This window comes from Talpa europaea (assembly GCF_964194135.1).
Source record: "Talpa europaea genome assembly, chromosome: 9".
Lineage (NCBI taxonomy): Eukaryota > Metazoa > Chordata > Mammalia > Eulipotyphla > Talpidae > Talpa > Talpa europaea.
The window spans coordinates 83,021,633-83,165,344 of NC_140076.1; the positions used below are offsets into that span (position 1 = coordinate 83,021,633).

The window sequence follows — 143,712 nt, forward strand, 5'->3', positions numbered from 1 at the left end:
AAGAGCTGTCTGGCATCACTAAGCACAAGGAGGCTGCCATGTGCCTCACAAGGAAGATGTGTGTTAGATCAGCGGCATTTAGGCATGAGTTACAATGTAGTGGGCTGTGAGCTCAGTTAGTAACTCAGTGACATGTATTAAAAAAGGTGTTTTTTGGAGAGGAAGGTACATAAAAGGGGTCATGTAAAGGTCAGTTGATGAAAATGTTATTACTAGGGGCCCACAGGACCAACAGTTCAGGATTCACTACATCAATGTTCATAGTCACTTTATAAAACATCTATATCTACTGAATAATGAGAACTGACTGTGATTGCAGAGGATGTTGTTGGTTCTCTGGTGGAGCAGAGATCACAATATACAAAAAAGTGAAAACCCCTCAGGGACCAGGAAGGTCTTGCTTGACAAACTGATGTTTGTCCTGTGTCTCCAAGGTGAAATGGGAGTGATCAAGGACAGGAGGGTTTGGAAGGACATTCCAGGCAGAGACACCAGTGCACATAAAACCGACCTTATTCTGACTTCCTCATTCTATTTTGGGGCTGGGTACCAGGAGGTCCCCAAAGCACAGGTGCTGGCGACAGTCACAGGAGAAACTGTGGACGGTGCTGAGTGGACTCTCATTGTTCCTGTAGCAGTCCACCTCTTCCCACCCACCTTATACCGTTTCCTTTTCATTTTCTCAGTCTGACCTGGAGTTTAAGTGTGTAAGAGCTGAGACAAAGTATACAAACACTTTTTTTTTTGGGGGGGGACCCTCGCCGGTGGCCGGGGAATGAACTGGCGCTGCAGAGGCTGCTGGCAGCCTCACAGCCCAGCGCTCAACCGCTGCGCCACCAGGGGAGGCCCTGTACAAACACTCTTCCATGCTTGTTTTGTCTGTCTCAAAGTATGTTTCCCCGGTTTAATTTCTAAAACTCCTTTGAGATCAGGGGGTGTCATCACCTGAGAGAAAAAAGAAACACTCCAGAAAGCTTGCCTGAGCTTGCAAAGCTGCTTAATACATTTGGCTTTTACTCCAAACCCTGTATTCTCCCTAGAGATCACACTGGACTTTAAACCTTGCTTATAAGATAATAATTATGATTAATACATTTGATAGATTATGTGATTTGTTATATGTTACATACAATAACATTATATATTATTGTCATTATTAGTGTGTGACAGATTCTGCTTAGTGGGTTACAGTTATTATTTACTTCATCTTTCCAGGAACTCAAGGGACAGGTACAATGCTGATCATCTCGATTTCACAGATGAGAAGTAGAATGTTCAATATATTAGTGAACTCCTTCCAGGCCCCCCATTAATAAGTGGTAGGATGGTGGCTTGAGGCCAAACCCCAGATTGTTCCCCAGTTCCTCATTCCCAACCATTTGTGGGGCTGAGTGAAGGCTCTCTGCTGGCCTCTGCTATTCGGCAGCACCCACCCCAGAGCTTGGCTCTTCGCTGTGCCTCCCCAAACCAGTTCGGAAGATGCTCAGACTCTCCTTGTGGGTTCTCCAAAATCACTGTAAAGATGAAATGTTCCTGACCATCCAGTGATGTGTAAAAGGTCTGACGTTCTGACGTTCAGTGGAGGCCAGTTCTGCAGAAGTTGCTGCAAATGAAAAAAGGGACAGACTGACAGCTTGAGGGAGGGGATCATGTTCAGATGTTCCCTGGTAGAGCAGCCATGTCTCCAGCGCAGAAGCACCCTCAAAAATTCACCCAGACTAGAGGGCTGCTTCTCAGGGCAGTGTCAGGGTGAAGCCAAGTTCCAGCAGCATGCCAATGTACAAATAGATATTTTTTTAAAGATTTATTTATTTATTTATTTATACAAGCACTGGGTACAGTCAGAAGCGCGGGAGGGTGAGAGAATTCACCAGAGCCAGAGCGGGGAGCAGAGCAGGCAGGAGGACCGAAGTACACTGCTGAGGGGAGCAGCGGGCGGCAGGAGAGGTCTGCGCGCCATGTGGGACCCTCCTCTGCTGGCCGGGGAGCAGCTGGGGATCGAACCAACGCTGCAGAGGCTGCGGGTAGCTTCGCAACCCAGCGCTCAACCTCTGCACCAAGAGGGAGGCCCCTACAGATAGATTTTTTAGGTGAAAAATAATTCACATTTTCTCTCCATCTCATTCCCTTTTCCTTCTTCCTTTTTAAAAAAATTATTACTGATTTAAAAAGTTAATGTCATGTATCTCCCTCCCTTGCATTCAGAGTACTACCTTGGAATAAGATGATATATTAATGAATACAAGAATTCAGTTTGGGGGGAGGAGATGAGATTATGTGCAATTTTGGTTAAAAATGTGAATTTTGGTTTTACTCTCTTGGGAAAGATATTTTACCTACCAGCATTTCCTCAATTATAAAATAGGGTAAATTCTCTATTTTACTTGTAAGATAGTTGTGTCCACTAAATGAGGTAATACACTTAGGAAATGTCTGCCGATGCTTTTTCCTTGGTGACCTAGATGTCCCGAGTGATTTGAGGCTCTCCTAAACATGAGGCAGCGTTGCCACTCCCAGGCCACATTGAGTGGGCCGCAGTTAGCTAGCGGCAACACAGTTCTTGAAATTCTTGCCTGGTAGCTGGGGTCTTGCCTCGCTGGCATGGCAGCCTGGTTTGGATATGGAGGTTCTCAGCAGCCAGTGAGCAGATGGCTGCAGACGTTAAGATTTCACTTCTGATTATTCATTTAACCCTTTTTTTCCCCCTGAATGCCTATTATGTACAGACTCTGAGGGTACCACAGAGAGCAAGGCAGCTCCATCTCTGTTCTCTTAGAGTTTATGCCCTCATGGTGGGAGGCCAGCATTTTGTCAACAGTTAAAACCCAACATAACAAGCAGAAGATGGTGGTAGCCCAGCAAGGTGCAGACAACCCACCCTAACCCAGGTGTGGACCTTGGAGAAAGTGACATGGATGTGGATAGCAGGAGGTGACTACAAATGAGGCAGGCATTGGGGGAAAGTAAGGAGCGGGTGGGAAAGGAGATAGCCCAGTTCCAGTAAAAAGCCCAGCTTGGGTAAAGGTCAATGCAAAAGAGAACCAGCAAGCCTGGGGAAGTAGAAGGTTCCTTTTAGCCAAAGCATAGCGTGCCTGTCCATAGCAGAAAAGACTGCAGAAGTGGACACCAGATCATGAAGACCCTTGTGGACCACAGGAAGGGGTTGGTTCAGGTTCCACCTTAGAACAGTGGGAGACAGGGGAGAGCTTTAGGCATGGTGGGGGCAAGTCCTTTGATTTAGCTTATAGGACTTTGCACAGGCAGCGGGACTCTGGGATGTAACCAAGCCACTGCACTGTGGAGATGAGGAAATGCAAAGTCAAAGTCAAATGACTTGCCTAAGGTCATTTAGTTGCAAAAGTAGGAGCAGAAAGAAGGCAAGCCTCTGGATTTCTCACACAGTGATTTCAACCAGTCTTTTGAGCAAAAAGGGCAGGGAATTATTCTTGCCTAAGTTCTACCCAAGAATATATGAGGGAGTCTTTGTATTAAAACAACTTATTCCCGAAAGGTGAAAAGAAAGGGAAGGATCCACAAGGAGAAAGATATCGCGCAGCAATCTACAACATCCAAAATCATATGCCCTTTAGAATAAAAATTCAGGCTCTCATTCTCATTGTTATATGCTTGTAATAACTGACACTTGAAATTTTAAGGATCACAGTGTAAAATAAGAGGAACATTTTTAAAAGGGAGAGAGAGAAGAAAGAAATGAAGGGTGGAAGGAAAAAAGGACGGAAGAGGGAGGGAGAGTGAAAGGAAGAGAGGGAGAGAGAGAAGGAGGAGACTGAGAGCTACCTCAGCTCAGATTTTAAAGCTATCCTCCACAAACACCCCCACAGCTTTCTCACATGGCATCAGGGACAGAAACATGTATATATAAAGTCATCCTTCTTGGAATAGCAATTTAAATTAGAATGAGTGATATAACAAACAACAAACCACAGAGGGCTGTGGATCCTGAGTGCTTGGGAAATAGTGTGACATCCCTTAGGGGGAAAGAAAGGACTTACAAGAAGTCCCTTGCTGAGATTTGAGTCATGAAACCCCTCTATAACAGGCCGCTGATAGGAATAACTGGATGAGCAAGTGTTAAGTTTGTGGGTCCAGGCAAACATTTCATGAAGGTTCCCTTGTAACAGGACTTTACCCTTTCTGTTGATGTGCAGGTTAACTTGTCCCCCTGTCCCCACTGCTTCTAGTACTTACCTTGTGAGGGAGGAAGGGGCTCAGCCTACAGTTATAACCTTGAGAGCAGCTAGGGAGGAGTGGTGAAGTGGCTTGCCTAGGGGTCTCAGGTTAGAAGAGGGGGTGGTATCTGACTTCAGCTTGCAATTCCATGAGTCCCGTTTCTTGGGAGAGTCCTGAAGGACAGGTTAGCCTTGGAGAGAAAAGTGCCTGTCCTCAGCGCCTTCCTGGGCTAGGCTTCAGGGATGCCACTGCAAAGAATGGAAAGCGGGAGCGACAAAGTGTTTCTGAGCCACAGGGGCTATTGGGCACCAGACTCAGGGGTGAATGGAGGGCCTCTCCCCACCGCCAGGTTTACTTTCTCTCCCCCCTTCTTTCCTTCACAGAGCTTCTCCTGGCTGTAGCTGGACATTTGCTAGGTTAAGTTGTGCCCTATCTCTCAAAGGACAAGGCCCCTGTTTTGTGCACAGAGCACACCCAACTCCTGGCACGTGCCTGGAGTAAAATAGGGACTCTAACAGTCAGTAGATAAACGAGCATTTAGCAATGACTTGAGATCAGCGAGATCCCATGGAGCCCAAAGCCTCTCTTCTCCTCCTGCTGCAGGTGCGGTTCCAGCTGGCCTGGGGGGAGCCTGGGACAGGTCCTCCCTCCCTTCTTCATCGCCAGCGCCAGGATGCTGGCAGTCCTGGGAGGGGACCCGGGGAGCCGGCCGGGGATGCTCGGGCTGCACTGAGGGGTGCACGGGGAGCCCCTGGCCGCAGCCATTTCCTCTTTGTGTGACAGCGGCAGTGGCGGGGGCGGGGCCGGGCCCGGGGCGGGGGCGGGGCGAGCCGGGGGGCGGGGCGGGGGCGGGGCGCAGGGCCCGGCGGCGGGGGCCGCGCGGAGCTGACTGGCAGAGCATCCTGCGCCCGGGCGCGGGGCCTGCGACGCCTCGGGCGGCTCCCCGGACCTGCCGCAGACCCAGGTAAGCGGCGCCCTCCGGTCCGGGGCCACCGGGAACTGGGGTGCTGCGGGGGGCGCGCAGGGCCGTGAGGATGCGGAGGGGCGGGCGCCCCTTTTAGCTCGCCGGGGGCGCCCTGGTCAGCGCGGCCCCCGGAAGCCGGGGAAGGCTGAGCGCCAGGCCCGCCCAGGCCCGGACCCCAGCTGGGGGACCCCGACGCGCGGCGGGGCGGGGGCGCAGCGGCCGCTGCAGCAGGTGCGCGGCCTGGGCCGTAGCCTCCCAGCCCGGAGGAGGCGGCGAGAATCTGAGTCTGAGACACCTGCAGCGGCCGCGGCCGGGCGGCAACAACCTCTTGGCGCAGAGAATGCAGCGCCGCGGCCACCATCACCCCCCCGTGCCGGCTGCAGCCGCCCCTGCCCACCCCGCGGCGCCTCGGACTCCCCGCGCCCTACGGCGGTCGGAGATGGGTGGGGCTGGGGCGCCGCGGCGACGTGGGGGCTGCGGGGCTGAAATGGAGAGGTGGCTCGGCTGACCCGCTTTGGAGCCTCTGGCCTACGCCGGCAGCTTTCAGCGCCCGCTGGTTGGGGGCGGGGAGGCGGGCGTGGGGTAGGGGGAAGGGGAAGCGCTGGCTAACTCCCCCGGGAAAAGGTTGGGTGTTCCGGAGCTGTGCGGAACTAGGAAGGTGCCTACCTGTCCGTGGTGCCTTCTGCTCCTCCTCCATGGGCACAGCTTACCCTCCATGGGCACAGTCTGCCTAAGGCTGTCTGTCTGGGGTGTGGGGGTGGGTTGCGTGGCTCCACAGGCCTGTGGGTCTCTGTTGGGAGAAAAGCGATGGGAAGGACACTGGTAGTGCCCTGGGGCCCTCCCCAGCCCCGGGAACCTGATTTGGCCTTTGCTTGCCCAGTTTCCAATAATACCACCCAGGGCTTACTGGCCATCCACTCCCCTTCCAGCCAGGCCAAGTAGGGGCACATTCCTGGATGTGCACTCATGGCCTGGGCAGGAACAGCCAGCAGTCCTGCGGGCATGAGGTGTGATAGAAAGAGGGCTGGTCCTGCAGGCTCCTCCTCTGTCTCCTACTTGTGTTTACATTAGGGCAGTGGGTCCTGTTTTCCTCTTGGGCACCCAGGCCGCGCCTGATGGCTGTGGTAGTCACAGATGTTGGAGGACAGCAGCCCTGAGCAGATGGGAGAGCCTTCAAGGTGGACGCCCCACCTTCCAAATTAAACCTCTTTGAGTTTCTACTTCCATGAAGGGCCTCAGGACTCCCCCAATCTCCCATGTCAAAATCCTTCAGGAAAGGAGCTGGTGATCTTGTTATCCTCAGAGCTAAAAAATTCCTCACTGTCATCCTAGAACAGGTGCCCTAGTCTGTCTGACCTGGAAGTTAACAGGCGAGAATGAATGCATTCTAACGGGAACCAAAGCTTTCTGTTAAAATATTTCCATTGCAAATGGTGGAATTTCAGGCAATTGGCTGTATGTAAGTGGCAAGTTGGTTGGGTAGTGTTTGGGGGAGCAGCTCCCTGAAAGAACTGTCCCTTGCAGCTGTCAGCTGTGCTGTTTGCAGGGGCAGTTTTGGCCTGAAGGGAAGAAAACCAAAGGCGTGTGTGGGGGGGTGGGGGGGTGGGGGGGTTAGGGGCTACTGTCTCTAAAAGGCATCTATGGGGCTCCCAGTGTCCACATGGGGGAGGTGAAACTTTCAGGCAGACATCTGCCAGGGCAGCTCCTCAGCCACAAGAAGAGCCTTGTGCTTACCAGCCAGCGCCTGTGGCTTGTGTGTGCCCTGAGCCTCTGGCTGGGCCATTAGCTCTCTGTTCACTAAGCTGCTTTATTATTTTCCCCAGCCAGTTCTGACCAGTTCTGTGGGCACCCTAGCCTGCCTTGTTCAGGTCCTGCTTGAGATAGAAAAGGACAAACTTGCTGGAGGCATTAGGCCAAGAATAGGGCATCAAGGATCAAATACAGGAGGATGGGAGAGTTACTCAAATCACAGAAGTTGGTCTAGAGAAGGAAGTGGATGTGAACTTAAAAACTAAGAGTGGGCCTCATGGGAGCAATCCATGTCCCCTGTGATAAATCTTGCTCTCTCCTGCATTTGTGGGCCCCCCTGCTGCTGTCACTGACTGGCAAGCCCAAGTAGGGGATGAATAGGCCCCCAGCTAATTAACATTGGGAAGGGCCACTGGAGAACAGAGCCCCTGTCGGAGGGGCCGCCTGTATGCTCACAGAGGGTTCCACCAAGAGTTTCACAAAATGGCCTTTTGTAGCCTCACGTGGCCACCATAACAAAGAGTGTGTTTCTTTCCTGGCAAGTATTAATTATTCACTTGTAGTTGATGAAGCCAGCCATCAGTCATCTCATTGGAGTCTTGGCATCCTGGGGAGCAAAGCCACGTCCAGGGTCCAGGAATGGTCCCTGTGTTAGTCAGGTGGGACCAGGGGCAGTGCTGGGAGCCCAGCGCAGGGGGGACAGCCAGCACATGCTCCATCCATGTTCTTATTAAATGAGGGTGCTGGAAAATGCTAATGACAGTTTCCAGCACATAGTAAGTACGGTTACATTTTTATATGTCTTGTTGTCTTGGATTTTTTGCATAGTCTTTGAGAATGTGGCTCTTCCGTATGGTCATCCCATAGCTCAGACTGACCCCTCTACCTCCAGAGCCTTTCTGGGTTCTGCTTTGCCCAGGAGAGTTGGTCTCTGTGACCAAGAACCCCACTCCCTGTTTACCTGCAAAAAGCTGTCAGAGGAAAAAGTGATGGGCATTGTCCCTGAGGGTGACTGGTGGAGGTGCTTTCGGGTAGGTCCTGAAAGCATGTATGACATGAGCAGGAGAGAGAAGGGAAGGGAAGTGCTGAGCTGGGACACAGAGCAAGTTCTCACATTTCAACATGCAACAGAGGTCAGGTGGAACCTCTTCCTCCTGTGCATTCAGAATTTTGCAACCAACCAAAAACATCGAGGGTGCGCTTTGCTGCCTGAACACCAGAGCGGTGGCCAGACAGGATCCGGGATGCATCCCTGACTGGCCATATCCCTTTAAACCAGCTGCGACCTCTCTAGCTTTCAGCAGTGGGCAGGGAGAGCAGCCTGCCCAGCTGGTTACCTGCCTGCCACCACAGGAGCCCAGATGAGATCATGTCTGAACCTCCCAGTCTCCCGTGGAGATGGAGACAAGAAAGCTCCCGAGCACGTGGCTCCTCTGGGTAGCTACTCCCCATGCCTAAAGGAACCATTTATTCATTATATTTTGGGTGTCCATCTAGGAAGACAAATCTGTGCCCTGTATATACCGTCAAGCCAATAGGGAACTGAAAAGCTCTCTGTGGTCACCAGAGGTGGCCCAGACCTCTCCAGACTTTGTCTATACAAAGACACTGGAATTCACTCAGCATGCGGTGTGGACACTGGCTTCTTGGTCATAGCTGTCAGTTGTGTAATTAGGCCCCAAAGCACCACCCTTCAGGCCTCCCTTCTTGTACTCTGGCAGCAGAGAAGAAAAGGAAATGGGTGCAGAGAGAAATTGTTTAGAGAAGCAGGGCTGGGATTCAGACAGAATTTCTTGCAGGGACCCTTCTGGCTCAGTGTCATTTTGATAGACCGATGGCAACTCAGGAACAGTGCCTGGAGGGAGACAGGTGAACATGACCTAGAGAGATGCCTGGGCAAGCCCAGCGATGACCTCATCCAGAGGCCTTGGGTTTCTTGTCTGCATCATTAGTTTGCCTGAGAGCCCTGAGCTCAGGTTTTCCTCTCCCCATGGAATGGAGGGGTGTTGTGCACAATAAGGAAGAAGATGCTCTAGATAAGGCAGAAGATGACATCTTCTGCAGAAAGGAAAGGTGGCGGGCTGGTTAGGGAAGTTCAGGAGGCTTCCTGAAGCTTGCAGCAGCTGTTTGTGTGGGTGAAATAAGAAATCATCAGGGATGAATGAGAGGATGGTGTCATGTCAGTGAAGGCCCAGCTGACATTGGGGTGAATCCACAAGTGACCCTCTTAGAAAGCACTGGGTAACTCATGGTTAAGTGACAGACATCCAAGAATGAGTCTCAATTTGAGCTCTTAAAATGTGATACCTTGGGACCGATTTTGGCAAGGTATCAGAGGAAAGGTAAGAATTCAAAACTAGAGGTCAGCCACCAACCCCAATGCTATCCCTTCTTAAGGGGCAGAGAAGTGAAGTTCTGCTTTCTATGGCTTGAGGTGGAAACTGGAAGAATTTTCTAAATCAGTCTCCCTAGATTCTGACTTACTTAGGGTACCTTAGAGGACCATGATGTCCTATTTTTTAGCCAGCAGACATGGGTTTTAACTGTTGGTTTATGCATTCAACAAACTATTCCAGAAATATTACTGAGCAAGTAATGTCTGGTAAGTGTCCAACCTCATATGGGTTCTTTGGGTCCAGCCTCCCTTCCCCTCTCCAAAAAAGATGAGTATTCCTGCCTTGTTTGGAGCCCAGAGAATTCATGAGTAACGAAGCATTTAGTAATGGAGTAGGAAACACTGTCTGCAGACCGTGATGCTGTAGGAATCTCGAGAAATGGAGATTGGGATGGGGGTTACCAATCAGACCTGCATGATGGAGGGCCTATCTTGAATGGGGCCTTCACCATGATCAGGCGTCAAGGCTTCAGAAGGGATGAGGACAGTGAATTAGAGTTGGATAGATGATTTGAGCAAAAGTAAGAATGGCCTTGGGCAGAATTTTGGCCTTAGGAACTAATCCATGCTGCCAGTGTGGTATGTAAGGAAGCCTTTGGCTGTCGCATCTAGAGTCACAGTCATTGGCTTGCAAGTTGGAAGGGCCCTCAGGGAGGCTCAAACCCAATGATTCTTCCCACACTCAACACATCACCCCCACAGCAGTGCCCTCCCCAGCACCACCCTATTTTCTCCCATTGGGGTAGAGAGAAGAACAGAACAATGATGTGGTGGGAGGATTGTGAACCTTCCCTCCTTCATAATACAAAGCCCCTCATTTGCAAACCTTCCTGCCTAAAGGTTGTTAGTCTAGGGTGCCTACCACACCTTTCCCCAGGGAGATCTTGACCTTGTGACTGGGAACCAGAAACAGGCCCAGGCCAACCTCCACTTTGCAGACAGGACACCTTGCCCTTTCGGGGTGAGTGACAGCCTGACTTCCAGCCCCAGGCATCCTTCAGACTGAGCCCCACCTCAGTTGCCATTTCCCATGGATGAAGTTGAGGTTCATGTTCCCAGCCTGTAGCCCAGGTGAGGTGTTCTCTCCCTCTACCACAAGGCAGCTGCTTCCTTTTCTGAGTTTTTTCTTTTCCTTTTTTTTTTTAAAGATTTATTTATTTTATTTATACAAGCACTGGGTATAGTCCGAAGCACGGGAGGGTGAGAGAATTCACCAGAGCCAGAGCGGGGAGCAGAGCAGGCAGAAGGACCGAAGTACACTGCTGAGGGGAGCAGCGGGTGGCAGGAGAGGTCCGCACACCATGTGGCCACCCTCACCGGTGGCTGGGGATTGAGCCAGCGCTGCAGAGGCTGAGGGCAGCTTCGCAGCCCAGCACTCAACCACTGAGCACCAGGGAGGCCCCCTTTTCTGAGTTTTAGTGGGGCCTGAGAGGCAGCTGCTCTCTATAGATATAATGACCCTGGTGTGGCAGTGGGGTTGTAACAGGGTGGTCTGGAACCTCCCCTTTTCCTGGGGACCACCCTGTTACAGGCATGACCTTCCCTCTCTGGAGATGGTTGGTTATCTACCAAAGGCACCTCCACCCTGACACAGGAAGCAGCTGAGTAAAACGGCGAGCCCTTCTGTGCTGCACACAGGAGGCGGGCCTTCCCCAGGGACCACGTGCAGGCCCACTTGGACTTTCTTCCCTGACCTCAGGACGTGCTGCAGGTGTCAGATCTCTGATCCCAGAAGACCCCTTGCCGGGGACCTGTATGAGTCAGGCTACCTTACTCTGTGCCCGGGACTGGCCAGAGGCCTGAACTGCCAGCAAGGAGGGCTGTTGTTTAAATTTCAACGTTCTGATCAAAGCCATACAGGAAGGCTTAAAATAATCAAACCGTACTGAAAGACTCCTAACGAACCCCTAACCAACCTCCAGTGCCTCCGCCCCACTGAGGACACGAGTTTGACTTGCTGTCTCTGCCAGGAACTGCCCCCAGATCTCTGGATGATGCGCTACCCTGCTGTTTCTTGATTTATCTGTTCTGTACGTTGTCTGTTTACTTCCTGCTGTGATGGGTGAAGATTTCGTTTTCTTACACCATCCCCCTCCCTCCCCTGCCTCCATTTCCCAATATAGCAAGAGCTGTGTTCAAACCTAAACTGTGTTGAAAGCATCTGCATTATTAAGACGTGTAAATGCTCGTCACAACAGAGAAATAATGTCCTTGGATTGAATTTCCTTTCTCACATGGCTGTTTTACAGCAGAATTAAAATATTCTCTTCGCTTCTCTCTCTCTCTCTCTCTCTCTCTCTCTCTCTCTCTCTGTCTTCCTCTCTCTCTCCCTCCCTCCCTCTCTCCCTCTCTCTTTCTCTGCAGCTCTGCCCCTAACTAGCCCAGGGCCCTTGACCTTGAAGAAGTCACACTCAACCCTCAGCCTCAGTTTCTTCATTGTACAAAGAGAGCTGAGATAGAAGGAGACTGTTCTTGTTCTTCTTCTACACCCTTAAGGCCCTCCCTCCTGCTTGGAGGTCTTGGTCTGAGAGCACCACCCCCTCCTGGGGCAGGCCAGCACCTAGCCGTAGCTGAGCAACAGAAACAGACACAACACGGAGAGGCCTGGTTTGGGCCCCACCCCAAGTTGGCCCAGGTCACCCCACGATCCAGGGGCTGCTTCAAGGGGTGGTGGGTATGTCTCCTGCTGTCTTTTCCTCTCCTTCTGTCTCTTCTGTCAGGGATCATCTTACTCCTCACATTCCCCAAGCTCCCAGGTCTGCTTCAGCTCTGTCTCTCTGTAGCACCCCTGCTTCTGTCATGCCCAAAGTTTCCCCAAAACAGTCATACAAATAGTAGCGCTCTTTGGTGACAGCTTTAGCATAACAGAATGCATAGACTATGCATCCATTTAGGGATACCATTCAGTCGTGTTTAGTATATTCACAGGGGCATGCGCCAGCATCCTCATCAATTTCATAGCCTTCTCATCACCCAAAAGAAGCCTCTGTGCCTCAGCAACACCATCTATTTCCCCTGCTCATCTACTTTATGTCCCCACAGATGTGTCGATTCTGGACATTATTTTAAAAGCACACTATGTTTCCTTCACTTAGCATCATATTTCCAAACTTGATGATCTTTAGCATGTGTGCATACTCCATTCCTTTTTATAGGATGATATTTCCTTGTATGGACACCCCATGTTCTGATGTTTCATTTGCCAGCTGATAGGCTTTTGGGTTTTGGTAATTACAAATAAAGCTACTGTGAACTTCCAAGTCCTCGTGTGGACCTCTATTTTCATTTCTTGTGCGAATATATCCAGTGGAATTGCAGGGTCAGATGGCACTTCGATGTTTAAAAATTTGAGGAACTGCCCAGATGATTTCCAAAGTATGACACCATCTTATATTCCTACCAGCAATTTCACGTCCTCACTAACACTTAATCTGTCTTTTTGATTGTCCCCATTGCAATGGACGTAAAATGGTATAGGATTGTAATTTTGATTTTTATTCCGCTAGTGACTTTATATGTGCTATTGGTCATTGTATTTCTTCCTTGGAGAGATTTTCAACTGCTTTGCCCATTTTAAAAATTGGGTCATTTGATTTTTATTATCGAATGTTTAATTCTAATATATTTGACATACTTAGCAAGTTTATGATTTTCTAATACTTTCTGCTATTATGTGGATTATCTTTTCACTTTCTTGGTGATGTCCTTGGAAGTACAAATGTTTTTAATTTAATTTTGATGTCAAGTTGTTTTTTTTTTTTTTTTAAGATTTGTAAAATTTATTTATGCATACAAGAACTGGGATCTAGGCCAGAGATGCTGGAAGTGAGAAGATTCATCAGAGACAGAGAAGGGAGCAGAACAGACAGATCTACTGAAATATACTGCTGAGGGGAGCAGTGGGCGAGACAGGAGAGGCCTGTTGCGCCATGTGGGTAGCTCCCTGGCTGGGGATCAAGCTCACATTGCAGTGGCTGGCAATAGCTTGATAGTGTTGAGACTTTAACCCCTGTACCACTAGGGAGGCCAGTTGTCAAGTTTGTTTTTTGTTTTGTTGCTTGTGCTATTGGTGTCATTACATGTCCCAAGTTCACAAAGATTTGCTTCTATGTTTTCACCTAAATTTTATAGCTTCAGCTCTTATACACATGTCTGTGATCCATTTTGAGTTAATTCCTTATCTGGTGTGAGATAGAGCTCTAACTGTCTTTCTTTTGAATCCAGTTGTTCCAGCACCATTGGTTGAAAGCATATTCTTTTCCCCACTGAGTTGTCTTGCTGTCCTTGTCCAAAATCAGTTGACCATAACTGTGAGGGTTATTTCTGGATTCTCATTTCTGTTCCATTGATCTCCTTGTCTATCCTCATACACACTGTTTTGATGACTGTAGCCTCGTAAATTGTGAACAGAAAGTAAAAGTTCTCCAACATTGTTCTTTTTCAGAATTAGCTTGGCTTTCCTTGGTGGGTTCCTTAAATTTCTATCTGAATTTTGGAGTCAGCTTGTCAATTTCTGCAAAGAAGTTAGCTGGGATTTTGCTAAAGATTATTGTGTTGACTCTGTAGATCAATTTGGGGGAGTATTGCCATCTAAACTAATATTAAGTCTTCCAATCTGTGACTGTGGGGATAGCTTTTTTTTTAATTTGTTTTTTTTTTTCCCATTTATTTGGGTATTTCATTGGTGTGTTCTTCTACAATAGCATCTTGTAGTTCTCAGAGAATACATTTTGTGCTTTTTTTTTGTTAAATGTATTTCTAAGCATTGTATCCTTTTTGATATTGTAAATAGAATTGTTTTCTTGATTTCAGTTTGATTGTGCGCTGATAATGTATAGTGATATAATTGATTTTTGTATTCTGCTTAACTTGTTTATGCATTCTAATAATTTCTAGTAGATTTTGTTTTAAAGATTCATTTATTTATGCATACAAGAGCTGGGGCACAGGCCTGAGGTGTGGGGGGTGACAGGATTCACCAGAGACAGAGAGGGGATCAGAACAGGCAGATTGATCGAAGTACACTGCTGAGGGGAGCAGCCGGTAAGCCAGGAGAGGTCTGCTGTGCCATGTGAGTTGCTTCCTGGCCAGCTAGGGGATCAAACACGTGCTATGGAGGCTGCGGACAGCTTCATAGGTTGTGTCTTAACCCCTTGCGCCACCAGGGAGGCCTCTAGTAGATTTTTTGGAAGAGTTTATATATACAAGACCATATCATGTACAAATAGAGGTAGTTGTACTTTTTCCTTTCTAATTATTCTAATCTTTCCTTTATTTCTTTTTCTTGCCTGAATATTCTGGCTGGAATCTTCAGTACAATGTTGACTAGACAAGCAAAGAGCAGACCTCTTTGTCTCATTCCTGAACTTACGGGAAAATCAGTCTTTCACCACTAAGCCTGATATTAACTATATATTTTGGGGGTGGAGAGGTAGGACAGGACCTTGTAGCCGCCCTTTATCAGGTTGAGAAATTTCATTCTGTACCTACTTTGTTGATTTTTTTTTTTTAATCACAAAAGGGTGAGTTTTTGTCAGATGTTTTTCTGCATGTATGGTGTGGTTTTTGTCCTTTCCTCTGCTTTCCTCATTGTAGCTTCTCACATCATTAGGTTTTCAGATGTTAATGTTAAACTATGTGACATTCCTGGGATGACTCTCACTTGGCCAGGGTTTTTAATCCTTTTCTAAGTTGCTGGACTATGTTTTGTTGGGTAACTAACTTTGAGCACTTTACATGGATCATTTTGTTTTCAAAGTCTGAGGTGGGAACTAGCTTTATTCCTCCTGTCAAAGACAAGGAAAGTGGTACTGAGACGGTGACATCTTCAGTATCGTGCACAGGATGGTGGGGCCAGGTCAGCATTGTAAAGCTGGAGAACACAGCAGCGGTGGAGGTGAGATGATGTTGGATGCTACCCACACCCCATGTTCTAATGGATCTTTCATTCATCAAACAAACCTTTATTTAGATATAAACATGTGCTCAGCTCTGTGCAAGAGTTGGCGTGAAGTAGACATATTTCCTGCATGTTTGGAGTTTATCATTTAGGGCAGGAGAGAAGACATGGTAAACCGTGTAATGAAGTATCATCGGTGCCATGAAAGATGGGCCATCCTGGGCACACTGAGGACCAAAGGAGAGGGTGGATTCAGTTGGGTGGGGTGGGCAGAAATGCTTCCTAAGGAGGTAACTATTTCTTTAGGTCTTCAGCTCTGGAGCTTTCTGGCAAGTGTTTGTTGGCCCGTATGGTATAGGTGATATTGGGGGAACCGCACAGGAGTGTCCTGTGTCGACGCTCCTCCTCTAGAGCTCTCTTCTATCCAGGTGACATCTGGGGCTCACCGCTCTCAGCTTTCAGGCCCCTTCTCACTTGTGGCTCTAGTTTACCAATTGGTACAAAGAGTTTTCTAACGGTAGCTCCTGGTGGCACTGGTGGGCTTGGATATGTAAAACATTTCTGTAAAACCAGGCCACCTCTTCCCCACCTGCTCAAAATAAGCTACATGCTCCATTTGGGGGCACACGTGACTGTGTCCCTGCTTGGCCCTACCCCTGGGAGATGTGGAAAAAGGACTGTATGGAGCCACAGTCTGTCTCAGCAAACTTCTGTCCCCACACAGCCTCCTAGCATGCCCAGCGAACACCCCTAAGAGAAAGGCGGGGTATCCTCCAAATTCCTTCTCCGGGCCTTGCCTTGTTAGTGAAATGCTGCTAAGAAACCAAATGTGTTTAGGGCCCCCCTGGTGGTGCAGGGGTTAAAGTCTCAGCACTATCAAGCTATAGGCAGCCACTGGGTCATGAGTTTGATCAGGCCAGGGAGCTGACCCACATGGCGCAGACCTCTCTCCTGTCTCGCCCTCTGCTCCCCTCAGCAGTCTATTTCAGTAGATCTTCCTGTCTGCTCCCCGTTCTGTCTCTGGTCAATCCTCTTAGCCCACCCCTACACCTCTGGCATATACCTTAGTTCTTACATGCATAAATAAAATAAAATAATAAATCTTTCAAAAATGTATTTAATGGAGACAGTATCCTTTTAATTTATGTATATATTTATATATACTTATTTGCACATCACATATATTTCTATGTTCATTTACATATTTACTTATAGTATTTCATTTGTATAGATAAATATACAGATAAGTGTATATATATATATATTATGTATATATATATATAAAAAATTAAAAAAAAAATGAGTTGCTGTCTAGCCAAAGACACTCACAGACAGCGACCATATTTCCTGGTCTCTTGACATTCCTGACACCTGAAGGTGACAGTTACCTCATCTTTGTGCTTGGCACAGCCTCCTTCTTCCTGAGGAAGGAAAGGCAGCCAAGTGGAGGAAGAAGAACAAGTCAAGTGCTTGTACCTTTCAAAAGGTACAGAAGTAGGCGTGGTCTAGAGCAAAGGGCACAGAACTGGGGGTCATGGTCTCTGCTTCTCCCTCACTCAACCCCGGCTGGCCATGGGCCCGTGAATGACAGTTTCACTTCTCAGGGACACCACGTCCTCCTCTGAAAAACAGCAAAACTAACTCCCGCCCTCTTGAACTTGCCGGGTTCTTGTGACTGAGCAAATCAATATGGAACATCTAGAGCGTGGAGGAAGGAGGGCATCGGACGAATGCCTTCCTTTTCTGCAGGACTGTGCTATGTTTCATTCACTCTATTAAAAAGAGGCCTCCAGGCTAGCCAACATTTCCAGAATGCTCATTTGCTGCCAGCTGCAGTGCTAAGCATTCCACGTGCCTTGCTGTTATGTAAGCCTCAGGATAGAACACCTAGGGAGGGCTGTTAATTATCAGCCTTTTTGAGATAAGGAAACTGAGGCCAAGGCGCTGGTTCAGTGACATGCTTCTGCTTCAATAGCTAGTCATGGCAGAGGGTGGGTTTGAACCCAAAGCTCATGCTTACCCACTGTACCCAGCCTACTGCCCTTGTCAGGAAAAATATCTTCCTTGTTCATTTTCCTCCTAGGATGTCAAAGGGAAAAAAGGACCATGCCCGTCATTCGTGTGCAGAGAACAGGGTGTGGGTAGTTGACTGCTTCCCTAAAGATTTTGTATCTGTGGGGCCCACCCCCTTTGCTCAGACGCTGCAGTCATCCAGCCAGGGGTCCCTGACACCCTCCCCAAAAGACTATGATGTAAGCCTAGTGTGCTGCTTCTTCTCTCGGAGGAGCCTGGCCACTGAGCATCAGTTTGTCTGATGCTGAGTTTAAATGAATGAGGTTGCTGCCGAGTCTCAAGAACGCTGCTCCCAGAACACTGTTTACTTTTAAATGTTTTATTCATGTCTCTTCCAAAGTGACTAAATGATCACATGGTCATGGATGGAATATAGAGAATTATTATCATTTGGAAGTTTGAGTTACAAGCAGGACACTTGAGCCAGAAACGGGCTTCTTTTCATGTATACCTATTTCCAGAATGTTTTTTTTTTTTCCTCTTTCTTATTGATGTGGACTTGGCAGTGACTTCCTTCACATGAGTTAAAAAAATGTCTGATTTCCCTCTCCCTGAGGCAGTGACTGATCTACAAACACAGAAATCCAATAGAGATGCTGTATTTATTTACAAGGAGAAAAGAAATATTGCATTAACATTCATAAAAACTCCTAATTTACTGGCTTTGTATGTTGTTCGCCTACTGATTCTCTTTAAGGAAGTGCAAGGGTATGATTTGCGCATTATTCTTGTAAATGAGTTGTGGTGTGTCCCCAAGCCCACCAGAAAGCCAGGTGATAGTAAAAGAAGTGACAGAATCGCTTCTCAGCCTTTTGGCTAAGATCAAGTGAAGAAGTGACAAACCTTACAGGTAGGAGTCAGAGTGGGGAAGTGGGGGAGGAAGGGCAGTTCATCATGGCTTACAAAATCATTAACCCCTTTAGCAAAATGGACTGAGTGTAAAAAAGAGGGTGATCTCTTTGGTGGGTTGGTAGAACTGTAGAACTAACTGGTTTGGCTGTAGAACTAACTGGCTGCCACCCTTAGAATTCAGGGGAGAGAGAGAAGAGCAAGCAGAGGTGCAGAGAAGGGCCTGAAACCACCCATCAGGCTGGCGCCTGCGGAGCCCCCTGTGCCCTCGCTACATGTGGTTTCCTGTTGCCATGGTGCACGCGCCACAGGAAGGTGTAAGAACCCCGTGAAGTGAGAGGAGCAGTTCACCACTGGCCCTGATCTGCCCTTCTGAGCTGGGCCCCTCCCCCATCAATGTCACCCTCCCTGGGCGTGGAGGGACAGCCTTCTATTTCCTTTACCTCCTTTGGTGATGAAGGGTTGGCTAATGATGATAATTATTAATCTTCAAACAGTTCTTACATTTTTGTTCACCTAGTCTGCTGTGGTCCTGTTTTGCTTTGCTTTTTGTTTTCATTTACTTCTGCTTTTGTCATCCTCAGTCCCCACATTCTCATTTTTTGGATTGATTTTTAGTCTTTCCATCTTTAAGGGGCAATTCAGTTCCACTTTCTTATTTTCTCCTGTTTATTTAAAATATTTACACAAGCTCTCTTATCGTCCAGTTCTAAATATTTGATCATTTCTCTTTGAAGTCCTCTTTTGCTGGAATAACCTTGAAGAGTGTTTTTATACATTTTCATAGGTGTGGAGGGTTTTTTTTTTTTTTTGAGCTATAATTTGTATTACTGATTTCTAATTCTGCAGCACAATGATCAATGAATGTCACGTCTGGGAACTCATATTGGGGAAGCTTATAGGAGCCTTTGATAGCCTAAACCACAATGATTTTTTATCAACATTTCACATATGCTTGGAAAAGAATGAGTATTCTGTGTGCAGGGTGCTGAGTTCTTAAAATAGCAGTGAACTCGAATTGGATAATCATGCTGTTCAGACCCCTTCAGCTTCACTGCCTGCAAAGTCATCATGGCAACCATGCCCTCCACAGCCCCTGAGACACAAGAGGTCCACTTAGGGCAGATTTTCTTGGTGCAGTTCCCAGCACATACTCAGGCCAAGGAAGATGGTGGCTCTTCCATTGTTGTAAATAAGGTTAATTTTGTGGCACCTGCACTCTTCATCCCAGCTGTATTAACTCATAGAACCTATATTCTGGTGTCATTTTGAAGAGTTTGGCTGTCACAATCATGGACATTGTGCTGTGCTATCATTTAAGAATGGAACTGATGGTGTCCTCATGGAGAACAAATGGCAGGCAGCCAGCCTCGGCCCTTGTCCTGGCATCAGGCACCCTGTGAGGTCCTTTGTCCTGGGTTGCTGTGGTTGCATGGGTGTCCCTACCTTCCCTGAGCCTCAGGGGCAATGCCACCTGCCATGTTGGCCATGCGACTTCTGGTCAGGCTCAGCCCAGAGAGAGCAGATATAAAAGCACTGCACAAATATCAGGTGCAGGCTGAGCCCGGAAGCAAGCAGAGCCAGTGTGGCCTCAGTGCATGTTCATCCCTCCCTTGAGTCTCCAGGAGGAGCCTGGACCTGGTGATATTGAGAGAAAGGCCTGGCAGCTGCAGAACTTCCCTTGTTCTCTCTTTCTGCCCCCAGCGGGAAATAGGAAAGCTCAGCCATGACCACCCACGTCACCCTGGAGGATGCCCTGTCCAACGTGGACCTGCTGGAAGAGCTGCCTCTGCCTGACCAGCAGCCATGCATCGAGCCGCCACCTTCCTCCATCATGTACCAGGTAACTCTTCCGGGGTACTGGGAGCTCTGCCCTGCAGGCAAAGGGGAGGAGAGATCTGCATCCCCCAGGTGAAAGGTCGAGAGCTGATGGAGTCCCAGTGCCCTGGTGGAGCTGAGAGCCAGCAGGATTAGCTAGTCAGCATGCACAGGCTGTGTCCCTTCCCCAGGGAAGGCGTGTTGCTCCATCCTGACCCCAAATACCATCCTGGCTGTTCTTGCTGCAGCACTGACCCAGGTCTTGGCACCCTTGACCTCATGAATTAAATATTGCCATTTAGAAACCCCTAGAGCCTGCCTGGGTAATTACTTTTCCTTCATGTATGTGAGAAGAGCACTTAACACCCCACAGCCGCGGATGGTTCAGGGAGCCAGCCATGCTTGTTTGTTTTTTGCTCGAGAGAAGAGAGACAAGATCCTGAGAAGCAGATTGGATTTCTGTGCACCAGCTCCCACCAGGGTGTCAGAGCCACGGAGTCCACCGTGCAAACACCTCCTGGTCGGGGAAAGCCTGGCAGTGTTGTTTAGTGTGTTTGACCTTTCAAAAGTTCTTGGACTGCTAAGTGAGACTAAAGAGAACTACATAATATATTTTTAATTTTTTAATGATTAGATTATTAAGCATATACCTTGAAGGTTGAACTCATAAACTTGGTTTAGTCACATTTTTTAACCCAGATTCAATTTTTAATGATGTAAATATCTTTTGGCATTGCAAGCAATATAGGAAAGTATAGCACAAAAAAATTTCCCAGTTACTATGTATGTATATGCACATATGTAGAAACACACCCTTTGAATTAATTAATTTATATATATGTATTTGCATATATGCATTTTTCAAAAAGAATTCTATTTAGTGCTCTCAGTGTTTTGGCTTTTTTTAATGCAATATTTGTTATGGATCATTTTCCCTGATGATGCTACAAGGCTACATTTTTATTATGTTTCTACTACCACATAGTCCTTTAAGTCCAGTGTATAGTTATATTATTATTTATTTATCTTTTTTAAAAGATTTATTTATTTTATTTTATACAAGAACTGGGGTACAGGTCAGAAGCGCGGGAGGGTGAGAGAATTCACCAGAGCCAGAGCTTCGAGCAGAACAGGCAGACGGACTGAAGACACTGCTGAGGGGCGCAGCGGGCAAGGCAGGAGAGGTCTTCTCCACCTTGCGGGGTTCTCCCTGGCCAGCGGGGATTCAAACTGGCGCTGCAGAGGCTGCAGACAGCTTCACAGCGTGGCGCTCAACCACTGCACCACTGGGGAGGCCCTATTTATTTATCTTTTAACTGTTAATGGACATTTGGGCAATTTCCATTTTTTTCTAGCATAAAGAACACTGCGGTTATTATCCTTGTATGTGTGTCTCCACCCTCAGGTGAGCGTTTTTGCAGCTGCTGTCAGAAGGCAATGTGCACCCTAATTTTTGACAGCTGTTGTATTTTGGCTGCATTATTTCAGTCTCTGCTCCAAGGTTCCTCTGGGGTCCCCATCAGCTACTACAGGAAACAGACCCCAATGCCAATCCCATTGGGGTCTTGGTGGGAAGATGAGGGGCTGGGATGGAGACAGGTTTCCACAGAGACCTGGAGGCATTTGTAGTTTGCTGGACACTCAGCCACCTTGGACCCATTTCACCAGCAAATGGTCCTGTCCTGTAATTCCCACAGGCGAACTTTGACACCAACTTCGAGGACAGGAATGCCTTTGTCACGGGCATCGCAAGGTACATCGAGCAGGCCACGGTGCACTCCAGCATGGTAAGTTCCTGGGACCCTGCTGGGCTGGAGAGGCTGAGGGCAGCATCCCCCCCCACCCCCTCACCTGCCTGCAAGGACTTGTCCTCAGCTCTTCCAAGAACCTTTGCTGCAGTTGAACCCATCTCCTCAGCCGTCCATGCCTGGCCCTGGCCCTCTCTGTGCCTCGGGGCATGCTATTCCTCTACCTTCCAGCTTTGTAAATCCCACTCACCTTCCAGCCCAGCTTTATCCACACTCCAAGTGTGGATAGTTTTCTGGGTTAGAGCCTGCCCTGTCTTGTCCTTTATCAATGATTAGCTATGAACTTTTGTCTCTTGGGCAAAGCAAAAAGTTTCTCAAAAAAAGGACAAAGCTTTGGAATAACACATTCTCGACTTGAGGGAGCTGATAGCCTAGATCCTTCATAGGTGGGTTCAGTGTCTCTGGGGTCAGGTGTCTGACCATCTGGGAGGGAACATCCCCTTCCTTCACTTTATTCTCACACAAAGCTAACATCTGAACAATCCAGATTCCTCCTTCACAGCCTCTGCCCATGCCTTATTGGGCCTGTCTCCCCTCTGTTATGTTCTAAAAACTGGCTTACGGTACCCAGAGTGTTCATGCTTTGGCACCTGCAGACACTGTGCTGAGCAATGGGCAGGTGTGCCAGGACAAAGAAAGTATCGAGTCTCACTGAGCCATGGGAAATAGACAAGCTGCCCATTTACTGACACTTTGTGTGTAGGTGTTCTGAATGCACTGTCTCTATAAATCCTCACTCCAACCCTGTGAGACAGGCTGTTACAATACCCATTTTACAGATGGGGAAATGAAGCCAGACAACTCACTCAAGAGACCTGCTGCCAAACAGCAATGGATCTAAAGCCAGGTGTCTCTGACTACAAACCTGGACAATACCCTGCAGACAGATGAAAATGCACAAAGTTTAGGGTAAATGTCATAGAAGGTCAAGGTTCAGGGGCCTTGAAAGGGTCAGAGAAAGCTGGATGAAGGAAATGGCATTTGAGAGGCCTCGTTGGAGAGTGACACTGTCATAGATATACTATAAACATAGTGCTTTATAGTGTGTGTGTGTGTGTGTGTGTACCCAGTATAACCACATATATGGTACTTTAAAATATGGAAGGTATTCTCATTCATGATCTCAATGGAACCTTACAATAATAGCCCTGCAACTTATAAATATTATACCCACTTTAGGGATGGAAAAAATGAGATCAGGAGAGGTTCATAGCAAAGTTACTCATGATCCTACCACTGGCAAATCACTGGTAGAGCCTGGAATCTGGGGCTTTTGATTCCCAGTGCTGGTCTCTCTCCACTGTACTTGCTCTTTCACAGAATTAGGATTTGCCTGTCAGTGTTGAGATGGGGAGACAGATCAGCTGGGGAGCCAGCATGAGCAAAGGCATGAATGCAGAAATGTTCAGGGAGCCTATGGGTTTGGACAATAAGGCACACACAGGGAAATTGTCTGTGGATTTATGGAAGATTAGGTAAACCTCCATGCACATGGGGTGTGTGTTAGTTGGCTCAAACTGCCATAACAAAATAACACAGACCAGGTGGCTTAAATAACAAATTTATTTTCTCCCAGCTCAAGAGACTGGGAGTTCAAGATCAAGGTATCAGCAGCTCTGGCGTCTGCTGAGGCCTCTATGTAGCTTGCAGATGTCCTCACATGCTCTTTTCTCTGCATGTTCTCAGTATCTCTGTGGGTCCAGATTTCCTCTTCTTAGAAAACTGCTCCAAGTGGGGGAGGCCCACCTAGAGGCCTTGTTATAACTTAGTCACCTCTTTAAACACCCTCTCTCCAAATGACAGTCACATTCTGAGGGACTGGGAGGGTCAAGGCTTCAACACATGCACATGGGGAAGAGGAAACAATTCAGTTCCAGCAGAGGGCTTTCATTCATTTAATCAAAAAATTGGAAAGAATGGAAAATGTTAAAGCAGGGAAGAGATTTAAACAGAGCTCTGCTTGGGGAATATGTTTCATTTCTCAGTTATGTGTAGAATGAGGTTATGTGCAGAATAAATTGAAACGAGGTGAATGAATAGGGCAAGACCATTAGTTATTTACAGCGGGGGATAAAAAACTGAATGAAGGCTAAATGGGTATGCATACAGGTTTCCTCCACTATCCAAAAGTAGACTGTTCCTATTTGTTATGAACCAGCAGGTTATTTTGGGGTCTGAGAACACTATTATCTTGTATTTAGACATGAGGAGTGCTCCCAGACCCCCAAATTAATCTACCAAATCATACCAAATCGAAAATGTTCTACTTCAGGATATCAGGACAAACTGTATGAGAGAACCTGGAGGTTAATGCCCTGGCTCAGCCATCAGCTTGGGGCTGAAGCAGATGCCACAGAAACTGCACTGACTGTGGGTTCCTGGAACACCAGCTCAGGGACACCCACAGGGGAGTCAGTCGTGGAGCTGGTTTAGAGGGGTGATTGTATTAATTTTCTACTGCTACTGTAAGAGAGGATCATAAATTATTGGCTTAAGATAATACAGAAGTATTTGATTACAGTTCTTTCAATGAGAATCTGACATGGGACTCACAGGGTTAAAACCAAGGTGTTGGCAGGATGCATCCCTCTCTGGGTCTACAGAGAAGAATTGGTTTCCTTGCTTTTCCTGTTTCAAGAGGCTGCCACATTCAGTGGCTCAGATTACCCTTCCAGCCAGCAATCATGTGGCTCCAAGTCTTGCTCCTTCCTAGCATCTCCTTCTGTGAAACTCCTGTCCCCTCTTTCTGGGGACCCTTGTCATCACATTGGACCCACCAGCTAGTGCAGGAATAAGGGTAGTTAGTAGGGTCATTAGGAGCCTCCTCAAGTTAGCTAAGTCCTTTTTGCCGCATAGGCTGTTACATTCACAGGTTCTGGGGATCAGGAGTGGTGTTGGCACAGGAAATGCTGTCCTATTAACATTCAGGGATAAGGTCTCCCAAAGAAAAACAAACTTCATTTCACTCACCATTTCCACCTCGTACCTGACTAAATCTTTTTCTAGAGTCTCTTTGCAACAGCCAAGTGGCATTGTTAGATGTTCAGCTTCATGTGTTTTTCCTGTCCACCCCTTGGACAAGGTGAATCTCCCAAAAGGCAGATGGGCAGAGAAAAGAGGAGGAGAAAATGCAGAAAACAGGCATTTGACTAAGTATGTAGAACAGCCGAGGGCTCTTTGCTAGGGGTGAGACGGAGGCTGAGTTTGCAAAGTTTGCTGAGATACCATCTGTCACTGGCAGCTATGAAATTGAAGCTGGGCTTATGCTGGATTGGAGTCCTAAACTTGCAAAATCTTAGCTCCTAGCTCCGTCCGTGGCTGCACATCAGAATCCCCTGAAGAGCATCCCAACCCACACTGCTTGGGAAGCATTACCCCGGGGAAGGTAATGTTGTTCTGCTAGGGCCCAGCCTAGGGCCTGTGAGTTTTCAAATTTTTCAAATTTCATATGCCTTCAGGGTTGAGGACCATTGATTTAGAACATTGATTTAGAACTTTTGGCCTCCAAACAAGAAACCTGATGTTTTAAGTTAAAAGGTGGCTCCAAAAAGAGCCAGGACCAGAACTCAAATCACCAGGGTTCTTTCCACCACCCCCTCCTGACTGCTCTCTTCCAGGTATTATCAGACACAAACATGGGTGGTGGCCAGCTGGGCTGTCTACACATTTTCTCCTCTGCCCTGTCCCAGCTCCTAGCGCAGAAATCTGCCTACTCAGTAAACCATCACTGATGAGAGGGGCAATACTCACACCTCCTCCGGGACATTCACTGATCAGTATACATGTGTGCTCTGCGCCTCTGTCACTTTTCTTTTTTGACATGTATCCTGAAGCAACTGAGAATGGAGACTCACAGGTTAGCTCTCCAGGGTAGCATTGTCATGATTTCAAAAGTTCTCTAAATTAATAGATACACAATGGAATATTACTCAGCAATCAAAAAAGATAAACTCATGCAATTTGCAGCAACATGAATGGAGCTGGAAGGGATCATGCTCAGCGAAATAAGCCAGAAAGAAAAAGAAAAATACCAGATGATCTCACTCATAGCAGGAATCTAGAAAACCTTAAGAAGGGACCAGGAAAAAGAATAACTATAATAAAGAAAAAATCAAAATCAAAAAGCAACTATAAACCAGAGACACACTATAGGGGGGAGGGGAGAGGAGGGATTGGGGTCAAAATAAGGGGGGTGTAATTTTATGGGGAATATAGAAAAAAATCTTAAAAAAAAAGAAAAAAAATTAAAAAGTTGTATAAATTAAAAGTGGAAAATGTCTTGTCAGTGATCTTTGCTGTTGAAAACAAAACTATAAAAAGTAATAATCTCCAGATTAAATCAGGTCTTGTGTTAGAAAGATATTAGGAAATAGTATGCTTGAAAGTAAAAATCAATCAGCACAGGTTCATTTTTAAATCAATACAAACGTTCACAAGAAGAGATGGTCTATTTATTCTTGTATTTTTTTATGTATGTTTCACATAACATAAATTTTACCATTTAAAGGCTGCAATTCTGGGTTTTGTTAATATATTCACAATGTTATATAATCACCCGATGTCTCACTTTCATCACAAAAATCAACCCCAAATTCATTGGCAGGGATTTCTCAGCAGCACCTCTCTTCCCTTGTCTCCTGGAAAACACTAATCCACCCTCAGTTTCTTCAGATTTCTGTTCTGGACATTTCATCTCAACGGGCCAAGTGACAGGTGGCCTGTTTTTCTGGCTTCTTCTGTTCATCACTGCATTTTCAAGGTCCGTCCACATGGCAGCAGGGCCGGCACGCCATCCCCTTTCTGGAGGAATGCCCTCCCAGCGTGTGCACGGCCACTTCTTTTATCCGTCAGCTCTTGGATATTGGGGCTCTTTCCCCTTTTTGACTCCTACAAATAATGCTGCTATAACTAAGAGCAAGTTTCTGCATGGATTTGTTTTCATTTCTCTCAGGTTTGTATCTAGGAGTGCAGTTGCCGGTAACAGTAATTCTGTGTTAACATTTTCAGAAACTGTCAGGCCACCTTTACCTAGTTATCCTCTTAACTAACTTTATGGGTTACTCAGCATTGTGTGTGTGTGCATGTGTACGTGCATGTGTGTGTGTTTAATTAAATGTTCATAAAATTCTTTGTTGTTACCATCATTGTCATTTGACAGATGTCTGAGTGGAGAATTTTAGGTTAAGTGATTTACTGAAGGACGAGGGGCTACAAAGTGCTGAAAAGGGCTTGGAGCCCAGGTATTTGGCCCCGAGTGGGGGCTCTTTCCACAGCCCACTGAACGGGTGACGTGAGTCATCACCGCACCGTTCGGATCCACGTTCATGTTCATGCTGCTGTGGGCTTTGCCATCTGCTCCATGTTATTTTTAAAAGTTGATCTTAGTCATTTTCATGCTTATGGAATAGTAACATGGGCGTGTGGAAAAATGCAAACATGGTCGATCGGGTTATAAGACAGACAAGGTGAAGCCCCCGGTACCTCCACGGAGACATTGCTGTCCACAGCCAGGTGAGCAGCCCTCCCAGTGCTTTTCAACACACAGTAACATACTTTCATCACCAGTGTGCTTGGTGGGGTTTAGTAGCCTCTCTGCTGTGCACGGTCTTTTACTACTTGCTTATTTTCTTGCCAAGAGTCAATCTGGGACACTTTTTGCTGTGGGAACAAATAGATCTGCCTCCTTTCTAAGGCAGCCATCCTCCTGTTTGAACAGCGTGCCTGTTGGTGGAGCCCTTGGGTGTAAGCTAGTGCTTCTCAGACTTTCGTGCATCTGGGAGTGCAAGTCTCCAGGGGATTTTATTGAAGTGCAGATTCCCATTCCACAGCATAGGAAGGGAGCTAAGATTTTGCACTCTCTTTTCCTCCGCATTCTCCCTCTTTGACTCCTACAAATAATGCTGCTATAACAAAGAGCAAGTTTCTGCATGGATTTGTTTTCATTTCTCTCAGGTTTATATCTAGGAGTGTAATTGCTGGGTCCTACAGTAATTCTGTGTTAACCTTTGGAGAAACTGCCAGGCCACCTTTACCTAGTTATCCACTTAACTCGCTTTATGGGTTACTCAGCATTGTGTGTGTATGCATGTGTGCATGTGTGTGCATGTGTGTGTGTGTGTATTTAATTAAATGTTCATAAAATTCTTTGTTGTTACCATCATTGTCATTTGACAGATGTCTGTGTGTGGAGAATTTCTCCCCCCACCGTAACCTCAGATACCTCACTTTGGTTATCAGTGTCCACTAGTTTGTAATTGCTTCATTTCACCTGTTCATATGCATTTTTAATTCATATATGTGAAATTACCCAAAATTTGTCTTGCTCCTTCCATTTTGCTGTGAATGGCAACATTTCGTCTTTCCCTATGGCTGAATAGCATTCCATGGTGTGGATAGACCACATCTTCTTGATCCAGTCCTGTCAGTGGGCACTTAGGCTGCTTCCATGTCCCAGCTACTGTAAATAACGTGCAAGAAACTATGTTGAGCTTGTAATTTTTTGAGTTGATGGCTTCATGTTCTTCAGATCGATGCCTCAGAGGGAGGTTGCTGGCGCATCTTGTATATCCATTTTTAGTTTTTTAGAGACTCTGCAATTAAGTCCCCCAGGCGATGCTGGAGGCTGCTGGTCCCTGAAGAGTCCTGAGGATTTGGGGGTTTGTTGAGAAAGACTGTTGAGTGTGTTTTGCTTTTCAGAACGAAATGCTGGAGGAAGGACATGAGTACGCGGTCATGCTGTACACCTGGCGCAGCTGTTCCCGAGCCATCCCCCAGGTGAGCCTGTGCTTCCTTCCCCATAATGCCTGTCCTCCAGGGGGCCCTACCACCCTCCACCCCACCCCCACCCAGAGCTAAGCTGCTGCCACAGAGGGGAGTAAAGCAAGACCTCTTATTCAAGGCGGATGCTGAGACATTCAAGAACTTCCTGTAACGCTGACCATGACTTAAAAATTACTGGCACAATTTATGTTATTTCAAAAGGTGCGTGTTAACAGTGTTACTGGAGTCTGGGTTCTTGAGTTCTCTGAGAAATAAAAACAATAACTCTAATCCTGCAGATGCCAAGCAAGAATTTGTTCCAGCCTCTGCAATTCAGCATAAGGGAGTCAGCATCAGGGACACCATAGGCTGCTCCCCGAGAAACAGGGGGAGGCTTTATTTAAGCAGTTTTAACCCAGCATTACTCTAAGGCTGGGTCCCTTCTCTGCTCTTCCTTCCATGAGGTCACTCCATCTCCCAAAGTCATGATCTCCTCATGTCTGTGACCTCTTCATGATGAATCCATGTCATTAGCCTATAGGGTTTTTAACCTAGAGGATTTGTTAGTGGTGAAAACTTTTTTTCATCTATAGTATGTATTGGGTTGGACCCCCCTGGTAGCGCAAGGGGTTAAGCATCAGCACTATGAAGCAATCTGAAGCTACTGCAGCATGAGTTCACCTCCCGGCCAGGGATGTGACCCACATGGCAGCAGGCCTATCTTGTCTCGCCCGCTGCTCCCCTCAGCAGTGTATTTCAGTCAATCCACCTCATCTGCTCCCCACTCTGTCTCTGGTGAATCCTCTTGCCCCCTGCACCCCTGTCCATCAGTTCTTGTATGAATAAATAAATAAACCTTTAAAAAATAAAGTATATATTGGGGAGGAGGTCTCTTCTTAGAGAAAGGGACAGTCTCTATCAAAGCTATCAGCTGGTCTGGCATCTCCAGGGGAGAAAATGCCACTTCTACTTTGTAATGACTTGGCCTCAGCCCAATTTAGTGTCCAGTATCAAGGAATTTCCTGAGCCTCACTCCCCAGTCTCCTGCCTAACACAATAGCACAGCACCCAGACCATCACAGAGAGGTAGAAAATAAAAAAGCAAGACATCACCCCTGAACACCACCACCCCCAAACCTCAACACCACCGCCCCCAAACCCACCTCCTGCCAAAGCCTAACCACCATAGACACTGCTGCTTGCTCTTCGAGATCTTTTTCCTCAAACAATGACCATTATTTGGTAAATTATTATCACTTAACAAAAGTACACCATTTCTTATTTATACTGTTCTACCTCTTGCTTTTTTCCTCTCCGCTTAATTCTTCATTACTGACTTTTTCCTGTTGACACGTACAGATACTATTTTCACCATCATGATCATCAGCATATAATTAATGGGCCCCCTTGTGTAACAGATTCTGCAAGTCACAGGTGTATAAACACAGACTATGCCTCTGCCTGCCTCTGATTAGAGTCCCTGGTGGTAACTGCTAGTAATGGTTTGTTTTGTACCCATGCTTTCTATACCTATATTATAGATGGACACACACACACACACACACACACAGAGTTTCATGGGATGGAACTGCACGTACTACCTTGCAGCTTGGTCAGTTTGCGGCCACCCTGTTCACATCTGCTCACATTGCTCCATCTCACACTTCTAACAGACACGTGCTGATACCGTGTGGCTGCACCACATTTCACAACAGCTCTGTCCGCATGGACCCCAGGGTGTCTAGCTTCTTGCTGCCGCTTTTATGACTCTCTAAACATCAGGGTCAAGAATGTCCTTGTGCTTCCCTTCCTCACCCTTTCCCGGTTGGCCAATCCGGCCAGATGTTCCGATGTTCACACCACTGTGGGGCGGGGGTCAGCTTCTGGCAGGTGCGTCTCACGTTGGCCTGTGTTGGCCCAAGTGAGGCCGGGGCGCTTTGCCTAGACCCCTCCAGAGCAGTGGACAGAGTGTTTTCCTCCACTTAGTGTCTGGAGGGGCCCCACCAGGTACGGGCAGGAAGACTGAAGTAGGGAGACCTTGCTCGAGGGGCGTTGCTACAGTCAGGACACAGAGCAGAGGAAGTGAGGACGTTCTGTTCTGGGGACCCTGCCCTTCCTGGTCAGACCCAGCCAGCACCCCACCTCCTTTCCCTGGGGTCACCACGTCACATCTCGTCCTAGGTGAGGTGCATTGGAGAACGAAACGGGCCGTATTTATGAGAAAGCAGGTATGGGCCAGGACTGCCTGGCAAACCAGGACTCTGAAAGCCCCTCCCTACAGGTCAAGTGCAATGAGCAGCCCAACCGTGTGGAGATCTATGAGAAGACAGTGGAGGTGCTGGAGCCTGAGGTCACCAAGCTCATGAAGTTCATGTACTTCCAGGTGAGGGGCAGGGCTGGTCGGGTCAGGACACTGGAAAAGGCCCCCACTCTTCAGGATGCAGGGGTCAGGATTTCTGGGACAGGTCAAGTGTGTTTTGAGTGTCCACATACCCTGGGTGAGAAGACCGATGGTCCCTCCCTCCAGGTACTTTACACACTGGTGCACCTAGGTGAGTGTTCGGGGCAGGAGAGGGGAGAAAGGCCTTCTGGCCCCTTCACCTCCTCTAAACGTGGAGCTCTGATTCAAATCCCGGGTTGCCCGAACCCTGTCCCCTGGGACCCTCAGGCCTCACCCATCTCTGGCCTGCCCGCAGCGCAAGGCCATCGAGCGCTTCTGCAGCGAGGTGAAGCGACTGTGCCATGCCGAGCGCAGGAAGGACTTTGTGTCCGAGGCCTACCTGCTGACCTTGGGCAAGTTCATCAACATGTTCGCTGTCCTGGACGAGCTGAAGAACATGAAGTGCAGCGTCAAGAATGACCACTCTGCCTACAAGAGGTCAGGCCCTGCCCCAGCTCCCAGCCCACCCTCCTTCCCCAGTGGAGCCCCCCTCTCTATGAGCTACCAACTGACCCCTGCTTCCTTGCACTGGGACTGCCTTCCCCGTGAGCCACCACCCCTCTCCTATCCTGTTACCTCTTTCTCCAGCTGAGCCCCCCATCCAGTCCCTTGTCTTCCTGCGTAAGGGCCCAGTGAGGAAGAAGACATAGATAGCCCTTCTCACAGGCTCCTCCAGAACCAAACCAACCATCCCCAGGTCTAGCTGGGTTGAGGGTTTGAGGAACAGGTACAGGGCTGCATCTTTGGAGATCTGGATCTTTGCAGGGTTTTCTGTCTCATGATGGAAGCAAGTCCTCGTCTCTCATCTCCCCACTGTGGAGTGGCCCGTGTCTGCTGTCTGTGCCTGTAGGACCAGTATGATAAGCTGCAGTGGTCACGTGATCGTCCGCCAGAGAATCAGCCAGTTTAAACTGCTGTAAAAGGAGGAACAGGCTTGGCTCCCTGCACTGACAGGCCTGGGTACATGGGTGCAGGTGCTGGTGATACTGTCAGTAGTAGGGGGGAGTGGCTGGTGCCCTCTGTGACCTCCCCACCTGATTGTTCCCCTCCATTGCACCCCAACTTCCACAGGAGGAGGATGTCCTCCCTGCACCCTCTTTTGCAGACTCCCAGGGAGGTTCGAGCTGCTCTGTGTGGGTGGAATGCCCCTGTCAGTGTCCCTCCAGGGTGGAGTGAGGACTTTGACTGGGCCGTGATCACCGTTAGCATCATGGTGTCAGCTCATGAGAAAGGACAGAGTATAGAGGGGGTCATTTCTTTCCAGAAATTAGGCACAAGTGCCTAAAGGGGGTGCTCAGAGTAGCAATCACCCTATGGTTTTGGCCCAGATGAGCCCACATGTGTGGACAATCTCTTGAGAAGGGGTTTCAAGGTCCTGATGAAGTGGCCCTTCTTGGGCACCTCCTCCTGGGGCTGTCAGTGAGTGGAGAGAACAGAAGACAGATGGGCACTCACACCTTATCCCCAAGTGAATCCATATACCGGGGGTGCCTGTCTCCAGTCTGGAAACTTGCATAGATTGCACACCCTGCTCACAGTATCATGTCTCCTATCCTCCCCAGTGTGGGGGCCCGTCCATCATGGCCCCACACGGCATGCTCAGCAAGCAGGGTCTGGCCTATGGGCCTTCATCCTTCAAGACAAGGCTGCCCGCACCAGCTCAGCTTTGACAAGCCTGTTCTGGGATTTTGTCCTGTTAAGTCCCCATGCCCATGTCCCTTCTTCTGTGGTTCTGTTAGGTGGTAGAGGCTTCGGTTTTCTGTACAGTGTTTTGCTTTGGACACTTGGGGCTTGTCTGTAAGTGAAAAATGCACAACCCAGAGTCCTGCCTGCAGCTCTGCTGTGAGACTCGCTGCTGGTCACTGCAAGACACAGGGTGCCTGTTGCACTGTCGCCACATCTCGCTGTGTAATGGCATGCTGGCCACCTTGACTTTCTGGATTTGAGCTCTAGAAATTGCCAGTATATTCTTGCCTCTTTATTTCATGTGCCCTAATGCAGGTATACTAGCCCCAAACCAAGCAAACCCAGAGCACACCCTCCCTGACATTTGAGTCACTGTGATATCCAGATCACCTGACCTGAGGGCAATATGACTCCAGGTGCAGGGTGGCAGGGCTGCGAGGCATGGTGGGGCTGGCTCACCTGAGTCCCTCTCTCCACAACCCTGTGTTCCAGGGCAGCACAGTTCCTGAGGAAGATGGCGGATCCCCAGTCCATCCAGGAGTCACAGAACCTGTCCATGTTCTTGGCAAACCACAACAGAATCACCCAGGTGAAGGCTCGCGCTGGCCTGGTGCCGGGGCCCGGGGGCAGGGGCTTGAGAGCAGCATCCAGATCTGCTGTTCTTCCCTGCCCCCTGTGTCAGCTTGATGCTGCAAGTGGGTTTCCCCTCCCAGCAGATGACCCCTCACCCTCACCAGCTCCCTCTGCTATACCCTGAGCCTCTCAGCCAGCATTCTTCCCCTTCCTTATAAGTGTAGCATGGGGTCTGGTGGGCACTAGACAGCCTTGTATCTAATCCTACCCACCCACTGTGGCCTGGGCAAAGTTTAAGCCTCAGTTTCTTCATCTGTGAAGTGGGCTGTTATTTTGCAACTGTTGTAAGACTCTGTCTCTTAGACTCTGTGAGAAAGCCATGAGATACTCTGTAACAGGCTTTTATTCTGCAGAGCTGACAGGTGTAAGGGTGTAAGAAGAGTATGCTAGTACCTCTGCTGGGCAGGGTTCCCTGCCTAGCTGTGGCACGCATCTTCTCCCTGACTGCTGTGCTCTGTCCTGCTCAGCTGTCAGCTCAGCCTGAGCAGGCACCAGCTAGAGTGTCAGCAGGGCCCAAGCCAAAATTGAGAGGGGCGATCTTCACGGGATAGAGATCTTCATGGGATTTTCTGGTTCAGCTGTCAGCCTTGCTGCTTTTTGTTGACTAAGGAGGCCACCGGGCACAGAGGTTCTAGGTTCTTCCTCGAGATTCACCTACCATGTCCTACACAGGATGCTGGTTTCCCCACTTTCTACAAGTTAATTTTTCCGCTGTGGTATGATTTGGGAAGTTATCATTTGGGTCTGGAGATGTTCAAAAAATTTATCCGTATAAATTATTGGTAATAGCCTTCTAAGACACCCCCCCCCAAAAAAAATCAAATGATACCAAATAGGAATATTCTACTTTCAGTAGTGGGAGGAACCTTTGTCTCTTCAGAGACAAACTGATGAAGGGAAGTGCTTCTGAATTGCCAGGTGGCACAACTCTCTTCCCTTGGGCTGAGACTCCCTGCCATCACCAAATGTGACTTAGAAATAGATAAATCAACACCCTCCAAACATCGCAAAGAAAACTGCAGGGCTGTTTCTGTGAAGCTGAACTGCTTTTCCGCTCAGCCCAGGAAACCTCTTTCCAATCATCAGAACTGCCAGGAAATGGAATGAGGCCCCCAGAGGACTCAGGCTAACCCTGGGGACCCTGAGAAGAGGATGCAGCCCTCCCTCTATCTGGGGTGACCAGTGGGGTACACACTGTCATCCTGAGCTGTGGGTCTTTTGGGGGTTGTGGGTGGGGGGCTGAGGAGGAGACTCACCAGAGGGGATGCTGTGGTTAGTGTCTCCATCAGCAACTGGAAGTTATCCCCGGCTACGAGGAGCTGCTGGCCGACATCGTCAACATCTGTGTGGATTACTATGAGAACAAGATGTACCTGACCCCCAGTGAGAAGCACATGCTCCTCAAGGTACGCCTCCCCACCAGACACACACCCCAGCAGCCACACGCCTCAGCCACATACTCCAGGCCTGACCTGCACTCTCACCTTCTCATTTAGAATCACTTTAAAAAAAACAATACAGTTGACCCTTGAATAGCAGAGCTTTGAACTGTGTAGGGCCACTTATATGTGGTATTTTTCAACAAGTATATTAGAAATTTTGTTTTTTAACTTTTTGACAATTTGGAAAATCACCGATGAACCATGTAGCCTAGAAATACGGAAAAATGGAGAAAAAGTCCTGCCATGATGTTTAAGATATGTGTAGACCATAGACTATTTGATCATAAAACACACATAAATCTATTATCAAAAAGTGAAAATTTACCCACATTCACAAACACTTGCTCCTATCTGCAAACACTTCTGGCACGATATGCAGTTGAGAGAAATGTCAGCAGGTGCAAAGATGCAGAATTAAATCATAAGCATCAAATTAACCCCAGGTCACTTATGTCAGGGTTTGTAGCCACCTCTGGTCACTAGTCCCTTAGTGCCAGAATTGCCAGTACCCACTTAAAGTGGGTACAATCACCACCCAAGGAGCAGTTTGCCTCTTCAGTGGGGTTGGGGTAGGGATTATACCCTGGCCCCAACTGTATTTATTTTTTTCTTACTTGAACATTGATACATATTTCACTACACTAGCTTATTTTTCTTTCTTGACTAGGTCATATCCACCTTTCCAGTTGTCCTTAGGAGTATTTCTGCAAAGTGATTTTTAATGACTGCTAAGTAGCCCATTGAGTGGGAATGCAGCCATTTCTTTATGTAAAGACATGTGGGTTTTTGTAATAGAAGGTACCACTGCAGGGCTGGTGTATGTGTATATACTTAAGCTCCGACCTACTTTTGTTGTTCTGGGAGAACTTTTCCAATGGACATGACTGGCTTCTGTGCTCCCGGCTTCTCTAGGTCATGGGCTTTGGTCTCTACCTGATGGATGGAAACGTCAGTAACATTTACAAACTGGACGCCAAGAAGAGAATCAACCTCAGCAAAATTGATAAGTTCTTTAAGGTCAGCCCCTGGGGCTGGGAATGGGCAGAGGGCTAAGAGGAAGGAAATGAAATTTGCTAGCCAGACCGAGGGTCTTGTGCCCTGAGTTACGCCTCTGAAGACTCCATGGGAGGAGGGACAGAGCCATGGGGCCTCCACCTGCCGTGGAAGAGGAGCCACTGTTGTAAGCTGTCCCCAGAAGTCAGGCAGCACTGAGACTCACTTTGGGAGGTTGGCTTCATGGTTCTTTGGGTATCCTGCCTCCCCTTCGCCTGAAATCCCCTGCCATCCAAAGAGAGAGAGCGGGGCACTCCATCTTCAGAGAGACTATTTTAATGCTCAGCATACATCAAAGCTCTCATGATTAGGAAGCTTCAAGGCAGGAATTTAAATTGGCTCATATCTACAAACACACAGCCTCCTGCTCCACCCTCAGCCTCAGAGATTGGAGTTTCTAGTACCAAATCTTTAAAAATAAAAGCTGGCGGTTCAGTTAAGCCTTTGAGGTTTCCACAAGAGGGCTTCATCCTTAGGCCTGCATTCCGTGTGGTCAGGGTCTTCTGACATTGACTGGTGTGGAATCCAGAGGTCAGACATGGCAGAGCAGGCTTACCATGAGCAGGGGCCCCTGCAAAGCTTGGCATGGAGAGCACCAGGATGGCCTGGGTGCCACTGACCCCGGGAGGTTAGGACAAGCCATGACTTGTCTTGGCTTCTTTTCAAGACTAGAATCTGCATGTTTCTCTGGTGCTGCCCCAAAGGAAAACAGGGTCCATTTGGGGAGACCCTTGGAGAATCTGCCCCTCTCTTAAGTCAGTGTGAAGGGATGGGGTGGAGCAGAGGGCACAGCCAGTCTCTGGCGGGCTAGGGTGTGAATCAGGCTCTGCACTCAATAGCTGGGTAACTTTCAGAAAAATTACTCACCCTCTCTGAAGCTGAGTTCCCCAGCCTGCAAGTATGCACAGGAAGGATTCCGTGGGGCCAGCTAGGTGAATCAAGGTCTAGAAGTTTCACTTCTAGCTGGTCTGACTCTGAAAAAAAAAATCACTGAAATAAACTAAGCTTCAACTCTTCCTCTATGAAAAGGGAACGATCATAGACTGACCTCACAGGGTTATCATAGGGATTTGGATTCAGCTTTTGTTTTAAGAGATGATTTTGAGAGTAGTTTTAGGTTCATGACAAAACCAAGCAGAATGAAGTTTCCACGTGTCCCCTGCCCCCACTCAGTTCACTACCTCCCCCACTTTCAACACCCCCACCAGAGTGGGGCAGCTGTGGCGATCAATTAGCCTAGTGTACAGTCACCCAAAGAACGTGATTTCCCCTGGGGCTACCTCTTGGCTCTGCATTCTGTTGGTTTGGGATGTCAAATGTCAAGTGATTTGTGTCCACCATCCTCTGGTTCTGAAGTGCCATTACCCCCTTCCTTTGTCCTGGTGTCCAGTGGGGAGTTACAGCCCCCACTCTAGTGGGGAGTCTATTCTTCCCTGGTGGAATTGCTTTGGGTGGCCACACCCCACTGACAGTAGCCAGGCTCGCTCCTGGCCCTGGTTTGGAGGCCGCAAAGACCCTCTAACCAGAGCACAAAGACCTGCCCTGGTAGGTGGGCCAGCTGGTCCTCATCCCTCCTCCCTTCTGTGTGCTCAGTGCCCTTGGACGAGTCACTATGCCTCTCTGGGCTCAGTTGCTGGAACTCAGGATGGGTTGGAGGCAGGGGAGGACCTGGATTCTGGCTGGGGCTCTTTGGGGTCCCAGAGTCCCATCACTGGGAGCAGAAACCGGGGCTCCCCAAGGTCCCCCAGGCCTGCTCTCCTGGCATCTCACATGCTCTGTTTGCTTCTTTTCAGCAGCTGCAGGTGGTACCCCTCTTCGGCGACATGCAGATAGAGCTGGCCAGATACATTAAGACCAGTGCTCACTATGAAGAGAACAAGTCCAAGTGAGTGCCTGCCGTAATGTCTCTTGGCCCCCACCAGGATGCCCGGCCGGGCAGGGGGCTGAGGGGCCACTTCAGCCCCTCCTTCCTCTCCGGAGCCCTGGGCAGTGACCCCCAGTGCTGAGCCCAGCTGGGCTGGCTGAGGGGATACAGGGGCCGCTCTGAGTGCTTTTGTGCCTGCCCTTTGCTGCCTTTGGGGTTCAAAAGCACTCAGAGTGTGGCCGCACCCCCTCTCTGTCCCTGCAGTGACACAGGCCACAGGGGGACAGCAAGAGCCCTTCCCTTGAGAAGGGAGGACTGGCAGCCTGCAGTGGCCAGGTGGAGGGAGATGGGTCCCTGGAGGCTTTGTGCCCCTGCTGTAAGTCATCGGGGTGGGATTGGGACTGTCCAGTGCCCGGTGGGTCCCAGCTTCTCCTAGGCCACTTTGTAAGTTGCCATTCTGGGTCATCTGTGCTGAGTCGTAGGGCGCCAGGTGCTCAGTGACATGGGCACATCTGGCATGACCTTGGCCACCCTTGGATCTCCAGAACTTTTAGGGGGTCTTCTCTCCACACTGAGCAAAAAGGACCTTTACACACAGACCATGCCATGGTCTGAATATATGTGAGCGAGTGTCCTTGAACTCCACTAGCCACAAGTCACCAAGGAAAGCGAGTTAATAAGTCTCTTCTTCGCCTCTTTTCCCTGCTAGGGAAAGTACAGGATGCTGAACCCTCACCTTCCTCACCTTCCTGGTGTGACTCCTCTACCAACCGAAGTATTAGGGAGTAGAGTAGAGGCTGGTGAGGTGATATGGGCTGGTATAGGGATCTGAGTTAGGTGACCCAGACAGCTGCAGGTATCTGAGAGAGGTGACCCAGGCTGGTGTGGGGTCTGAGAGAGGTGACCCAGGCTGGTATGGGGGTCTGAGAGAGGTGACCCAGGCTGGTGTGGGGGGCTGAGAGAGGTGACCCAGACTGGTGTGGGGTTCTGAGAGAAGTGACCTGGGCAGAGCCTAAGGGCCGAGTGAAGTGACCATGGCAGGAGGGCAGGTTTGAGTGACTGTGCTCCCATCCCTACCCAAACAACTCAAAATCAAAATCAGGCCTGAGTGCAGATGGGGAAGTTTGGCTCTGTCCACTTTGAGTGTTGGGATGAGGACCATATCAGGCCTCCTTTTGAAGTACTGAGTTCCTTCCCACACATCGCTCTGCCTTGTTCGGAGTCCATGCCTGAGCACCAAAGGCTGAACAAGACAGAGGGGTGGTCCATTTTTCTCTTGGGGAAGGAGAATGATGATTTCATTTATTTCCTCTGCACCCAGGATAGTTTCCTCAATGCTATCTTTCAAATGAGTTGAGGTCAAAGAAGAAAGGGAGGGGGAGGAAGATGAGGGTGGGAAGAGGGAACCAGCCATGCCTGTCAGGACACCATGGCTCCCTTCTCCATGGCCTGCAAGTCACTGTTGAAAAGAGATTGGGTCCCTTTAGGTGTCCCAAGTTAACCTGTAGACCCCTTGCAGCTTCAACCACAAGGTGTCAGTGCCGTGAGTCAGTACCCAGGTTGAAAGTCACCCACGTGCTTTTCCTTTGCTCAAACTCCAGCCCTCTGTAGCCCTAGCAAGGCTTCAGGTCCCTCCTGGCTCCGGTGACTGGTAAGTATGTAGACACTGGTGTCTGGACCAGCCACGATGAGAGGAGGTCCTTCCATGCCACGTGGGCTCCCCACCGTGGGACACAGCAGGCACTCTTGCCAATGGCTGGACACCGGGAGCATTAGGGAGCGGACCGAGCCTGTCCCACCCCATGTCCAGGCCAGGCCCCACTCCGACCCCTGCCTCTCCACCCAGGTGGACGTGCACGCAGAGTAGCATCAGCCCCCAGTACAACATCTGCGAGCAGATGGTGCAGATCCGGGACGACCACATCCGCTTCATCTCTGAACTAGCACGCTACAGCAACAGTGAGGTGAGTGCTCCTGCCGCTTGGAGCCCCCCAGGGTGGAGGGGGAAGGGTCATCTAGAAACCAAGTGGCCCAACATAGGATGGACAGCAGGAAGGCAGAAGGGTCAGGAGTAGGGATCCTGGAGCCTGGTCCAGCTGGCTGTGATTCTGGTTCTACCACTGACCTGCACGAGTTGTTCAACATCTCTGTGCCTCAGTTTCCTCCTTTGCAATGGGAGAGCTACCTGCTCCTGCGAAGTTCCTTGAGAGGGCTAAAGGAGCCAGGCAGGTAGTCAGGGCCCAGCGGTGGCTTATCTGTACATGATCCCAACCACCTCCTGCTCACAGCAACATCAAAGAATATCAAACTCTACTATGATAAGTGATCATTGTAATGAGTCAGAAAATACACTAAGAGGCAGAAAAGGAGTGTACAGATCTGTCATCCCACTGGTTACATTTTTACTGGCGTTGAATTTTTCTTTTTTTTTTTTTTTTAAATACAGAAACATGATTAACACACAAACCTCAGAAAAACTGATAAGCAAAAGGAGGGGAAATCAGTCACCTGGAATCCCGCCACCCAGAACCTACTACGGTTAATATTTGTGTGTATGTTCTTCTGGCTGGCTTCCCTGGAAGCCCTTCCAAGGGGCGTAGGCAGTGGGTAACAGGTGCAGGTCCTGATCTGATGCCTTCCTGGGAGTACACAGGTGCTCTCTGGCGCCACCATGTGGCCTGCAGCCAGAGTGCTCACACTCTCCCAAGCCAAACTTGTGTCTTTAAGGTATTTACAATAAAGAAGGTCAGACAATGAAAACAGGCAAATGCAGTCGGTGTGGCCATCAAGAGAGTGGTTTGCATTCTTATGTGAGATACAGGAAGGCATGGACCAGGGCTGAGCCCAGACCTTGGACTATCTTAGTCATATGTGCCAACACACTTAGCTACAGCCATGGGATAATTGAAGTGCTGGGGCTGCTTTCATTCCTCGTCAAACTTGGGTGTGATCTGAGAATGAGTTGTGCTCAGAGTTCTTTTCAAATTATACACTTGTACTTGTCTGTACAGATGATTCTCGTTATTCACAGTAGGTGTGGTCTATAAAGTGACCTTGAACACTAAGTGAGTGAATACTGAACCATTGTTCCCAGTGAAATACAGGATCGGCTTAGCGAGCCTTCCCTGTGTCTTCACCAGCTGGTCAGACAGAACTTTGTTTATATGTGTTTCTGTTTAAAGACACCTTCTGGCTGATATGTTAACATTAGCTCATGGCCAGCAGCCCTCTGACTCATGCCTGAAGGGAGTTTATCTAACACACATGGTCCTCCATAAGGCACACACAGGGCATGAGCCAGAGCACCAGCACTAGGCTTTGGGACTGTGTTAATTCATGAGATCACCAACAGAAAAAAGTGGCAGGCGCTAAATAGGCCACAGAAAGGCCCCATGTTTGCAGACAGGAGCTGAAATGGGGACGCAGATGCATCCCCTGTTAGACCTCCTTTGAGAACTAGCCTCAGACTTTTTGCCTCTCCACCACATGTGCAGGGAGCTCAAAAGCACTGTGGGTATTGATTTCCAGGCTACAAATAAATTCTAGTGAGCAGGCAAATTCATAACTACACACTGCACATAATGAGGACTGGCTTGGTATATCTGTGTGTACATATGTATGTATATACACATATACACATTTATCTGTGCTAGTGCACACAGAAGCATACACAAGTGTACACATGTGTGGCCATGTGCATGTACACATGTATGTGTCTATGTGCACATTGCACACAAAATGTGTGCACGCATGAATGCACCTCTGTCTGTGCCTTGTATGCATGTATACACACATGGCCATGCCTGTGCACATGGTGACTGCACATGTGTGCATATGTATGTGTGTATGCATCTGTGTACATGCATTATCTCATCACGGAATAGTAATCTTTGTTTTCACCAGTGCTTTTCAGTCAGTGGATCATTTCAAATTAATGAGTTGTGAAATCTATTTAGTGGTCCATAGTTAGCATTTTTGTAAGCAATAGAAAGTCAGAGGAAATTTCATGAATCGAGAGCAAAAGTGTTCCATGGAAAGTGCTATTTCCTATGTTCTGAGGTGGGACTGTGTTCTGGAGCCTCTGGCTCTAAGGAGAACCTGCTGTAAGTTGCAGCCATGAGTTGGAGCCACAGACCAGGGCAGCTGTGAGTGGGGCTCTGGCTTCTGCTTCTAGAATTGGAAGCCTCAACCATCTACAAGCCATGCGGCCCTGCCTGAGCCTCTGTGTACCTGTCTGGGTATGCTAACAGCACCTCCCGTCGTGTTCTGGGGAAATCAATGGTGTAATTAATGTATACAGTGGCCACACAGAGACAGTAAGAGTGACATAGCCTGTGTCCCTCAGGTGGTGACGGGCTCTGGGCTGGACAGCCAGAAGTCGGATGAGGAGTACCGGGAGCTTTTCGACCTCGCCCTGCGGGGCCTGCAGCTGTTGTCCAAGTGGAGCGCCCACGTCATGGAAGTGGTAGGTAGTCCGGCCCTGGGCCCTCCCTGCTCACTCGGAACCTGGCTGCCTCCACCCTTCCCAGCACTCATTTAAATCTGCCTTGCACCCCGGTTATTGTTCAACAGTGATTCCTTGTCTGTGTAAGTTTCCGTGTTGTGAGCATTGCAGCCAGTGACTGGTTCTTGGGATGGTGGATCCTTTAAAGATGTGTTTTAGCTCCGTGAGCTGATCTGAAACCCTCTTTCCTTTGAACAGCTTTAGTGAGGTATGATTCACGTATTGTAGCCCTCATCTACTTAAATGTAAATACATTCGCTTTTGGTGTATTCACTGAGTTGTGCAACCAAGTTGGATTTAGAATATTTTCATTACCTCACTCCTATTCCCTGTCTCTGGCCCTGAGCCATCTGCTCTGGGTCTCTGGACATTTCCATATTCTGGACATTTCCTTTAAGTGTAAGACCCCATAGTGTGGTCTTTGGTGCCTGCCTGCCTTTTTGGGCTTCCTCTTTGCAAGCTTGGTCCCTGTAGGACAGAGAATCTCTCCTTCATTCCCTGCATGACCCAGCCCCGCCCCACTGCCCGAACTCACCATGTCTTGCTCCTCCATCCACCCATGATGGACATTGGAACTTTTCTCTCCCCAGTACTCCTGGAAGCTGGTGCACCCCACAGACAAGTTCTGTAACAAGGATTGCCCGGGCACAGCTGAGGAGTATGAGAGAGCCACGCGCTACAACTACACCAGTGAGGAAAAGTTCGCCTTTGTGGAGGTGGGTGCCGAACCTTGTGTCTCCTCACCCCAGCCTGCTGCTTGGTGTGGATCTCCACGTTTCAGGCGTGGCGAACCGCGGATACAGTTTCCTGTCCCTCTCTCACCTGCGTTCTGTCAAAAGTTCTCTTTCAGAAAGGATTAGAAAATTACTCTGTTCTTAGACATTAAAGGAGAGTATTCGCTCCATTTGGCAGATGGGTAATAGGAAAGCAAAAAGTCAAAAGAGATAGGAAAAAAGCCCCAACTCTTTCATTTTCTGTAAACTGACCAAAAAGGCAAACCTAGATGTACCCACAGGATATAAAACTGCTTATGAAATGGACAGTTGCAGTCATTTCTCAGTAATTGTATTCTCCCCTTCATTACAGTCAGAACTGCTTGATGTCTAGAATCTGGTGTCCAGGTGCTGGAATGTCTCCTTCCTTGGGGTGGGAATCCCTCTCTCTGAGTTGGCGCCCTCAGCTCTCTCTCTTGTTAGGCTGAGAGATTATCTCCTCCAGTATCTTTCTGAGGAAGGGATTGTGGGAGAAAGAAAATCGAGATCTTGAATGTCTGAAAACATTTGACATCTCACCCCACTTACAGATTGACTAGATATAGAATTATAAATTGTTAAAGAATTTTCCAGAATGTTGAAGGTATTATTCCATTGTCTTCTAGTTTCAGTTGGATTCTATTGTAATCCCCGATTGCTTGTTATTTTTTCCCTTGGTAGAATTTTTTTTAATAGTAGCTTTATTGAGATATAATTCCTATACCCTAAAATGTATCCTTTTAAGTGTCCAGTAATTTTTAGTATATTTAGAGTTGTAAAACCATTAGCACCATCTAATTTTACCACATTTTGCTCCCCTCTCCCCTACAAAAAAACCGTATACCCATTAACAATCATTTCCCATTCCTTCCTTATCCCCCAGCCCCCCCCCCACCCCTACCCCCCGGCCTCTGGCAGCTACTAATCTACTTTCTATCTCCATAGAGTTCCCTATCCTGGAGAGTCTACTTAAATGTACACATATCATATGTAGTGATTGGTGACTGATTTCTTTCACTTAGTGTGATGTTTTCAAGACTCACCATGTTGTAACCTGTGCCCATCCTTCCCACCTTTATGGTTAAATGGTAGTGCATTGCTTGCATATGTCACACTTACTTGTTTATTCATAAATGGGTAACATCTGTGTTATTTATACTTTTTGACTAGTACGAATACTGCCAACATGTACATTCACATACAAGTTTTTGTGTAAAAATGTTTTCATTTCTCTTGGCAACATAGCCAAGGAGTGGAATTGATGGGTCACGTAGTAACTCTTTAAAAAATGTGAGGACCTGTCAAATATTTCCCCAAGTGGCAGAACCATTGTTCAGTTCCACCAGCAAGGTACGAGTTTCTTCATATGCTCGTCGTCTTTATTTTCATCATCCTAGTGGGAGTGAGGGGGTGTGTCCCTGTGGTTTTTGCTCACATAGTTCTGATAACAAACAATATAGAGCATCTGTGCTTGTGCTTATTAACCCTCTACATGTCAGCCTTGGAGAAATGTCTGTTTAAATCCTCTGCTCATTTTTTTCTTAGTTTATTTATCTTTATATTGTTGAGGTGTAAGAGTTTTTGTGTATTCTGCATACAGGGCCCTCATTAGACATATAATTTACAGAATTTTTCTCTGTTTCATGGATTGTCTTTTTATTTCTTAGTATCTTCGAAAGGCAGTTTTCCACTTTAATCAAGTCCCATTTGTTTTTTCTGTGGTTTACTTGTACTTATGGGGTTATATCTGAGAAACCATTGCCTGATCCAAGATTTATTGTGTTGTTTTTAAGAGTTTTACAGTTTGGCTTTTACACTAGACATGAGCCACTTGCAGTTCATTTCTGTATATGATGTGAGGTAGAAGTCCCACTTCATTACTTTGTACATGCATATCCAGTGGCCTCAGCACTAAATGTGAAAAGGTTATTCTTTCTCTGCTCGATGGTCTTGTTACCCTTGTCAAAAATCAATTGTTACTAAGCTAAGGCTTTATTTCAGGACTCTGAGTCTCTCCAATAGGTCCATGTGTCCATCTGTATGCCAGTGCCACAGTTTCACGGGGATCCAGGTTCCTCTTTGGTCCATTGTGCCCTGAAAGCTGCTCTCCTAGTTGTCCCTCTGCACTTAAGTTTCTCTCCAAAAAAACCTTCCTACTGTTGATTCCAAATCCTCATTCCTGAGCTCTGTTCTCACCCTTTCCCCTACCTTGAAGTTTTGTTTTTTTTTCCTTCCTTTAAGGTTTAAAGAAAGAACAAGGCTTACTAGCCCCTAGCTCATTCATTCATTTATTCCTTTTCAACAAAAATATCTTGATAAGCCCCCAGGGGCCCAGGCCCAGGCACTGGGTGTGCACATGTGCCTTGGGGGGTGGGATCCTCATTTATGCAGCAGCAGTATTTAAAACCTGGGCCAGAGAGTGAAGCTGAACCCATCATGATGGGGTGATAACGTGGTGATAAAGATCTGACTGGTGCTTGCTTTCCCCTCTGAATTCATGACCCATCTAGACATTAGAAAATGGGACTGATGGGTTTGTTGCTAGAAAAGGTAGACTGGAGGATGTGGCTTCCCCTGAAGACCAGCACCAGACACCCTATTCCTCCCCTATCCCATGAGACTTCCCCACTGAGAATCAGGCAGACCAGCTACATAAATGCATACCACTGTCCTCAAGATGGGGAGGGGTGATTACTGCAGGAAGGCTGGCACCCAGAGGAGGGGTACACACCCTGCAGACAGATAAGTTAGTTAAGGGGAAAATAGGCGGCAATAGAACAGAGAGGCTTTCCCCTTCCCCCATCCCTTATTCAGCAGCAACTGGACAAAATATTTCAAAAGCAGAGATGGTAGAGCATCCTTTTAAAGTTTTTATAGTAAACAAAAATTTCTCTTTGATACCGGCTACCCATGTGAATTCTGTAGAAGGGCCTCCAGAGGCCAGAGAGCTGCTTGAAATGTGGTCCTTGGACTGGCTGAAGCTCGCTGGTCAGCAGCAAGAGAGCAGTCTCATGCCAGAGTGAACGTCTCCCCTACATCCACTGCTCCTTGGCTCTCAGCTGCTTGGTCAGGACTGGTGAGGGCACTGGCAGGCAGCAGAGCCTGACCTTGCTGTGTGCTGCCATCTAGGTGATTGCCATGATCAAGGGGCTGCAAGTGCTCATGGGCAGGATGGAGAGTGTCTTTAACCAGGCCATCAGGAACACCATCTACGCAGCCCTGCAAGACTTCGCCCAGGCCACTCTGCGTGAGCCCCTGAGGCAGGCAGTGCGAAAGAAGAAGAATGTTCTCATAAGGTGGGTCCTTGGCTGGCTGCATTTAGGGGTGCCTCTGAAACCAGGGTGCTGGGGTCCATAGAACAAGTTCCTGGCTCAGCCAGTTTGGGAAACACATAGGCAGCCCCTTCTGGCAGGTTCTATAGGAGGCCTTCTTAGGAGGTGGGACATTTGAGATGGACCAAGCCTCAGTGTCTGGATATGTCCAGCTGTGTGAACTTGGTCAAGTGATCTGCCTTCTCTCAGCCTCGGTTTCCCTTGTTTGTAGTAATTGGAACTTATTTCCAGGGCTGCTGGTTTGGTGAAGTGAAATAATCTGTAGACTATGCATACAGCAGCAGGGAATAAATATGCAACATATAGAAACTATTATTAAAACTTAAAGCAATGCTTACTTGGGCTAACAAGACTCCTGATCACCAAGAAGAACAGCATCCCTCCTCACTCAGGTTCGCTGTCCCCAGGGAGGCTCAGGACTGAGTGTCAGCTCAGGCAATTGTAAAATGCAGACTCCGGACTGCACCTCAAGTCCGTTAATCCAGCACCTGAGATTGCGGCCCAGTGATATGTTCAAAGCTCACCAACTTCTAAAGCACATGATCCCGAGAGACCTTGACTCCAGACAGATTTGCCACACCCCTTTCAGTGGTAATGCCCTGAGTCTTGGTTCTTCCTTCCCCAGCGTCCTGCAGGCAATACGGAAAACCATCTGTGACTGGGAGGGGGGCCGGGAGCCCCCCAATGACCCGTGTTTGAGAGGGGAGAAGGACCCCAAAGGCGGGTTTGACATCAAGGTGCCCCGGCGTGCCGTGGGACCATCCAGCACACAGGTAAGCTCCAGTGGGCTCCGACTGTCTGTGCTGAGTCAGGCCGCCGGACGTGGGAGGTTGTCCTGGCTGGACCCCTGGGCTGTGGGGCCGCGCATCCTTGGGCAGGAGGGGCAGGTCAGGCAGCTGCCCTAGTCTTGTTCTGCCAACCTGGTTTGCTAGAGGAGGGAGGAGCACTGGCTGAAGTTTCAGGAGACCTGGATTCTAGTCCTAGATACACACCTGTGTGACCTCGGGCATGTTACGCAATCTCTGTGCTTCAGTTGTCTAATCTGGAAAGTGGGGGAATATCAGCATTATTTAGCTGCTAGCCCTGCAAAGTGCAGGCTCCAAATTATAGCAGTTTAATGCAGAGTTAACCTGCACCTGCCCTGTCCCATTGTAACAAACCCCAGCCCTTCCCCTGCAGTGACATCCTAGCTTGGTAATTCACAGGTGCTGCCGCTGACTTGCTGTGTGATCTTGGGCAAGTGCCTTGACCTCTCTGAGCTCTAATTATTGATTATCTGTTAATTGAACACTTTGGATGAGATCATGTTACTGATAAAATGCCCCCTTTGTTATTCCTGACATCCCCCAAAAGCACAAGCATGGAAAGTCCACGACTCCTTAAGAGAAAGCTTAGTAATCAGAGACATTCAGAGTTGCCAACCAGAGCTTCCAAACAAGAGGTTTCCTGGGGCTCATAAGGTTACAGGTAACAAGTCAAGAATCTGGGTAACCTCAATAAATCCCTACCACCTACTTAAGGAGAAATAGTTTCTGGTAGCCTTTTTGAGAGGGCAAGGGAAAAGCCTCTGGATTCACCGTGACTTTTTAAAGTCTTAGCAGCCCCAAACTAGGTCCCACCTCACGGCGGGACCATTAAGCCTCTCTCTACCCTGGAATTCTGGGACCCTGATCCCGTGAGTCATCTGTGTGTGTCTGTGTCCCGGGGGCCGGTGGGGGGGCAGGGTGATCTTGAGATGATCCAGGCAGTGCTATCTAACTTTCTCAGCTTCACGGCCACAGAGCCAGTCTGAACCAGTTTTGCCCGCTGGTTATGGAACATCTTGAGGAAGATTCTACCTACGGTTCTGGGTTGTGTCAAGGACCAGAGACCTTTCCAGCCCAGAATACCCTGGAGAGTTTGAGCAAGGCTGTGGGGTGTTTTTGTGAGTTCTAAGACATGCATGAGGAAGAGACAGCTGAGGCAAAGAGAAGTGGGGGGGGGGAGAGGGGGCACTAGACAGAGACAGGGAGAGGGAGCAGGAAAGAGGGGAGAGATAGATAGAGAGAAAGAGAGGGAGCAAAGGTAGGAGACCTTGTATAGTGTAGGAGGGGATGTCACCCTCCCACCCTATGTAAGTCCCATCACCCTGAGTCATGTCAAGTGGCACTGGTGCATTTAATCGACTCCTAGGTGGTCAGAACTAGAAAAACTTAAGAGATACGCTAGCCCCAGCCCCCTCCCATGCTTCACAGTTAGGGAAACTGAGGTCTGAGAGGGGAAGTGACTTGTTCAAGCCACCAGGTGGGTGTCAGGTGGAGGTGGGGCGAGAAACAGGTCTCCTGATTGCCTCCCAGGCTCTGTGGATGCCGGCATCTAGCATCTCCAGATGTTGGTTGTTCTGGTGAATTCGTTGCTCTGTTCAGCAAAAGCAGGTGGGGAAAGGGTTCCCCCTCTTATAGACCAAATGGATTTCCAGATAGGTAGAATTTCATACCAAGGGTCAGCACCACATGGATTGAAATTGATGAATCCTTTCTTTGAGACTCCAAAAGGCCATCATTTGAACAGTGCTACTTGAGTCTTAGGGATGATCAGGCATATCTCCAATGGGGCTTCAGGGGTGGACTGTCATAAACTAAGGAAGTTCCTGGAACATAGAGGGACACGCCTGGTGGAGATGGCACTCCACTCCTTTCCCAAGCCACGCCACCTCTCAATGCCAGGCGTGGAGGGTCAGGTCCTAGAGGAGAGTCTCAGGCAGCCAGGATGCACATGGTGCCAGAGGGAGGTTGGAGCAGCTCAGAGGTGGAGGCCAGTGGCCCCTTGCAGTCGTGGCGGCATCCCCACTGTATACAATACCTCTCGCTTTTCTCTCTCTCTCTCTTCTCTCTCTCTCTCTCTCCCTTCTCCCTGTCTCTCCTGCCCTCCCACACCCTTCTCCTCTCTCCTATCTATGTCTTAGGCCTGCCAGTGGTCCCCGCGGGCTTTGTTTCACCCCACTGGTGGCACACAGGGCCGAAGAGGCTGCCGATCCCTGGTATAACACCGCCTGCTGGGTTGGTTGGGTAGACTTCTCCAGGAGGCTCGGGAATGGACTAGCCTGGCTCCTCAAGGCCCCTTCCAGCTTTAAGATTCAAATGATGTGGAAAGCTCTAGATTAGCACTTGTGTCCTTTGCGCTTCGGGCTCTCTGTAAGCTGGGGTTAATTGTCTAGTAGGCCTCCCGTGTAAGTACCAATTTGCACCACTTTCTCCTGAGTTTTGGCAGATTGTGCAATGCAGTTGGCGCCACCAGGGGGCACCATCCCTTAGCTGCTGATTCAAGCTTCCACGGGTCAGAAACGAGGTGGGGGCGGGGCATGCTTATTTAGATGCTAGCCCAGGTCACAGATCCTCAGATGTTAAAGCTGAAAGGGATTGGTTTGAAAAAGCTTCTGGGGCAACCCCCTTATGTTAGCAGAGAAGAAAACTGAGGCCCAGAGTGGGGTGTTGCTGCCCAAGGTCACACAGCAAATTGATAGCAGTGGCTGGCCTTGAACTCTTGTCTTTACTCTCAGTTCAGGCTCCATCCCTGGTGCCACCATAGCTGTCCAGTGAACCCAGAGTGACGAGACTAAGGTCTTCCGCTGCCCACGCCTGCAGCCGAACTGAGCAGGCAGGAACCTGAGCCTTGAACTCCCTGGTATTGCCAGGTCCACCCACCCCAGAGGTGTGCGGGCCCCCGGCAGGCTTCCTTCCCAGGCTAGCAGGCTTCCTCTTGAAGGTTGCTACACCCATATTCATTTCTCAACCCTGCACTGCGCTTCCTTAAGTCAGTGCTTTTTAAGAGCAGACATCTGCAGAAATAAAGGAAAACATAAACCACAGCACAAAGCAACCTTTTCCTGGGGATAGAGGGCCCACCCCTGACCTTCTCATCTCACTTCCATTTCAAGCTGTACATGGTACGGACTATGCTGGAATCCCTCATCGCCGATAAGAGCGGTTCCAAGAAGACCCTGAGGAGCAGCCTGGATGGCCCCATCGTCCTGGCCATCGAGGACTTCCACAAGCAGTCCTTCTTCTTCACGCATCTGCTCAATATCAGTGGTGAGCCTCGGCGGCCAGCCATTCAGGGTCCTGGAGCCACTGGGCCGTGGGGCAGAAGTGGCTAAGAGACTTGATCTTGCCCTGAAGGGATACATTTTGCCACCAAGGGGAAAATGCACACTCCCTGGTGACTTTGGGAGCAAGAAAAGGCTCAGTTCGACTCGGCTGAATTTGTCTATTGATTTGTCATAAGGTCGTCAGTGCAGGAGCTCAAACCAGGAATATGTACACAGACATAGACATGCCCATGGTCAGCCTCTGGCTTCCAATAGCCACTCCTTGAGTGATTCCTGCAAGAGGAGGCTCCTGGGCTCGACCCTGACCCTGTGTCCCAATTTCTGTGCTCTAAAAAGCATGTCAGAGGTGATAGGACAGGGCAGATGGAGTGCGATGTCCCAGTGTCATGGTAGGGTGGTGATGCCACTATTGGTGCTGAAAAGAGGAATCTCAACAAGTGATCCAGACATCTCCAGGGTGTGTAGTCTAGGAAGGGCTTCAGGAAATCCAGAAGGACCACCTCCAGGGGTCAAGGAGCTGTAGTCCAGTTAAACACGGGCACTTGGGAGATGCTGTGTATCTGGATACTGTGTGTATATAGCAAGCACATTTTACTCTTCCATTGCGTTTTGGGGGGATGGCTTTGCAAGGGGGATGATGGAAATGATGGGGGTGTCTAAAGTTCCATATTGTCATTTTCACCTAGTCCCATACTCTGGATCTAGATTCTAGGCTGTTCTTCCAGCCCCCAGAGCTCATGCTGCCGATCAGCTGCCATCCACGGGCACTGTTGTGTTCCCAGCACAGCCACAGAACAGCTATTAGAGTAAACAAAAGCAAAACTGTAAGAACAAGTCTCTTGGCACTTGCCCTGTGTGACCCAAGGTTCTTTCCCTCCTGCTTTCAGAAGCCCTGCAGCAGTGTTGTGACCTCTCCCAGCTCTGGTTCCGAGAGTTCTTCCTGGAGTTAACCATGGGCCGGCGGATCCAGTTCCCCATTGAGATGTCCATGCCCTGGATTCTAACAGATCACATCCTGGAAACCAAAGAACCTTCCATGATGGAGTAAGAGGCAGGATTGGATGGCAGGTTCCCAGATGGGGGGTAGTTTGCATATGAGCTCCATTCTTTCCAGAATGTTCCAGATGAGGCTGCATGCCCCCTCAGGGATAGAGTGCACGTCAAGAGTCAGGTCACCCCTGGTTCCTCTTAGCCTTGCAGATGGAATCCAAAGTCCACCAGTCCCACTGACTTTCCTAGATTTTGTCTGTCCCATGCCAGCCAAGCTGGGCAAAGAACTTCATCTCTGGGGATCGGGGAGCTGATTTAGTTTTGCCCCGGTCTAATTTTTTGGATTTATGGAGCATCATGGACTTTCGATTTCCATGCTGACTGTGAGGTCAGGCATTCCTGATAGAGGCAGGAGGACTCTGCCTCCCTGCTCTGTGCTTGCACACCTGCGCACCCACCTCCATGTCCCTGAGGAGGTCATGGTAAGCTGGCATTGCTGCTTTTCCTCTGCAGGTACGTGCTCTACCCTCTGGATCTGTACAACGACAGCGCCTACTATGCCCTGACCAAGTTCAAGAAGCAGTTTCTATACGACGAGATCGAAGCAGAGGCAAGTGACATGCTTGTTATCTGGACTTTTCCAGTCTTTAGCTCTTGACACAAAGTGCGGTGTGTTAGTCTGTTCTGGCTGCTGTCACAAACACCACAAATTGGGAGAGACTGGGACACAAGAGAAATGCTTTGCTCACAGTGCTTGAGGCTGCAGGTCTGAGTCAGGGTGGTCAGGTAAGGATGCTCTGCTGGTCACAGGCCATCTTGGAGTGTCCTCACAGGGTGGAAGAGCCAGAGGAAGCCCTCTGGGGTCTCTTTACTGAGGACTGGCCTCATTTATGAGAACTTCACCCTCATGGCCTTATTACTTCCCCAAAGCCACACCGCTGAATGCCATCACAGGCTTTGGTAGAATCTCAACATATGAATTTGGGGGAGACACATTCAAACCATAACATGGGGGATCAACAGCATGTTCTGGAGAATGACCTTTGTAAACATCATGATCATCAAAAAAGACCTGGAGTGGATTATGGACTTTCTTTTTGAAGTATACTAAGCAGTGGCCAATGATGGGCTAATTAGTTTAAATTAGTTTTCAAATAGGTCCTTTATGGTTAGATTATTCGAGTAATAATAAAACAATAGTAATTCCACCTGCCAATTATTCTGTATTTACCATTTACTGGGCACAGTGCTAAGCACTAGATAGACATTTTAAATAATCTTTACAACTAGAAGAAGAATATGCTACTATCTATTTTACAGATACTAAATCTGAGGGTTACAGTGGTCGGTATCATTACCCCTGAGGTCACAAGGGGACAGTCTCATCCAAGTCCCTTTAGGACTGAAATAGCAGCTTCTTGCCTGTTGGGCTGCTCAGTGAAGAGTCACTGGCTGGCTTTATTTCCATCGTGGACAGGATGAGCCAGGTCATGCTGCAGAAACAAAGACTCCATATTCAGAGTGGCTTGGAAAGCAAAGGTTGATTTCTCCATGGTGGGTTGGCATGAGGCTCTGTTCATCAGGCTCGTCTGGGACCCATTCACTGGTTGCCATGGCACTTTAGGGTGAATCACACTCTCATACTTCAAGTTTCTACCTGGTGCTACACATCATTAGTCAAAGCAAGTCACCTGGCTCCTTTTAAGAGGTGCAGAGAAGTACAATCCTTCATGGGCCCAGAAGCACCGAACACCCATGCCCTCTCGCACTGGTGACTGAAATATTTGTTTTGCCTCCTGGCAATTGGGATGCTAGTCTCTACCCTACTTAATGGCATGGTGCTGTATGAACACAGAACGAAGCCAATTAAGTACAATTGTACAAACATACAGGATTCTTATTTCTAAGGGAGGGATGTGATTACGTTAGGGTAAGCATTAACACCAAATTCTCTAGAAAGTTTGCATTCTTTCAAAGAAAAACCAGTAGAGATGCTGTTTTTCTCTCTGAATCCTCTGATTTCTAGCAGGATTGAAAACCTTGATGTATCCCACTGCCAATCTCTTCTGCCTCCTGAGTGGCACCAGCTTAGGGAATAGGTGCCAGGAGTCCAGCCAGTTGCTTGCATCTTCTCTTTAACAAGATGTCATGTTCTCCAAAAGGTGGAGGACAAAAAGCAAAAATTCACCAGTGACATGTGTCCAAGTGATAGTTTTAAATAAGTCCTATATAACATTCTAGAACAGGGATCAGATGTACCGATTGAGACCCCAGCTGATGGCTGGCCTCTTATCTCTCCCCATCTCCCAATTCTTTTCTGCACTGTGAAATGCCTCACTACTTACATGCGTGAATGCCCACACATATGTGAATGTCCACATTTTGTCTCCTGCCCCTGCCTCAAAAGTAGCTCCTTGGCTGACCCCGAGGCCCAAAGGTGTACACATCTGTAGTGCAGTCCATCCTCAGGATGAACCCTGGCACACAGCCACACACTTGGACTGGGAGGGAGACTCAAGGCTAGTTCTAGAAGAGGAACATGGGTCCAGACTCCTGGACCCTGTGGAGTATTTGTCTGGAGGAGGATGCACTAGGGACCCTGGAAACTCAGCCTCCAAAGCAGTTGCCACAGTTAGATGCCTCAGGTGCATGTGAAGACAGCACTGTGTTTTTGTGTTCAGAATAACAGCTAAGGTAGAAAACAGAGATGGGAAAGCTCTTTGGATAAAGAGTTAACCTTAGAAAGCTGAAAAATTGTAAGACTTGAGGATTAATCACCTAAATACATAGTTTCTTTTGAAGTCACTCTTAGTGCCTGATTCTAAGCACAGCCTGTCTTTTTAGAGCCCCTCCACAACCTTCTCCCCTCCACATCACCCCACCCCCAACCATTCCCTGTTCCTGCCATCCTTGGAGGATCTGGTTTGAGTTTTCTGTTTCTTATTGGGGCACAAAGGAAATCACCTGCACCCCTCTGGGTTCTTCTAGGCTGGCAAATAATCAAACAAGCACCAGAGAGATAGATAGTGAAAAAAAGCCCAAAAGGGGGTTTAATAATAATATGCATACCTCCTATATACCTGGGAGAGACCCAGCAGGACTGAATAACTGGCCCATGTGTCTTCAGACACCATCCTGAATAGCTGAGCTGGGACTTCTCTGGGGGAGAAATGGGAGGTGACCAGAGATGGCACAATAGACAAAGGTATGCAGATTAAGTTCTGTCTTCTCCACTGAAAAGAAAGAAGATTTTCCCAGCACTCACCCTTAAAGAAGTTTGCATGAGAATACCTTTTTCAACAACAATCTCTGCCCTGCCTGCAAATTTTGCCACGCAGACATATTTTGGAGTGGCAGGTTTTGGCTCCCCTACAGTCTGTTGTGAATTTTATTCTCATCTGAGCATCACAGTCTGCCACTAAAGTGATGAAACCTTGAATGGGCAGGATTGTCCCATGTTCTTTTAAAACTAAAGATTTTTAAACAGTTTGTAAAAAGAAATTTTTACATGTCTGATGACCATCCACTTGGTTATTTGCAGAGCAAGGTGAAATGTGGTGCAAGGGAAAAATGGGCAGCCTATCATGAGTGATGATGCTAGGGAGGCTGAGGTCAGGTCTAGCTGTTGCCTTACCCCTGGGCAGCCCCTTAGACAGCTAGGAAGGGCTGTGGGGTAGGCAGCTGTTCAATGTGAATTTGACCGTGTGAATTTGACCTTCTCTACCTCACTGAGCACCTTGAGAGTGAGGGACTGAACTTCCAAAGTTGCTTGGCCATAGAATGTTTTGTTTCATTCTGTGTCCACTCACAATCCCCACTGCTCCTTTGCCTGAGCTTCTGGGAAAGAGCTGAGCAGACGCCACTAATGTGTCCCCCTTCCTCCCCACCAGGTGAACCTGTGTTTTGATCAGTTTGTCTACAAGCTGGCGGACCAGATCTTTGCTTACTACAAGGCCATGGCTGGCAGGTATGAGCGCCCTGGGCCGGGAGTGTCAGACCATCCCAACGCTGGTGCCTGGAGACAGTTTGCTATTGCAAACCCTCCCTTTCTCTTCAGCACCTACAGAAATCTGAACTCAGTCATGGCCTGGACTGGGTGCAGGGATAGAGGAGATAGTAAAGAAGTAGCTATGGTGCTGGAGGTCATGATGCTGACAGTCTAGCAGGGAAGACAGACATCAGTAAGAAGTATTGACTGCACCATGACAAGGCCATCACCTGTGCCCTGTGATTGAATATGGGAATATATGACAGTTGAACCCTATCCAGTATTTGGGGTAGGGACTAGAAAGGCTATATGAGAACATAACATTGAGTTCATATCTGAAGTGGCCAAGGGTTAAGTAAAATTAGGTGAAGGAGGGGACAGGAAGTAGCAGGCAAGAAGAACTACATGTGCAAAGGCCCTGTGGCAGAATAATAAATTATGTATGATATATTTACACAGATGTATATTACTGTTTGTGTATATATGTATATAGCACAAGTATATATAAATTGCATGTGTGTACATACCTATGTAATGATAGCATGTTTGTGCCCTACGGTTGTTGAGAGGGCAGATGTGAATCAGTACATGCAGGCCACACAATAAAGCTGGTGAGACCAGCAGGCCCAGATCGTGCGGCTGGTACAATACTAATGTCCACATGGAATGGTTTCAAAAATAACACAGGGACCTGATTGATTGGGGAGGGTTTTAAGGGAGAAAATGATCTGGGTCAGTCCTGTCCAATTGGAAGATCCTGCTATCATAAGTGTAATCCACAAATACCATTGTAGGGGCAGGACAGCCATAGGACAGGATCTCTACAATCCTACGCAGACAGGTTAAAGGAGGAGTCCTGGAGCCCTCGGTGGCTTTTTCAGGCTTTTATTGGGATTTACCGGGTACACAGCAGGCAGGGGTACCAGGGGGCCAGGAGGCTAGCAGGCTTCCTAGCCCCCAACAAGTCTTCACTCTTTCTGGGCTCTCTGGCATTCTCTCTCTCTTTTGCTCTTCTGGTGCACTATTTTGCTCTTTCATTCTGCTGTTCCTCTGGCATCCCCATGATGCCGCCCTTATAAAAGCCCAGTCTCTCAGCCCAGGTGTACCCGGTTACGTATGCCCACACCCTACTCCAGGTGCCAACCATCAGGCATGCATTCAGGACCACAGGGATCCATCATCAATTTAATGATAGGAGGGCAGAAAAGCCTGATACTTTTTTACCTTACCCTACAACCATTTAAAAATTTTAGTAACTATATTTTAAAAAGGAGAGATTAAACAGGTGAAGTTTATTTTAATAATGCATTTTATATATAATGCATTATTTATATCATCCAATATATCAAAAATATTATAATTTTAATGGGTAATCAAGATAAACATTATTAAAGAGATAGCTGTCATTGTCTTTTCCTAGTGTGTATTTTGTGCATATACACACAACTGGACTTGCACCCCACATTTCAAGTGCTTGGGAGCCCCAGGTGCCTGGTGGCCACCTCAGTGGTTGGCAGTTACATCCAGAAAACATATACCCCCGTATTGGGCTTATGTGGTTCTGTATGATCTGGCCTTAGACTAACCTTATAACTCACCTCTGCCATGGGCTCTGTCCAGCAGGCCTTCAGCTATTACACATTAGCCATCTTTCTGCTGCCAAACACAGCAGTGAGGTTCCTCCACCAGATGTACCAATTTTTAGCTGTTAGGTCTCTGTCCCAAACAACCTCTGCAGAGAGGCCTTTCCTGACTTGTCAGATGATATGTTTAGTCCTTTTCAGAGTACAATCACCTGCAATCCTGATCACAGTGTGAAAGACAATAAGAATACATGAATACATGAACTCACAGGGCGGTGTGAAATTAAAGATGTATATGTGCATGCCTGAGAAATAGTGAAAGTGCAGATGTTCCTGTTGTCTGAAGTTAATTTATTCCTCTGCCTATTTATTCACTATCAGTCTCTGTTCACCAGAATCCCAGCCCCACAGGGACAGAAAGTTGGCACCCCCTATGCCAGGAATTTCCAGGAATAGACCAAGTACTCGATTCATTCTTGGTAATCAAGTGAAAGGAAAGTGCTCAGCCTCTTTGTTCCCGTGTTACAAGCTCTATTTCACATACTGAAATTTGATGGAGAAGGAAAATTTGAAAACCTTGCTCTAGAGCAGGGAAAAAAAAAAATATATATATATATGTATATATATACAATACACAAGATAGCACCTCATGTGGAGAGCCTATGGTCTGAAATAGATGTGGCCGGGCCATTGAGACGCAGTCAGGGTCTTGTTTACTGGCCTCCTTTTACTTTTATACAGTGTGCTATTGGATAAACGTTTTCGAGCTGAATGTAAGAACTACGGGGTCATCATTCCGTACCCGCCATCCAACCGCTATGAAACGCTGTTGAAGCAGAGGCACGTGCAGGTATGGAGAAGGAACACGGAGGAGGGGGTGCCACGGGAGGAGAGGGCGAAGAGAGATCTGCAGTGACACCAGCGGCGGACCTTGCACTGCTGTCTGCCCAGCTCTGACCCGAGTGAACTGCTGAGCAAGGGTGTGCCACAGCTTCGTAATCTTACAAACCAGCCATTGGGCTTCCTTTGCTTCAGGGTCTAGGCGTCTCAGCCCATCAGCTGCTCACCTCTGGCTGCAGCAACCTCCAAAGCCTTTGTCCCCATCACCAGCTCAGTGCACACTGCCTCTGGGCAAAGGGTAAATCTGTCCTGAGCGGGGAGGACCCTAGTGCTGGTCCCGGTGAAGGAGGCCATGGGCCTTCGAATGAACGTTCACTGAACCCAGTGGGGTGGGGAGATCATGACTCACTTTTGGGGAGTTGGTTTCTGTTAACATTTGATGCCCAATGCAGAAGGGATGTTCCTGAGAGCTCAGAAACCTACCCCTGCTTTAAAATGTGTGAGCCCAGCAGGAAAAATAAGATGCGCTGGCAGACTCTGCCCCACGCCCGCGCCCCGCTGTCCATGGAGCAAGGCCATTGATGATATGCCCTTGTGTGGTTCTGCGGCCTCTATGTGCTTGTCAATGTATTTGTGGAGAGCACTGGAGAGGAGGAGCAGGGCCGTAGCTGGGAAGGGGAAAGGGTTGCCCTGGAAACCCTGGATGCACATTGCTCTGAGAATTCCAAGGAGACTGGAGAATCGTAAGAGGACAAAGAACATTTCTACCTCTGCCAACAACAGCAGCTCGCCCTGTTCCTCAGACCTCTCAGAAGTTTGCTCAGTCACGAGGCAGTCAGAATGAGGACATTGAATTGGAGTGCTTTGCGTGTGCACCAAATGGCTGTAGGGGCCCTAATCTGTTGTCTGAAAATTATCCCAAAAGGAAGTGGGGGAAAAAAAAAAAACAACATTAAGAATAATGCTTGGACTCTTCCCCCAGCAAAGAGCAGTGCACACAGCAGGTGCTCAATAAATGTATGTTGCTGTCCACCTGACATCTGCAATAATGCCCACAGTACTCCAGGGGAGGTGTGGGAAGCTTGATTTTCTGTCCTTGCTTTTACTTTTCTCCCAATAAAGGCACACAGTAGGCTCTTGCTGAGGGGACAGCTACTCCCTGGTGACTGAATTGGGCACAGGACAGATGCAGGGAAAACTTCAGAGCTCAATTCTTCTACGGCAGGGGTGAATCATATTCTTCCTTACCTTTGAATAGCTCAAGACTACTGAGTAGTTGAAAGAATAATACAGTGAACACATATATACTGTATAGACAGATTTGTGTTTATTAATGTTTTAGCATCTTTACTTTACCCTGCTTGTTTTTCTTTCATAAATACAGCAAATAAATATAATTATTAAACTATAAATATGCATTTATGGCATATATAAATTATATAGTAAGATGTGTTTCTCTATACATGTAGTTTTAAATGTAGAGTTTTTATTTATTTATTTTTTAAAGTATTTATTTATGCATACAAGAACTGGGGTGCAGGTCAGAGGTACAGGGGGTGAGAGGATTCACCCAAGACAAAGTGGGGAGCAGAACAAGCAGATCTACTGAAATACACTGCTGAGGGGAGCAGCAGGCAAGGCAGGAGAGGTCTGCTGCACCATGTGGATCACCTTCCTGGCCAGGGATTGAACTCCTGCTGCAGTGGCTGCAGATAGTTTCATAGAGCTGACACTTAACCCCTTGTGCCACCAGGGAGGCACCTAAATGTGGAGTTTTTAAATATATACTTTTTCTCTTAGTCATTTGAGATTAAATTACAGACATTATGACCCCTCAGCTTATGTCTTTTAAGAACAAGGACATTCACTTATAAGACAGAATAATCATACTAGGAAATGTAACCGTTTCTAGTAGAGTCCATTTGTCCCAGGAACCCCACATTCTGCGAGTCTGATGGTGTCTGTGTACGCCAACGTTTGGCTGTCAGGCGACGGTGCAAATGTCTCATGACTCTTCTCACTCTCCCATCCAGCTCTTGGGTCGATCGATTGACCTGAACAGACTCATCACCCAGCGCATCTCTGCCGCCATGTACAAGTCCTTGGACCAGGCCATCAGCCGCTTCGAGAGTGAGGACCTGACCTCCATCGTGGTAAGAGATTGGCTGGGAGCACCGTTCTCGGAGTCCTCAGAGTCCAGGCTGGAGGCTGAACTGGGGGCTCCAGTGGGTCTTTCCCATCTGAGTGGGGCAGGAACAAAAAGAGACTAATCTAAACCCTTCCATTGCCTGGAGACTTTATCTTAAAAACTCTAGAGGTGACTAATCCCCGACCCAGCTGCTTCTCCTTTGGGATTCTGCAGATCCCAGGGAGTAGGTTGGTGGGTGGTCCTGAGGAGCTGGGAAAGGTGGCACAGTAGGTGGGCTTTGTGGGTGTTTGCTAGACAGCACCCACAGGGCGCTGAGCTTGGTTTAGTGCTCAGCTGTCACCATCTTGATTTTCTAAATCATTTTTAACAAAAAGTCCCATGTTTCCATTTACCACTGGGACATGCAAATGGTGCACAAGCACCTTTCTCCTCTTCAACTGCAATTTGAATTGCTTTCTGCTAGTTCTCTTTCTCTGAGAGTTAGAATGAACTTGACATGTCAACCTTTAAGTGAACCAAAGGAAAATGTTAATGTTTTTAAATGCAGATGAGTAGAAGTAAGGAGGACAATAGAAAATTGCCACTGGAGCACCTCAGTAACCATTGCTGCAGGCTGCTCCCAGCAACGGGTGGGGAGAACTTTGTTATGACTCCTCTTACTCTGAGGTTCCAGGATTTGATGATTCCCGAAGACAGGAGGTGGCATGGTGCGTCCGAGCCAAGAGGAAGTTAGTGTTTCGTGGGTAACAGGGTCTCAGTTGAGGAAGATTAAGAAATCCTGGAGGTGGGCAGATGATGGTAATGGTGGCATAACTTTGTGAATGTGTCAATGACACAGAACTATACATTTAAAAATGACTAAAATGGTAAATTTTATGTTATGCATATTTTCCCACAGTAACAAAATTACTCTAAAAATCCTTTAAGAAGTAACAGGGTATTTCCATACATTAATATTTGTGGACAGAAAATTTGCAACGTTAATATTTGAAAAGTAAAAGGATCAAAGGACCTCCTAATGATATTTGTTAACTTCCAAGGGAAGAGTAGTAAGCTAGATCAGTGTCACCAGTGACAGGACATCCTCATGTGTGTTCCTGTATGCCATGATTTGTGTATTCTCATACAAAAAAATAAAAGCATGATCTCAATCTACTCACAAGAAATAAGCCCAAATTGAAATGCATTTTAAAAAGTGAACTGTGTTTTTCAAAAGCATCCAGATCATGAAAGACAAAGACTGGAAACTGTCAGAGATTGGGAAAGATGAAGTGCTACAGCCCCCCACCCAAAAGAGTGGGTCCTTTGTCCTCTAGGAAAGAATTCACCAGAGAGCATTGGGTTTAGCTGAATTGGGTAAGGCTTCATTACAGACTCATGCATGAGGGAGTCAGTGCAGGAAATGCTAATAGAGACTGGCTCCTGCAGTAGAGTTGTGAGGAGACATTTAAAGGGTAAGTCCTCTAGAGGGGAGGAGAAAGGCATCATAATTTTTTCTGGGCTGGGTCATACCTGGGCATGTGCGGATCGTTCCATCCCAACTCCCCGTGTGGGCCATCTGCTTTCTCCCTCCAGGAAAGTGAGATAATCATTAGTGATTAGTGAAGATCTAAGGCTCTTTGTCCAGCTTGGCACCTCATGGTCAGTGTGTTGGCCAGATTGTTTGGACAGGCCTCACCAGCCCATGATTTAGCCCCCCTGTTCAAACAGGACTTGAGCAACTTTTATCCTACTGGCTCACAATTTCTTTTACCTGGACTGTCTCAGGAAGAGACATGAGAATTAAATATGATGTGGGTCCTGGATTGAATTCTGGATAAAAGACGGACCTTCATGGAAAAACTGGGAAAATCAGAGTAAAGTCTGTTGTGGAGTTAATGGTGTTGGATCAATAATGTCAGTTTCCTACTTTTGATAATGATGCTCTGGTTATGCAAGTCACGCTGGATGCTCTGGCTATGCAAATCATCCCAGGAAGCCTGGGGTCAGGGCATGCAGGGTGTCTGCTGTTTCTGCAGCTTTTCTCTAAGTGTAAAATTACTTCACTACAAAAAGATGTTGTTGGTTTTGGTTTTTTTTTCTTAAAGTGGAAAAAGTGGGAAAAATACAGTGACTAAGAACCCAGGTTCTAGCATCATCAGACCTAAGATGCCACCCTGGCCCTGCTGCTGACCAGTTGGGAGACCTCAGGCCAATTACTCATCTTCCCCACAACCGTTCCCTCATCTGTGCAAAGGAGGAGCCTTAGAATCCCCCTCAGTGGGTCTTGGAGGACAAAGCGGGGGGTTTACGTGGAAAAAGCTTTGCATACATCACTCTTTGCACTTCTTAAATTAGAGCTTATGGAAAAAAGATAAGAGGGACCTTGAAACTTGGGGCAGCAACGAATTCTCAGTGACGCTCCCTCAGCATTTTCTAATAGGACTTGATGTAGTGGCCCATCAAAGCCCTGGGCCTCTTACTAAAGTTCAGAGACTATAATAAACACAGCACCCGTTCTCCTGGGAAATGTGTCATTAGAAATAGATGTTTCTTTGTTTATGCCAAAATGTTAGCAGTGACTATCTCTAAGTGGGAGGATTTTTGTTTTCTTCTTTTTCCGTTTTGCTGAGTCTTCTAGTTTCCCAGTATTGGGGATTTCTTATGGAAAAGCTGGTTTGGGGGATGCGGGGGTGTCCATGACCTCTTCCCACCCTCAAAAGACACTGGATGTTCTTTTAGCTGGGAACAAAATCAAAACAAGTAATGAAAGTGTGTTTATCAGGTGAGCTCAACCCCAAGAGAGCAGCCTCTTCCTGTGAAGACCTTGAAGAAGAGGCCCCAGGGAGCGCTCTCCTGGGAAGGGGGGCAGCATCAGGAAGCCCCCACTCCTTTCGCCTGAGAAGCTTCTGACTCTTCCAAAAATCACAGCAAGGAATGTGCCCCCCTCACCCTTGCCTCCACCTGAGACAGCTCATCCTCATCCTACCCTGCCCAGCAAACCTGTACCCTAGAGATCCATGCTGAAGCTGAGAACTGGCAGCCTGCAGTGTTTGTTTAGGCTACAGAGCATAGTCAAGATTCTGAGCCAACATTTAACATTTAGGAGAATTCAAGCAAAACTGTAGCAGCTCTGGAAGCCCCAGGCTGGCCTTCCCAGGTGCCAACAATTGCCAGGAAATGACTAGATAGTCCCTTCAGCCCCCACCGGTGCTCCCCACTCATATGTGTGACCTGGGGCCATGCTGCATCCCCAGCTCTTCTGGCCCCAGAACTTGCTGCAGTGTGGCACACTCATGGAATGACCTTCCCACTACTGCACAGAAATGGCCCACTGGGTTATTTTATGTTCTTAGTTCTGCTCCCCTCTGTTGCCCCTCAGTAAACCAGTCCTATAGAAAGCACTCAGGAGGCCTCTGAACCCCACTCCATGGGGTTTCAAACACTGAGCCCCATGTCTGTTTGATGGCCCAACAAAGACACCTCATATTGTTGTGGCAGAAGTGGCCTAGTTCCCAGCAGCCACTCATCAGCAGACACGAGAACGCTGCCTCAGTCTCCCTTGTGAAGGAGACACACATCTGTAAGACTCAATCACGGAAGGTGAGGACAGAAGTTCCCAGCAGGAGTTTTCTCCCCAACACCTCAGTGCCAAGGGATTCAGTGATCTTAGACATCAACTCATTAGTGCTCACTACACTTACTTTTTATTTTCTTGTCCATCCAAATGGTACCAAAGATACAGCCAAGCTGGCCAGGCCCCATAGACCTGCGGAGAGCAGATTCTTATCTTTGCCCTTCCTCTATGGCACAGTCACTGGAAACATGGTCTTCAGTGCACCTCCGGAATTGGAATCCAAGCTTTCAACCTTCTTTTGAGAAATGGCAGGATCTGCCATCACTCCTTGTGCAACGTGGAGTTAGTAGCCACCCTGCATCTAGAGGTCTGGCAGGAGCTGTACCCCTGGCCCAGGGCTCTCCCTTCCTTTGCCAGCTTGTCCGGTGTGCCTGCCTTGTCTGGCCCCTGCAGCCACTTAAATTTGCAAGCTTCAATCAGTTCTGTACCCCAATCTACATCCCCAGAATCCAGGTTTCATAGGTAGAGATCCAAAATGGAAGCCTGGCCTGGGGCCTCCACCAGGTCACAGCCTGGCCTGGTCACAGTGTGCCCCAGGAGCTGATGAGAAAAAGATGAATCCCAAACGTCCCCACCCCCCACCCCAGAATGAGGATGCCTCCCATGACCTACACTGAGGCCAGGTCCCAATCCTCTAAGCTGGCCCTGCTCTGGAGAACCGCCTTGCAAAATTCTTTTAGCTTTTATGTTTTAAAACCAACTTTTCTTTTCCAAAGTTTTCTTAACGATTGCTTCTTTGTTCTGGACAGTGCACCCCAGCAGCCAGACACTCATGCTGGGAGCCAAAAGCACTGAATTCACTTGCTAAGCCCAGGTCCACAGTTCTTGTGTGACCTTACCCCTTGAACCTTAGTTTCTCTCTGTGAGATGGGGCAGACAGCTTAACCAAAGCAATGTGGTGCTGTTCCAGAGCATCACAAAGGCAGTTGTCTCCTCTCTGCACTGGACTGTACCTCTATTCTTATGGATGGCAGTGATTGGGAAGCAGCAGGACAGTAAAGCGAGGCTGAAGGATTTCACTCTCCCTGGCAAACTCCAGGGCCTGCTGGTCCAGATAAGATCACTGTGCTCCCGTGCTGTAGCTTGGGTTCCAATGACCAGGGACAAGGAGGGGGCATTCTGCCCTAGCTGATTTTACACTTCCGAGTTCTAGACATGTGTCATAGGCAGGTGTTACATACATGGTGGGGAAGGATGTGGACTTGGGAGCCCCTGCCTTTGAAGCTGAATTACTCACTGTCTCAAAGCCTGGGTTCCTGTGTTTGTCAAGGAAGGATGGCAGTGATATGGACAATGGGGGACATTAATTTGTATAAAGTGCTCAGGATACTTACTGCCTGGCACATAGTAAGTTGGGTCATACAAAAGCACTAATATTTGATGGTGTGTGCTCCAAAAGACCAGTTTTCTCTGGTCTGACCTCATAGTGAGCATTCCGTTGCCAGCTGCCCTCTGCAGAGCAAACACCACCTCTGGTGACAGCCTTGTGACTCTAAAGGACACACTGGTTCCTCACTGTTTGGACACTGGCAAGCAAGCAGGCCTGCTCTCCACCCTAAGGGGTACGAATGGGGTCTGCACATGGTCTGTGGACATGCAGTATCCTCAGCATCATCTGCCAGTTCCTTCCACTTCTCAGAAGGCCACGTGGTTCCGAGCCATGGGAGAGGGTCCCTGGCCAAGGTGGGGTCTCTGTGGACACTTAGGAGGTGGCTGAGGGGCTGTGGCTTGCAGGAAAAGCCTGGTGGATGAAGCAGTGCCAGGAAACCTCAGCAACACCATCTCTCCCTGGGCAGGAGCTGGAGTGGCTGCTGGAGATCAACCGGCTGACACACCGGCTGCTGTGCAAGCACCTGACCCTGGACAGCTTCGACGCCATGTTCCGTGAGGCCAACCATAATGTGTCTGCCCCCTATGGACGCATCACCCTGCACGTCTTCTGGGAGCTAAACTTCGACTTCCTCCCCAACTACTGCTACAATGGCTCCACCAACCGGTAAGAGGGTCCTCAGACCAGAGCAGCCAGACACTTGCTCTGGGTGGAGGTGGGGGTGCACCTTTGAAGCTCTCCCTTCCTTCCCTTTGGTGCCTCCAGGCCAGAGGAGGAAGAAGGGGGGTCAAACAGTCACAGGACGTGTTACAGGCGGTGGACTGCAGATGGAGGGAAGGCCCAGGACCGGGAGAAAAGGGCACCACCTGATCCAACTTATGGAGCCCAGAGAAGCTCGAGAGAGGCTCTCTCTCCCCTGAGCAAGGATGCTGGAATTGAGATGCAGAGAATGAGCAGCAATAAGATGCAAAGGCTGTAGAAGAGAGCTCCAGGCAGTTTCTAAGGAGTTGGCGGTGGTGGAGAAAATGGGGTGGGGATGGTGGCACAGGAGATAGGCAGGACACAGGAGGGAGCAGACACCTTGTTCAGATGGAGCCCTTGTGAGCCTGCAAGGGTTGGAGGAGGAGGTGTTATGATCAGCTGGTAAGATCTGTATAAGGATGATCACATACATGAACATGTGTGTGCAAACCAGACTGAGCACCCACATGTGCACACAGCCTGGGCAAGAACCCAGGCAGAGACAAGATGAAAGAAAGTCTTATTCCCATGGAGGCTGGAAACCTGCAGGAAGAGCCAAGACGGGTATTTCCAAGTTCAAGCAGGCACTGAGCATGCACATACCTGTGCGTGTTCCCAGGAACTCCCATTGACCTCAGGACCACATTAAATAGGTCCTTGCTGAGTACATGGAAGGCTCTGGGAGGAATCCATATAGATGCGCTCGAACCTACACACTTAGCATGACGACTCCCTACTTACTAAAGATTTGGGGTTGTTACCAGAAACTTCATCAGGGGTGAGCGAGCAGTGGCCCATGAGCAACATCTCATTGCCACTTGCTGTTGTCCAGCCCATAAGCTAAGAATGGTGCTAATACTTCTAAATGGTCAGGGAGAAAAAAATCCAAAGAAGAATCATAATTTGGTGAAAAATGAAACTTATCTGAAACTCATAAGGTTTCACTGGATCTCAGCCATATTCCAGAATTTACTGATGCTTATGGCATTTGCAATGCTGACAGCAGGGCGGAGCGATGGTGACAGAGACCGTCTGGCTGGCAGAGTTGAGGATATTTGCCATCCGAGCCTTTATAGGAAGATCCTGGGGGACCCTGCTCCTGGGAAAGCAAATGAGTGGAAGCCCTGGAGGCCATTTCCGGGCCCAGCTTGCTGCCACAGTCTTGCTGAGTAGCCCCCAGCCCTGCGCTGAGCCTGTGGCTCTGGGTGGTAGTTCCCCCTCTGGGTGGTAGGGGGTAGTTCCCCCTACCAAAGGAGACAGGAGTTGAAAGGGAGTGTCCCAGGAGAGTTTCTAGGCCTCCAGCTAAGAAACCGTGTCATTGCACCTGGTCATGAGGGATCCCCCCCGCCCTGCATCATGTCCCCTGAAGAACAGCATCAGGACCCGGTTAACTCTCACCCCCATCTTTTCTTTTACTAGTTTTGTCCGAACGGCCATTCCTTTCACCCAAGAACCACAAAGAGATAAGCCCGCCAACGTCCAGCCTTATTACCTCTATGGTTCCAAGGTAAGTCACCTGCCCTTGTCCTACTTCTGAGATGCTAGTGAACAAAAGGAAATAGAAAAGTGTCCCCTGATGCAGAAAAGCCAGACAGTGTGAGGATGGAGAGGCAGCAGTGACACCCAGGTGGGAACAGTGAGAGTATATTCGCCTTTATTTGTTGACAGCTAGCAGGGTTGGTGGAACACAGACCTAGGAGGCGGGATCTGTGGGGGGAGGACTCTGCTGAGGAGAGCAGGAGATGGGTATGGGGCTTCTCCCATTTCTTGGTTGATCTATGATGTATCGTCCGTGATTCTGGGCCTTGAGAGACCCCACGCTGAGGGGATGTGCAGGCAGGAAGCAGTTGAGAAGGTGGAGCTTTGAAGGAACTCCCAGACAGTGGTGGTCCAGCTGAGACACAGGTCTGACCCCGTCTCTGTCGCTTTGTCACTCACACATCCAACACTCATAAAACCTTACACATGGTCCCCTATTCCCGACCTTCCTCCCCTCGCCGTTCATTCAACAGACCTGGATTAAGCACCCACTCTAAGCTGGATGCTGATGGGGTCTCCATGCTGGAGATACATCAGACATCTTCTCTGCTGCCTCGCTCTCCATGTCCACAGCCACATAGGGACAGGACTTTCACAGAGTCTCACAAAACCACAATGGAGGCAGATTTGTCTCTCCCCTTGGGGTTTCTGGGAGGACCAAGAAACACCACTGGAAGAAGAAATGTGTCAGCCACACAACATAGCCAAATTTTTTTCTGCATGATGGAATAAAGATGACCCTCATTGACCCCATTTAAAAAGAAGTAATAAGGCGGGGTACAAGGTGGTGTGATTGCCTGAAAGCTGGAGAATACTCAAGAACAAGACCTCCTTCCCCTTTCCAAAACAACCACCTCCTCCCCCAGCACAGGAGGCCAGGCATCTGCTTGGGGTGACAGAGAGCACAATGAGAGCTTATGTTCACCCCGTTTCCTCCAGTTAGTGTGTTTTCTTTTAAGTCATGCCAATTGTACTTTCTAGGCTACACTGGATTCATATTTATTTTCATATTAAAACCAGAATTTTAACTCTGAACAGGGTGCTCTCTGAACTGGGCCATGGTGGGGTGAGGGGAGCTGTTTTCCAGAAGCTTGGTCCTGGGCATTTGTACAGCCTGGGGGAGTCCCCAAAAGCACAGATACCGAGGTGGGAATGGGTGTTCTATAGACACAATTTTACAGGAGACCTACTGTAGGGGACTTTGAGCTCCACGACCAGAGAGAGCTCTTGCCCACTTCTCACTTCACAAAATAAGGCAGTATAGCTAGCTGGTCACCAGCCTGCATCTGCAAGGCGCCCACCGGAAATGCTTCTAGGTTGGCTTCCTGGTCAGCTTCTGCTTCTGCTTCCTCATCTGCATCCCCTCCAGCACTGGAGCACTTGCGAGGCAGTTCTACCAGGGGAAGGCCCTGCTGGTCTTCCTCCCGCTGACCCAGAGCCGGGGCTTCCTCAGGCCATCTCACCAGCCCGTTGGCTTCCTCCATGTGGCCAGCCCGGTAGGACCAGCGGGGCTCATGGCAGCGCACACACCAGAACTGGAGGCAGATGAAGGCCAAGACTGCGGTGAAACATGCCAGCAGAATGGCCATCAGCACCCACAGGGAAATCTGGGGGTCCACCAGGGAGCTCCCCGCTGCCAGCGGACTCTTATCCAGGGTGTGGAACATGGTGCAGTAGTGCGGGTAGGGGAAGGCGGCCTTCTTGCAACTGATGCACAGGAAGTAGAGTGTGGAGGGGGCCAGGTGTTCTAGCACCACGGAGCTGATGGTCCGGGGTACCTTCTCCTCGTGGTGGAAGCTGTAGCGAAGATAGCCAGAGAAGATGCTGTTCCAATTGGGTCTGTACATAATATGGTAATAGTCCTCCAGGCAGGGCTCCGAGGACGACCAGGAAACGATGGCTCCTGTATAGGATACGTTCCCCACCTCGATGTTCATCCTGATACTGGAACCAGAATCAAAGCCAACAGTGACATCCCCACCTTAAGAATGTATTTCCAGCAGTCACTGCCACTGTGCACTGAGCGTCCAGATGGGACCCACCCTACCCCATTCTATAGACAAAGAAGCAGAGCCCAAGAATTGATTGTCCTCAGCCAGGTCTCTCTAAGAAATGGCAGAACAGTTCAAAGCAGGGCTGTCCCAGCCCACAGTTGAGAGTCTAAAGAACTAAAAGAAAATGCACTGCAGTCACCCAGCCTCCTCTACCCTGGCTCAGATCCTTCACTACGACATGGTTCTCAACCCTCCAAAGAAAGAGAAAAAAGGCAAGAAAGGGAGAAATCAGCACGACCTAGAGTTGCCCACATTAGTGTGTTACCTCGGAGTTGGGCAAACGTTTCACCTAAAATCCCTCTGCTTCTACCCCAAATGCTGTGAGCTAGTTATCTAGAACATTCTACCCACTCTTTTTCAGTCCCCCAATTCTGTTGCCCAGGGCAAAAGGAGGTTTACTTTGTTTCTCACTGGCTGCTGATTTCTCCCCAAAACCTCTGCTCAAGTTTTATTTTTTTCAAGTTCAGAGGTACCAGGTCAAGACAGTCAGCTGCCAGTGCAGCCTAGCAGTACTACCTAATGCTGCTGGTGCAGTGAGTGTTAATAACGGTAACAGCCACCAACGGTTAGCCAGTGGTCACTACAGATGCTCAGTTTACGATTATCAGTTCCCTTTATTCTGTGCCCCACCCTTTGAGCTGAATAATCATTTTACAGATGAGCAATCTGAGGTCACTCAGTTCACAATTAGAAGGAAGACTCAAAACCACTTAATTGCTGGATTTCCAAATGCAAGGCTGCTGGGTTTAGCAATAGAACTTTATTTCAGAATGAAGTCTGCTACCAGAATTGGGTTGCTATTTTTCCAGACAAGTTAGTAAGCCCTCTTTAGATAGCCAACTCTCTTGATTTGGTAAGTGAGAGCCAGCCAGCTTCCAGTGTTTTAGTTTTCTCCTTAATTCTACCTCTTAGAGAAAGAGAGAGTTCCCATTCATTGAATTTCACCAGATCTAAAATTCAGGGACAGCCATATTCCTCCTGTATGTGGTCACGTAGATTTCTCCCAGCTTCCTTCTCTGCCCCTCCTGTCTCACGTGAAATACAGCTTTCATTTTAGATTTCAGTGACATAGTGGAAAAAATCGGATTTTAGCAGGAATTGAATATCAAGCTAATCTGATTTCTATTACAATCTGCCTTCTCTCCCCATCTCCCCGACCTTCATTTCATGCCTTACTCTGGAGTGACTGAGCTGCAGGAAGGTGTATGGCATCAAGTAATTTTTCAATCCTGTTTTTCTTCTCTAAGGGTGACAGTGAACTACAATGCTCAGGAAAAGAACTAGCTCCTTCTCACTTGGCTGGAGATTTCTTTCCAGAAAAATGGGTAATAAAAGGAGAGAGACAAGGGTGCTCAGGTCCCTCTAGGAAGGTCACTGCAAAGAAGATGGAATCTTATTCCCCCTGTGTATTCCTTCTGTGGGTCTCCTCATCCACACCTCCCACTGCACCCAGCACCCCACACATCCCTAGAAATACACGTCCAACCTCAATGAAAAGAACTGAATGCATTCCTTTGATAGGCAATGGCCTCTGTAAAACCTTCCATCTGGAGTGAGTGGGATCCCATTTCTTGTTGTGAATTTTCCTCCTACTTGCCTAGAATCTGCCGCTGCCTGCCTTTATAGACTGGGGTCTCCGCAGCAGACATATTTAACAGTTCTCTGCCAACACACGAGCAGCAGCCTCAGTGCATAGGAGCAAATCAGTCTCTCTTATTTATTTTTCTTCCTCTGCTCCTGTTTCTAAATTCCCCCTATTTTTAGCTTGTTCATATCGCCACTGCCTGGCCCTCCTCTGAGCAGAGGGTGAATGGAAAAGCCATTTCCATTAGCAGGAAGAGCCGCTTATGTCCCTTACCTGATACTCGCCGTGGATCCGGTTAGAGGGTTAGCATGCAGCCCTCAGAGGCGGGCTGGACCAGAGCCGAAGAGATGGTGCCTTCTCCCTTCCTCGGATCTGGGCTCTCCTTGATGTCTTTCTCACCACTGTCTGAGTAATCCCACTGTCGCCCCCAATGCTCACATTATTCATTTCTTCAGATCAGCATCATTCACCATGGCAACCACCAGGCATTGTACGCACGGTGCTTTCAGGGACCAGTCTGGAATGGTTTTTGCCTAGTGAAAGAAGCTCTCCTTCCTTTAACCACAAAAAGGCTAACAATCCCTTGCAAACTGATCCTCAGAAGGGAACTCGCTCTTCCAAGGATTCTGAGTTTTCTCTCTGATTGACTAGTTCTTTTTTTTCTCTTTTATACCATCTAGACCCTCTTTGGATAATGATTTGTTACCCCACAGCTAAAACAGTATTTCATCTTCATGCCTCCCCAGCCCACATCCCCCTACCTCACCTCTACCTCCTCTTTGTCTGTTTTTATCTTCTGTGGTATTGCCTAGTTACATGACATGGGTCAGGACTATCATCCCTGGGCTTCCATTCTATCATTGCTAAAGCTGTGGGCTTGAACTAGCTGGGGTGGGAGGAGCAAAACTCGAGTATTACCTCTATCCTGGGTCTTATCACAGCTGTGAGTCACAAGGAGACCTCTGAGAGCTCACTTGGAGACTGACCGAGAACCAAGAAGGAAACAGCCGACTTTCAGTTTGTGTCAGTTATGACACTTTTGTACTAGGTTGGTTTGAGCGCCCGCCCCCAAGGAAAAAACATTCCTCTCTACCCAGAGCCTCAGGATGTGACATTATTTGGAAGTAGAATTTTTGTATATTTAATTAGTTAAGGATCTTGAAATGATCTAATTCTGGATGTAAGGGGACCCTAAATCTAATTATAAGAGAAAGGAGGAAATTTACATACAGACACACAGAGGGAAGAAACCATGTGAAAACGGGCAGAGCTAGGAAGGAAGCTCAGGAAGACCAGATGAGAGATGCAAAAAAGCATTCTCCCATGGAGCCTCTGGAAGGAGCCTGGTCATGCCGGCGCCTTTATTTCAGGCTTTTGTTCCCCAGAATGGTGAGAGAAACCACCACGTGGGTAGTGCAGTCAGGTGTTGCTTATGGTCAATAATGGGCCACATATTATACAGGGGTCCCACTAGGCCAGCCCAACTGCCCAGTGTGGGGTAGGCTTTACCATCCAGGCCTGCGTGTTGACACTCTATGACCGTCACACAGCAGTGAAATCGCCTAATGACACATCTCTCAGCACATACCCATTGTTAAGTCACACCTGATTAATTTATTACAGCAACCCTATGAAACTAGTGCAGCTCTCTTTCCTGCTCAGCTCAGAAACCACCTCCAAGTCCTTCTCAACACAACCATCCCAGAAAACTACTAACTGATCAACTCACTGGAGTTGACACTGGGAATGGAAATAGCTGTTCTTGGACTGGATGGTCCCCAATATTCCTTTCCTTTCAAGAATCCTGGCTTTGCTGCCTTGCCTTTTTTCATTCCTACAAAAATATATATGCCTCTGAGATCCATCCTTTCTGTTTCCCTCAACTTGTAAGACTACATCACTGCAGTTCTACTGGGGCGCTCACAGGACGTGTCTGAAATAGAGAATCAAGTCTGTCATCTTAAGCTACCAAGTTTGTGGTAATTTGTCACAGTGGCCCTAACTCATGAATTTAGACTGCATTATTTTACACACGTTAGATGTTGTTATTGTTTTTTTTTAATGTCAGCTTTTTTTCTTCTTGGTTCTTGGCCAAAAGATCCAGGTTGACCCATGGAAATGTCTTTGGGATTCCCATCAGTGATAATCAAGAAGAGTTGTCTGACCATCACCCACCCCTCCTAGCCAAGGTGTCTGGGAGGCGTGGAGTCTCAGCCTTAGACCCATGGTCGCTGATTAGACACGTGCTCTGTGGCTCTCCCAGGGCACACTCTAGATCCATCTGGACAAATGTGGTCAGCAAAGGTTTTCCCTTAGGAAGTCCCTTGCTCTGGAGTCCAAGTGCCCCTGCCTCAGAGCTCTGTCATTTAGGGTCAGAGAAGACAGTAAATGTTAAAAACCTTTAACAATTTAGTCCAGTAACTGAAATTAGTATATGAATCAAAACTTAAAAATATTTTCTCTAAGTGGATTTGATAGTGCTTATCATACAAGTGACATAGATCATGGATCATGGCACAAATCATTCCTTAAACTCTACCAATAATTTCTAATAAGTTTTTCATCCTTTAGAATTTGTGGGTGTGCTCTGTTGTTTGGCATGGTCATCTCTAGCTAATGATGTCCCTGTCCAAGTCACAATTTGAGCTCAAATTCACCATATTGTATTCATCATCTCTACCCCATAGTCATAGCCCTTACCACCGGGGACCCAGTGTTTGCTGGCAGGCTGGATCCATTTCAGTGGGGTCCACATTGGGGCTTGCACATCCTGACCATAGGGGTCTGCCTCAATCCCACTGATGACACCATCAGCCGCACCCCCCAACTTGCTGCTGTCACCCCAGTGCCCATGTCTGTGTGGCCCCACTCCCAGGTACACAGCATAATTTATCCGCCCAGCCAGGGTAATTTTGTTATTTAGCACTTGGTGCATATGACAGAACATCACCCGATATGTGTCTCCTAAGGCAAGTAACTTTGCTTCTCTGGCCTTTAGCTTCCCCCTCTGCTAAATGGGGAGCTATTCCTGTCTCACCTGGTGCAGTAGCTGATAAGGCTGCAAAGATAGTAGGTTCTATACCTGCAACCTGGAAATGTTACTTGATTTGGAAAAAAGAACATTGCAGACTGGATGAAGTAAAGGATCGTGAGACAGGAGGACCATCCCAGGATCCTGGCTGCCATCTCGAGTTCTTAGGAGAGGGGGATCTCACACATCCAGAGAAGAACACCAGACCTCCACAGAGACCTAAAGTGTGGAACCAAGCAGGATGTGGGCATCTCCCAGCAGCCAGAAGTGGTCAGGGATCGGTTCTCCCCCAGGGCCTCTGGAGGGAGTGTAGCTCTCCTGTGACCTTGGTTTCAGCCCCGTAGTCTTCATTTTGGATGCTGGCCTCCAGAACTACAAGAGAATAAATGTCTGTTTTCAACCACCAGGTTTATGCAATTCATCACAGTAGCCACAGAAAACTAATACACCTGGGCAGCTAGCAAGGCATGGTTGTGTGGAAACATTCATAAACAGAAGCTCTGGACACTTATGTCTCATCGCATGGGGACAGGTTATTTAAAAAGTGATGGTGTTGGTTTCTACCAAAAATGATGGCATCTCTACGTGTGATTGTGTTGACATGATACCTACATATGGGAGGGTTGCTTCCTGCGCTTCTTCTTGCCTTCTCCAAAGGACTTTATGCATAAAACTGAAAAAAAAAAAATAGAGGAACATCATGTCTTCAGGTCACCAAGGCACCTCCCTGGGCCTTTTTGTCTCTGAGTGGAGAAAACTAAGAAGGCACCGAATGTTGGGGACCCAGCCCTCCAGCTTACCAAGCCTCAAGAAAGGACAGATAGACAGGTACATTAGTGATGGATTTGAACCTGCAGCTCAGGATTTTTCAGTCCTGGAAACCATCTTCGCCTGTGATCACTCCCAACAAGGATGGGTTGCTGTTTTCTTCATTTACCTGCAGTGATCGCGCAGAGGGAGAGGAGCCGTAGCTCTGTGACCTGAATCAGAGCTGTTGTCTGTGTTCCTAAGCTGATGATATTCACATTGCTCGAGGAACATTAGAGAAATTGTAACTAAACAGGAAATTAGAAGCCGTTTTAATTCCTCTTGGGGTCTTTGAAAACAGCAATTGTGATTCCAGAAAGCAGAGAGGCAAATTGCTTGCAAATTCAGTTTGCCAAATAAATAGGCCTCATTGTTTAGAGTGACTAGTCATGTTTACCATCTGGTAAAAGAGAGAGAGAGAGAGAGAGGGAGACATCTTATGACTAAAAAGTCCATATACAATACTGAATGTTTAATATAGTAACTCATGTTCTGCACATTTTGTCACAATTTTTCTGAAAAAGTCCTTATACAGATCATATTGCAGTGCCCAGGAACTATCAGCTCTAACTCATTATGTTTTCTCCCTCCTTTAAATACTGTTTTGATTTTTAAAAAAAAACATGCATACATCTGTGTCAGCCAGTGGTAATGCAGCCCTAATTCCTGCATCAGGATTGTTTCTCTTGAGGTCTCCTAAAGTTCGTGCGGTTTGGATTGAAACAAGCTTGACTCTAAATGAGTCATCCTAAACAGGACTCATAATTACAGTTAACCCTTGAACAACCTGGGGTGCCAACGCCTAAGAGGTCAAAATCTGAATTTAACTTTTGACTCCCCCAAATCTTAACTACCAGTAACCTGAAGTTGATTGGAAACTTTACTGATAACATAAACAGTTAGCACCCATTTTGGGTGTTCTATGTATTATATACTGGGTTCTTACAATAAATTAAAATAGAGAAAATAATTGAGACTATCATGCATGAGGGAAAATACACTTATTGTAATGGACCATATTGACCAAACCATAAGCTTATCTGTCTATTTACATGCATGTATGAGTGGACTCACAGGAGTTCACACCCGTGTTGTTCAAGGTCAGCTGTAGACTCTAAGGCAGGCACTGGTTGTAACCAGGGTCAGTTAGCAGGATTGGCTGCTAACAAGTTTTGTAGAGATTTGTAGTGAGTTTCCTAGGTCTCAAGTCATGTTGCATTCCTGTTTTTCTTTGCCAAACTTCAGAAAATGCCCAGGCTCCCATATTCCCACCTTTTCTCAGTAGGGCCCAGCCTCCTATTGAGCCAGCAGGTCAGATGGGTGCCCTCCGGGGATGTGTGTGCATGAACTCCCCAGCATGCGTGTGCGTGTCCTCGTGCATGGGTGTGGTGTATGGGGGGCAGGGGGAGTTTCTTCACTTAGCAGGGGCATTGGATTCTGCTCATTTCCTGCTGGTCTTTCTTGAGCTTGAACCAGCAACCCAGGCCCAGCATCTGGTCAGGACCAGAATCCAAGACAGTGTAGGATGGTCAATAAGAGGCCTCCGGTGTGCACTGCGTGGGTCTGTGAGGGGGGCGGGGATGGGGCCTTTAGGGCCTTGTGTGCGGTGAGGCAATTCCAGAATTATTCTCCTCCTCTACTGGAACTGGGGAGGGCTCCTGGCCAGTTCTACCTGAATAAGTTCCTAGTCGCGCTCTCTGAGAAAGGTCTTGGGGAATTTGGTATGAGAAGCCCCTGAGGAAGGACACAACCATCCCATTACATGCACAATCATATATGATATTGTTTCATACATTTAGTCTCAACAGATGTCAACAGCCCGTCACAGGCCTCCTGCCCCTCAATGGGACACCTGCCTCCCCCACCAGTGGTCAGCTATGCTGTCTGCGGTGTTTGCTGCATACTCCTCACCCCTGGAGAAGGAACAGGATAGTACAGACCAGAATGAGATGTGCCACTAGAGCCAGCACCTCCTGGCATTAGTGCCTGGGGCACCTCACTACTCACCCAACTCCAGCCCCGAGTGATAGTGTGGCCTGTTCCAGAGACACTAAAATGGTTTGTTCCACACATGGACAAGCATAAGGTCTGACCCCATAGTTGCCTAAATCAAACTCCATTCATACACTTTTAGGATTTCCTGAACATCAACTTCTAAATCAATTATAGTTCCCACCCTACCCAAGCCATTGCCACCCCCCACACATAGACATCTCTAGTAACTATTGATATATACATAAGAGACACCCTCCCCCCAGCTCAGGCGGAGTTCACAGTCACAGCACGTCAGCATAGAGAGTGGAGAGCAGAACCTGCCCCTCAGCCCCAGGTCTCCCGTCTGTGGCACAGACTCCCCACACAGCTGTTACTCAACCCGCTGAATGAACGAGTGGGCGTTTGATTCCTCACAAATCCTCGCAGTGAGCAGCACCCTAATTGTGCTCCTCCTGTATCCTTCTAATGAGAGGATGCTAAAATTGCGACACTTATTCAGTGAAGTTTCAAATCATCGTGTATAGGAAAACATACTTAAGGCAAAACATAATTAAATCTTCCCTCCATGGCTCCGAAGGGAGATGAGATTCTTGCAGTCCTCCAGAAGCACCATCGCAGTTCCTGTTCAATTCGTGGAGGATTTCTGTTTAGCTGACCGGTAGAGAATTCCTGCTAATAAAAATATCAGGCATGGTCTCCCCATGTTTGCTTGCTTTGTGTACAAGATTTGCACAGTTCTAGGTAGGAAAATGACACAGAACTAAGTTTGGGAGTGAAACCTTATCTAACACCCTGGGTCTGGTTCCAAAGCCCACCATCTTAAGGAGAAGTAAGGAGCAGAGGCTTCAGAGTGAGACTTAGTGGGGTTCACATCAGCACTCAGTCATCTGCCAGCTATGACCTTGAACAAACTACTTACCAGCCTTGTCTGGGAAACAAGAGCCTCAGAATGTGTATATTACATAGGCGTGGTGTGTGGATTAACAGAGGGCATCAGGAAGCCTGACATGGGGCACCCAATACTGGCAGCCTTATGAGGCAAAGCAGCGATAACTTGCCAGCCTCATCAACTATGCAAGACTGATGAAGAACCCTACATCTTGGTCCTACATTCTCAGGCAGAGATCTTAGAGAGATCCCACTAATTCAGTGATAGCATCTCGTGGGTCCCAGGGGACAATGGAGGTGGCCAGTCAGTGACCAGGCTCTGCCGGTGTCTCCCACACACTCATTGCTATCACCTCTTTCAATGTTACTTGAAAAGGCAGGCATCTGTCATCCCTCTCATCTCATAGATGCTGAGTTGCAAAAATCTTAAAGGACTTTCCATGTGCTCAGCAGAAGCCCCTGACCTGCGGGCCTGTTAGTTCCCCAGACCCCAGGTGGTTACAGATGGGGACAGACTTTGACACCCAGTTGAAGGATGATGACGCTGAATCAGCCATTGGGGTCTTACATGGTTCTTCCAGCCGGTTCTTAGTACCAAAAATGCCTCTGGAAAAAGTGGATTGTCTGTTTTTCCCACCCTGTGGCTCCGTTTGGTAGAGTCTGTGTGTGGACAGTCAGATGGTAGGAGTCTCTATACAAAGACATTGACCAGAAACCTCTGTGTCCTCCACTAGCGAGCTTTGCTCCACACAGTGGGCACTGACCCTGCCTCTCTCCACCACCAGCATCTTGCAAACATTAACGGGAGTCTCCCCAGGTAGAGCCCAGATCATGGCAGGTTTCCATCCCTTCTCCACAAGGAGTTTCTCCTGCAGGACCCAGGCTGGCATCCAAGCCTTTCTTCACCACTAACGTGGCCACAACTGTCTTGCAGCCTCTCAACATCGCCTACAGCCACATCTACAGCTCCTACAGGAACTTCGTGGGGCCCCCTCATTTTAAGACCATCTGCAGACTCCTGGGGTACCAGGGCATTGCCGTGGTAATGGAGGAGCTGCTGAAGATTGTCAAGAGCCTGGTAAGTAAGGACCCGGAGCTTTTCACGTGGCTGGCGGGGTTGATGGGAACAAAATCTCTCTCACCTTTATCTGGCCTGGAAAATCAAGTTGCCATCAATAGGAATCCTTTGCCCTCCAGGGAATCCTTTGTCCTGGTCTCTTGGTTCCTCTGATCTATGGCTGTTACATTTCTGTGCCTCCTCTGACCTGTGACTTTGCCTCTCATTTTCTGATCATTGAATTCAGCATCCAGATTTTAACTAACTTTGGGGCCTCCTAAAGTCTGCTCATACTCCCCCCTCCATGTTATCCAGAGTGAACTTGGCAAATTCATGACCCCTCTCCTGCCCTTGCCTGTCCCCTGCCATCGGCACACATGGCTAACCACACTTCTTCCCCTTGGGATCTCCTGCTAGCTGCTACCACCAGCACTGCACTTGACTCAAGGGAATTCTGTGTCCCTTTACCACCATTCTCCATCTGCCCCAAATACAGTCCTCTTACACTTCACTTAATTCCCTGAGGCACTCGTGAAGCAAGGCAGACATGAGATCTTCCTGAAAATCTGGGATGACAAAAGAGAAATTAAGCAATGTATAACCATATCTGGGATAGCAGGATTCACCTGCTAAGCCCAGTCCTCTGGAGCAGCTGTGTGAGGCCAGAGGTTGTTACAGATGTGAAGCTAAGTTCAAAGTTAAACAGGAGGATGTGGTCATCAGTTAAAGATGTCTGCCTTAGACACACAGGGGACAGTGTGCCATATATTTTCCAGGCTTACGTTAGACAATCTGTCTCAGCCTCCACCACTCCCTGTCCCATTGCGTCTTGCTCTAATCTGGATCTCCTGTAAGCCCCCAAATCCAGGAGGATTCCTGGGCCCTCCCTGAGGCTATAAGCCCAAGGGGGTAAGAAGGGAGCTCCCTTTCCTGCATTAAGAGGGTCAGTTTCGCTTATCAAGGGTGATAGGACAGTCCCAGACTTTAGGGAGAACTTGCAGCTGCTTCTTGGGGAATGATGCCTTACTGACTTTGCTCAGGCAGCCCTGACATATGCACTGAAGACAGGGTGGCTTAGACAGCGGTGTGAATGCCTTAGATTTCTGGAGGCTGGGAGTCATAGGTGAGACCACCCCACCCCCCAACTCCTGGTTCACAGCCTTCTCGCATGTCTTCATATTATCATATGGCTGATTATCTCTGTGGGTCTTTTTCCTAAGGATGCTGATGCCATCTTGAAGGCTCCATCCATCCTTGGGACCTAATCACCTCCCAAAAGCTCTACCTCCAAAACGATACCACATTGGAGCTTAAGTTTCACCCCATGAACCTGAGGGGTAGGGACACAATATTCATGCCACAAGACTTTCCCACAGACCTCAGCACAACCCCCACATATCCTAGCAGCCTGCAGATGCCCCCGATAGTGATGGGTTATTCACTCTCCTTGTTAACTTTTTTTATCAGCTGCAAGGAACCATCCTCCAGTATGTGAAAACTCTGATTGAGGTGATGCCCAAGATATGCCGCTTACCCCGGCACGAGTATGGCTCCCCAGGTTGGTGGTGGGGAACCAGGGACGGGGGTGGTGATAGGAAGTGATCCAAATCCAGTCCCAGGGCAGGGGCTTTGGTTATCTGCCTTGGGGTGGTGGTCCTCTACATGCCAGCAAGCAGGCGGGGTGCGGGTGGGCCTTCTCTGCCCCAGCTAGAGAGCTCTGCACCATCTTTAACCCCTCTGAGCAGTCGTGTCTCCATGAGAGGCAAGGAACCCTGGGCAGAGAAATAGTTCTTTCCTTCCCTGATAAGAGTTGAGCCTGGGGGCCTGGAAAATAGAGAAAGATGGAGATAGTCTGTTTGGCCCCTGGGTTTTTTGTTTCGGGTTTTTATTTCCCTTAAAAAGCAAGATGTCAGATGCTGGGAGGGTATGATTCAGAACAGGAAGAGGTAGCCAAAAGCTTCAGTCCCAGCTATGCTCCTTCCCAGCTGTGTGACTCTGGGCATGCTGCTTCACCTCTCTGAGCCTGTCTGAAGACGGAGTAATGGTGCATTGGTTTTGAATGCTTAATGAGCTATTGCAGATAAAGTGCTTAGCACCACAGCTACCACCTGCAAGTACCTGCTCATTCCTGTCTTTATTAGGAATTCAGGTGACTTCTTGGAGGGACTGGTAGGGCCCAGGGCTCTGTGTATTTGTTTGGTTGCAAGTAAGATTTCACTCAGTCCCCTAAGCTCTCTCTAGGACTAAACCCCGAAAGAGATCTCACCCCAGGACACACCTAGAGGGAGGCGGGCTGTGGGTTTTGCTGCACCAGTCAGAACTTGAGCCCCAGCACTCCCCTAAGGCAATTCACCTTCCCTCACCCCCAGGGATACTGGAGTTCTTCCACCACCAGCTGAAGGACATCATTGAATACGCTGAGCTCAAGACAGATGTGTTCCAGAGCCTGAGGGAAGTAGGCAATGCCATCCTCTTCTGCCTCCTCATCGAGCAAGCTCTGGTAAGGCCTGAGCCCAAGGGATGGGGATGGGCTCACTAATGGTACCAGTAGCCCCTCAAGCATCCTCACAGTCCTGACCAGACAGGGCAGGCCTCAGCCTGCATCTCTGCCCCCAGTTGGGACAGTGTTGATGGTTCTAACACAGGAGGAGGGCCTGGGGGTTAGACCCAGACCTTTCCAGCTCCACCTGCACGTGGCAAGATCTAGCAATCCATTGAGTCTCTTTTGTCCAACTATTAGTAAGCAAAAATCACTCCTGGCTGCATGGTCAGGCACCATGATGGGGTCGGTAGGTGGGGTCAGCAGACCCCGCCCTCATCTTGGTCAGCAGGGGGAGACCCATACAGAACTGCGAGTGTTGACAGTCAGTGTTCCAAGGGAGCAGAACCTGGTGTGGTCTGGGGGTGAGGGAGGCCTTCCTGGAGGAGGTGACCAGGAATCTGTCCAGTAAGAATCTAAGAAGGGCCCAGGCTGAGGAGGCGCATCTGGTGTCAGATTGTTGTGAGGAGACAGCAACTCCACCTGCAGGGTCATTCTATGATACCTGTTAGCCTGGTGGTGAGAACCAAATTGGTGGCAGTAATCCTGATGGACTACGGACCCTCTCCATATTCTACCTCTGGGATCACACAGCACACACCCTCTCCAACCCGACCATTCATCTATACAGCCAGTCAGCAGGTCATATGTTTACAAGAAAAAACAATCCATCCCGATCTGTGTCAAGTGGACATGTTCTCCCCATGTCTGCCTGGGTGTCCCCCACATCCCAAGGCTGTGTATGGGAGGCTCATTGCCATGTCCAATGTCCCCCTTTGAAAGTGTGTGTGTGTGTGTGTGTGTGTGTCTGTGTGAGATACCAGAACTGCCAGTCTTGGTTCCCCGTTGCCAATAAGAAATTTTGAGGAGAAGGAAGGTAGTTTTGTTTATTTGTCAACAAACGAGGAAGCTAGCAGACTAGAGTCTGAAAGACTACCGCCCTGCTCACTAGAAGAATGTCAGGGTGTGTAACTAGGGAGGGTTACAGGAACAGGAAAAAGGGGGTGTGAGTGAAGGTCGACTCACCCGTCCTTGTAACACAAGTGTCTGGTGACTCGGGTGACATCAGTTGTTTTCGTCACCATCTGCTGGCCAGCAATTCTGACGTTGTCTTTGCAGGGTTATGTTCTTGGCTCTGTTCTGAGGTTTCTTTGCAGAAAGCCCTTTATCATTAGAATGCCAGGAGAAAGCAAGATGTTAGCTAAATATATATCAAGGTTTGTTAAACATAGAGGGGGAGGGAGTGCCTCTCCAGGGCAGGAAGAGGCTTGTATTCTGCTACTGTCGCACATGTGTGATGCTTGTGCCATGGGTGGCGTCCTGCCCAGGATGAGCCCCGCCTTGACCCTGAGCTGCTGGGATGGGCTCCCGCCACCCCCACCCCTGAATTGGAATAAGTGGGCAAAAGAATGAATGAATGAATACAAATGACTACTGCATACTAGAGGAGTTTGGGGTCTTTATTTTGAAGTTGGGTGATGGTTTTGTGGCCAAAAATAGGCCTTAGGAAACTCATTTGTATCAACTAGCCTAGGATGAAGTGGTTTCATTTAAAGTCTTTTCACCTAAAGTAGCAGGTTCTGAGAACCTGTCTGTGGCGCGGCCTTCGCCAGCCCTCAGGGCTGGTTCACAAGAGGGCTCTTGCCCCTTCACACTCTCCCAGCTGCCCTGCGTGTCTGCACTGGAGCATCCACGGGTGGGGCAAGTCCAGGGAACAAGGGGTTTGCTCTGGGCTGGATCCCCGGTGCGACGGAAAGACCTTTCTACATCCACCCCTGCGTTCTCCATCCTTCTCCTGTGGACAGGAGGGTCCTGGGAACCCACTCGCTGCCAGGCATGTTCTAGATGGTGGGTAAAAGTCCATGAATAAGGGGGAGAATGTGTGAGTATTGTATTCAGAGAGGGAGACCTGGAGGAGGACTAAACAAGCAGAGCAGAACCTGGAGGCCGGTGCCTGCTAAGGAGGGATAATCAGGCTCGAGGTGAGGGCTGGGTGAGGGAGGGTATGCTATTCTGCGAGAGGATGGAGCTGGACGTCTGTAAGAAATGAAAGTCGTATTCCCCCTCCCTGCCCCCGCACTCCTTCCCCGCCATGAGCGGCCTGGAGAGGTCAGGGGCCAAGGCAGGTGCACTGGAGAAGGCAGGGGTGCAAGCCTGTGACCTTGGTGTGGAGGCCCTTGAGGCTGCAGAAGAAGGTGCATAAGCCAGGAGTCTCCATGCAGCCGTCTCCCCCTCCCCACGCCCAGCACCTTGGAGACAGGGGCTACGCGGAGGGGCAGAGCAAAGGGAGAGTCAGGAAGGAGATGAAACAAAGGTAGAGAACGATGCAGAGGAAGCCATGATAACAAGAGCTCAGGATGGGAGCCCCGAGGGTTCTTAGCTCTGGTGTCTGCGTGGCCCGGCTCAGCCCGTCCTCCCGTCCTGGCAGCCAGCGCTTGGACATCTGTATCTCCAGACACTTGGCACCCATGAGCCTGCAGTGCACGGGGTTGCTCTTCCTGTGGGAGGAGTAACTGCCTCCCTGTCCCCTTTAAAAGGGACTCTACGGTCACAGGCTTTACGTGGTTCACCAGCCCTGGGTTGCTATAGCAACTGCCTTCAGAAGCTGGGCTGAGAGAGTAAAGAAACCACTCCTGCCTATGGAAAACCTGAGCCCAGGAACCCCAGGAGGAGTGGGCTGGGTGAGGGCACTGTATCCTGTTAACACCACCTTTCCTGAGAGTACTAATTATACCTCCCCGGTGCACACCCCAAGAGACACACCATTGATGGGGCTCCAAGGAAACATTTTCCTTGGGACCCCTGCGGAGTCCCTCTCATATGTCACTAAGGGCAGCTGGGCCCCCACCTTGAGAGCTGAGAGAGCCCCCAACAGTGTGGTGGTCCCTATCCCTTCATTCATAAGTGACGAAGTGGGGAATCAGGGAGGGGGATCAGTCACCTGAGGTCACACAGCACACCTGCACCAGAAGTGGGGAAGGCAAGGGTGCCAGAACTGACCCCAGTCCTGGGGGGTGGGGAGCAGGGAGGTGTTGAAAAGGACACAGCCAGGATCAGGGCTCCCACAAAGTGCACTCTGCTCTACTTGCCATCTGAGGGACTCCCCCAGCAGTGAAGGCAGTGCTTTTTCAGATTAGAGTGAGGCAGGAGCTTTCTGGAGCCTCTGAGTTGACAAAGCTGGATTTGAAAAACTAAAGTCATATGGATAGTTCTCTCTAGAGAGAGGGACTAACAGCAAACAAATGAGGGAGGAGGGAGCCCTAGTCACCCCATACAGGAAGGGCTGTTGAGCCTGTGGGATCTCCACATGGAGGACTCTGAAGCAGTTACAACAATGAAGGTGCTGAAGTAACTTTGTACAAGTGAAAAAGAGCGTGGTTACACACAGCAGGGAGGAGGGGATGGAGAGGGCAGGTGATAGGCTTTGGGCCTGGAGCTCTGGTGGAGCGTGAGGGAAAATGTGCCCGTGTTGAGGTGTGAAGCTTTACTCCCAACCTTCTATGGTTCTATAAACCCATGGCAAATCAATACAATTTGACTAGCTAAATAAAAAATATGAATAAAGTGGTTTTGTATGATACCAGCATAGAAAATGATGAAAGACATAATGTTGGATAGAAAAAAGCAGGTCCCAAGACACAACACAGGTTATGACACCAGAAATGTAAGTCAGTAAAAAATACAGCCCACAATGGGCCTCCCCAGTGGCGCAGACAGTTGAGCGCTGTGCTGTGAGGCTGTCCGCAGTCTCTGCAGTGCGGGTTTGATTCCCGACCAGCCAGGGAGAGACCCACATGGTGCGGCAGACCTCTCCTGTCTCTCCCGCTGCTCCCCTCAGCAGTGTCTTCAATCCGTCTGCCTGGTCTGCTCCCCACTCTGTCTCTGGTGAATTCTCTCACCCTCCCGCACCTCTGACCTGTACCTCAATTCTTATATAAATAAATAAATCTTAAAAAAATACAGCCCACAAAATTGCACAGCATTGAAAAAAAAACCTAGGACAAAGTGTTCCAAATTGTTCCATTATCTTCTCTAGGTATTAGGGAGGCAACCAGGATTTCAGGTCCACAGGGGCTTTTGCATTATCTGGAATGTGTGATTTTTTTTTTTTATATATAAGGAAAGCATATTTGTGAATTACTACTGAGCTACAAAGCAATTTAAAGATAGAAGTATATCTTTAAATTATAAAGAAGTATGTTATAAAGAAGTATATCTTTAAAGTATATCTAGTGTCAGTAACTGGAAGGAGATTGAAAAGTACAAACTAGTAAGTCTCTGCATCCTTGTCTCGCATGTCATCAGGTAGATTTGCAGAGTCCGTTCTGGTTGTGGTTCCCTATAGATCTATACGCAGCAAATACCTCCTCTCATGCTGTGTACAGTGGACTCTAGGTACATTGTGGTGGGTGTGCTATGGAGACTGCCTGAAGGGAGAGATCACCTCAAGGGTAGATCCTGTACGCCCAAGATACTAACAACAATGTAAATCAATGGTACTATAATAAAGAATTTTTTTAAATAGGGATTATTAATATATCATTAATTTGTAGTTGAAAGGAAACAAATTTATCACTTGGACAAAGATATATTTTCTTTTTTAAATTGTATGCTTATAAATGTTCCTCAGAATTCAGGGCAGAAACCCATCTGCCTGTGGAATGGGCGGGTTGCTTGGTCTTTAATAAAGGTCTAACATATATACAGTAATATGTGGAATCCACAGCATTCTCACTGTATAGATTGAATAATCCTGCACGCTGGGTGTATATTCAAATTGTTCACAATTGGGTGCTGTTATGGACAAAGATACCATGAACACCCTTGTACATTTCTTTTGGTCGGTATTCACTAATTTTTTTTTAAAGATTTATTTTTTTATTTATACAAGCACTGGGTATAGTCAGAAGCGCGGGAGGGTGAGAGAATTCACCAGAGCCAGAGCGGGGAGCAGAGCAGGCAGACTGACAAAGTATACTGCTGAGGGGAGCAGCGGGTGGCAGGAGAGGTCTGCGCACCATGTGGGAGCCTCGCCTGGCGGTCGGGGATCGAACCGGTGCTGCAGAGGCTGTGAGCAGGCTTCGCAACCCAGCGCTCAATTGCTGCGCCACTGGGGAGGCCCGATGTTCACTGATTTTTATTGTCTATATCCTTGGTAGTGGAGTGACCGGCCCAATGTGAGGACAGATGTGTTGCTTCATTTTTACAAAGTGGTTGTACCAAGTTATGCTCCCTCGAGAGTTCTTGAGACTTTTCATTTCTTCACATTCCCCATAAACTTGGATTTGTCTGTCTTTCCACCAGAGATTTCCTGGTGGAAGTGTAGGGCGGTTTCACTGTGGCTTTGCTTTCCCCAATAAGTAATGATGCCGAGCCTCTTGACATAGGTTGTGGCCACTTGCACGCTTGCACTGCCTGGTTCCTGAAATGTTCTTTAGTATTTCTACCTATTTTCTCATCCAGATATCTTTTTGTTATTGATCTGTTGGCATGATTTATATATTGTGGATATATGTATCGCAGGTGGCATGTCTTTGGAGGACATTGATTAAACTTTCTTTCCTTTTTCCTGTATGGTTGATATCCTGTGGGTTGTTCAAAAAATACACCTCACTTTAAAGTCACAAGATAGGTCCTCTCGTGAAAGTTTTAGAGTTTCTCCTTTCCAGGCATAACAACCGTTAAATCTATGATTCATCTGGATTTGATGTCTGTGAATCAGGTAGTGGCAGGTAGAAGTCTCATTTCACTTCTTTCCAAGTTTTCTCAGAGCCACTGATTACAAAGACCACGTGCTGCTGGGCTGCGGGCTGTCGTTTGTCATAGGTCTGGTGGTGGGTAATTGTTGAGTCTATTCTATTGTTAAGAATCAATTTATAAATCTCATGCTCTTTTAAAGAAAATTCGGCTATCAATGATTAGTATTACCTCCAGTATCTCCTCCCAGGAGAAATCACAAGGTGGTCATTAGGGAGACATTTCCCGGTTGCTGCATTTTTGTTTAGATTTTGTGCGGTTTCAACAGCCCAATGTGTGTTATGTTGACACACACCAGTAGATGGCGCTGTTCTTTCACGTGAGCCCGGACCTGCATCCCAGGATACCACTAAAATTTTGGGGCCAGATCATCTTTTGTTGAGGGGCGGTCCTGTGCACTGTGAGATGCTGAGCAGAATTCCTGGGCTGTACCCACTAGTTACCAACACCTCCCCCCAGCCCCCTGCCCGCGCGCACGCGCACACACATGATACCCACAAAAATCACCAGGTACAGCTTCATCTTTCTTTGCAAAACAGAACCTCCCCACCTATCCAGATGGGAATGCAGAGCGAGGGGCCGGAGATGGGTGTGACGGGTGGGCGTTTGCTTTTCTCTGCATCAGACTGTGGGCCTCTGTTCTGTGAGTGAGCATTTCCTCTTAAGGGAGAAAAGAGCATTTCCTCTTAAGGAGCCAGTAAGGGCTCCTTCTGAGCTGGGGTCCCGATATCAGTAGGATCTGGTACAGAGCTGCACCGCTTTGCAAAGTGCTCTGTAGGACTTTGGTTTTATTTTATATTTCTGTTTTAGTTGCAGCTCCATATCTGACCCCTCTAGTGTCTGCTTCCACTTTAGAGTTCCTTTAATTTTGTTTTCCTTACTGCATAACTGAAATAATTCATTGCTAGAAAACAGAGAGGAGCAGAAAGAAGACAACAGGGACCACATTGCCACTCGAAGATAATGCTGTCCCAAAGCATAACCTTCCAGATTTTTTTATGCTCCAGCATATTAAATCCATTTTTCCCATGTATGTTTTCACTTTGCTTAGTTATAAAATTAATGTTCACTGAGAAAAATGGTGTGTGACGGGCCAGGGACTCTGCACTATTTACTTATGCTCTATATTACCATTTTAATTCAATGTGATAAACCTTTATTGCTTTTTCTCCTTTAAGAGGAAATGCTCACGGAACAGAGGCCCACAGTCTGATGCATGGGAAAAGCAAATGCCCACCCGCCACCACCTATCTCGGGGCCCTCACTCTGCATTCCCATCTGCACTTGATCAGGAACGATGCCTGGGAAAAGACCCTCAGGCTTCCCCTGGAATTTCATGCAGCCCTTGTTCCCAGGTTCTGTCAAGCAGCACCCCTCCGCTCAGATCCAGCACCCCATGGTGATCTTGACAGAAATCAACCAGTCCTTTCAGGAAGGAGGCATCTTGACTCCCAATCATAACTTTCCTGCCCACGGCTTTGCATATTTTAAGTATTTTTGCATCTTTCCAGTCTTAATCTCTTAAACAAACCTGCTAGGTTCATTAGCACCTGGGCTACCTAGAGCGATGGTCTGACAGGTAACAGCCTTGGTTCCTGCAGACCCGGAGTCCCCCATGGGCCAGAGGTGATTGGACATGCTCTCCTCCCTAAATGTCCACTGTCTATGCCCCAGATTTCGATATGGAGGGTTAGTCCTGCAGGGGATAGCAGGTGATCTGAGAGCTTTTAACTGTTTGTTTACTAAAAAAAAAAAAGAAAGAAAGAAATGAAGCCCTGCTGTTTATGAATATTGCATTCAACGGTGAGAACTATCTGGAGACATGTCACTTGAGATGTTGGAGCAAGACATTCTGATAAAAGTGAGTGGTCAAAAAAGTTTATACACTTCCAGATTAGACTCACAAAAAAGGAATGAAAAGTAGCATAAATCAAGAGCTGAGATGTGGATGCAGAGAAGCAGGATAGGAAAAATGTCCCAGGTGAAGGTCATGTCTGTATCCTTGGCATCTAACTCTGGCTCATTAACTATAAATGAATGAGGGAGAGAGACCAGCTCAGTCCTAAAGGGTGGATGCAGGCAGAGCTATTTAACAGCTAGAACCTTGTAGAGACCCCCATTCCACTGGAGACAGGATGCGGTTGCTCACCTTTATCCAAAGACACCTCGATTCTTGAATGTGGCATGCTTATTTTATGAGCCTTGCCAGTATTTGCCCAAAAGCCAGAGCTCTGGTTATTCTGTGCTGATGACTTTTCTCCAAGGAAACCCTAATGGACAGAAAGGCTTGGAGGCTGAGGGCACTGGGTGTTAGTGTGTGGTCTCAGCAGTGGCTGCCTATTAACATCGCTCAGCAACTCCTAAAATAGCCTGTCTGAACTCCAGTCCTCTGCAAGGAAGACAAAATCTGTGCAATTGGGGCCCAGACACTTAGCAGCTCCACACTTGATTCTCGGTATGGCCAAGAAGGAAAATCCTTGTTCTAGAAGGCGTCTTTTGCACTCACTTCTCCAAGGTCAATCATTCTGTGTCCTTGTCACATTTGTTGCTGCATCTGCAGAGCACTGGTTCCGATATTTTATGTAAATTGACTTACTTTTTAACTTAAGCTTGTTTTCAAAGGAAGTTTTATATCACTTCCATTAAAAAATCATCTCTTGTCATCATTAGAAAGCAGCCAGAATCGTAAATTCAATCAAAATAAAGCAAAGCGATATAATTCCAGCTGCTGCCTACAGGCTTCTCTGAGCCTGAGGCCTGCTCCCTGCTCCCTCCCCACACCCATTAAAAGCAGAGATTAGAAAATGTGAGGGAGGCATATAAAGACATGTTGGTTCCAAATGGAAATTTTCTCATTAATGATGTCAGGAGGCTGGTAGGAAACTGAAAAGGAAATCACTTCGTCGACTCACATCTATGAAATACCATTTCCCTGTACTCCAATCCCCACCCTGTAGGAATTGCGAACCTTGGGTGGCATTGGGGTGCACATGGCAGCAGGGAAAATCACTGTCTAGGCCAGTTCTTGACTGGATCTTTCCCATTGACAAGACATGATCCTGATCGAGAAAAGCAAATTCTTCTTCCTCTTCGCAAATGGGGGAGAGGGTGGAGGTAAGCCATGGTAATATACAGCGCAAGTGAAGCCCAATGGGGGGGGCAGAGACCACAGGCAGTCTCACATGCACATGTTCAAGCACATACGCAAATATACACACACATTCACACATGCATATTTGCACACAGGCACAGAAGCAGATCAGCTTAAATTACTGATTTCTTTAGCACATTCACACATGCACACACAGAATCATGTGAGAATAAATTACTGATTTACTTAGCCAGGGCTACAGAGAGCTCCTGGACGTGAGGGACCCTAGAGCAGGAGCAGATGGGGCATATATCAATTGACCATGCTATTGCCCCCGAGTCCAAGGGAGGGCTGGGAGGCACAGAAGGGTCACGGTGCATGCAGGAAGCAACTTCTTGTCTGCAGCACTGGCCCTTAGCCTAGAGCTTACACATCATTACACAGGAAGCCCATCAGCCTCTCTGCACCCATTTAAGGGAATGCTTAGAACACTGGGCTCTGAACGGCCCCCTCCCCACACCATGCTGGAAACCAGGAGGGGGATCCCCCCCGGGTTTCCTGGAACTCCAGTTCCCCAGCTTATTTCCCTGCACCTACTTGACAAAGACCACAGTGATTACATGAGCACTAGTGTTTGTCTTTTTTGCTGACTCTAAAGTCAGAGTGACATGTTAAGAAAATATTGTTTGGAGATTGATTTCATGATTCCCTTTAGGAAATCAGAAACTGCCTAAAGATTCCACCTAAATCTGACAGGCATAGAATCATGTTGGCCCTGTTTTTATAATTCATTAAATATGAACCCTGCGCCTGTGAGGTATCATTTAGCCAAGAGAAATAAATTCCCAGTTAGCTTTGTAGACTAAATGAGTTGGGAACTTAACGCTTTGTAATAATTGGTGGAAGTTCCTCAAGGTCCATCAGTTTTCAAATAAATACAGTAAAAAGGAAAAAAATTTAAGACTGAATGCCATGCAAAATTAAAATACTCACATCTTGAAGAATTTTGACATGGGCTCCTTATGATGCAATAATTTTGCAACCTCACCCCCCTAACCCCTTCACTTTCACTTGCCCTGTTGACAAAGAGCAATTTTGCATTAGGTCTGGTGAATCAGCTAACAACTGCTTCCTATAAACACGCTGTGTTCATGGTTGTCATAAGCAGGGGGAATGATGGGCATTGGTGTGCACTTGGCAAGTACAAAAGTGACTGAATGGCATAGCCGTTCCCCAGCTCCTCCCAGAGAGGGCTCTACACAGGACCAGGAGAGCACAATGCCCCCAAAAGGGTGGCTTTTATGTAAAACAATTGCTGCTGCTTCACAATTTTGAAAACATGATGGCAGATACTGAATTCCCCCCTAAAAAAACCCAGCTATAAACACAAATTTTAAGAAAACTGAGGAAATCTTAGTATGGAGCACATGGCATATGATAGCAAGAAGAAAGCTGAATGGTGATCACCATATGGTGATTACACTGGCCAGTGCACTTGGCTTTTGGAGTAGCGTGAGAGTATTCAAGGCCGAGTAAAGCAGTCTCGTCCACTTCCTTTCAAATGATTCAGTAAAACATGTAGCGATAAAGCAGATATGGTAAAAGATTCTGTGCACCTCTACATCAAGGGTGGAGGGGTGTTATTTCAGAAGTTTTTTTATATTCATCTTTTCAAAACAGAAATCTGAGGGGTGGGGGAAGATGGTCAAGGTACCCGAAAAGTTAAGAAGAAAATGGTCTATGAGCAGACAAGGACACAAGATATAAGAAGGAAGAAAAATTAGGAAGGTTTTTGGTTTTTTTCAGCAACTTCCTCAAGTTGGCAAGATTTATTCTTGCTAACATATACCCTGGAGCTACTTGTGACCTCATTTAAAAAATTTATAGAGGCATCTGCTATGCTGAACTGGGCCATGTTGCTCATGTTGCCCATCTAGTTGATTTAGCAGCAGGAAATATCAGTTCAGGCTCATGGAGGGCGGGTGAAGCTGGGAAGGCTGGCCAGTCCAACTTAGAAAGAGGCCCCTTAGGACTTGGGAACAGCCCATGGAGACCACCCACAGCACCACAGCTGGCTGCCTCCCCCCTGTGCTGTGGCGGGAGACTTTGCTCCTACTACAGGGACTTTCGAATAAGGCCATCCTGCCTCTTCCCCCAACTCCTGCCTCATGTTCAGCTTAAGAGAAATTATCTCAAACCCAGCTTCTTTGTAGGTTATTCTTACTACTCTTCCCATTCTGGTGCTAAGAAGGGGGTTGCCCAAGGAATCATTGGGATAAAAATGGCAGAACTGGCTTTTCCTTGTGGCAGCGAAAGGCTCTTCATTATAAATCAGAACTGCCATCTGATCCATCAAAATGCAAAGGCTGCTGAGAAGAGTTGGGAAAAAGATCAAGCAGCGAGAGCCTGTACTTCGGTAGGTTTCATTTATGGAAAAATTGTGAGGAGTAGGGTGGTCACCCAGGAAAGAGTGGGGGAAACCAAAATACTCCTTCAGGGCCAAAAGCAAAAACACATCAGAGAAAAACTAGAAACTTAAAATAGAAAAACCCTGACTGAAGATGGTAAGATGCAGATAATATATGCTAAGTGATAAAAATAGATTATAGTAGAAAAAGTATCTTGTCTCCCATTCTTATTTTAAAATATAGGCTTCAATGCTATAGGCATGGAAGAACACAGCAAGAGAAACCTCCAGAAGTTATGGGTGGTGATCCCTGGGTGTTGGGATAACATTTTTTTCATTTTTTAAAATCATTTAATTTGCATTTTCAATTTTTTTTTTGTAAAAATGGACATAAATACTTAGGCAACTAAAAGAAAGAAACCAAAAGAGCAAATTTAAAATATACATGTATCATCATATCATATCATCATACCATCTACCTTAAATTTACACAATGTTATGTCAATTACATCTAAATAAAGCTGGGGGTGGGATGGGGTAACCATATCTGCTAAACTACTATTTTTCAAAAAACTAGCCTTTGCCTAGAGGCTGAATGAAGTATTGAGTGCATTTCCAGGAGCAAATGACAAATGTCAAGTTCAGTAATACTTGTAAAATAGATAAAATATTTTTGTTATCAACAATGTTTCTTGGAAATCAAGGATAACAAATGTATAGCTTGGATGCCACTGCCCCTACTGTAGCTCAAGGCAGACATTAATAATCAGTGCTGTTGAGCTCAGACATTGATAATCAATCCTGCTGAGCCTGAGCCATTAGTAGTCAATCTTGCTGAGTGGAGAACAGGGTGTCAGACTCCTCCCCCAAAACAACCACTGCTTCTCAATCAGGATAGTCTCCTAACATCTGAATGAGGCTTACAAGAAAAATCCTTGAACTGCCTCCTGTGCACCCCTCAGACCTCATCTCCTATCACCACCCCCAGCACTGAGAAACACCCCCAGTGCTAAAAGCTGTCAGCCTCTTACCCACCATAGTCCCTTTTGCTTTTGGACCTTTGTAGGTGCTGTTCTCCCTCACCTGTTCAACCCCTGGTGCAGGCCTCAACATTTCCTTCTCCAGAATGCCTTCCCTATCCTCCTGCCTGGAAGTCTGGGTCAGTTGCCCTTGAGTATTCCCATATCCCCATGCATTTCCCAAATACAGCACTTTCGAGAATTGCCCATTTCCTTGTTTCCTCATCCTCTTGTCAAGGACCGTGCATCAGGCACACCTCACTTACTCTGCTGTCTCAAGTTCCTCACAGGACCTATGTGTATTAGACTCTTAATGTCTGTTGAATAAATGAACAATGAATGAATAAATAAATTTCTCCTTAGGCTCTATGCTAGGCAGAATGAAATTGTTCAGAATTTGAGTCCTGCCTGTTTGATCTCTAGATGATATTAAATCCATGATCTGTATCCCTCTCGTTGGCCTCTCATAACAGATAAAATGCAGTCCTGTGGAGAGCTGGTCCCTCCGAGCATGCTCTCTCTCAGTCTGCATTGGCAAGGGATAGGAAACATGGGTCGATCCCCCAAGAGACGCAGATATCAGGAACACACGCTGGCAGATAAGGCAACTCAACCCACGGACAGCAGTGGGGTCCTGAATGAATGGGGGCTTGTCTCAGTTTTTTAAAAAGAAAAACATGGGGCCTCCCTGGTGATGCAGTGGCCAAAGTCTCAGCGCTATCAAGGTACCCACAGCCACTGCAGCCTGAGTTCAATCCTGGGCCAGGGACCTGACCCACATGGCACAGCAGACCTCTCCTGCAGCTGTATTATCACCCACTGCTCCCCTCAGCAGTGTATTTCAGTAGATCCGCCTGTTCTGCTCCCCACTCTATCTCTACTGAATCCTCTCACTGCCTGTACCTCTGGCCTATACCCCAGTTCTTGTATGCATAAATAAATAAAAATAAATCTTTAAAAAGAAAAACACTATAGACTGGAGGGGCTTAGGGACTCATAGAAGGGTAGATGTGATCGGAGCTTTGAGGGATGGTTAGCAAAGTAGAGAACTTTGGTTTGGGAAAGAGGACTTTATAGGGATATATTGACCTCATGAGTGGTCTGGTTGTGTACATTTGATTCACACCAATGGATCTTCAAAAATTAATTGCTTGCAAAGAAATTACTTACATAAATTCAGGATAGAGGTTACTGGGGAAACAAAGCTTTCAGTAATTTTCTGTTTCTTCTGCTAGAAATGGTTCTAGGCTCTTTTCACTCTTTAAACTGCATCTGCCAATTTTTTAAGTTTAAAGAATGTTAGTAGTGGGCCTCCCCGGGGGCGCAGCGGTTGAGCGCTGGGTTGCGAAGCTGCCCACAGCCTCTGCAGCGCCGGTTCAATCCCCTGCTGCTCCCCGGCGACCGGAGGAGGGTCCCACATGGCGCGCAGACCTCTCCTGCCGCCCGCTGCTCCCCTCAGCAGTGTACTTCGGTCCTTCTGCCTGCTCTGCTCCCCGGCTCTGGCTCTGGTGAATTCTCTCACCCTCCCGCGCTTCTGACTGTACCCAGTGCTTGTATAAATAAATAAAAATAAATCTTAAAAAAAAAAAAAAAGAATGTTAGTAGCTATGACCTAAAGAAAGCAACAGCTGATGTGAGCTTATCAGCTATGAGAAAAGCTAAAAAGTTTCACAGGTGGTGAGATTCTAAGTCATTTTCTCCTGTTTCTATTTTTGATAATGTTATGTGTTTTCATAAAGCATCTGTGTAATGAGGTGGGGGGAATGTTTCAAGCTTTCCAAGGCTGTGGCTGCATGGGCTGCTTTGAAAAAGCAACTGGTGTGGAAGTGAGGTGGTCCACATGTAAATGTCGGCCCTTCTGCTCCTTACCTCGGGGTTAACCTGCTTAGGAAGCTTCACCTCTCCAGAACCTTCATGCCCTGTCCTGTAGGAGGGGGACCATAAATTTCCCTTACAGAATGTTCTGAAACCCAAAGCAGACAAGGAGTACAAAGCACCGGTCACATACCTACTGCTCAGCAAGCAAGCAGTCCTTGCCTCTGAAGAGCTAACGATTATGTCACAGACTTGCAATTTTAGAGATGGATCCTTAGGGACCATTAATCCAACCTCCTCATTTTGTTGCATTTATATCACTCTTAATTGCACATGAAAACAAATCAAATAATACAGATGAGTTTATAAGGAATAATGTCATCCTACTTGGGCTGTACCTCTCCCTGCCTGCACCCCAGTTAGATAATAACTCCTAGTTGTTATCTCAACACACTTAATAACATGAGACTCACCTCTGTTACTTAATTAGCAACTTTAGACAATACTCATTGACTCCCTAGTTGGAAAGAGGAGATTTTAGCTTATTTACCTCTCTCCTTTCTCTCCCCTCACCATTTGATTATATTACTTAGTACTTTTACTGTTTTCCCTTGGAATCCAAGATAATTACTTCCACCTCTATTGGTAACATTATGAGTCTCTTGGCTCTTTTCCATGAAAGAGGAAATTAACACTCCTGACTTCTACTCCTGACATGCCCCCTTTTGCCCCCTTCGGCTACTTTTATTTTCATATGGTCACAGCTGTATTATTTGCAATATTTGTATTTGTTCTGCATCTGTGATTTGTCCTTAAGTGTAGCCAAAAAAACAAAAAGCAAATACCATGTACATTATTGTTCTTGCTGGATCAAGGGTAGGATTTCATTTCTTCCCCTCTGATCCAGCATCAAGACCCCCAAAGCTCCTTATTTTTAAGTTGAGAATTAGTTACTTTCAGAATTTTTTGATCAATTTTTTGAAGTAATGTGTTCAACGTAGAAAATTGAGTAAACATGTAGAAGTAGGAAAAGTAAAGAGGAAGGGAAAAGGGGATGATCATTAAAAAAAACACCTAAAAATCCGCCTACAAGGAACATTTGTTTAAAATTCTTCCCATTTTTTCTACAAGGCACTAGGTGTCACCAAAGAGAAAATAGTCCCTTTAGTTATAAGGGAAACATCTAGATCAGAAAACCCAAATAGGGGAGATTCCACCCTAAGTGCTGACTGCCTCACATGCCAAGGACATTCAGATTTTATCCCACATATTTTATTGAGCATTTACTGCCTCCCAGACTCTGTGCTCACACTGGGAGTAGGATACGGTCAAAATGGACATTGTACCCTTAGACATAGGAACAGAATCACAGCTACATCAGCAGCCAAACCTGGTCTCCTGCCTGCCTCCCAGAATACCAGACTCTGAGCCATGAGAACTTTCTACAAAGGAATTTTTCGAGGTAGCCACCAAGGTAGGGCTAGCACCCTAAAAGCTGGATCCCTGAACAGCAGGAGCACAGCAATTATCTAAGGGAGGTGAGGAATGTGAGGAGGTGTGGGAGGTGACAGGAGTGGGGGCTCCACATCTCCAGGTCTGAGGAAGTGCCAGACAGGCCAGGTATTCTAAGTCTCGGTGTTTATATTTCTCAGCAGGGAATGTTTTTTGGGATCCTCATCCCACAACAACCAGAAATGTTTGCTCTTGATGCTGCTGCCAGCCACCAAGGGGCACAGAGAATTCTTGTTAGAGATGTAACACAATCAGTTCCCCAAATTCCTGGGAATACAGTTGGAGATTAATCAAGGAGGGGCAGAGGGAGAGGGAACAAAGGGTGGTTAGAATTTCATCCTGCTTAGTTCTATTTTTCTAACAAAAAGTGTAAGCTACAGGTTGGGGATCATCCAGCTACAGTTACCAGAAGGGGAAGAGGATGGAGGGGGGTAAAAGGGGTCAACTGTATGGTGATAGATGGGAACCAGACTTTTGTGGTGAAGATAATGTAGTCCACACATAGGTGAATTTATAAGGCTGTACATCTGAAGCCTAAAGAATATTAGATGTCAGGCCTCCCTGGTGGCACAGGCAGTTGGAACACAGCGCCGTGAAGCTGTCCACAGCCTCTGCAGCGCGGGTTCGATCCCCGGCTGCTCCCCGGCCACCGGAGGAGGGTCCCACATGACGTGCAGACCTCTCCTGCCGCCCACTGCTCCCCTCAGCAGTGTACTTCCATCCTTCTGCCTGTTCTGCTCTCCGCTCTGGCTCTGGTGAATTCTCTCACCCTCCCGTGCTTCTGACTGTACCCAGTGCTTATATAAATAAATAAATAAACAAACAAATAAATAAATCTTAAAAAAAAAAAAAAGAACTTGGTTCCTTGAGAAGATTAAGGAAGGAACCTGCCCGGCGGGGGCAGTGAGTCATCAGAGAACTCTCTGTGATGCAGGAGATGAGATCTCAAATAAAGAATATATCAAAATCAACAAACAACTATGAACCAGAGACACTCTATGGGGGGTTGGGGGAGGTGAAAGGAGGGATTGGGGTGAAAATAAGGAGGTTGTAATTGTATGGGGAATATAAAAATAAAATTTAAATTAAAAAAAATAGAGAGAGGACTTTACTAAGCTAGGAAACTGGGGAGCATTTCAGCATTCAAACAAGCAGCCGTGTCTGGAGTAGAAATAGATAGGGGATGAGGAGTAGGGGTTCAGAGGAAACCCCCCCCCCCCGCCCCATGGCTTCTCAGACTGTGGCTGCTGTGGTTCCTAGCAGAGTGGAAGGCCAGTGTGGGTCCTTTAAGATAGAGATGAGACAGGGGCCTCCCTGGTGGCTCAGGGGTTAAAGTCTCAGCACTATCAATCATCCACCACTGCAGCATGAGTTTGATCCCCGGCCGGGGAGCTACCCACATGGCGCAGCAGACCTCTCCTGTCTTGCCCACTGCTCCTCTCAGAAGTGTATTTCAGTAGACCCACCTGTTCTGCTCCCCGTTTTGTCTCTGGTGAATTCTTTCATCCCCCACACCTCTGGCCTGCACCCCAGTTCTTATATGCATAAATAAACAAAAAGAAATCTTTTAAAAAAGAAAACAAAGACAGGGATGAGACAGGAGGGAGTGGCGTGTGAGGGTAAGCATCCACAATGGAAGCTGTTCTGTTCTGATCCCTGACACAGGCCTGAGTATGCACTCCCAACTGGGACCTTCATCAGTCAAAATGGCCTCAGCTAATAGATGAAGAAAAGACACTTTCCAGAAAAGGTGCTGCAGAGTAGGTAGCCACCTCATTATGTAAATAGCCACACAGTTGTCCTCTGGTACCTCACAGGCAAATACTTCACCATCTATTAGGAAACCACATCCTTCAGTCACAAATGGCATCATAAGGTGGAGCACATGCAAAAGCATGGCAGCAGGGATTCCCCAAAGAACTTAGTCCTGCAATTTGCAGCTTGGGGGTTACAGAGGGCATAAGGACATCCCCGTCTCCCCTACTCCCCTAGAGGATCCTTTACCAGCAGCTGATCATGTGGGGTGAGTGAAGCAGCAGAGCCTGTTCCCAGCTTTCACCCTTCAGGTGGCTTCCACGATCAACTTTATGCACATTAACAAAATAGAAAGGTGGGCCTCCCCGGTGGCGCAGCGGTTGAGCGCTGGGTTTCGAGGCTGCCCGCAGCCTCTGTGGTGCCGGTTCGATCCCCGGCTGCTCCCCGGCCACTGGAGGAGGGTCCCACATGGCGCGCAGACCTCTCCTGCCGCCCGCTGCTCCCCTCAGCAGTGTACTTCGGTCCTTCTGCCTGCTCTGCTCCCCACTCTGGCTCTGGTGAATTCTCTCACCCTCCCGCGCTTCTGACTGTACCCCGTGCATGTATAAACTAAACAAACAAACAAGCAGACAAATAAATAAATGGAACATGCCTCTATAAAAAAAAAAAAAAATAGAAAGGTGACAGTTTGTGCAATGGGCAACTTTCCTAGTAATGACCTTCCCAGGGGCAACTGAGATTTTTGGAAGCAAGAAAAAATAAGAAAACTTGACAACAGAGTTTCATAAACTAGTCCTCTGTTATATTAAGGAGTTCCCCGTTGCACTTGAAATAAAATCCAAAAATAAATAAAAGCCATACTTCATGCCATGCCAGGGCAACCCCACATGATCCAGTCCTTCCCTATCATTAAGGCTTCCCTGCATGTATATACCCTGAGTCCTGCATGTCTATACCGATTCCCTGCATCACTGTGCCGACCCTCTACCACAGGACCTTTGCACTGGAATGCTCTCTTGCATTCTTCTCTCCAAGGCTGGTTCCCTTACCTCTTTCCATTCTCATTCAAGTATCTCCCTCTCAGAAATTCATGCCTAATACCCTCAGTCATGTAGCCCCTTCTCCACGCCCAGTCTTTCTAGTCTGTATTATGCTGTTGTGTTCTATCACCATCTGAATTTTTCTGATACGTTGACTTGTTTTTATCTGAGTCTGTCAACTAGGTTGTGAATTTCACAAGGGTAAATTATCTAGTCTAACTTGTTCCACATCCTATCTGCAAAGCCTCGACCAGTACATGGTGTACAATGCATAGTTGTTGGGTGAATGGAATAGCATCTTTCTACTTGGAGGTTGTTGCATGGATAAAGAATCTATTTATTCATTTAGGGGAAACATTCATTTAATAACTAAGTATTAAGAAGCTATCATGTCTTAGGCATGATAGAGGTAGAGGTGGTAGAGATTCCCTCTTGTACAACCAGCCCTAGAGATTTCCAGAATGGCCATGTTCCACCCAGCCTGTATAATAAAAGCCCACAATCAAAATTTTCTCAGGTGCTTAGGATCCAAGAGTATCAGAGTAGAATGAAACCTGAATCTTAACTACTTTAAATACCCACATTTTTTTTAATAATAAAAGAGAAAACCACCACCATCCTTTAGACCCCCTCTACCCTTGGTCCCACCCCTACCTCTTCCCCACTGGTAACTTCAGTTGTATTGTTGGAGTCCACTGGTTTATTATTATTTTGTTTTATCTAGTCATTGGTTTTGTTTCCTTATATTCCACATAGAGGTGAGGTCATCTGATATTTATCTTTGTCTTTCTGACTTAGCATATTTCTCTTGAGTTCCTTTCATTTTATTATAAATGTCAAGATTTCATTTTTTATGGTTGAGTAGTGTCCAATAGCACATATATACCATATCTTCTTTACTTACTCATCTGTCAATGGCACTTAGGTTTTTCCACATCTTGGCTACTCTAAGTAATGCTTTAATAAACACAGGGGTCCATATATCTTTTTGAGTTAATGATTTCATATTCTTTGGAGACACACCCAGAAGCTGGATCATACTATATAGTTCTATTTTTTTTTTTTTTGAGGAAATTTCATACTGTTTTCCAAATTGGTTGCACTAATCTACATTTCCACCAACAGTGTGTAAGGGTTCCTTTTTCTCCATACCCTTGCCAACACTTGTTACTAGTCTTTGATGTATGCTATTTTCATAGGTATGAGATGATAGCTCATGTGGTTTTGATTTGCATTTCTCTAGGAATAAGTGATAATGAACATTTTTTATGTGCCTGTTAGCTATCTGTAAGTCTTCTTTGGAGAAATGTCTATTCATATCTGCCCATTTTTTGTTTCTGTGGTTAGTTGTATGAGTTCTTTATATGCCTTGAACATCAACTCCTTGTAAGATGTATGATGCATAAATATCTTCTCCCATTGAGTAGGCTGTATTTTCATTCTGTTATTTCCTTTTGCTGTACAAAAACTTTTTAATTTGATATAGTCCCATTTGTTTATTTATACTTTTGTTTCCCTTGACACTGAGGACAAATCTTAGCATAAGACTGATGTCATTGACCAGCAGGCAACTATAAATCAGCAGGGGAGGGGGAGGGATTAAAACAGGGACAGGAAGAGCAAAAGAGACTAAGGTGATGGTTCATAGGTGACTTGGTAGTGGGAATTTTATAGGATTACACCTGAGAGGAGAAATCAAACATTGTACAAAAATGAACTGTGATGTGTTTTATATATATATCATAAATAATTTTAAAAGTTAAAAAAAAAGACTAATGTCATAGAATGTATAACCTGTGTTTTCTTCTATCTATTTAATGGCTTTGGGTCTTGTGTCCAAATCTTTAATCCATTTTGAATTTATTTAAGGAGAGATCCAGCTTCATTCTTTTGCATATGGCTGTCCACTTTTCCCAGCACCATTTGTTGAAGAGATTTCCCTTTCTTCACTGTATGGCTGTGGCACCATTTTTGCAGATTAACTCTTGACATATATGCAGGTTTATTTCTGGATTCTTCATCTATTCCATTGATCCTTTTATTCCAGTATTGATCTTTTTATTCTAGTACTGTGATTTGTATTTTTATTCTAATACTATACCTTTTAATTACTGATGCTTTGTAGTATACTTTGAAGTTAATTAATGAGAGGCCTCAATTTTTCTTCTTTTTCCCCCTCAAGATTGATTTAGCTATTTGGGGAATTTATTGATTCCATATAAGTTTTAGTTTTGTATGTTCTATTTCTTTATAAATTTTAATAGGGATTGCTTTGTATCTTTATATTGCTGTGGGTAAGATGGCCATTTTAACAAAATTAATTCTCCCCATCCATGAGCACAAAATATCTTTTCATTTCTTTGTGTTTTCTTTTATTTCCTTTAACGATATCTTGTAGTTTTTATAGGTATAGGTCTTTCACCTCCTTTGTTCAATTTATTCCTAGGTAGTTAATCATTTTTGATACAATTGTGAGAAGGATTACTCGCTTGATTCCTTTTATTCTAGCTCATTTTTTTTTGTATATAGGAATACAAGATTTCTCGTCGTTGGTTATATAGATTTCCACATCACTGTACTTATTATTTCTAATCATTTTTATTGAGGTCTTTAGGGTTTTCAATGTATATATTATCATGTCATCCACAAATAGTGACAGTTTTGCTTCCTATTTTCCAATAAAGAGTCCTTTTATTTCTTATTGTTGTCTAATTGATCTGGCTAAGACAGCTAATACCAAATTAATGTGCATGGTGACCATGAACACTCATGGTTTAAAGAAGAGGAACCAACTTCCAATAAAGGATGGCTTCTCTCCGTTCTGAAATCCAGAGGTCATGAACTAATTTCAGTACATTAGACCATATCTTCCCAACCTGTCCTCCCCCATACTTTTCCCTCCCAGTACATGCTTGCTTTTAAGCTTACTTTTATATTTAACAAGTTATCATCAGAACTTACCTGTCATAGATTCTCATCCTTTTTTTCCTCACTACTTGGTGTCTAGTGTACAGAAAAACATCAGACACAGGCCTTACCCAGAATCATCTGGATTTAATGTATTAGAGATTAGTCCAGCCACTCCTTTGAACCTATAGGCCTCACAACCAGCTAAATGTAGTCTGGGGCCCACCATCTTTGCTTGGTCCCTCTGTCATGCATTTGAATTCCTCACAAATCCCTTGTAAAATTTTAATGAAAAAAATGTATTACATATTACCAAAGTGCCAGGGACTACGCTATGAGGCTGTGCATTCTCTCACCCAGTCCTTACAACAGCCCGTTAAAACAGGTTCTACTCTCATTCTTAGTTTGTAGTTAAATAAATAGGCAAAGAAGGTTAAGTAACTTGCCCAAGATACCACAGCTAGTACATAGAAGAGCTAGAATTTGAACCCAAGTCTGGATGACTCCAGGGCTCAAGTTTTAGGAATGAAAATTCTTCCTGGTTTAACATGAAAATTGTTTTCTCCTTCTCTCCCTCCACCTCTGTTTATAGTCTCAGGAGGAAGTCTGTGATTTGCTACATGCTGCGCCCTTCCAAAACATCCTACCTAGAGTTTATATCAAAGGTAAGAAGCCACCCACAACAGCTAATGGCTAACTTGCATTTTGACCTCACATTCACTTAATCCCAACAAACTCAGATCTGCAGTCAGAAGGGGAGAGGGGGAAAGATTTGGTCACAGAATTGCAAAATTGGAAATCACGCTCTGAGCCTTGTGCTTTGATCCTTCTAGACCATTCCTAGTATGTTGTTAGCTAGCCTTGATTTAAATCCTTCAAGTGATAGGGAACTCACTACCCCATGGAGTGATGATTCCATTGTGGGACAGAGATCATTGAACATTTTCCTTTGTGATGGGTTCTGATCACACTTTGCAGAACAGGTCTACATGCTCTTCCACCTGCCCCCAAGCTTTCCTTCTCTGATCTATGCTCTGACCCCCACCACATGCCCAAACCTCATTTTCTGTCTTGCTGCTCCTGTTACAGAGGGGGAGCGCCTGGAAGTACGGATGAAACGTCTGGAAGCCAAGTACGCCCCGCTTCACCTGGTTCCTCTGATCGAGCGGCTCGGGACACCCCAGGTATAAGGAAGTTGAGAACCAAAAGGAATTTCAGAGGGAGAGCATTTGGCCCTTTTAAAGTTGGGGAAATTGGGGCTCAGAGAAAGTAGAGAGTGGCTAACCTCACACAGGCTGTTAGTGGCCAGGTCAGGTCTTGAAATAGATTGCTGACTCGTAGGCCCCATTTATTTCTTCTCCACTCTGGATCATCCATCCTGCCAGGAAAGAAGATGGTCAGACACATGTCTATTAAGTAGCAAACATATGCTTAGTTTTCTTAGAATTAAAACTTCCACCCTGCGAACCAGCTGTTCACTCCTGGACTTTCTTCCTAGGAAAAATGCATACAAGAACTCAAGATGTTTATTGTAGCGTTGTTTGGTAAAGTGAAAAACAGGAAGCAACCCAAATATAAAGCAGCAGAACTAAATAAACTGTGGTGTAGCAGCTCAATGCTGAATAATTACCACAAAATAATGAAAAGGAAGAATTTAATCTAGATGCATCGTATGGTCAGACCTTAAATACAAAGCTAAGTGGAGGAAGCCAAGTTGCATCCTATAGAATGATACCATTGAAAAACAGAAAAGCAACTGTAGAAGTGAAAGTTTTCCTAGAAACAAACACAGACCTGCTTCATACTGGTGGCAACATCTGAAGAGAGATGAGCAAGGCATGGGTGGGGGGCAGGGACAAAGGCCTCCATTTTCTCTGTCATGTTCTCAGATTTTCAGAGGTGAATCAGCTCATGTGTTCATTCTATGATTCTTGCTAATTTTTACAAAGCAGTGAAAATGGAGCTGGATAAGACAGGACCCCCACCTTCAGAAATCTCAGAGACTCTACAGGGGGCATCAGGAAAAGAGGAGAAAATGAGGGGAAAAGAGCAGTGAAGCACCTGTGCTGTCTCCTTCCTTGCAAGTTGATTTTAGGGTCTGCAAGGTTGGAGGTCCAGGGGGAGCAGTCAGCCAGAGGAGATAGGCCATGTGGCAAAAAAAATGAGGTATTCGCCTTGTGGACCAAAGGCTGACTGTTGAAAAGTTTCCAGATTTAGTCAGCTCTGGGCCTTGCCTTCCAGCGTCCTCTCTCCCATGGTCCCAAGTCTGCAGACAAGAAGGGTTCACATCCTGGATGGGGGGCAGAAGTAGCCTCTTCTCTCCAAAAACATGGCAGGTATTTGGTGTGCATTGCAGAATCCATTTGCTGGGTGTTACACTGACAAGCAGCCCTTGTTGGGGCCCTCCCTGCCACCTACCTTCACTGAAAACCCTGACTGCACCCTCTGTGGCATGTGGGTTCTTCACAGACCAGAGGAGAGCTTCTCATTGCCTTTTAGGGAGAAACCCGCCTAGCCGGCACAGAGAGATGTGTCTGCTCCACGAGTGGTGTCATTCTACAAGAATCTGGCCTCTCGCACCCAGACCTTGGCATGTGCTTCCACTTAGCAGCCTGAATTCCTTCCCATCTGCGAGCACATTTCCATGCAACTGATAGAAGTCTCAGGTTGTCAAAGGCTGAGTACTTAACAAACAAAAGCATAGAGGAAATGTCAGTTTTATAAATCGACTAGCCCTCCAGGAATAGTCCTAAACTTAGTACTCCCATAGATCAAAGACAAGTTAACAAAATACTGGCTTCCATGCCAGTGGGGATGTGGGGGACTCACATCACGTCTAGGTCAATGACAGGGAAATGCTGCAGCTATTTAAAATTGGGAGGTTTTAACAGAATTAGAGTGTTTGCTTTTGTTTCTGGGACAAATTGAAAGACTTGATTTGAACACTCTGGCGAGGAGTCAAAGATGGGAGTCCTTGTCCCAGCTTCACCCCTGAATTGTCCCATAATTTAGTGTTAGACACTCCACATCTGTCTACTACGTCTTGCTGATTAGGAAATGAACTTAATAGCTGTTTTGCCTCCTGAAATGAACTGCATTTCATGACAGTTAGGATGAACAAATAAGTTAAAGATCCCCCCAAAACATGAACTATGGGATAAAGGAGGTGGATTGAGATAGCATTTTCCTCCCAGCAACACTAAGTGTAATAGAGAAAAAAATGCATAAAATAACGCAAGTGGAGGGCTTTCTCAGCAAACCATCTTTTTCAGAGCAAAAAGAAAATAATAGACATACCAAAAGAAGATAGGACATGAAAGAAAAGTCATGACATAAAATATGTAAATGCCCACAAACATAGGAATGAGTATTCAGCCTTGCAAACAATGAATGAAACAGGGTGTGAAAGGACAAGGTATGGTTTTACATCTCTCAAGTTGGCAAAGACCTTTCTGCCATGACAGCAGAGAATCAAGGGGACAGGCTTTGCACAGATAGGTCAACTTTTCTCCGTGCTAGTTTGCCACTACATAGCAAAGCCTTGTGAAATATTGGGTTGTCGGAAAAGTCATGACAAATTTTTGCTTGAAAAACATAGAAAAGAGGGCCTTCCTGGTGGCACAAGGGGTTAAGCAACGCACTATGAAACAATCTGCAGCCTCTGCAGCACTAGTTCGATCCCCAGCCGGCCAGAGAGAAACCCACATGGTGCAGCAGACCTCTCCTGACTTGCCTTCTGCTTCCCTCAGAAGTGTCTTTCAGGTAGTCTGCCTGTTCTGTTCCCCGCTCTGTCTCTGGTGAATCCTCTTACCCCCTGCATCTCTGGCCTGTACCCTGCTCTTGTATGCATAAATAAATAAATCTTAAAAACAAAAACATAGAAAGGAGTCATGACTTTTCTGACAACCAAATATTTGGACTCTTCAACCAAACAGTTCTAAGGGTTAATTCTAAAGAAATCATCAGAGAGAAGCTCAAAAAGCACTAAGAACTGTCTGTAATAATGAAAACTCGTAAACCATTTAAGATAATCAACAAGAGTAGAGAAGGGAGTAAAGGAAGGTGTATCAGTGGCCATTTATGTAGCCATAAAAAAATCACATTACTGAAAATATTGAAGGAAATGGTTTGTTTGGATGGCTGATACTGTAAAAGAAAAAAGCGATACAGACAACCCAATCCAACCCCAGTGAAGTATAGATGCACACACACACATCATAAACACAAACACAAATCATACATCAGTATTTTAGGAATGTGCTTCTCTGGGTAATGGATTTATGGGAAATTTTTATTTTCTTATAACTTAAAAAAATTGCTTTCCAGATTTTATGAGGCTATGTTTTATAGCTCACAGGAAGAACTGTAAGATAAACACTATTTTGAGGAAAGGGACAAAGCCTGTACTATTTCAGCGAAGCGGCCTTTGGTTGGCTGTGGTCGGGGGCACCTAAGTTCAAAATCTGAGCAGACTTACAAATCCCATTGTTAATGTTTTAGTTCCCACTCACCCTCCCTTCCCCACAACCATCAGACACTGATTGACTCAGACTTAATGCACCAGGGAGTAACAAGTAATCTCTACTGTCTGCATTAATTTATGAAGAAAAATATTTGTGACTTGAGAACAAATAACGGGTCCTTTATTATAATCTGCACTTCTTCCTTTCCCAAGCACCCTCTCTCTGAAGGTGAGATCAAATCCCAATGTAGAGCTACCAGGTGCTTTATCAGGTCTGATAATCTAGAGCGCTAACTTCCACAGTGGGAAGGTCTCACAACTCAAGCCGAACGCATATGATCACCATTTGTATTTATTGAGAGGGTACCTACATTGCAATAATATAAGCACAGTGTTCAGCTGGCAGCAAAAGAGGTCGGGTATTGAACCTCTTGGCCAAGTTCAGGAGATCAGCTTATAGAGCAGGCAGGACCCGGTCCCCGGGAATTCCTGGCATCCATCCACCTGCAGGGGGGAGGCTGTTTCTTGGGGTGAAGAGACCCCAGGGGCTCTTGCCAAACCTTGGAGCAAATTGGCTCAAAGTTAGTGCCTAATTTATACCACTTCAGAGGTATGTTATGAGACCACCCATTAGTTTCTATTTAGATCAGGCCTCTGCATAGCCAGGTTTTCAACCTGTCCCTGCCTTTGACAGGTCTGTGTCTTTATAAACAAGTCATTGCTTTCTAATTAACAACTTACACTGCTCTAGTTCAACTGCCCCCACCTTTCCATCAGTCAGGGCCATTACCATATCAACATAAAGGACATTAAGTGAGGCCAGAGGCACACACTGGGCCTGATTTTTCAGAAAGAGCTATTTCTTGTTAACTGCCAACCTGAGTGGCCTCTTCTCTGCCCCGGAGCTGTCCTCTCTTTGCCCACTGAACTATGAGTCACTGGGATTCAGCCCCCGTCTCTTCCCTGTTTGAAATACATATTTGTCAAATGCTTCTTCCCCAATTCATGTTTTTGTTCCCTAGATTTCTTTTAGTTTATAGTTGTCATGACAACCACACTCATGGCCCACTTTCCTAACAGGCCTCAGCGTTAGTGTTTGCTGATATATTTCCCTCTATGGACTCATTTAGAAACTGCCCTCTTTCTGGGGGCTCCAGAGAGAAGACTGACAAAGGGAAGTGAGGCCAGCTTCTCCCTACCCCTGTAAAATGAGCTTTCTGCAGAGCCCTTATCTCAGGGAACTGATACCAGAGGTTCCCTGTGGGCCACTTGGTCTCAGAAATCAGCTCCTCTTAGGTCTGTCCCTAGATTTGGAGACTTGACTCTGAACTCAGATTTTCATATCTGTCTGGCTTTGCAGATGGCTCTTAGGACCTCTACAATAGGTATTTGTATTTATAATGCAGGCTCTGATATATTTTGATGTGCTTGTCTAGCTTATAATTGGCGCTGCTGCATCCAGGACACAGATGGGAAGCCAGTTTAAATTATTAATAGAGACCATTTACAATGGCTAGAAGACTTCTAACTGCAGGAAATAGTTCTATAAAATCAGTGGCAAGTTTTAAAAGAGTAACATATGCTCTTTGTAACACATCCAAGTATGCAGAAGTATGCAAAGTGAAAAGCAGAGATTCCACCCACTTCTCCAAGCCCATCCACTCCCACCCACAACTGATGTTCATCCTACAATGTTCTACACACACACACACACACACACACACACACACACAGAGTTTTGTTTGCCTGTGTGTTGTTGATGGTTTTTAGCAGGACTGCAGCATAGCCCTTCTCTTCAACCTGCAATTTGACATAGATCCACACCACCAGGAGTCAAATCCCTGCTTTGCTAACTCACCAGCTACCTCTCTGACACTCGGTTTCCTCATTTGTAAAGTGGGGATTAATATGCACCTAATTCACAGGGTTGCCAGGAGAAATAGGTGGCACCAGTACTTCTCAAATGCTTGGAACAGCAAGCACGCACTCGTGTGTCACACACTGAGTATGAGCTGGTGGTTGCAATGGTCTTGCCATCGCAGAAAGACCAGTAGCCGTGCTACTATCTCAGTCTTTTAGTGGCTCCCTCTCACACCCTTATAGGAGTGGGTGGACATTTGTAAAATTCTTCCTGTATCAGTGGCTCCTAGATTTTACTGACCACAAGTCAGACCTGCCACAGACTCCCCACTGTGGCACTCAGGTGTATCACGCGGGTGCCCTGGGGCTGGGGGCTGTCCAGCCAGAGGACTGCTGGTCCGAGATGCTCAGTGAAGGTTCATGTATTTCCCTTCCCAGCAAATCGCCATCGCCCGGGAGGGCGACCTGCTGACCAAGGAGCGGCTGTGCTGCGGGCTGTCCATGTTCGAGGTCATCCTGACCCGCATTCGGAGCTACCTGCAGGACCCCATCTGGCGGGGGCCACCGCCCACCAATGGCGTCATGCATGTGGACGAGTGTGTGGAGTTCCACCGGCTCTGGAGCGCTATGCAGTTCGTCTATTGCATCCCCGTGGGCACCAATGAGTTCACAGCTGAGTGAGTCCCTCTCCTGGGAAGGCAGAGTCACCCTGACCTGCTTGTCTCCCACTGAAAGTCCCAGGGTCCCCAGAGCTTAGCCAGGAGGAGGGGCCAAGTGGGCTGTCCAGCAAGTGTTTGTTGAGCTCATATGGCCAGAACACATACCACACGCTTCGCAGACAATGGTTGTTTTCGTGACCCGCCACCTGTTGAGAGATCACAACTTATTGAAGGCTCAGACACTGGTTAGCATTGTCTAGCCAATGTTTTTTTAATCAAGGTAGATACATAGTGTTCTTGCATGTTTAATGGATGACACTGTAGTATATACATAACTTTTATAGGTGCTGAGAAACCCAGCATTCTTGTGACTTGCTTTAGTGCCATATTTGCTTTGCTCCTATATTTGCCTCCCTGCAGTAGAAAACCCAGACCTGGTGTCTCCCAGGTGTGCCCTGTTGGTCACCACACTGGGTGCTAGACAGACAGTGATGCAGAGCAGCAGTAGATGGGCCCTGGCCTTCAGGGGAGAGATGAGGTCCATGGAATGAGGATGCTGGCAGCCAGGGCAGGAAGGTGACAGGTGCCTGAGAGGAGAGACAAGGGCTTGTCAAATTCAATTCACAGACTAGAACTGAACCTTGGACTTGCATAGCACTTGGCCCTTAGACAGGGAAAAGGACATTCCAAAAGGCCAAGAACCGGGGGAGGCAGAGATGAGTCTACACAAGGGGCTTCAAGCCCTCAGGCTTAGTCTACCGAGACTGGAGGCCAGACTGAGGGAAGGGGTGGGAGGAAACCTGGAAGGCTCAGCATCAAGACCCTCACTGCACACCTGAACCCCAACACACTCCAGGGTTCAGGAACAGGGGAAAGCTTTCCTCGCAGTGGTCAGGGCCTAACATTATGGCTCCTGAGCCTCCATCCTGACCTCAGGAAAGACAGAAGTAGAGCCTGGTTCTTTCTTCACAAAACCAGTGACATATCTAGAACCCAAGGGGTGAAGAAGGCAGACCAGGCCTGCCCCTAAGGAGTCTAGAACCTTAAGGGAAAAGTACAAGAGGGGAGCAAGCAGGCTCTCCGGGGATTGGGACTGGAGTAGGCAGGCTATTTTCAGAGTTATCGCAGCTGTGGGGAGTAGGAACTGTCTGGTGTAGGTGGGGGCTGCTGCTGGAGGACAAGAAAGACAGCAGAGGTGACTCCACAGCCTCCTAATTTGCCAGATTGCTGATGGGAGCTGAGGCCTGCAGGCTGACTTTTCCAGACCCAAGAGGACTCTCAGACACCACACACACATGCACCACTACTGCGCTTTCACCCATGGCACCCAGTCCCTGCCCTCGAAGTTCACTATAGCCTGGTTTGAAATGGCCCTAAAGTTCCAGATTGTTCCTCTGGCCCGTTTACAAGCCAAGACAGAGTCTCCTTAAGCTGTGACCTCTGTCAGTCTCAAGGGCTGGTTGAATTTTCCTTGCAACCTTGTTGGGCCTCCAAAGCTGTTCTCCTGTCATTAACGGGGTGAGAGACTAAAATCTCTGTGACTGGAAGGTCTCTTCATAAAACCACAGGCCCAGAGCCCATACTCACAACAGCCCTATACCCCATTAGATTAAGACAAGGGGCCTAGGACTGGGCCTGTCACTAGCAGACCTCTGGCCCAGGCCAAGGGCACTCTGCCCCATCTTCTCCCGCTCTCACCTGCTGCCCCCTCTCTGTTCACAGGCAGTGTTTCGGAGACGGCTTGAACTGGGCTGGCTGTTCCATCATCGTCCTGCTGGGTCAGCAGCGGCGCTTTGACCTGTTTGACTTCTGCTACCACCTGCTCAAAGTCCAGAGACAGGACGGGAAGGACGAAATCATCAAGAACGTGGTGAGTGGCCTGGGAGATGGGCCAGTCCTGGCATCAGGACAGAAATGGGGGGGCTGCTTATGGAGGTCATACCCCACACCTCATGGGGGTGCAGACTGTCTATGCTGGACCTTCTGTAGGAGGCCCTGACTCACTGGCTCCCAACCCCAGGGATGAATCAGGTCACCCCACAAGGCAAGGCTGCCTCCCAGCCTGAAATGCACCTGCCATCCACACCAGGCTGCAGAGGTGACTGCTGTGTGCAGGCTCAGAGATGGGGTGAGAAGCCTGCTGTGGGACATCATAAAGGGACATCTAAACCAGGCTGAGGGTGCCTGGAGCAGGGGAGTGGAGAAGGCTTCTGTGGAGAGATGCTTGGCCTAAGTCCATAATGACCAGCAGCAAGTAACCAGGGTGCAAGACAGCAGCTAGAGCAAAGGCACAGAGGTGAAAAGATGTGTGGGTGAAACCATGGATGGGTCTCAGGGACAAGCCAAGAGGGGAGAGAGGCAGGAACCACCTCATGAAGGGTCTTTGTTCATGTGGGAGAATCTACAGAACAGAATTGGCCATTTACCCATTTGTGAGTATGTGGTATTACATTAGGTACACTCACAGTTATGCAACCATCATACCATCCATGGTCAGGAGTTTCTCATCTCCCCCAGAGGAAACTCTGTGTCCCTTCAACATGACGGCCCATTCTCTACTCTGGCTACCTCACAAAGGCGGAAGCCTGCATATTTGTGCTTTGGTGACAGGTGTATTGCCCTTAGAATAACGTGTTCAAGTTTCACCATGACTCTTCCCCACCTTGTGCTTATCCATTCATCCTTCTTGAGTTGCTTCAACCTTTTTCGGCTGTTGTAAATAATGCTGCTACGATCATGAGAGTACAAATATCTGTGCAAGTCTCCACTCCCATTTCTTCGGGGTAAATACATAGACGTGGTATTTTTTGCCAGGTTGTGTGGTCTTCTCGCTTTAATTTTTGAGGAACTGTGATACTATTTTCCATTATGGTTGCAACATCCCTAGCAGCAATGCCCTACGGTCTCCTTTTTCTCCACATCCTTCCCAGAGTGTGTGATTTTCTGGGTTTTTTTTTTTGTTTTGGGGTTATAGCCGTACTAATGGGCATGAAGTGATATTTCATTGTAGTTTCACATCTTTTTATGTGTTTATTGGCTATTTGCTTATCTTCTTTGGAGAAATGTCTATTCATTTTTTTTTCTTGCTGTTTAATATAGTTACTTTTAATGTTGAATTGCAGAGTTCTTTATATATTATGGATATTAATCCCAGATCAGATCTGTGATGTGCAAATATTTTTTCATCCCATGAGTTGCCTTTCTCTGCTCATGTGTCCTTTGATGCAGACAAATTTTTATGTAATCCAGTATTTTTTTCTTTTATTACCTGTGTTTCAGTGTCATATCCAAGAAATTACTGCCAAATTAAATGTCATGAGTCTTTTCCTCTGTGTTTTCTTCTAGGAATTTTTCATTATTTAGCTCTTATGGTTAAGGCTTTAATCCATTTTGAGATAATTTCTTAAAATATGGTTTAAGGATTCAACTTTATTCTTTGATACTCCATTTGTTGAAAATACTGTCCTTTCTCTATTAAATGGCCTTGGTACCACTGTTGAAAATCACTTGACCTATATATGGAAGGGTTATTTCTAGACTCTCTATTCGATTGGTCTATATGGTTCAAGACCCTGAACTCCAACCTCACTGAATTCTTCCATTGCTAGTGCTTTATTTCTCTGCTCCCTCCTTCTGCCCTAACCTGCATGTGTCTGTCCCCTCTACAGCCCCTGAAGAAGATGGCAGACAGGATCAGGAAGTACCAAATCTTGAACAATGAGGTGTTTGCCATCCTGAACAAGTATATGAAGTCCGTGGAGACAGACAGTTCCACAGTGGAGCATGTGCGCTGCTTCCAGCCACCCATCCACCAGTCCCTGGCCACCACCTGCTAGCTGGCAGTGACCGGCTGCAGACCCTCAACCTGGAGCAGAAGAAAAGCAGGAGAGAGAAATCCAAGGCCAGCCTGCAACATGGTCCAAGTGGACAACATGTGGGATGGACCTGAAGCAAACAAGAACGTCCCCAACACATTTACACCACTCCTAAGGGCTGGGCCTGTGCATGCTCTCCATGACATCTCCATGGTGGTTTTTCCATAGTGTAAATGAAAAAAAAAAAAAAAAGAAACAGGGAAGTATGTGCTTTTTCTTTCTTTGTTCACTCTTCTATGGTAAGAACCCTAGCTTTACCCTTTCATCATCTCACAGCCCTACCCTCATCAGAAGTTGCTTCCTGAAACCTCCCCCCAAGAGGGCGACTTCCTACCCAATGCCCATGTGCGACCCCAAGACTGAAATCTCAGAAATCAAGAGAAGAGTGTGGCAGTGCCCTAAAGTGTCATCCTGGCCTGACCGACAAGCCTCTGCTTACTGGCCTCATACCTCCTCTGACTTGCTACCCCCAGTTCCAGATACCAGGGATTCTGCTCCAGATGCCAGGGATTCTACGGCAAGAGTACTCTTGGGCCGGCTACTGAGATCCATAGTAAAAAAAGCACGAGGTTCCTGGTACTGGTGCCTTGGTAGATGGTGTTGACTCTGGCCTTCTCTAGACGCCCCAGATCATATCCTAACACCGCTCTCAGGACACTCCCAGAAAGAACTCAGGAATGTGCTCTCCCCGTGTCCCACTGAGTAGAATCAGGGTGGGAAAGTGGTTGGTATTTATGAACACAGCCAGCAGTTCCAGAGCCCTAAACTGAAAGCTGTCTGATACCTGGGCAGCTGGATGGGGGATGGGTCCTTGATTCATTAAACAGATCTGGAACACCAAGTGCTCAGGGCGTGGACACCGGGGTGCAGCATTGAACAGAGCAGGCACGTGTTGCTCATGGTGTCTGCCAGACACCAAATGAGGAACCCCTTCTTTGTAGACTCATCAAGGAAAACTCCCATGAGAAAGAAATACAAAGAGGTTATTTCAAGAGAAGCCAAAATCATCACAAGGTCGGGGGAGTATAAATAACACTTTTTTCTGATAGCAAAGAAGGGTCCTGGTTTAGTGAATCAGGACACTCGCTGTTGAGGAAGCTAAAAGATTCCAGGGACATTTTATCTGTGGCTCTCAACTCCCTTCATGTCCCTTAGCTGAGAGTTTGAGGTGGGTGTGGACCTCACCAAGACACAGCTACTCATTTGCCAAGCTTGACCATGGAGTCTCCCACAGAGCTAGGGGGGGCTGTGGAGAGGGACAGGAGCCTTTGGGAAGTTGTCGTCTGATTCCTCACCACCTCATCTTCAGGGGGAGTCTGTGATCTTGAACTTGTAAGAACACATAAAGACACTTGCTGTTTCTTCCTCAGACCAGGGAAGAGAGGAGACCAAACTATAATGATTCTCTCCCTTAGGGCAGATGAATAGGAGTGGCTCCCTTAGTTAACTGACCTATTTTAAGCCCATGGAAAGAGCCAAGGAGTGTCCACAGCAAGAGGTCTGGGTGATACACTCACCCTCACCAGGGAGGAGAGGTGTGGCTCGCCAAGTATGGTCCAGGGGCCACCTACGTCAGGCTTCCTGCAATTAGCACCTGTGATGAAGGTTGCTGGACCTCACCCTAAACCCTCTCATCCTGCATCTGGCAGTAGAGTGGAAAAATCTTCACTTTCCACACAGTATCTGAATGATTCAAATGGAGGTCTGAGGACCCCTGCCATAGAGGCCGTCTACACTGCTAACCTTGCCTCTGAGCTCCCTCTGAGCCACAAAAGGAAACCTTTGTTGGGAAGGAAAGTGGGTCAGTGTGGGAACAGGCAGATCCTCCTGTCTGGAGCTGTCTCTTCCTAATCTGATTTCCTGTGTTTTCCTCTTGATTCCCCAGAGGTAAAGAGAGGGGTGATGTGATAGAAGTAACTGGTAACACGCCTTCATAAACCTCACAGTATCTCCAAGCTCCTGAGCCTTCTGAATCTTCAGTTCTGTGCAGGAGCAGTAGCTGGCTTGCTCCTACAGACAAATGACTGGGTATGAAGATGTAGTGCTTATTCCATCTTCCTAACTGTGGCTTTTGTGGAGATTTGGGTCATCCAGTGGATAGCATTGCTCTTTCAACAGCCCACCCTACCCACTCTGCATTTGTATCCCTGAATTGGACCCACTGGGTAGAATCCCACTACTCTCAAGACTCAATCTCAGTAAATTGAGGGCTTCACCTTCAGGATAGACATCTCATTGCCCCGACATGCCAGCAGCATTTATTTATAAACACCAAACAGGTTCCCTATCTTTCCTCCCTGGTCTGACTGTGCCCCCCCTTTTAACTTTTGTGTGTCTAAGAACCAGGAAAAAAAAAACTTAGGTTTTAAAGAGTTTTAAAAAAATTCTGTTTCAGAAACTGTCAAATGTACCATATTTGTATTAAGAGTTGTTGGGGATTTTTGTACAATGAATTTACATTTATTTATGGTGACATATTTACGGTTGTGATCAAATCATGATGTTGAATTCTTAAATCATATTTGCTATGCAGCTGAAGATGAATCATATTTTGCTTTGTATTTTGGGGTACACATTTGAGTTGATACACATTTCCATCTCCATTAAAACTGCTTCTGAACTAGTGAAACCGGCCTCTTGGTCTCCTTTTCTGGTCATATCCCAGCTCTCGGTGATCTGTGGAAGGTTCTGTTAAAGCTGATGCCCCGTGAAGTCTGGGACCCAGGACAGAGTTGTCTAAGGCAGCAGGTGCATTCGGGTTCTGAGGTGGTGGGAGCCTGGAGGTGCTGAACCTGGACTGGAGTACTGCAGTTCTCCACACTCACACATAGTGAGTGCTCCTTGATGAGGTGGGGGATTCCCTCTGGGGTCAATTTCCCCTGCATCTATGACCCCCATAACAGGACTTTGGTTGGGGGACATTTTCTGTTTCCCCAGAATAGACAATTAGGACCCAAAATGAAGAAAAAGAAATGTTAAGCAACCTATACCTTAAAGAATAAGTGGTATCTGATATCCTCCCCAAATATCATGTGAGACTTGAAACAGCACTGCAGCTAGCCAGTCCTGCCTGTGGCCCTTCCCTAGCAACAACCCCCACCCCATGTTGATTCCTAAGCACACAACCTGAAAGAGAATGGAAGGAGATACAGCACTAATGGTTTGTTTTGCCTCTCACTGGGTAAATGCATCTTACAAGCTGACTTGCACTGCCAGTATAGAGAAGAGTTCCTGTCCTTCCAGATCTCTAGTCTAGTCTCCCCCAAGTGTAACCCTACACTCTAGACTGCTGAGTTTTCAAAGGAAGATTGGAACAAAGATTTAATGAGCTGTGGGGCACCATACTAAATGCTGTTTGTCCCTCTTTCTGTTGGCCACAGTCTTAAAGTCTATGGGTTCTGTGCAGTGTGTGTATTGCAGTGTGTGTATCCCAGTGACAGCTGGGATTTGAACCCAGTTCCAAAGCTGGACTTTCATTATCACAATAACTCATCAGCCAGTATAGATGCCAAAACTAGATGTAGGGATGTATGTAGTCACTCGATTTTCTTGGATTTTGGGTGGAGAATTGACTCAGGTAAGGGTCCCGCATGGTGACAGGGCCACACCCTGTATTTTACAAGGTCAGAGTGTTTTTCCAGCTGAAAAAAGTAAGATGAAGAGGGTGAGAGCAAATCAGGAAGGACTTCATCGAAGATGTTCCATTTTTGCCAAAACTTGATAAATGAGACTTTCATGCATGGAGATGAGAACACAGAGAGCTTGAAGAGGATCTACCAATATCATGAGCTGGACAAGAGCCAACCCTGACCTTCATGGCTTAGATTAGATTTCACATGATCCTGCCCCACCTCCACACTTTACCTGAATGTCACAATTACACAGTTATTCCCCAAGACCACGCATCTGTCACTACAAATCTGATGCTCACTGCTAGCTCACCTGTAACACCAAACACCTGCTCTTTGGGTCCCTGTGAAATGTTGTTCCTTATCTCCTGCACACATTCTGGAAACCATACAACCAAAGTTTGTGGGTCATGCCACTGCTGATTCCAGGGAGAACCCCTGCTTGGCAGATTGGTGAAGCTGAGCTGCAGAAGCATGCTGGTAAGAGAAACAAAGGCAAGACTACAATATAGTTCTTTCAGCTGAAAATCTAAGAACTTTTTTTGCACCACATAAAAAACATATGGGCATACCTCGGACACGGTAGGGTTTGGGTCCAGACACCATGATAAAATGAGGATCATAATAAAGTAAACATCACAAATCATTTGATTTCATGGTACATTGAGAAGCCATGTTGACAAGTGACCATAGACTATTAAATGCAATAGCATCATGTTTAGAAAGTATACACACTCCCATTCAGTGTGACACAGAGACACCCACTAAGCACACGCTTTTGGAAAAAACATGTTGAAAAACATGTTCAACACAGGGTGGCCACAAATATTTAATTTGCAAAATACACAGTATCTCTGGAGCCCAGTAAAACAAGGTTTGTCATTTGTTGAGCCATTGGTCACTAGGAAATATGGTTACAATTGTACTTCTAAGGATGTCACTTTTTGGGAGAACAAAAATGTTATGAGCAATATTTTATGGAGCTTTTCCAAAATAGAAATTTTATGAAGCATGTTAGATTGTACATTATAACCACTTTCAGATGCTCTATAAATTATTGACAAAATGCTGTTAAAGTCATTAGATTTAATTTAGGCAAGTATAAGCTGCACTGAAAGGGTTCAGTGAAACCATAGAATAACCTCAAATAAAGAGGGGTTTGGTCTTGGAGGAAAATAAAATTCACTTATTTTTTTTTAATTTATACAATAGCTGGGGTACAGGTCAAAAGCACAGGTGAGAGGATTCACTAGAGACAGAGTGGGGAGCAGAACAGGTAGACGGATCAAAAGCACTGCTGAGGGTAACAGCGGGCGTGACAGGAGAGGTCTGCCGTGCCATGTGGGAATCGAACCCGCGCTGCAGAGGCTGCGGACAGCTTCACAGCACTGCACTCAACCCACTGCGCCACCAGGGAGGCCCTAAAATTCACTTTAAATTTACGCCAACTTATAGTGATTTACTATGAACTGTTGCTTAATATTATGAATACCCCCCAAATAAAAAAAAACCCAAGTCTGTCTAATAGACAAAAATTAAGAGATATTTTTGCAAATTTTAGAGAGATTAGCTTTCTTAAATGAAAATACAAATGAAAGACACAACGAGAATGGTATTTCCATGGACTATAAAGAAATTGAAACAGTGCAAAAAGAATGTTGATGACTAAGAAGAAGAGTCACATCCAGACAATCCCAAGCCAGCTTGTTTACAACATGTTTTTTGACCATCCTAGGTCAAAGTGTTGACCTGACTGAAGGAGATCAGAACAAATGAGCTACGGACTGCTTTGGGGAGGTTTCCCTGGAACACTCCAGAATTGAAAATTTTGAAAGAATATTTCTAGAACTACTATGTGCTCTACATAACTTTAAGAAGCAGTGAAATTGTAATATAAGGGATATTTACATGATACAATGTATGAAATGAAAATATCTTGCAGTAGCTGGATGTACTATATAAAATGTATGGTTCATTTCTCAAGAAGTGTTGCTTTAAAAATTCTGTTGACAATACCCTTATCAGAACAAAATTTCTTCAAATTGAATGCAATTTATATAAAACCTTGATTATAAAGACGATCTTAATTGTTCTCACCCCACCCAAAAAAAATAAAAAGCAACTGTGAGAGGATAGAAGTGTTAAATGTTGATTAACTTGATTCTGGTGGTCATCTCAGAATGCATATGTGTATCAGAACATCCCATTGTTCTGATATACATATATAATTTTTATTAATTTTACCCCAATAAACCTGCGGAAGGAAAAATCTTGATGATATGAACATAACAATGTCAAAATGGAGGCCAGAAAAATGAAATATCTAGAATAAATATAAACACATTTATGAATTACACATGTGTTTATTTTATCCATCCAAACATCACTGCCCCCAAACAGAATGCTTAAAATATGCAGTGATAATTAAATTCAGTCATCTTTGGTATATTTGCCAACGTGCAGGTCTATGGGACCCATCACTATCCACATACATTTTTTGGTTGTACAAGATAGCTCTAGTGGTCAGGGAGATAGCACATGTTATAACAGTTTAATAGTATGATTTAGAACTTTCAATGAATTTTTTCATATTACCCCAGTAACATCAATCAAACTTAATAAGCTGTTTTTCCTCCTACTGGAAAAGAAAAAAAAAAACCTGTAAATAGATATGCTGAACCACGCTGGATCCACAAATTAATCTGCTGTGATTTTGAAAGTCACATCTGCAGGCATTTTTGCAAAGCTGTGGCATATTTGATGGCATTAATAATTTGGTAAATAAGATGCAGATGGTTTAATAACATTAAAGTCACCATACTATAATGTATCAAACTAAATTCGAGGATTTCAGAGCTTTCAATCAAAATTGTAAGGATGCAATTAGAGAGGACTAGGAGGGTAATTCGTAATATAACAGCTCAAGTGGAATTTTTATAACCTTTTGTGTGACTTTTACTGCCTTAGGAAGGCTTTCACATAATTAATGGGTTTGGTATGTTACTATCCTCGGTAGAGCTTTTAGTGATTTAGGGACACAGAATATAATTCTCTTGCCCCAGCCTCTGTCTATGCTGGGAGGGGTTGGTGATTCCTTTGTTGCCTTTGTTGCCTTTGTTCCCTAAAAAGAAATAAAGGTGGGATGGGCACAAAGACACATTTGCTTTTTTTCTGGGCAAACCCCCCACACCAGCCCCTGCTTCCACATCTGGTTTGAATTACTTGGATTTTCTCAGTCTGTGCTCTGTCTAAGCCTCTTCCCGCCTTGATTCCCAGATGCTGAACTGGCTGGGGAGTCCAGAACTTCCGGCAAGACAAAAAAGTGGAGGGTTTCCCTGGGAAAATATGCTGGGAGATGCTATCTGAGCTAAAAATATGCAGCTCGTAAGCTCCACCTTCATTGGTCAGAATGAAACCCAGGATTCTGTCTTCTGGAGTTTCAGAACAGCAGGAAAGGGGGAAATCAAAGAGTCCCCTGTTTGGGGCTTTTCTTAAACACTTCCTGGCAGGGGGCCATCCCAGAGCTGGGGAAAACGCACAGATCCTGGGTGGCAATGGGACTGCCCCCTCCCAAGACAGTACCAGCTCCCCCGCCCCCCACCCCAGCACCTACCCCACCCCCACCCCAGCACCCCCATCTTACACTTGAGGACCCAGACTCAGAAAACAATAGAAGTGAAACAATTATACCAGTGGCCCTTTGCAGTCCAACCTGAGGCCCGAGCTCTCCTTGTCCCCTCAAATGATCGCACCCACCCCTATCTGCCAGGGATGACCCACACCCTCCACCTCACCTCCTGGTCTTCACAGATCAGGCCTTCCCACATCCTTCAGTCTCACAATGCCCCTTCCTCCTGAAAGCCTAGTTCCCAGTTGCTGTTATCTACTCTGCATTCTGTACCTGACCCTCTTGCCAATCATCAAAATTGCAATTCAGCATTAATTTTATGAAACTTCTCATGGAACAGCCCATGAGTGGAGGGACTGCCTCTGTCTCATCACAGTGCCTGTGCCGTTCACAGCAGGTGACACACCCAAGGGCCCCGTCCTCGTCTGCAGAATGGCTCAATGCCTGTATCCTCAAGAATGCCCATGTACTTGGTGTCAACAAACAAGCCTGATTTACAGCGGCAACTGTCTTATAAATGAGACCAAGGTGCTAACTGGCTGCCCCTGTGAGCATTCTGGTTCTACTATGCAGCCACACATTGCTTAACAGCGGGAATCTGAGAAAGGCATCCCTAGATGATTGTGTGGTTGTGCAAAGGTCATGGAGTGTATTTACACAAATCCAGATAACAGAGCCTCCGCCACCTGGGCTGTGTGATACTGCTTATTGGGCCCACCGTCATCTCTGTGGTCTCTTGACTGAAATGGTGCTGCAGGGCTGTGGGAGGACTATGACCTGGGGTTGAGGCAGGAGGACAGGGACCAACAGAGAAAGAATCAAAATAAGGGATGGACAGGAGGCTGGGGAACAGCGTGGAGGCAGAGCCTGCTGGGAACCATTCCGGGCCATGTTCATTCTCTCCCTATGGGACCCTCTTTAAACAAGAATGGGGGCAAAAGAGAGGAACTGGTTTAAAGCTGAGTGGTTGAAAACCCAGTTTTGCCAGGAAGGTCAGAGCATTCTGGGCAGACCAGGCTTTCTGGGAATGCGGGACATGCAGTGGATGCTCACACATATTTATTGGACGGGTCTCAAAACAAGCAACTGCATTTTTCTTTGGAGAGCAACAATGCAAATAATTATCGCCAGTTAATCTTCGGTTCAACTTTAAAAAAAAAAAAAAAGCGAGGCTTTATATTGGCCCAGCTCCTTGGTCTGCAGCCAATCCAATGCCCGAGAGCTGCCACTCCCCCACAACCCTATCCCCATCCCCAGCCCAGCCAACAAGCTTAATCACGGAAGACTGGTTACCCCTGCACATCAGAAGCCATGGAGCAACCTTAACCCACGCTCTGGATTCCTGTGGGGCTCTTCATCCACCCCAACTGGTAAACCAGAATTTCCAGTGTGACCGTGTTAGCAGAAAGTTAATGAGCTGCCCGGAGGCTGGAGTGCCCCAGGGGGCAGGGCCACTGCCTGGTCTTCCTTTTCTTGGCAGAAGAGATGCAGTTCAGGGTGTGGAGGCCAGCAAGGAGCATAACAGCCCCATGGGGTGGGAATCTGGAGACCCAAATATATTTATTACTGCACACACACGGGTGCTTGCTGGGTGTCTACCAGGTCCCGTGCTGTATAAAAGCTTCACTTGAAAGAATGGGCTGTGAGTCAGCCAGCCTAGGTGTGAATGTGACTCTGCCACTTTGTAGCTATGTGGCTCTGGGCCAGTTGCTTGTCCTGTGGTGCTGGGGCTCTCCTCCTCAGCAGTAAGGGCAGATCAGAGATTATGACCCTGGGCTCCAGCATGCCTGCTAAACTCTCCACCCCCGTCCTCTGTTGCTGATGTTTTTTATTTCAGTACAAAACATTTACCTTAAGGTTTATCCTTTTCTGGTGAATTTTCATCATCAATTGACACTTGTGCCACAGGGGTTTAAACTGCAGGGGTGGGGTGCACCCACTTATACTCATTTCTTTTTCAATGGGGGGGTTCCACATTCACAAGGAAGTAGTAGATTGAATTCCTCGTGTGGAACCTGAGTATAGAGAGGACTGACTTATGCTTGGATTTTCAACTTCAGATGAAGGGGGAGTTGGGTGTACCTAACCCCCAGGTCAATTACAGTCACAAAATTGTGCAATAAACACCATATCTAATTCCAGAAAATTCCCATCAGGTCATAAGAAACTCCATACCTATTAGCAGTTGCTCTCCATTCCCCTAAGTCCCTAGCCCCTGAAAGCCATTTGTCTGGGTTTTTTGTCAATACAGGCAAATCTATAGCGATTTCTAATCTGGACCTTAATATAAATGGGATTATACAATATGTGACCTTATGTGGCAGGCCCTTCTTAGCATAAAGTTTTCAAGGCCCCTCATGTTGCAAGGCCCCTCATGTATCAGCACTGCCTTCCTCTTTAATGGCTGTGTATTATTCCTTTGAGTGGGCATTCCACACTTTGTCCATTTGTCAGTTGATGGCTATTTGCAGCATTTCCAATATTTTAGTATTACGAATAATGCTACTTTGAACATTCATATACAAGTTTTTGTGTGGCTATACATTCTCAGTTCTCTTGGGTAGGTACTAGCAGTGAAGATTGGATTGTGTGCCTCTTTCCCTCTCCTCACCGAAACAGCCTTCCTTCCTTCCCTCAAGCAACCCAGGCATGCTCACACCTCAGGGCCTTTGAACATGCTGCTCCATATGTCTGGAAGCTCTCCCACAGATCTTTCCATGGTCCCCTTCTTGTAGATCTGTTTAAATATCAGCATCTGAGTAAGGTTTTTCCCAGACCACTGTATCAGTCATTTGCTGCCCCTTCCCCTGTTTTATTTTCATTATATCTATTAGTATACTCTGATTTATTTTTTCATTTATTTCTTCACTTACTTGTAGCCTATCTACCTTTTCTGGAATGCAAGCTCCATGAGGGCAGGGTCTTGTCTAGAATGATATTAGCTTCTCCCCAGTGCCTGGCAGGAAGAAAGCATTTACTACATGACTTATCAATTGGTACCTCACAGCAAACTTCACAAATACTTTCTAACTCCTATTACCTCTTATGTTGCAAATGAAGAAACTGAGACTTAGAGAAATTACAAACTTGACCCAAATCTTGCAAGCAGAAGGGACCAAAGCCTGCTGGGTTTAATGCCGGGATCACTTGGCTCAGAAGCCAGTGCCTCTCAAAGCTTCCTGATTCCCCAGCTCCCAGTCCTGTCCACACTTGCAGAGTGACCATTCCAGTCAGGATTCCTCTAGCTTGGCCAAGAGACAGGGAGAGAAGGCAGATATGTGGACACCCGCCAGTCTGACAACACCATGAGGCCTGACCCTCCAGGGTCAGGGGAGATTTGGTGGGAGAAAATACTCTCTAATGAGGACCGGCTGGCAGCAGATGCTGAAGTAGCAGACCTCACCTCACCTATAGAACCAAGGTCTCAGGTGAACCTCGTTTCACAGCAACTCCAGCAGGGTCAGTGATCAAAGAACTTCATGCCAGGTGCTGTTTTCATACAGCAACTCAGCGAGTCCCCCAATTCACCCTGATGAGGTATGTGCCATTTGTCCCACCTTAGTGACGAGGAAATCGAGGCTCAGGGAGGTTACAGACTAGGGAGTGGGGGAGGCAGGATACAACTTGGCTTATATCCTGGGTCTGCCATTTGCTAGCTGAAGCTGTGCAAATGTGTGCAAACCAGCTAACCTCGCTGAGCCTCAGTTTCCTCATCCATAAAATGGATGATGCAATACCTCATTCTTTGACCAAAAGATAGATACCTGCAGTCTGCATCTGAGTAGTAGTTGAAGAAAAAGGCTTCATTTACACAGGAACCCACAAGGTAGCCACATGACCTTGGACATCACACATATGCTTCCAGCCCCTAGTTCTCTTATCTGCAACTTATCTGTGTGTTCTTTAGCACAAGTTGTTGGTAGGTATTATGGGGCAGAGGTCAAAATGGGGTTTGAAGACTGAGTTACACCAAATTAAATAATAGTCTTTACAGCAAGACTTCTCAGTGTCTTTAATCCACTCATGTGCGAGAAAGGACCTCTAAGGGGGGTGGGGGAGTGAAGAGATAGCTTTCCTAATCTTTATTGAATGCAGGACAATGTGGAGTGGGGTTTCATGCTACATGGTTTGGAAAATACTTATGAAAGAAGCTTGTTTGCAGGGAAAATAAAAAGGTACTTTTGCCTGAGATCAGACAGAATTCCCTTGCCTTTCTCTGCTTTCATTTGCAGGGAAGAGAGGCTTTGTAGACAAGGTTGTCAGCTCCTTCAGGCCTGTACGAGACTTTGGGGCATCCAGGATGGAGTCAGGAAAGAGAGACAGAGGAGCTCTATGATTGGAGGTAGCTAGTTTTTTCTGATGCCCAGAATAAACCTTTGGGGCAAGATGAATTTATCAAGTCATAGGGTAGCACAGTGGTATCAAGTCATAGGGACCAATGCTGGTTTTGGGGTCAGAAACACAAACAGGGCCTTGTACCTCAGCTCTGCCGTTTGCTAGCTGTAGCTGTGTAAGTGTGTGCAAACCATCTTTGCACACATCTCTGCCTCAGTTTACTCATCTGTAACATGGATGACATAATACCTCCTCCTTAGCTTGTGTAAGGTAATTGGAGTGATCAGGCTTTCTCACACCCTCCCACCATTAGCCTCTGTGGCCTATGAAGAATGCGCTTGGGAGTATGAACTTGGGGCATGCATGCCTGTAACTATGGACACCTGGGCCCAGAAAGCACATGTGTATGTGCATGTGCGTGTGTATGTGTGTGTGTTCACACCTGTGCCTAGAGGAGAGGGATAAAGCCAGAGGATGCAGCACGGCGAGGAGGGCCACTCCGAGAAAAGCCCACAAGACATCACGAGACTGAGAACTCCTGACAGAACACGCAAGAGAGAGGCCAGAGAAGGAACATAAAGATCATCAGGGGTCAGGAGGCCCGGCTGCCTGCCTGCCTGCCTGCTTACATACCAGCCTCCCTGCCTGGTGTGCCTGTGTACCTGGTTCCCTGAGAGAGCATGAAAGGCCCATAAAACCCACTGAGGGCTCCAGACTCTCTTCACCCATCTGCTTGAATTGAGAGTGATCCTGTCTGCCCTGTGCCCATCGGCACTACAGCTATTGTGAGGGTTTGCTGATGTAACACAGGAGAAGCACACACTTATAACCTGTCTTAGTTAGAACTAACTTTATTACCATCAGCAGCACTATCCCTGTTTTACAGATAAGACAATGAAGCCCAGAAAAGGTACGTAGCTTGCCTAAGGCCACACAGCTATGATGTGTGGTCCAGGTGAGAGCCATGCACAACCCAAACCTGTTTGTCCTCCCCAGAAGCCCAGAGAAGCTGAGTTAGTCACAAGTTTGCTAACAAAACACCTCTCCTACCCCTGGGCCCACACTGCCTTCCACTCTAGAGTGGGTGGGCACTTCACCCCGAGACTCAGAGCAAATCACCCACACCGGAGACTTCACACACACTTGACAGCAATGTGCATGTGTCACAGGCCATGGAGAACCGAGAAGGTCCTGAGTTTCCCTTCAAGAGCATGCCCCTTGCAAGACACCCCACCCCCCCCATCCTCCATGAGGTGACATCTTCAGCCATTTTTCTGAACCTCCAACCGGCTCTGTAGGAGCATCCCAGAGGAAGAATTGTTGATGCAGGCATTATATGCCAGAAAACCCCACAGGCCCCTGTTATCAGGCAGGGATGTTTTGAGTCTTAGCACAGGTAGGCAGGTCGCAGTAGCTTCTACAAAGAGGACACCAAGAAGGCCACTTGGAAGCCAAGCAGGCAAGTTTCCAGGCCCCAGTAAAAAATCTCTATGTCCATTGAACTTTCTATTTGGAAAAAGAGGTTCTGCTACCTACTTCCATCCCATCAAAGAAAAAAGCTTTAAAAATCATGAGCCTAGTTCTCCACTTTCAGTGTACATGTTGGGGAAAATGACACCCAGATGGGAAGGAACTGCTTCAGGTCCCCATGGTTTGTGGCAAAACAGGGACTAGCATGCATGTCGCCTGATTCTTTATGCCAACTTCTCAGACACCAGAGTCTAAGATGGTTAAGTTTTTTAAATCCCAACAGGAAAAATACACGTTAAGTTTGTCCTTAACTTCCAACCTGGCTATTCCCAGTTTAGTTTCAGAGCTTAGTTTCAAGCTATATGGCTTCCCTCTGGGCACACAGCTCACTGTATCCCTGTCCTCCCTGTTCTCACAACCCAAATGCTGCAGGTACAAACAGGCTCAGGGGAGCAGCATCTCAGCCCCCAAAACCCACCGACCTGAGGCTGCAGTGGAGCTACAAGAACCTGCTCAACTCCCAGCTCAGCTGCTCGCCATCTGTGTGAACTTGAGCAAGTCACCTGCCTTAGAGTCCCACTGTCTCCACATGTAAAGCTAGGGTAACCACATGTAAAGTTAGGGTAACTCCATGCACCCACTGCCACCACTGTGAGGATTAGAGGTCAATTAGAGGGAACCAGCAACACAAAAGCTGAGCAACAAGTATAGTAGATCCCAGTGTTATTTTGCTATAGCTAGTTCTCCATGGATCTGATGTTCTTCCTATCGGTCAGGGACAATAGGTTCCCTGCACACCAAGACAAGGCCAAGCAACGCTGGTTCCATGTTGATCCTCCGAGTGAGCTCTGGCCCCTGCGACACCGCCAGTCCTCACTAATGTGGTCATAGTTTCTTAGAAACTTCTACTTCAAGTAAAATGACATAGATGGAGATGAGGTCCTACAGTAATGTCAGTTTTGATGGCGGGTTTTTTTTTTTTCCTCTTGAGTTATAATGAAATGTTATTATCTAAGGACCTTGCCATGGTAGGAAATTTCTTCCTCCTACACACAGGTATTCCGATGGGGGCCCGTAAACAGCAATGGGCTGCTTGAGAACTGGCTCTAGCATTTTTCTGCGTGATTTCATATTGGTCCCACTATTTAATTGTAGACAAGTTAAAAAAAAAAAAACCTTCCTGGGGCCTCCCCGGTGGCACAAGGGGTTAAGTTGCAGCACTATGAAGCTATCTGCAGCCACTGCAATACAAGTTCGAACCCCGGCCAGGAAGCTGACCCACATGGCGCAGAAGACCTCTCCTGTCTCACCTGCTGCTCCCCTCAGCAGTGTATTTCAGTCAATCTTCCTGTTCTGCTCCCCACTCTGTCTCTGGTGAATCCTCTCACCCCCTGCACCTCTGGCCTGCACCCCAGTTCTTGTATGCATAAATAAATAAATCTTAAAAAAAAAAAAACCTTCCTGAGTTCGGTTTCTCATCTCTAAAATGAGAATCAGCACACCCCAGGAGTAAATGGGAAAATGTATGTGAACTCAGGGATCACCCTTAAAAGTGGCCAAAAATAACAAGTCTTAGTATATGCCCTAAGGTCAGCCCTTTCTGTTAAGAAAGCAACAGTGATGGATAAAAGCTCTGGATTGGGATTAAAGTGACTTTGAGTGTCATGTTGATTCTGTCACAGATGAGCTGAGTGAACTGGAGCATGAACTCACCCCTCTCTCAGCCTCAGTGTCCCCATATGCAAACACAGGGTCAGGCTAGTGGTAACCTTCCAGCTCTGAGTAGGAAGTTGTGCTGCCTTAGTTTAGAAAGCTGCCCTGAGGATGTACACGTGGAGCATGAAGTTCTGCCTCTATGGCTGTGTAAACTTGGGGATCATGCTGCACCTCTCTGAACCTCAATTTCTATATCCATAAATTGGGACTTAAATAGGAGCCAGAGTAAGGGACTGGAATAATCATTTGAATCAATGCCTGGAAGTGGTTAGGACAGGGACAACTCAGCAGTGGTGGGTGGTTTTAATATCACTATTGATGCCACTTTAGATGGGCCCCATTGCTGGGCATGGTGTTCCTCTAACAGCCACTCTGATGGCACCTGTGTCCATTCCAAGCATTATCACTGATGACAATAAAGCTTCATGATAATAAAGCTTTGAAGGGTGGACAGTCCAGATTCCCATGATTCCAGGTCACCCCGAAGGAGGTGACAGTCATCTGTCCCTTCCCACCCTGCCCAGAAGCCCAGCCCTACAGGACAGCAGCTACATCTTTGTCCAAGTAACCAGGCAGCCTACCAGAAGGAGCAGTGACATTTGGGTATGCACTCAGAAAAGCCAGGTTTCGGCAATTTGGGTCTGGGTAAACTATTTTCCTGTTCATCCCTGAATAACTGGCCAAATTAAATGAGGCTGGTTCATCAGAGCCTGCCTCACTAAGGACAGAGCCTATCTGTCCCTGGCTGGGCAGACCCTTTCAAAGCTACCCACCCTCCCTGGGAGATGAGCCTGGGACAGACAGTGAACTCCGTTCTTTTCTGGGGAGACAATGCTGCAGGCCCTGCTACCTGCCTGACAAGGCTATTGTGACTGATAGAAAAGCGCTTTGTGAGGACAGAAGGAGCCTGCCCTTCAATGAGCTCTTTATGTCTGTGCTCCCAGCATGCTCCTCACCAGCTGTGGGGCGCTCCGCCCCCTCCTAGAACAAATGGGGGGCCTGAGGCCCAGAAAGGGTGTGCAAGGCCCTCCAGTGGATCCCAGCTCTTTCCATCTCAGCCCCATGCCTTAAGATTAAAGCTCACCCAAGTCTGAAAAGCCCTGTCTCAAAGCCCAGAGTGAACTCAATACCGTCCCTGAGCCTGGGCCCTGATCCCATAGCTCACAGACACATACAAAGTCCATGAATTAAGGAACACCTGTGCTTCCGTCTCTGAAATCTGGGCTCAGCTCTGGCACAATGGAACCGTAACCTACACATCCACTCTCTGATTTCAAAAGGCCAGTCCATCCCACAGCTCTTCTCTGAGGTCCTTGGAAGAGAAGCTGAGTCTAGGTAGCAATAGAGTGAGGTTTGTACCCCAGCTGGCCTCCGAGACGGCCACTGGGTCTGACCAGCAGTGGGGTCTCCTCTGTACAAGAAAAGACAACGTAGTTCACACCCTCCCTCTCAGGTAGCACGGACACTGTGTTTTTCTTAAGTCTCATCCAGTAGATTCTGACTTCTCTGGGTTCTAGGACTAGTTCTAGGACTAGTCCGAGAGATACTCCCCTCCATTGAACTCTGGTGCCACATCCATTCAGAGCTAGAGATCCATGACCTTGGCTGTGTGCTGCTGGCAGTACTCCTGAGAAGGGGTCACCCTTGGCAATAGCTGTGGCTTCCCTTTCCTTCTAACCTCTGCCTTGCCCACCTCGCCCAGGATCACAAAGTGGTACACATACATACATACATACACACACACACACACACAGGTGCCCCCCACAAACACAGGCACACCTTCTCACGCACACCCAGGTTGTGTGTCTTATGCGACAGATGAAGAAACTGGTCCCACAGGAGAATGACTTGCTTAAAGGCAACCAGCCAGTGAGAGGAAGCCTCGTGTGGAAACCTCATCCTCCCAGGTCCTGTAAGCTAGAAAGTCCAAAAGGGGAGCCGGAAGGGGGGGCGTGCCTGGAGGACAGGCTGGGGGTAGGGGGCAGCGCAGGCCCCACATTTATTTCCATTCCTTCTGGGACCTTGGGGGCAAGTTCCTGAGTATTTAAAAGATGGCTTTTCTATTCCTATACAAAATGTCCACAGGAGGGAAGCTGGCGACAGGTGTATGGAGCTCTTTGTACTGCAAGTTTTCTAACTTCCATCAATTCTGTAAACTACTTCACATTGGCCAGAAACCTGCCCCCTCTCCCGCGCTGCTGCAGCCCATCACCCTGTCACTGGGGACGGAACTGGTGCTGGTCAACGCCGCGCAGGAGCGGCGCCCGGGACCGCCCCTCGCCTCTTGCCCGGGGCGCAGGCGGTGACTCCCTGGCCAGCCAGCCCGGAGCCTCCGCGCCCGGGGAGGGCGTGCGCCCCTCCGCGGGCAGCGCAGCGCCAGCGCCAGGCCCCCGGCCCCGGAGTTGCCCAAGACGCCGGGTGACTCCTCCCCGGGGACCCTCCCCTCGGGGCGCGTCATTCTCCCCACCCTCGAGTCCCGACCCCGGCGGCCTCTCGCGTGTCGGCCACCTGCTCCGCAGCCTGGAGCCCCAGCGCCGCCAGCCCGCGCGTCGCCGCGCGCGCCCAGGACCCCATGGAGCTGCGGGCCGACAATGCCAGCTGCGAGAACGGTGCGTGCAGCAGGGGGCGGGGGTGTGGGGACCGGGGAACAGTGGGGCGCGGGCAACCCAGGAGGGGGGTGGGATCCCGTGCACGCTCCCCTCCCAGCGGCCTTTCCTGCCAGGAGCCCCCAAAGAGAAGGAGGGAGAGGGTCAGCACCAGTTGTCCCCCACCCTGTTGTGGGACTCCTCCTAGGAAGGGGCCAGCAGAGTTCTGGTGACTTCTCCCATCTTTGGAGGTGTGGTAGCCCGCGGAGAGGGGTGTAAAGGGGACTTTGTGGGGGAGGGTAGTACTGATTGCAGCAGGTCGCCCACCAGCGGGTTTGTTTGTGGTTTTGGTTTCAACCCTGGGGTGGGGGCGGCAGGTGTTGTGAATATCCCAGCCTGGGCTTTGAGTAGGAGTCTCCTGTAGAAGGAGACAGGGTGGTCCGGCCTGGTTCTCCCGCCGCCTCAGGCTCCAGCTGTACTGAGGGCCTCAGGCTTAAGCCAGTAATCCTAGCGCTGCACCCCATCCCTGCAGCTCCCCAACAGTGCACCCTCTGTCCTGGGTGCCAGCTCTGCGCGCCCCCTTATCCAGTGCAGTGCCGGGTCTCGGGAGTTGCGTCCTGGCGCGTGCCCTGCGTTGGCAACCACAGGGGGCTCTGCACAGAGGCAGAGCCTTTTTGATGAACTGTTGCTCCTATGGTGGTCACCGTTTCTTCAGGGTTTTGGCTTTGTGCTCTGCAGGCTAGTTTGCGCCTCCAAGGAGGCGAGCCAGCCAGCACATCACTCCGCCGCCATCTTGCCGGACGCCCCGCACTTTTTTTAAATATAAAGTTGCTTCCCGTGTTAGCATCTTCCCAGGTCTGGCAGCCTCTGCGGGGCGCATGAAAGACAAGGGAGAGGGGCGCAGAGACCCACCGCCCCCAAACCCATACATACTTTTAGAAAAAAGAGAGAACGGACAATGTCAGGAAAAGATAAGGAAAGGCCTTTGGCTGCACAGAGCTCTTACCATGATGCGCGTGATGCGCTTGATGAGGCCTCTCCTCCTGTTAAATCATTTCACCCTTCAGCTAACTCCAGCAGAGGTGGACATGTTGCCTCCGCGTATCCATCCTGGAGATACAGAACGGAGGTTCTGAAGAATCTCATGATTTGCTCGAGGAAATGCAGTGGGGGGATGGGATAGAAAGCGAGGACTCTTGGTTTCTAAAATCTGTGCTGGAAATAAATATAAGGCCCCATTCCTTCCTAGGAGCATCTCCATATACAACCCCCTGTTGGATTTACAGCCTGTGGGGTGTCTCTGTTTCTCTAATTTCTTCTCCCATGAGGCTTCAAAGCCAGCCACTTGGGTGTTGGCTGGCTTTGGCTTCCTGATGAACCAGGCAGCCCATTTTCAGCCTCTCCTTCCCTCACGGAGGAATCTGTTTCCCTGGTGTAGCAATATTCTGAAAGAGAAGCAGGAGGCATCAGGCCTTCTTTCAGCTGAGGATCCTCTTGGGAATTGGAATTCCTTTGACCATTGCTCCTCACTATTTTTCTTTTTACCCCTATGGGAGAACTGGGCTCATGCAAGGTGCTGAGCCCCTTGGGTGCTTTAGGCCTCCAGCAAACAGCCACACCCACACCAGGCCCTTTGCCTCTGCCTGCTGGAGAGGCACAGTGGGAGAGCAGGGGCGGGGCAGGGTGTGGGAACAGACTTGCCCTTCCTCTTGGGAGTAGCCTTCCTTGGCCCACGTCCTCGCAGGCTCTGGCTCATTTCCTGAACCCCGGGAACTCCCCGGATTCAACTCTTGTCCAACCTGGAGAAACAGGAGTGAGCAGTCAGGACAAGTGTGATGAGGAACTGAGCTGGCTTCTTGTCTCATCTCCCGATTGTGACACTGGTATCGGAAAGAGAGCTCCCTACCAAAAAGACACAGGAGTGTTTCTGGTGGGATCCAGACCCAGCTCTGCACCAGGTGTTTGTGTCACTCAAGTAAGTCCTTCCCCTGCCAGCACCTCATTCTCCCTAGCTGAGAGTAAAAGGGTTAGACAGGCTGCTTCCAAGACCTCTCCCAGTGCTGCTCTCTATGCTCCGTGCCAAGAAAGAAAGGTAACATTGCCCTTATTTTGTTTCACCATGGTGCCCCCCTGTATTGCAGATATGCCAAAGCCAGAGCTGCCTGACTTGGGGCTTCAGGGGCCTGCTAGCACTGGAGTTGTGGCTTGTTCCAAGGAAAAGTTGCTGATCCAGGCTTCCAAAGGAGCCTGGGTCTTTGTGACAGACAGTTTGATAAAGTCCTTCTACCAAGCAAGGTCATAGTCTCAACTCTCTGCAGACATCAAGCACATAAAAGTGCCGGGGAGCCAGTAGGAACTCTGGGGGACTGCACAGAGCATGTCCTATGTCACTCAAGGCAGGCAAAACCTCCTCCTCCCCAAAACCTGATTTTTCATGGAAGATATGATTTTTAAATGTGATAGCGAATTCATCTTTTAAATAACCCTCAAAGAGGGCAATTGACCTTCCCCCAACCCCTTGCTGCCTGCTTTAAGGGGCTGGGTGGTGGTTACGGGCATGGGTTGGCATTAGGTAAGCTTGCAGTCCAACATCTGGCTTAAGTGCTTAGCTCCATTGTAGCCTCAGACCAGTTGCTGAACTTCTCAAGGCTCAGGTGTCTCCACCTACAACAGTGGACGTGGTAATTGTGCCCATTTGCTAGAGAAATTGAAATGCCCACAGAAAGCCCCAGAGAGGGAGCCATGTGGGTGCTGGCACTGGAGGCTGATGGCTCTGCTTTGTGCTGTTTCCTTGACTTTGTACAGCTTCACTCTTCATGAGGGTCTGCCTCTCAGGCCCATGTTTATCCTGTTGTCCTTGGTGTTTGTGTCTGTGGCTCTGGGGCATGCTGGCTGATTCAGGCTCTCAGGCAGTCTAGGACTTGGAAAGCAAACTGAAGACAGATCTGTCTGGGATGGTGGGCACATCATCCCCAAAGTCCCCAGCCACACCCCAGAGGTCTAAGAAGTAAGGTTCAATAAATGGGGTGCTCATGTTTAGTCATCTCCATGTCTAGCAAGGCTGTGAACTGTTCAACTCCAAGCACTCATGTTCCCACCAGAAGTCTCCTATTGCGGGGGGAATTAGGGCTATGGAATGAAGAGGACCCTGGAAGGGGAGACTCCTTCATGATCCAGAGCTATTGCAGCCTGGTGCAGAGGCTGGGGGGAGATCCCTGTGCAGGGCAGAAGGCTGGATTTTGTGAGGTGTGAGAGCTTGGGGGGCCCTGCTGGTCCTGTGGGCATGAGTTGAGCTTGGTGGCTTCACACTGGAGATAGGGAGTCAGACAATCCCTGAGTCCTTAGGCAAAGTACCTGACCTTTCATGGGCTCCATTTCCATATCTATGAAGTGGGAAATAAAGGCAAGACTTATTTGGCAGGTAGCTATAAGACTTGGGTCAGTTCACGTACATAAAGCCCCAACCTGTGTCACCGAGCCAAAGGCTTGCACAGAGGCCAACACCAAGATACCCACCAGGTTTTGAGTAAAGAAAGCAGCTTTATTGCAAATCAATTGGCAAGGAGGCCAGAGGTTAGCTCAAATATGCCTCCCCAATTAAGATAAATGAAGTTATACAGGTTTGGGGAACCAAGACTGAAAACAAAGGAGTTAAATTTTATTGGCTAAGGACAGTGTGAACTTGGCTGAAGTTCACTGAGGAGTAACAGGACAATGTGTAGAGGGAGACACTGATGGGGCTTTTCTTCAGATAAGTGCAATTTTGAATTTCTGTCGGTGGGCCCCTCACGTCTGGGTAGCCCTCCTCCTCTGCATTTGTAGCTCCAGCTCTAGCTGACGTTCTGGCACAGCTCAAGGTTAGACATTTCTGCGCATGCTCAGGTTGTATCATTTGCTGGTAAGTTTCCAGGCTCTGCTGTAGCCAAAGCAGGGGTCTGAAACAGTATTTTAAAAGCAAAAGAATGTGCTTAGCCTCCTCTCTCACCACGGCCTTCCCATTCAGGTTCCCTGATCAGCCTCTACTGCTCCTCCCAGCAAGTCTTGTGCCAGATCCTCAGGGACCCCAGCTCTGAGACACCCAGCAATGGCACCGTTCTCAGCTGGCAGGAGAGGTTCTGGAAGAGCTACAGCTTCTACGTTGGCCTGGGCCTGGCCATCCTCTCCAGCTTCCTCATTGGCAGCAGCGTCATCCTCAAGAAGAAGGGCCTTCAACGACTGGTGGCCACAGGGGCCACCCGGGCTGGTAAGCTCTTGGGGGGAGGCTTGGCTGATCCCCTGCACGGGGGCACTGCTGCAGTGTGGGAGCCTGGCCCAGAGGCACAGAAGGCTCTTGGCCAACCCTGTGGGACTCCACACCAGCAGGAGAGCTTCCTTACCGCCCAGTTGCTCCTGGGTACATAATCAGCTACCTGGCATGCAGAGAGGACAGATCCTCAGAGCCAAGAAGCAGAAACTCCAGGTCTGGCCCAGGTTCTGCATCTCACCCACACACCCCAGTGTCATCAAGGAACTGCAACATGGGAACACAGCCCCTGCCCAGACGAAGTCACACACCGGGGTGCCCTCACTTACTATGAAATTGAGCTCTCTACAGGCTGCTAAAGAATCATTAAGTTTCTGTCCACAGGGATTTGCTTGTTTGTCAGATGAGATGTGTATTCACAAAACAGTTCTTGAAACAAGGAATTTTACTTGACAACTGTTTTGTTGATCATCATGCAGGGTGTGCCTGCCTCATGCCGGGACCCTGTTAGACCTGAGGGATGACGAGCCTGACGGCGTGCAGGGGAGAGTAGGGGAGATCAGTAGGCCTTGGGTCCGTGCACGTGAAGCACTGTCATTGGGGAATGCTGTGGGAGAATTTTGGAAGGGCTTGCAAAGCTCAGATTTGGAGGGATGAGGGGAGTTTTCTGTAAGAGGTGGCCCGGAGGCTGAGACCTGAGTGATGAAGAGATATGAGGTAGAGGGACAGTGAGGTTGTGATGTTCTGGCAGAAAGAACAGACAGCACAGAAGCAGGGGGTGAGGGAGCATGAGTATATCAGTGTTCAGGATGGCATGAGCAGAGTTCAGGATGACTTACGCTTGGGGAGTGGTGGCGGTAGGGTCAGGCCCCAAGGAGAAAGTGTCCTGGAACTGGGCTTCAGGTTCTGAGCACAGTTGGAAGAGACAGAAAGGGTTCAGACAGGAGAATCACGCCATCAGATTTATGATGCAAGCAGGATGGTTGCAGGGCAGGACATAGATTAGGGACGAGACTGGGGGGTGGGAGGCCACGGAGGGAAGAGAGAACTGGGACTTGGTAAACAGCTGCGACAGTGGAGGCAAGTGGTGGAGGCCACACCTGGTTTCTGAAGGGAGAACTGACTGGGTTTGGTGTTGCCTGACTCCAAGAGCAGGAGGAGCCCAGGAGCCCAGGGTGACTCAGCTTTCTGATTTGGGCATGCAGTGTGCTCCTGGGGCCATTTCCTGAGATGGAAAATGCAGGAGTTGCCGTTGCTGGGATGGTGATGTGTTCACACGTGAGCATGTTCAGGTCAAGCTTCTGCGGGACTTGGGGTTTGGAAGCAGGCTATCGGGGCTCCAATTCTAGTGCCTTCATTCCCAGTGATATGGTCTTGGGCCAGAGCAGTGGTTTTTCTGTGCCTCAGTTTCCTCACCTGTAAAATGGAGATAAGAATAGTTCCCATCTCCAGGTTGGCTGTGAAGATGTGAAGTGCGTTTGGCAAAATGATTGACCCTGAGTAAGCACTGGTATGGTATCGGGGTTTTCTAAGTGGGAGCACCTGACTGGCAGTTGGATACCCAGGTCTGGAGCCTGAAATAGAGAGCTGGCAGAGCCGCATGATGTCAGCCACAGTGGGTGATGCTGCCCTGCTCATGAGTGTGTTTTTGAGATGCCAAACAATGCCCAAAGTGCCAGGAAAAGCTCTGCTTGCATATATCAAGGTGACGAACAGGACAGTCCCACTGATCATTTGTTGGGTTGTTGGACAAGTCATCACACATTTTTGCTTGAAAAACACAGAAAAAAATATATCATGACTTTTCCGACAATCCAACAGAATGACAGCATCCCTGGAATCCATTTCCCCTCCAGTCTGCTATTTCAGTAACTTCTGAGATTTCAACCCTCAGATAAAATGATCTCAAGGCTCTTCACTTTTATGGCAGTTTCTGACGCTATAGGAACCAATGCAAACCTTTAATGAAAGGACTGTCCCAAACAGCAACACGCAGTGTTTGGGTTTTCAGAAAGCTCCTCATCCTCATCATCATCCTCAGAGCTGATAGCACCGTGTGCTGACTGCTTGCACCAGGGATCAAAGCAGATACAATCCCCAGCTTTGTGGGGCTTCCCCTCTTAGGGGGGCATGGCAGAAAATAAACAGATCCATTTCAAATGACCAGTGATAAGTGCCAAGAAGAACTGGTGTTATGAAAGAGACCCCCAAGGGGATAGAACAGAGAATGAAGGACTCAAGGAGGCATCTCGGGGCAGCCACATTTAAGCAGGGACCTTTAGAGAAAGTATAGATTTAGGCAAATTCCAGTAAGGAGACTTCTGGGCACAGGAAAAAGAATATACAAAGCCCTTTGGGCTGAAAAGAGCTCATCATCCTCTTTAAAGAACTCAAAGCCTGAGCGTAGCTGGTAGTAAAAAGTGGGCAGGGGTGAGCAGCCCTTGGCCCGCTGTAAGGTGGGGGCAACGTCATCTACTTCATTCTTAAATGCCCCCAGTCTGCCCTGAGAGGGGGTAATTAGAAAGGTAGACAGTGGGACAGAGGAACCGTAGGCAGCCAAGAAGCCTCTCCCAGGTCAGCAGGGTGGCACCTGGTGGTGGGGGTGGTGGCAGTGAGGTGGGCACAGTGAGATTCTTTTTTGCAGACAGAATCAGCAGGATGGGCTGGATGCAGAAGGTGGAGGCATAAGAGGTAGCAGGGATGATGCTCTGGTTTCTGGCTTAAGTCACTGGGTATATGGAGGTACCATGGCTAAATTTCACTTGACGGATTGATGATATAAAATTGACAGTTCCCAGACATATAAAAGGGTGAAATCATGACATTTGGGTGAACCTTGAGGTGATGATCCTAAGTGAAATATAATAGAAAGTGAGAGAACTGCCATATGGTTTCTGTAATATGTGGAATATAAATCACCCACAAAAACAAACAAATCACAACAAAAAGAACTCTTACATTGTGCAGAGATGGTGGTTTTCAGTGGGGAGGAGGGGGGAGGGCTGGAGATGGATAGAATACCTGTGATAGGATGCCCTGGAGCTCAGGTGGAGACAAAAAAGTATGTGCACATGTTAAGGTATGATGTTGTCAAACACATGTTTTTGTGTGGCAAATGAGTAAAATTGTAATGGAGAATAAAATAAAATCAAGAGTCCATTTGGGACCGTTTGAGATGTCTTTGAAGAGGCAGGAGATGTCAAGTAAGCTGCTAGCTCTGCATCAGGGCTCAGAGGAAAGGTCAGGAACCACATGTGGGGAGGGACAGCAGCGTATCGATGTGGTGTCAAACTTTGGGAGAGGCTGGATTCCCCCAGGAGAGGCCGGGGCAACAAGCTCCAAGAACTCTCTGAGGACAACATACATTGACTCTTTAGAGACAGGTGGACAAGCAGCTGGGCAGGCACCCGAGAAAGCATGGCCAAGCACTAACTCTCTGTCCCTTCCTCCCGACAGTGGACGGAGGCTATGGCTACCTGAAGGACACGATGTGGTGGGCTGGATTTCTCACCAGTAAGCGGTTCTTTCTACTGACGACAGTGAACTGTGGAGGCAGAGGCCAGGTGATGGGAGGGGGATAGGGCATGACTGTGTCTGTGGTGCAAAGTAGGAATCTGAGGCCCACAGTTCTGGGGGGAACCACCGTCTTTACAGGTGGAACATCTTACCTGGTTCAGGTCACTTTATCCATCTTTTATCGGCAAAGCAGATTTGGACAGAACTGTCAATGAGAAACATGTGATTCTCAACTTCCTTGCAACCGAAGGAGACCTAGCCACCCGGGCATCCCTTTGGACAGCTCCCTGGGAGGGGCTGGGCCCCCTCAGGCCCTTCCCTATTTTTGGCTCACTTAGAATGCACTGGCTGGCCTGCCACTGAAAATTTGCCCAAATTTGTAGTCACACATGCAGCTTTCAAGTCCTAATTCTTTCAGATGAAAAGTTTGCTATAAATCTTTCAGATGGAAAGTTAGCTAATCTTCCATTTATGGTGCTTCAGTCAGATCTGAAGCCCGTCTTAGCCGGCATTACACATTCCAGCTCATGCTTCACCAGCAGAGACAGAAAAAGCACCTGCAGGAGTTTGCACCCTGATAACCCACATGGGGAAAGTATGGACCCTTTGGGACTATCCTGACCGTCAGTCTAGACTTCCCACAGTTCCTCTGAGAAAGTAGTTCCACAGGCCCATTGGTACCTGGAGAACCAATAACTATGTCTATTTCTTTGAGCTTTTTAGAGCTCACCTTGAAGGGACAGACCATGCATTGGCAGTCCATGGAATGTACTTATATGTGCCCATACTAGAGGCCAAGAGGCCTGGAGGGCAAAAAGGTTTCTACTCACAAGTATGTCATGTGGCTTGGTCTCTGGCCTAGCTTCCCTGGGATGTGTGAAACAGGGGAATTGGCTCAAGATAGTCCAGGCCTGTTTCTGATCAGATGCCCTAGGCTGCTAAGGCATGGCAGCCTATTGACGACTGAACACAGACTGGAGATTCTCATGGGCTGGGGATGGTGTGGGGACCGCACAAGCCTCCTCTCTCCCTTTATTCCCCAGTGGCTGCTGGAGAAGTTGCCAACTTCGGGGCCTATGCATTTGCTCCTGCAACGGTCATCACACCCCTGGGAGCGCTGAGTGTCCTCATAAGGTAATTGTCAACCCTCAGACTGTTTTTTTTTGTTGAGGGTTGGAACTGCCAGATGGGTAGGTGGCCATCAGAGACTGGGGTGGAGGGTTCCAGCTCCAGAAGGAGGTGGGTTGCTGTCCACACCTATGGGCCCTTGGATTGCTTACTGCCCATGGCTTCAACATCCCTGGGGCTGGACTGGGCCACAAGGGGTAGGCCAGGCACAGAGCATCAGAAGGGCCTCCACAATTATCTCATGTTTGGCTGTCCTGAGAGGAGGCATGAAGTTACAAGCCTGAGCTGTAGACCAGCACTCCTTGATCTTGAACTTCAGCTCTGTCTTTGTAGTTGTGATACCATGGGCAAGTCACCAAAGCATGCAAGCCTCAGTTTCCCCATCAACTAACTGGGGATGCTGATAATAACTTCCTGGAAGCTTTGTTTCAAGTGCCTTTGAAGGCTCTTCTACCTCTTTTGCTTTGGGATACTTCCAGTTTCTAAAACAAGGAAATCCACATGCATGTTGATTTCTCCAGTGCACCTGAAGTCCTCCATGAATTAAGTCTCTGTTTCATACATTTTGGGGTCTAGAAAAGTATCCACATGTCAGGGGAGGTTGTCCTGGCGTGTTCTCCCAGTGCACTGGCCCAGTCCCATTGTCTGGGACCCTAAGGCCAATGTGGCAGCTCTAACGCCTCACCCCATGTCCACGTGCAGCGCCATCCTCTCCTCCTATTTCCTGGGCGAGGGCCTGAACCTGCTGGGGAAGCTGGGCTGTGTGATCTGTGTGACCGGCAGCACAGTGATGGTGATCCACGCACCTGAAGAGGAGAAGGTCACCACCATCATGGAGATGGCGTCCAAGATGAAAGACACAGGTGAGCCAGCGGGCACTGCAGCCAGAGCGGTGGCAGGTGTACGGGCTCGATGCTGCCTCTGGGGGAGAAGGCAGCTTCCAACAGCTTGGGTTGGTACCAAGGCCAGCTCACAGGTTTCTGGCCTGGTTTCTATGGATGCCATTTTTTAAGCGTTCTATTTTTTTTTTTTAATTCAGGTAAAATTAGTCTACATTGTTGTTGGTATTTTGGTAGTATAAGGTCCCCCTCTCTGGGTGTAGTGATCTTAGCGCTCCTGCCACCAAGGCACCCATCGTCCTCCACCATAGCCCGTTGTGCTCCCCACCTTGTTCTCATCCTTCCCCTTACCACCCCATACACCTCGCTATGTCGTCAGCTTTCAAGGGTTTTAAGTTTTCCTTTATCTGACCCTGTTTGGTTTCTCTATATTCCACGTGTAAGCGTACATCACTTTTAAATGTTCTGAATACTTTGCAAGCATCGTCTCAGCCTGCTTAGGCTGCTGTAACAGTATGCCGTACACTGGGGGGCTGAGAACAGCATGTCTCACAGTTCTGGAGCCTGGAAGTCTGTGACCAGCACCCAGCAGAGAGCCAGTATCTGGTGAGGGCCCATTCCCTGACTCGTGGATGACCTTCCCACTGTGTCCTCGTGTGGCAGAGGGGCTGGGGAGCCCCTGGAGGTCTCCTTTAGAAGATCACACATTCTATGTGTGAGGACTCTGCCCTCACATTGTGGATTAGGTTTCAGTATATGACTTTAGGGGTGACACATTCAGTTGATTGCATGCTTTATCTTATTTGATTCCACAAAAAGCCCAATGAGAATGGACCTCGTATTAGTCCTGTTTTACAAAGGAGAGATCCATGGTGTTGGGGTTCGTTATAATTTGCCCAAGTTATTACCAGGTCAAGAAGCTGGAGTTGGAACCTGTTTTCTGACTCTTGAGCCCAGGTCTTTACTGTGACCTCCTGTTGCCGTGGGGGTCTGGGTGCTCATTACTTGCTCCATCACTCAGGTTCTCTCCCCAACCTGCAGGGTACATCGTGTTCGCCGTGCTTCTGCTAGTACTCTGCCTCATCCTCATCTTCATCGTCGCCCCCCGATATGGGCAAAGGAACATTCTGGTCTACATCATCATCTGCTCAGTGATCGGGGCCTTTTCTGTATCTGCTGTGAAGGGTCTGGGCATCACCATCAAGAACTTCTTCCAGGGGCTGCCAGTGGTGCGGCACCCTCTCCCCTACATCCTGTCCCTCATCCTGGCCCTTTCACTCAGCACTCAGGTCAACTTCCTCAACAGGGCCTTGGACATCTTCAACACCTCACTGGTGTTCCCCATCTACTACGTGTTCTTCACCTCTGTGGTGATGACCTCTACCGTCATCCTCTTCAAGGAGTGGCATAGTATGTCCGCCATGGACATTGTGGGTACCCTCTCTGGCTTTGTCACCATCATCCTGGGTGTGTTCATGCTCCACGCCTTCAAAGACATGGACATCAGCTGGGCTAACTTGCCCCATATGCACAAAAACCCCACACCAGATCCCGCCCCAGAGCCCACGGTTATTCGGCTGGAAGACAAGAATGTCCTGGTGGACAATATAGAACTCTCCAGCACCCCATCACCAGAAGAGAAGCCCAAAGTCTATATAATCCATTCATAAAACTGGAAATACAAGAGCCAGAGGTTGAGCAGGGACAGCCTGACTTCTGAATTCCAGAGCCACCTAATTATTTTCTGCACAGCTGTCCCCAGGGGCTCCTTTTTCTTGAGATGTTCATGTATACCTCATCACTGTTTCCAGGAGAAAAATCCCCTACCCAGTGAGCGGTGGTGCAGAACTTTCTGGAAACACAGCCTCAGCAACCAAATACCCTACTGTACATTGGTGCCAGCGAGTGCCCCTGGGCTTCCCTTCTTGCTTGTTTCCTTGGTGCCATTTCTGTTGTCGGGAAGATACTAGACTTGACCCGTTGAATGTAGCACAGTCGGAGAATGTCCCTGTGGTGTGGGACATCAGGAAACCTCAGCACTGGGCCTCCTGGAACAGACTCACCAATCCTCAGTGCAAGGCTCAAGTGTGACTGGTGTCCCACGGGCCTGAGAGCCATTGGCCAGGCCTCCCCATCTGGAACTGACCGAGACACTACTTGTGTCAAATGTCTCCTTGCTTTTGCCACCTCCTCTTCGGAGCCAGAAGCAAGACCCCAGCTGACCTCCTCACTGTGAAAACCACCTGATGTCTCAGGGAAACAGTCCCCAGGCCTGTGTGTCCCCAGCACCCCTCCTGGAGGTCAGCCTCTCTGATTCCGTGCACCGCCCCTCTTACCCCCACCTATGTACAACTTGCCTCACTCTCCTGGCCCAGGAGTCATTGCTGAGACATGGGCAGTTATTGTGGAAGTCAGAGCAAAACAGGAGAAAATGCTTCACAGCCCAGCCCACTACCTAAATCCACCATTTCAGTTTGCCACACTTGGAAGAAAGCAGCAATAGCGCTGCTCTTAAACGTTGCCTAACTGTCCAGCTAGAATTTGCCAGAATGCACTTCCCTTTTCCTCAAGGAGTAAATATAATATAAATATAATACAAATATAATTTGGGGATCTGGGGAGAGGCATGAGGTGCAGAGCTGGGATTCACTGGGAAGCAGCCACAACCTCTTTGGTGCACTTACTCTCTCGTGTCTAACCAAGAGCCTGGCAGAAAGGACGCTGGGTCATTTCTGGGTTGCAGCCTGCAGGGCTTGGCCAGTGGGATCAGTTTGGAACTTTGGTGACCAAGTAGGGGTAGAAGCCTGGCACCAGGTCCCCAGCTGCCCTGCCAGGCTGTAGCCTTGAAAGCACATGTCATCACTGCTCCTGCATTATCTGGGGGGGGTCTGCCTTTGGTGCCCGCACACCTGGCTGTACAGCCTTACAACCTGGGGGAGGGGGTGGATTTCTCTTCCCTCCTTTCTAGTAGCAAAAAGTGTGGGAACTAGTATAAGGACACAGAGAGGGAAGTAAGGGAGCCTGCATTTATCAGGGGGCTAGCACAGGGCCCCCTCTGTGCTCCCTGGCTCCTGCACTTGGGTTTAATCCCCCAAGCCTGCTGAAAGCACAGACAAGCCCTTGCCAACCTCCTGCTTACCTCTGAGCAGCAAAGGCTGGCAGACATACTGGTTCCCAGAGCCTACAGCCTAAGATCCCCACCATGTGATGAATGTGGATTTCTGCTATAGCTCAAATCAATGCAACATGTTGGATCTGGAGATCAGCAGCGCCCTGAAGGGCTCTGGGCGTGGGGTCCACAGAGTCAAAAATAAAGACTATGAGCATATTTCCTTGGTATTTGTGTTTCTGCCTGCCTTGCACTGGTTCCTCTAGTCCTGGGACGGTCCCTGTCTCTGGGGGCTGTGGCTGCTAGTTGTCCCTGCAGCAGCTTA

At 47.7% G+C, this 143,712-nt stretch overlaps 3 protein-coding genes across 8 annotated transcripts; 2 read left to right on the forward strand and 1 right to left on the reverse strand.

Annotated features, from left to right (window-relative positions):
• Positions 1-19,846: 19,846 nt before the first annotated feature.
• On the forward strand, positions 19,847-113,637 carry CYFIP2 (cytoplasmic FMR1 interacting protein 2; the record flags this gene model as incomplete). Of its 5 annotated transcripts, XM_084243650.1 has the most annotated exons (31): positions 19,847-19,963; positions 21,636-21,725; positions 28,443-28,520; positions 30,787-30,888; positions 31,202-31,383; positions 33,124-33,220; positions 34,542-34,670; positions 35,619-35,723; positions 37,553-37,644; positions 39,470-39,587; positions 41,969-42,088; positions 42,718-42,843; positions 46,009-46,175; positions 46,837-46,984; positions 49,156-49,230; positions 50,128-50,281; positions 51,186-51,342; positions 51,802-51,898; positions 55,179-55,255; positions 57,601-57,709; positions 59,733-59,852; positions 65,261-65,460; positions 66,955-67,042; positions 78,369-78,512; positions 79,959-80,049; positions 80,861-80,991; positions 102,926-102,998; positions 103,423-103,517; positions 109,094-109,332; positions 111,037-111,184; positions 112,983-113,637. In XM_084243650.1, 31 exons carry the CDS (start codon positions 19,847-19,849, stop codon positions 113,148-113,150), a joined length of 3,837 nt encoding a protein of 1,278 aa, XP_084099776.1. In that variant the 3' UTR covers positions 113,151-113,637. The 5 variants fall into 5 exon arrangements, with proteins under 5 accessions (XP_084099776.1, XP_084099777.1, XP_084099780.1 ...); XM_084243651.1 differs by lacking the exon at positions 49,156-49,230; XM_084243654.1 differs by lacking the exons at positions 30,787-30,888; positions 49,156-49,230.
• Positions 68,313-69,011, reverse strand: FNDC9 (fibronectin type III domain containing 9; the record flags this gene model as incomplete). Its single annotated transcript, XM_084244016.1, has 1 exon — positions 68,313-69,011. The coding sequence occupies one exon, from the start codon at positions 69,009-69,011 to the stop codon at positions 68,313-68,315; it is 699 nt and encodes a 232-aa protein (XP_084100142.1).
• Positions 113,638-130,524: 16,887 nt separating the features above from the next.
• NIPAL4 (NIPA like domain containing 4) lies at positions 130,525-141,948 on the forward strand (the record flags this gene model as incomplete). 2 transcript variants are annotated; one of them, XM_084243775.1, is made up of 6 exons in its annotated part: positions 130,525-130,576; positions 134,556-134,795; positions 138,252-138,308; positions 139,355-139,445; positions 140,142-140,302; positions 141,320-141,948. In XM_084243775.1, the coding sequence occupies 6 exons, from the start codon at positions 130,540-130,542 to the stop codon at positions 141,946-141,948; spliced, it is 1,215 nt and encodes a 404-aa protein (XP_084099901.1). The 2 variants fall into 2 exon arrangements, with proteins under 2 accessions (XP_084099901.1, XP_084099900.1); XM_084243774.1 differs by lacking the exon at positions 138,252-138,308 and having other exon boundaries at positions 130,540-130,576.
• Positions 141,949-143,712: the final 1,764 nt, after the last annotated feature.